The sequence below is a fragment of the Aegilops tauschii genome, chromosome 5, assembly GCF_002575655.3.
Source record: "Aegilops tauschii subsp. strangulata cultivar AL8/78 chromosome 5, Aet v6.0, whole genome shotgun sequence".
Classification (NCBI taxonomy): Eukaryota; Viridiplantae; Streptophyta; class Magnoliopsida; order Poales; family Poaceae; genus Aegilops; species Aegilops tauschii.
The window spans coordinates 309,249,752-309,393,930 of NC_053039.3; the positions used below are offsets into that span (position 1 = coordinate 309,249,752).

The 144,179-nt window shown below is 48.9% G+C and overlaps 1 protein-coding gene, 1 long non-coding RNA gene and 1 other non-coding gene across 8 annotated transcripts; all 3 read right to left on the reverse strand.

Annotated features, from left to right (window-relative positions):
- Nucleotides 1-43,603: 43,603 nt before the first annotated feature.
- LOC123494148 (uncharacterized) lies at nucleotides 43,604-47,619 on the reverse strand. Of its 5 annotated transcripts, none has more exons than XR_006664171.2 (7): nucleotides 47,241-47,619; nucleotides 47,083-47,159; nucleotides 46,867-46,957; nucleotides 46,725-46,783; nucleotides 45,908-46,417; nucleotides 44,355-45,225; nucleotides 43,604-44,117 (listed from the first exon to the last, which is right to left on the reverse strand). It is a non-coding gene; the product is annotated as an uncharacterized lncRNA (long non-coding RNA). The 5 variants fall into 5 exon arrangements; XR_006664170.2 differs by having other exon boundaries at nucleotides 45,908-46,424; XR_006664169.2 differs by having other exon boundaries at nucleotides 45,908-45,952; nucleotides 46,105-46,424; nucleotides 46,725-46,957.
- Nucleotides 47,620-73,488: 25,869 nt separating this feature from the next.
- Nucleotides 73,489-73,570, reverse strand: TRNAK-CUU (transfer RNA lysine (anticodon CUU)). The gene is given in 2 exon segments: nucleotides 73,489-73,524; nucleotides 73,534-73,570. It is a non-coding gene; the product is annotated as a tRNA-Lys (tRNA).
- Nucleotides 73,571-73,764: 194 nt separating this feature from the next.
- On the reverse strand, nucleotides 73,765-78,230 carry LOC109737486 (protein SAWADEE HOMEODOMAIN HOMOLOG 2). Of its 2 annotated transcripts, none has more exons than XM_073500275.1 (9): nucleotides 78,031-78,230; nucleotides 76,137-76,225; nucleotides 75,909-75,954; nucleotides 75,635-75,842; nucleotides 75,480-75,540; nucleotides 74,840-74,891; nucleotides 74,565-74,708; nucleotides 74,308-74,427; nucleotides 73,765-74,138 (listed from the first exon to the last, which is right to left on the reverse strand). In XM_073500275.1, exons 1-9 carry the CDS (start codon nucleotides 78,067-78,069, stop codon nucleotides 74,091-74,093), a joined length of 807 nt encoding a protein of 268 aa, XP_073356376.1. In that variant the 5' UTR covers nucleotides 78,070-78,230; the 3' UTR covers nucleotides 73,765-74,090. The 2 variants fall into 2 exon arrangements, with proteins under 2 accessions (XP_073356376.1, XP_020152205.1); XM_020296616.4 differs by having other exon boundaries at nucleotides 75,480-75,549.
- Between the last annotated feature and the right edge of the window lie 65,949 nt (nucleotides 78,231-144,179).

A 144,179-nucleotide genomic window follows, 5' to 3' on the forward strand; every position in this document is an offset into this window, starting at 1 on the left:
CCGTGCCCCCTCCCCTAGTCCAATTCAGACTCCTTCCCTGGGGGCCGCCACCCCTTGTGGGCTGCCTTGCCTCCCTCCTATGGCCCATGTGGTCCATATCTTCCCCCGGGGGTTCCGGTAACCCCCCCAGTACTCCGATATGTACCCGATACATTCCGAAACACTTCTGGTGTCTGAATACTATCGTCCAATATATCAATATTTACCTCTTGACCATTTCGAGACTCCTCATCATGTCCGTGATCTCATCCGGGACTCCGAATAATCTTCGGTCACTGTGACGCCCCCAATTTGACCGTACACTAATCATGCACGTAAATGTGTACGATCAAGATCAGGGACTCACGGGAAGATATCACAACACAACTCTACAACATAAATAAGTCATACAAGCATCATAATACAAGCCAGGGGCCTCGAGGGCTCGAATACAAGTCCTCGATCACAGACGAGTCAGCGGAAGCAACAATATCTGAGTACAGACATAAGTTAAACAAGTTTGCCTTAAGAAGGCTAGCACAAACTGGGATACAGATCGAACGAGGCGCAGGCCTCCTGCCTGGGATCCTCCTACGCTACTCCTGGTCGTCGTCAGCGGCTTGCACGTAGTAGTAGGCACCTCCAGTGTCGTAGGTGTCGTCGTCGACGGTGGCGTCTGGCTCCTGGACTCCAACATCTGGTTGCGACAACCAGATAGAAAGGAAAGGGGGAAAGAGGGAGAGAGGCAACCGTGAGTACTCATCCAAAGTACTCGCAAGCAAGGAGCTACACTACATATGCATGGGTATATGTGTAAAGGGGCATATCAGTGGACTGAACTGCAGAATGCCAGAATAAAAGGGGGATAGCTAGTCCTGTCGAAGACTACGCTTCTGGTCATCTCCATCTTGTAGCATGTAGAAGAGAGTAGATTGAAGTCCTCCAAGTAGCATCGCATAGCATAATCCTACCCGGCGATCCCCTCCTCGTCGCCCTGTTAGAGAGCGATCACCGGGTTTTATCTGGCACTTGGAAGGGTGTATTTTATTCAGTATCCAGTTCTAGTTGTCATAAGGTCAAGGTACAACTCCGGGTCGTCCTTTTACCGAGGGACACGGCTATTCGAATAGATAAACTTCCCTGCAGGGGTGCACCACATAACCCAACACGCTCGATCCCATTTGGCCGGACACACTTTCCTGGGTCATGCCCGGCCTCGTAAGATCAACGCGTCGCAGCCCCACCTAAGCACAACAGAGAGGTCAGCACGCCGGTCTAACCCTATGCGCGCAGGGGTCTGGGCCCATCGCCCTATGCACACCTGCACGTTGCGTACGCGGCCGGAAGCAGACCTAGCCTAGTGGCGTTCCAGTCCAATCCGGCGCGCGCCACTCAGTCGCTGACGTCAAGAAGGCTTCGGCTGATACCACGACGCCGGGATACCCATAACTACTCCCGCGTAGATGGCTAGTGCGTATAGACCAAATGGCCAGACTCAGATCAAATACCAAGATCTCGTTAAGCGTGTTAAGTATCCGCGAACGCCGACCAGGGCCAGGCCCACCTCTCACCTAGGCGGTCTCAACCTGCCCTGTCGCTCCGCCACAAAGATCCACTTGCGGGTACTCCTACGAGCCGACCCGACTTTAGTCATCACATGTGTCATGTATATAGTATATAAGTATATACCCGTGATCACCGCCCAGGTGATCACGGCCCGATAGTATAGCACAGTAGACGGACGAGAATGTAGGGCCACTGATGGAAAACTAGCATCCTATACTAAGCATGTAGGATTGCAAGTAAAGGTAACAACAGTAGTAGCAAGGATAGGCTATGCATCAGGATAGGATATCGGAAAGCAGTAACATGCTACACTACTCTAATGCAAGCAGTATAGAGAAGAATAGGCGATATCTGGTGATCAAGGGGGGGGCTTGCCTGGTTGCTCTGGCAAGTAGGAGGGGTCGTCAACTCCGTAGTCGAACTGGGCAGCAGCAGCGTCAGTCTCGTAGTCTACCGGAGAGAAGAGGGGGAAGAAACAGTAAATACAATGCAAACATAAACATGACGATGCGTGACATGACAATGAGCAGTGCGAGGTGTGACCTAACGCGACAGTAGGTGGTACCGGCGAAGGGGGGGAACATCCGGGAAAGTATTCCCGATGTTTTGCGTTTTCGGACAGATGGACCGGAGGGGGAAAGTTGCGAGTTCGATAGGTTAGGGAGGTGTGGTGGACGAACGGACTGCGTATCCGGATTCGTCTCGTCGTTCTGAGCAACTTTCATGTTGAAAATATTTTAATCCGAGTTACGGATTAAAAGATATGATTTTCTAAAGATTTTATTAATTTCTGGAATTTAATTAAATATTTAAATTAATTCGAAAATGGATTTATGACATCAGCATGATGTCATGCTGACGTCAGCAGTCAACAAGGGTTGACTGGGTCAAACTGACATGTGGGTCCAGTGGGACCCACCTGTCATTCCCTGTTTAGTTTAATTAGGGTCTAGCTAAATAATTAATGTTTAATTAATTTAAACAGGATTAATTAACTAAATTAATTTAGTTAATTAATTAATTAAAATTATTTTTATTTTTATTTTTATTTTCTTTATTTATTTATTTATTAATTTTTATAATTAATTTATTATTTTTATTATTGTTATTATCATTATTATTATTTATTAATTTTATTTTTTTGTTTTTTTATATTATTGTTTTTTTTCTTCTTTTTTTTAGTAAACGTTCTGGGGGGTCCACATGTCATAGGCTCTGGGGGAGCCTAGCGGGCGCTGGGCGAATGGGCGCAATGGGTGCCCAGCACCCGTTCGTTCGGGCGCACGCCTCAACCGCCGGAGGGGCAACGGCGACGGCATGGCGTCTGGGCGGCGCGGCGAGGGGGTGGTCGTCGGCAGCAGGAGGTGGTGCCGGAGTGGGGGCCGCGCGGACGGGCGCCGGGCACGGAGCGCTAGACGCAGCCAGGGGCCGCGGCCATGCGCGGCGCACGGGGGCGGACATCTCCGGGCGAGCTACGGTCGGTCGGGGCAGGGGAAGGGGCCACGCCTGGGCGAGAGGAGCGGGATAGCGCCAGCGCGCACTGGGCGCGGCGTGGACGGCGATTGCGGGGCCGTCGAGCGGGGCCATGGGCGTGCGACGAGGCGAGCCTACGCGGGGGGGGGGGAGAGGAGGCTGCGGGAGCGTGAGCTCGCGCGCAGCCACGGCGCGAGGCAACGGCGCGGGCCGCGCGGCGGGGCGCCACGGATGAGCGCGTAGCGGCCACTGGTGGGCGCGCGCGGAGCGGCCGAGCCGGGGCAGGGAGAGAGGAGAGGGGAGCGCTCACGGGGGGAGTAGGGCTCGTGGCAGCGGGGGTCGAGGGGGATGGCGGGGACGGCGGCGTTGGGGAGCAGGCCGGTGGGGAAGCTCCGGCGAGGCGAGGGCGAGGCCGGCGGGGGCGATCGGCGACGGTGGCCTCCTCTCGATCCCGTTCTGGATCGGGGGAGGGAGGGAGGAGGAGATATTTCGGGGGTGGGGGGAGTGTCGGTGGGGGTGGGGGTACCGGGGAGTGGATAAGGGGAGAGGGGGGCGCGGGGTGGGCCGGCCCATTCAGGCGGCTGGGGGCCCGCGTGGATGGCCAGCTGGGCCAAAGGGCTCAGCGGGGGGGGGGGGGGGGGGGTTTGCCCTTTTTTGTATTTGCTTGTTTTCTGTTTTTATTTCTTTTGTTTATTCTCCTTTTCTGTTTTATTTAATTTTACAGTACTTAAGAATTTTATAAATTTGTGTTTCCTTTACTATAATTATTTTTTTAATATTCGGCACCGCCCGAGCATTTTTGGTTCCACTTCTGAAAAATTTAATTGTTTGACTTATTTTGAATTTAAATTTTGAAACGTTTTCGAATCATTGCGAGGTTAGCAACAGTAACCAAAGTGACGTGGCACGATTAGCGTGGGATTACTGTAGCTTGATTCCCCGGGCGTTACAAATCTCCTCCACTACAAGAAATCTCGTCCCGAGATTTAGGAGGTAGAAGGAAACAGTGCGGGGTATTCTTCACGCAGACGGTCCTCTCGTTCCCAAGTGGCTTCATCTTCAGAATGGTGCGAGCACTGGACTTTGAGGAACTTGATCGCCTTCTGACGTGTGTGGCGTTCAGCTTGGTCGAGAATGCGGACCGGATGCTCCTTATAGGAGAGGTCTTGCTGCAATTCGAGCACTTCATGATCCACTGCTCGGATTGGGTCCTTGAAGCAACGGCGGAGCTGTGACACATGGAACACATCGTGAACCTGAGAAAGGTTCGGCGGTAGCTCCAGTTGGTATGCCACTTTTCCACGCCTTTCGAGAATAGTGAATGGGCCAATATACCGAGGAGCTAGCTTGCCCTTGATCCCGAAGCGGTGAGCACCCTTCATAGGTGTGACTCGAAGATAAGCCTTTTCGCCAGGTTGATAGACCATGTCTTTATGATGACGGTCATACTGACTCTTCTGACGTGACTGAGCAGTCTTGAGATTCTCACGAATAATGCGGACTTGTTCTTCGGCATCTTGGATAATATCCGGACCGAAGAGTGGACGTTCCCCAGTTTCTGACCAGTTCAGAGGGGTTCGGCACTTTCGTCCATATAACACTTCGAAGGGGGCCATCTTCAGACTAGCTTGATAGCTATTATTATAAGAGAACTCAGCATACGGGAGAGATTCCTCCCATTTCTTGCTGAAGGAAATAACACAAGCTCGAAGCATGTCTTCGAGAACTTGGTTGACGCGTTCAACTTGCCCTTGCGATTGAGGATGAAATGCAGTACTGAATGACAGATGAGTTCCCATAGCTTCTTGGAAACTTGCCTAGAATCTTGAAGTGAATAAGCTACCACGGTCTGAGCTGATAACCAATGGAATACCGTGGAGTGAAACAATCCTGGACATATAGAGCGTTGCCAACTGGCTAGCAGTGATCGTTTCTTTGACCGCCAGGAAATGTGCAACTTTGGAAAGCCGGTCAATGACGACAAGAATAGCATCATTACCTTTCTGTGATTTGGGAAATCCAGTGACGAAGTCCATCTCAACATGGTCCCATTTCCATTCAAGAATAGAGATAGGTTGCAGAGTTCCAGCAGGTCTTTGATGTTCTGCTTTGATATGACGGCAAACGTCACACTCAGCAACATAACGAGCAATGTCTTGCTTCATATTAGACCACCAGAATCTCTGACGGATGTCTTGGTACATCTTTGTACTACCAGGATGGATACATAGAGGCGTATCATGAGCTTCTTTCATAACTTCCTGTGTCATATCCAGGTTTTTCTCTGCACATGGCACCACTAGGCGGCCCTTGAAGTATAGGGTGCCATCTTCAGCAATGGTGAAGAATGAGGGCTTTCCTTCTGCGAGGTAGCGCTTAATCTTGTGGGCTTCAGAGTCATACTTCTGTAGCCTTTTGATGCTATCCACGAGATCTGGTTTAGCAACTAGGGTATTGAGGGAACCCTGGGTAACAACGTGGAGGTTCACCTTGCCAAACTCCTTAGGAGGGGGAGCGAGTGCACCCGGAGGAACAATATGGAGGTTCAACTTCCTGAATTCTTCAACAAGCGAGGGCTGAACTTTGTGAACCTGGAGGTGGTTGCAGTAAGACTTGCGGCTCAAGGCATCAGCCATTACATTAGCCTTGCCTGGCGTATAGGAAATACCCAAGTCAAAGTCTGCAACAAGCTCCATCCATCTCTGTTGACGGAGGTTCAGATCTGGCTGAGTAAACAGATACTTCAGACTTTGGTGGTCAGTGAAGATCTCGCAACGATTACCGAGAAGGTAATGTCGCCACTGCTTCAGCGCATGAATGACAGCAGCAAGTTCGAGGTCGTGAACTGGGTAGTTCTCTTCGTGAGGGCGCAATTGCCGAGAGGCATAAGCAATCACTTTGCGGTCTTGCATTAGGACATAGCCTAATCCTTAACGGGAAGCGTCGCAGTAAATGACGAAGTCCTTCTTAGTATCAGGTGGAGCTAGAAATGGGGCAGAAGTCAACTTGTCTTTGAGTGCCTGGAAACTTTCCTGACATTTGTCTGTCCATTGGAACTTGACACCCTTATGCAACAGGTTAGTCAGAGGCCTGGCGATCTTAGAGAAGTTCTCGACAAATCGACGGCAATAGCTGGCGAGACCGAGAAAACTTCTGACTTGCTTAACGTTCTTGGGAGGAGTCCAATCAAGAATAGCCTGAACTCGCTCGGGGTTGACGGCAATACCATCCTTAGAGATGACATGCCCAAGATAGGTTACTTCCGGTAGCCAGAATTCACATTTGGAGAACTTGGCATATAGTTGATGCTCTTGTAGCTTTTCCAGCACAAGTCAAAGATGTTCAGCATGTTCTTCTTCATTCTTGGAAAATACCAGGATATCATCCAGATAAACCACGACGAACTTGTCGAGGTAATCCATGAATATATAGTTCATCAGACGAGAGAAGGTGGCTGGAGCATTGGTTAAACCGAAAGACATGACGGTGTACTCGTATGAACCATAGCGAGTCACGAAGGCGGTCTTTGGGATATCCTCTTCGCGAACACGGATCTGGTGGTAGCCCAACCTCAAGTCGAGCTTAGAGAACACTGACGAACCTGCCAGTTGATCATACAGATCATTGATCCGAGGAAGGGGGTATTTATTCTGAATGGTAGCTTGGTTTATAAGACGGTAGTCTTGAACCAATCGGTTAGTCCCATCCTTCTTCTTGACAAAGAGAGAAGGTGCTCCCCAAGGAGAGCAACTTGGGCGAATGAATCCTTTGCGAAGAGATTTGTCGATTTCCTCCTTAAGCTCAAGGAGTTCATGTGGCGGCATTTTGTAGGGTCGCTTGGCTATAGGAGTGGTGCCTGGTTTCAAGTCGATGATGAATTCGACAGCTCTAGCAGGGGGAATCCCCGGAAGTTCTTCAGGGAAGACGTCGAGGAATTCACGCACGACGGGAATGTTTTCAATGCCCTCGAGTGGTGCAGCGTTCAATGCATTCAATGCATAGAGCCTTGCCTCGGCATTTTGCACCAGATGAGCTTGGTAAGCAACTATTTCATCTGAAGGGTGTAGCAGATGGACGGTTTTAGTGGCGCAAACTATAGAAGCAGTATGCGCTTTCAACCAATCCATACCCAAAATGAGGTCGATGTTAGACGACTTCAGGATAATGGGAGAGGCATAGAATTCCAGCCCTTCGATTTCCACGGGGACATCGATGCCAACCAAGGAGGTTTGACACTGTCCCAGGGGGTTTTGACCAGTACCGAGGTGTTCATCTCCTCACATTTAACGTCGTGCTTGTATGCAAAATCTTCTGACATGAATGAATGCGATGCACCTGTATCAAATAAAACGGATGCTGGTACTGAATTTACGAGGAGTGTACCCATCACAGTAGCAGGCTGGTCTTGAGCTTCGTTGAGATCAATGTGGTTGGCATGAGCACGACCATAAGACTTAGCATTGTTGTTGCGGGGCTGATTGTTACCACGGCCAGTTGTTGGAAGGGCCAGTTGATTCTGGTTCTGGTTGCATTCTCTAGCACGGTGTCCTGGTTGACCACACCTGAAGCACAAGCCATTATTCGGAGTGGGAACAGGAGCTTGGGATGGTGGAGCTGGAAGTCTTGACTGCCTAGATGGTGGTGGAGGCAGACGAGGTGCAGCATAGGTCTGCCTTGGGGCAGATGCATTTGGACGGTACATGCTGTTCGGGATCCATATCTTACGCTTCTGTGAGGGCGGGCCCGAAGATGAGCCCATGTCACGGTTGCGCCTGTGAGAGCTCTGGTATTCCTGCAGACCAGTTTCGACATTGATGGCCTTGTTCACCAAGGTGGCGAAATCAGCAAAGTCATGCACTAGAAGTGCGAGCTTGATGTCAGCTTGAAGGCCATCACGGAACTTCTCCTGTCTGCGTGCATCAGTTGCAATGTCCTCTTCAGCATAGCGAGACAAGTCATAGCACCATTCCGACCGGGAAGCCACCTGGGAACGCGAGGACCATCTCCGTTCCGAATATCCGGAGTTCTTTCAGTCCTAGATCTCGGGACGAGATCCTCTCGTAGTGGTGGAGTGTTGTAACACCCCGCATGTAACTTGCCATATTTGTAACTCCGACTCTTGCCATTTTCGGCTATGTGATATGATTTTCCCTCCGTTGTCGGGTTTTGTCTTTCGTTTTGTATTTGTCATGTCATGCTTTTTTATATCATGTCATCATGTGCATTGCATTCGCATACGTGTTCGTCTCATGCATCCGAGCATTTTCCCCGTTGTCCGTTTTGCAATCCGGCGCTCCTATCTCCTCCGGTGCACCCCTCTTGTTTTCTTTCGTGTGCGTGTGTCAAACTTTCTCGGAATGGACGGAGGCTTGTCAAGTGGTCTTAATATACCACCCGGAGACTACCGGTCAAGTTTCGTTCCATTCGGAGGTCGTTTGGTACTCCAACGGTTAACCGGGCATCCGCAAAGTCCATTTGAGTGTCCAGCAAAAACCCCCTCTAAAACCAGCCCAAAACCCACCAAACTCTCTTCCATGCTCTAGGTCGTTCGATCACGATCGTGTGGGCGAAAACCGCACCTCATTTGGAGCCTCCTAGCTCCCTCTACCTATTTATATGTGGGCATCCCGAAAAACGAATCTTAGATCAACCCTAGAAAAATTCCCCTCTCCGCGGGAGGACGCGTCCAGCGCCCGCCGGACAAACGCGCCGCCGCGCCCGGCGAACCAGCGCCCGCCACCTGTCCTCCGCCGCCACGCGCCGCCGCGGGCCCGCGAGGCCCGAGGCCGGCCCGCCCGTCCCCGTGCCGGGCCCGAGCGCCACCCCGCGCGCGCGCCTCCCGCCGGCCCCGCGCCGCCGCCCTCGCCTTCGGCCGCCGCCGTCGCCGGCCTGCTGCGCCCCGCCGCCGCGGTCCGCCGCCGCTCGCCCTCCCCGCCGGCGCCGCGCCACCGCCGGCCCCGCCGGCCATCTCCTCCGGCCGCGCCTCCCCTCCTCCGGCCGCCTCCCCGTCGCTCCTCTTCCTCCCACCGGCGAGCAGCCCGAGCCCGAGCTCGAGCGAGATCTCGATCTGTACGTGCCCGTTGACTTTCTCGCCCCCCCCCCCCCTTTTCCTCCAAGTCCTGGAAATTTCTCAGCATGTCCTCCAAGTCCCGTAACTTTGTGCATGTAGCTCCGATTCGCGCGTGTAATATGTCAATTTGTTCGTCTCGTGATTCTCTTCATTTTGTTCAATTGCACCATGTTCATTAGAGGTCATCTTGATGCCAAAATCTTCGTTGGAAGAGGGCTAGTTGCTGTTATTCTCTGGTTCTTAACAGAACTTGGAGATTTGTCATTTTTGTATCATTTATTCTGTGCATCTTTTGAGCATGAGCTCTACATGTATTTTGAAGTATGCCATGCCATCTTTACAGTGGTATAGTCCATGTATTTTTGTGATCTCTATGGTGAGTAGCACAAGCATGCAAAGTAGGCCCCGTAATATTTCTGATTTCAGGGACTTAGTGATTTCTCTAAGTCTTTGTCTGCTGTAATTTTGTTGCCATGTAAACTTGATGCTACAGAGAGATCCATGCATATTTTGGAGATGTTTAGTAAGGATGATTTGTAGCTATAGTTGTAATTGATCCATTGCTGCAATTGTTTGCAATTATGGAGTGCCATTGCATGACTCAATCTTGCTCTACTTTTGCTATAAAATATTTCTGGCAGATTCTTAACATGATATGCATTTTTGCCAAGCTTATTGTAGTTGATCCATAAATGCTATGTAATTGTTCTTGCAATGGTTAGCTACATAAACATGCCATCTTGCTGTACGTATGCTTGGTTTGTCATGCATTGTTCTTTAGTGAGTGCATCAAGCTCACAAAGAGGCCTACATATTATTATTCCTGCCATGCTCTGTTTTCTGTTGTCTGAAACCTGATAACGGAACTTTCTATGTTTACATGCTTGCCACCATATCTTCTGGTCCTTTTTGGCTTATGGTCAGTAAGGGACTTTTGTCATGTGCATTTAGTAGAACACTGCCATGCCTTGTTTTTCTATGTTAAGTTCCTGTAGCATGTTGGTTTCGTACTCTGAACATTGCTACCTGATGCTGTTTACTGCCATGTCCAATTTTTCACCAAGTCTGTGAACCTGTAATCTTTTGCACTTTTGCCATGCTTGTTTGAGCTGGATATGTTGAGAACTAGCCGTAGCTCAGTGTTCACCTTTTGTCAAGCATCTCCTGTAGTTTACTTCCATGTGCTTTGTTGCCATGTTGGGGTGCTGTAGCATTGTTACTTGTTGCATTTTAAGTGCTAACTTGCTGTTTATCGCAGATTAGTGTCATCCTTGTTTTGCTTGCCATTTGCAAACCGTGCATCCGTTTCCGGTGATCTTTATATCGATTTCGACCGAAATCATCTCATCTTTCCAGTGGGATGCTTGGTTTGCCAAGTTACTGCCATGTTCATCATTTTCCTTCCGGAGCACGCATATGCATCGCATATCATATCTTGCATATCATACATGTTTTGCATCATGTTGCTTGCGCATTTCTCGTTGTTGATTGTGGTTCCGTTTGTTTGTGTTCTTGTCTTGGGTAGAGCCGGGAGACGAGTTCGTGAATGGGGAACCTGTCGAGTACGCTTACGAGGATCAAGCTTTCGACTACTCTGAGAACCTTGCAGGCAAGATGACCACCCCTCGAAATCACTTCTATCTTTGCTATGCTAGTTGTTCGCTCTATTGCCATGCTCGATACCTATCTTTTGCTATATCATGTCTCCCATTTTAGCCATGTCAGCCCTAACCATCCTTTCCTAGCAAACCGTTGTTTGGCTATGTTACCGCTTTTGCTCAGCCCCTCTTATAGCGTTGCTAGTTGCAGGTGAAGTTGAAGTTTGTTCCATGTCGGAACATGGATATGTTGGGATATCACAATATCTCTTATTTAATTAATGCATCTATATATTTGGTAAAGGGTGGAAGGCTCGGCCTTATGCCTGGTGTTTTGTTCCACTCTTGCCGCCCTAGTTACTGTTATACCGGGATTATGTTCCTTGAGTTTGCGTTCCTTACACGGTCGGGTGATTTATGGGACCCCCTTGACAGTTCGCCTTGAATAAAACTCCTCCAGCAATGCCCAACCTTGGTTTTACCATTTGCGACCTATACCTTTTTCCCCCGGGTTTTCTAGAGCCCGAGGGTCATCTTTATTTTAAACCCCCGGGCCAGTGCTCCTCTGAGTATTGGTCCAAACTGTCAGTCGCCGGTGGCCACCAGGGGCAACTCTGGTCTGGCCTATCGAAAGCTTGGACAATCCAGTGTGCCCTGAGAACGAGATATGTGCAGCTCCTATCGGGATTTGTCGGCACATCCTGGCGGCTTTGCTGGTCTTGTTTTACCATTGTCGAGATGTCTTGTAAACCGGGATTCCGAGACTGATCGGGTCTTTCCGGGAGAAGGTTTATCCTTCGTTGACCGTGAGAGCTTATGATGGGCTAAGTTGGGACACCCCTGCAGGGTATTATCTTTCGAAAGCCGTGCCCGCGGTTATGAGGCAGATGGGAATTTGTTAATGTCCGGTTGTAGATAACTTGTCACTTGACCCAATTAAAAATACATCAACTGCGTGAGTTGCCGTGATGGTCTCTTCTCGGCGGAGTCCGGGAAGTGAACACGGTCTGTGTTATGTATGACGTAAGTAGGTGTTCAGGACCTCTTCTTGGTCATTGCTAGATGACGTCCGTTCCATTGCTTCTCTTCTCGCTCTCATTTGCGCAAGTTAGCCACCACATATGCTTTTGCCAATGCAGCTCCACCTCATTGCACCATCCTTTCCTACAAGCTTAAATAGTCTTGGTCTCGCGGGTGTGAGATTGCTGAGTCCCCGTGACTCAAAGATTCTACCAAAACAGTTGCAGGTGCCGACGATGCCAGTGCAGATGATGGCGTCGATCTCAAGTGGGAGTTTGACGAGGAACGTGGTCGTTACTATGTGTCTTTTCCTGATGATCAGTAGTGGTGCCCAGTTGGGACGATCGGGGATCTAGCATTTGGGGTTGTCTTATTTTCATCTGGATTTTGACCGTAGTCGGTCTATATGATTGTATTTTGGTTGATGTATGGATGATATTTATGTATTGTGTGAAGTGGCGATTGTAAGCCAACTCTTTATCCCATTCTTGTTCATTACATGGGATTGTGTGAAGATGACCCTTCTTGCGACAAAACCACTATGCGGTTATGCCTCTAAGTCGTGCCTCGACACGTGGGAGATATAGCCGCATCGTGGGCGTTACAAGTTGGTAATCAGAGCCATCCCCGACTTAGGAGCCCCCTGCTTGATCGAATCCCTGGCATTGTTGAGTCTAGAACAAAAATGTTTTGAGTCTTAGGATTATATATATCGGAGAGTAGGATTCTTTTTACTCCTCAGTCCCTTCGTCGCTCTGGTGAGGTCTCCTGACGTAGAAGTTTTGACTATTCTCTCCTCAAATTTCACAAAAAAAAATTTAGGATCACGCGGGTATCTTGGAATCGTTCCGATGGATTTGTGACAAGAAGACTGTTCTTGGTGCCTCCTGTCATTTAGGGGTTGTGGCAGTGTCCCGGGGAGTTGAGCTCCGAGGTGTTGTCGTCACAATTTTATCGTTGCAGTTCTGGAATACCTGAGTTTCGCCGACATCGAAATCTCTTTTATGCAGTTGTTGGTGAGATCACCTCGACGCCACCCAGTACTGGGGCGAGAGTTCGGGAGTATTGCCATAACTTGTATAACGGATGTTTTTCGAAGGTTGAGGTAAACGATTTTCGAAGGTTTCTTGGTTATGTGTTGACGGATGGATACAACTGGATCTAGGGATTGCTAGTTGGGTGATATATTTTGTGTCCCCTGTATCCCCTACACCAGATTGCATAACCAGAAAGTTTCGGGAGTTTATAAGTGGGAATTCAAGTAGCCTTAGGATATCTTTCCGACAGACGCATGATATGAGATTGGGGTTCGACGTCTAGTGGTCCGCCTTCCCACGGTTGATTTTACAGTGGTCTCGTTGTGTCTTAAAGAGTCCATGGCTTTGCTGACTCGGGGACGCTTCGTATGTCATGTGCACAGCCTTGTACATGATGGTGCTGTACGATTGAGCCCGTGTGGGCCCCACCACGAAAACTTCGGACGAAATATCTATCATATGTTTGTTCCGGCTTATTCTGCAAGCCAATACTTGTTTTATTTTGTATTGTGGTATTCGAGTTGCTTCGAATTCATTTGTTCATTCCATATCTTTTTTCAAGTGGCTTCTCAACTTATGGAAGTGTGATGATTTACTACGGAATTCATTCGTTCATCTTCGTTCGAATGTTTATTGTGAAGACTATATGTTGCAATTTCTATCCGTTGATTCTACGTATCTATTTGTCTATCAAGATGCTAACGGATGTCACCCTCTTCAGGATGGCTCCGCCAACGCGTCAGAATCCGGATCGCGCTGAAGGGAGTCAAGCGAACCCTCCGCCACCACCTCCACCTCCGGAGGCATGGCAAGCAATCATGCAGCCACCAACGCCAATGCTCAGATGATTCTGCAACTCTTGCAAGAACGTACTCAAGGGCAAGGCAATCAAGGCAATCAAGGTCAAGGCAACAATCAGTTTCACTTTGCCACTCTCAACCAGTTTCTCGCAAATCAGCCCAAGTCTTTCAGCTACTGTGCCGAGGCCACGGATGCCGATGATTGGCTCGTGGACATCAACAAGCATTTTGAATGTAGCAATGTCAGGCCTGAGGACTTTGTCAAGTTCGCTTCTTTCCAGCTCAAGGACCAAGTTGCTGATTGGTTTCAACAATACAAAGATTCCAGAGGAGGTTGTGTGATCACTTGGACTGACTTCTGTCGGGACTTCAAAGCGCACCACATTCCACAAAGTGTTGTTGAGAGCAAGCGTGAGGAGTTCCGCAATCTCAAGCAAGGCAACATGTCTGTGTATCAATACAACATTCAGTTTCAGAAACTTGCTCGCTTCGCTAAACAAGATGTTCCTGATGAGAAGAGCATGATCTATCACTTCAGAGGTGGCCTTAAAGAGGATCTGCAGTTAGCTCTCGTTCTTGTTGAGCCTACTCACTTTGATCAATTCTACAATATGGCACTGAAGCAAGAGGCTGCTCAGCTCAAGTGTGAGGCTTCTAAGAAGAGAGTCAGAGATGCAGTTCAGTCTTCTTCTTCCTCACTTGTGACAGCTAAGCAACAGAAGTTCTGGTTGCCTCCTCCTCCTCCGTTTCGTCAGCCTTACCAGCAGAAGAACAAAGGTGGCCATAGTTCTTCCAACTCTTCCAACTCTGGCTATCAGAACAAGTCTCAGAATCAAGCTCCAAAGTCCAATGCTCCTTATCACCGTCCACTCTCAGAGGTGACTTGCAACAAATGTCAGCAGAAAGGTCACTATGCTAACAAGTGCTTCAACCAGAGGCGTCTTCCTCCTCCTCCTCCTCCTGTCAGATCTTCCAGCAATGCAGTGGTCAAGCATAATCCAAAGTTTGCAAAGGTGAACATGATGAATGCAGCTCAAGCGGAGGAATCTACTGATGTGATAATGGGTAATCTTCCTGTTAATGATATTCCCGCAAAAGTTCTTTTTGATACTGGTGCATCGCTTTCTTTCATATCAAGACCTTTTGCATCCAAGCATGAATTGCATTTCCAAGGATTGCCTAGGCCGTTAGCAGTTGTCTCTCCGGGCAAATGCATGAATGCAAGTTCCATGGTTCCGAATGTTACCATCAGGATGGGCGACTATGAATTTCAGTCTTCTCCAATTGTTCTTGGTGACTCGGATATTGATCTTATTCTCAGGATGGACTGGCTTTCTAAGCACAAAGCTCAACTTGATTGTGCTGCCAGGGAAATTCAATTGACACACTCGTCTGAGGATGTGATTATTTTTGCCGCTCGTGATGAAACCATTCGGTTTTTCTCTCTCAATGAGAAGGGCGAATTGAATGCCATCTCTCAAATTCCAGTCGTTTGCGAGTATCAAGATGTCTTTCCAGAAGAGCTTCCGGGTATGCCTCCTCATCGGCCAGTTGAGTTCGTTATCGAACTAGAGCCTGAACCCGTTTGCAAGCGTCCATACAAGCTTGGACCTAACGAGCTGAAGGAATTGAAGAAGCAGCTCGATGAACAAGAACGTCTGGGTTTGATCAGACCGAGTTCTTCTCCATGGGGTTGTGGTGTTCTTTTTGTCAAGAAGAAGGATGGCACGGACCGACTTTGTGTCGACTACCGTCCATTGAACAAGAAGACAATCAAGAACAAGTATCCACTTCCCAACATCAATGAGCTATTTGAGCAACTCAAGGGTGCTAAAGTATTCTCGAAGCTTGACCTTCGTATGGGTTATCATCAGATTCGCATTCGTGAAGAAGATATTCCCAAGACAGCATTCAGAACAAGCTTTGGTTCTTATGAATATACTGTCGTGTCTTTCGGCCTTGTCAATGCTCCTCTGGTGTTCTCTCGGATGATGAATTTCATCTTCAACCCCTATACCAATGAATTTGTTCTGGTGTATCTCGATGATATCTTGGTCTTCTCCAAGAATAAGCAGGATCATGCCAAACATTTGCGATTGGTGCTCGACAAGCTCAGAGAGTATCAATTCTATGCGAAGTTCTCCAAATGCGAGTTTTGGCTCGATGAAGTTCTTTCCCTTGGTCACATCATCTCTGCCAAGGGCATCGCTGTTAACCCCGAGAAGGTGTCCGCAGTTCTGGATTGGGAACCTCCTCAAAATGTCAAGCAGCTCCGCAGTTTTCTTGGACTTGCAAGCTATTGCCGAAGATTCGTTGAGAATTTCTCCAAGATTGCAAAGCCTCTTTCCAACCTCCTACAGAAGCATGTGAAGTATGTCTGGTCTCCTGAGTGTGACGTTGCTTTCAACACTCTCAAAGAGAAACTAGTCACAGCTCCTGTCTTGACTCCTCCTGATGAATCCAAGCCGTATGAAGTTTTCTGTGATGCTTCTCTCCAAGGTCTCGGTGCTGTGTTAATGCAAGAGAAGAAAGTTGTGGCCTATACCTCTCGGCAGTTGAAGCCCAACGAGAAGAACTACCCCACTCACGATCTTGAGTTGGCGGCAGTTGTCCATGCATTGATTACGTGGAGACATCTCTTGTTGGGAAGACAAGTGGACATTTTCACTGATCACAAGAGTCTCAAGTATATCTTCACTCAGCCCAACCTCAACCTCAGGCAGACTCGATGGGTCGAAATGATTCAAGAGTACAATCCGAGTATCGAATATACTCCAGGCAAGGCCAATGTCATTGCAGATGCTTTAAGCAGAAAGGCTTATTGCAACAGCTTAATTCTCAAGCCTTTCCAACCGGATCTTTGTGAAGCTTTCCGCAAACTGAATCTCCAAGTTGTTCCTCAAGGTTTTCTTGCCAACCTCATAGTATCTCCTACTTTGGAAGATCAAATTCATGAGGCACAACTCCTTGATGCCATGGTGAAGAAGGTGAAACGTGGTATCGACAAGGGTCTTTCCAAATACAAGTGCTATCGCATTGATGACAGAGACACTTTGTTCTTCGAGGACCCGATTGTGGTTCCGAAAGGTGATCTAAGGAAAGTCATAATGAACGAGGCGCACAATTCTCTCCTTTCCATTCATCCTGGAAGTATGAAGATGTATCATGACCTCAAGCAGTCGTATTGGTGGACTCGAATGAAGCGAGAAATTGCTCAATTCGTGAATGAATGTGATGTCTGCCGAAGAGTGAAAGCACAACATCAACGACCAGCTGGTCTCCTCCAACCTCTTGCTATTCCGGAATGGAAGTTTGATCATATCGAAATGGACTTCGTGACTGGATTTCCCAAGTCCAAGCGTGGAAATGATGCTATCTTCGTTGTCATCGACAAGCTTTCTAAAGTGGCTCATTTCCTTCCGATCAAAGAATCCATCACAGCAGCTCAGCTGGCAGAGCTCTACACCTCCAGAATTGTCTCCTTGCACGGCATTCCACAACTGATTTCTTCAGATCGTGGAAGCATCTTCACCTCTAAGTTCTGGGACTCCTTCCAGAAGGCCATGGGCACAAATATTCGCTTCAGCACAGCTTTTCACCCTCAAACTAGTGGCCAAGTCGAGCGAGTCAATCAAATTCTTGAAGATATGCTCAGGGCTTGTGTCATTTCTTTTGGCATGAAATGGGAAGATTGTCTCCCTTATGCTGAATTCTCCTACAACAACAGCTTCCAAGCGAGTTCGGGCAAGGCCCCATTCGAGATTCTCTATGGCAGAAAGTGCCGTACTCCTCTCAATTGGTCAGAGACTGGTGAACGCCAACTTCTTGGCAATGACTTAATCACTGAAGCTGAAGAAATGTGTAAAGTCATCCGTGATAATCTCAAAGCCGCGCAATCGCGTCAGAAGAGTTACTATGATAGTAAGCATCGTGATTTGGCTTTCGAGATCGGAGACCATGTCTACCTCCGCGTCTCTCCAATGAAAGGCACTCGTCGCTTCGGTATCAAAGGGAAGCTTGCCCCTAGATACGTGGGTCCTTTCAAGATCATTGGCAAAAGAGGCGACCTCGCCTATCAACTTGAGCTTCCTTCCAACTTCGCGAACGTGCACGATGTGTTCCACGTGTCACAGCTCCGCAAGTGCTTCAAGACGCCTGAGCGCACTATCGACTTCGAAGAGATTGACCTCCAAGAAGATTTGTCTTATCATGAGCACCCCGTTGCTATTCTTGAAGAAACTGAGCGCAAGACTCGCAACAAGTCCATCAAATTCCTGAAAATGAAGTGGTCGCACCATTCCGACCGGGAAGCCACCTGGGAACGCGAGGACCATCTCCGTTCCGAATATCCAGAGTTCTTTCAGTCCTAGATCTCGGGACGAGATCCTCTCGTAGTGGTGGAGTGTTGTAACACCCCGCATGTAACTTGCCATATTTGTAACTCCGACTCTTGCCATTTTCGGCTATGTGATATGATTTTCCCTCCGTTGTCGGGTTTTGTCTTTAGTTTTGTATTTTTCATGTCATGCTTTTTTATATCATGTCATCATGTGCATTGCATTCGCATACGTGTTCGTCTCATGCATCCGAGCATTTTCCCCGTTGTCCGTTTTGCAATCCGGCGCTCCTATCTCCTCCGGTGCACCCCTCTTGTTTTCTTTCGTGTGCGTGTGTCAAACTTTCTCGGAATGGACGGAGGCTTGTCAAGTGGTCTTAATATACCACCCGGAGACTACCGGTCAAGTTTCGTTCCATTCGGAGGTCGTTTGGTACTCCAACGGTTAACCGGGCATCCGCAAAGTCCATTTGAGTGTCCAGCAAAAACCCCTCTAAAACCAGCCCAAAACCCACCAAACTCTCTTCCATGCTCTAGGTTGTTCGATCACGATCGTGTGGGCGAAAACCGCACCTCATTTGGAGCCTCCTAGCTCCCTCTACCTATTTATATGTGGGCATCCCGAAAAACGAATCTCAGATCAACCCTAGAGAAATTCCCCTCTCCGCGGGCGGACGCGTCCAGCGCCCGCCGGACAAACGCGCTGCCGCGCCCGGCGAACCAGCGCCCGCCACCTGTCCTCCGCCGCCGCGCGCCGCCGCGGGCCCGCGAGGCCCGAGGCCGGCCCGCCCGTCCCCGCGCCGGGCCCGAGCGCCTCCTCCCCGCGCGCGCGCCTCCCGCCGGCCCCGCGCCGCCGCCCTCGCCTTCGGCCGCCGCCGCCGGCCTGCTGCGCCCCGCCGCCGCGGTCCGCCGCCACTCGCCCTCCCCGCCGGCGCCGCGCCACCGCCGGCCCCGCCGGCCATCTCCTCCGGCCGCGCCTCCCCTCCTCCGGCCGCCTCCCCGTCGCTCCTCTTCCTCCCGCCGGCGAGCAGCCCGAGCCCGAGCTCAAGCGAGATCTCGATCTGTACGTGCCCGTTGACTTTCTCGCCCCCCCCTTTTTCCTCTAAGTCCTGGAAATTTCTCAGCATGTGCTCCTGTTTGAGATGCCGTAACTTTGTGCATGTAGCTCCGATTCGCGCGTGTAATATGTCAATTTGTTCGTCTCGTGATTCTCTTCATTTTGTTCGATTGCACCATGTTCATTAGAGGTCATCTTGATGCCCAAATCTTCGTTGGAAGAGGGCTAGTTGTTGTTATTCTCTGGTTCTTAACAGAGATTTGTCATTTTTGTATCATTTATTCTGTGCATCTTTTGAGCATGAGCTCTACATGTGTTTTGAAGTATGCCATGCCATCTTTCCAGTGGTATAGTCCGTGTATTTTTGTGATCTCTGTGGTGAGTAGCACAAGCATGCGAAGTAGGCCCCGTAATATTTCTGATTTCAGGGACTTAGTGATTTCTCTAAGTCTTTGTCTGCTGTAATTTTGTTGCCATGTAAACTTGATGCTACAGAGAGATCCATGCATATTTTGGAGATGTTTAGTAAGGATGATTTGTAGCTATAGTTGTAATTGATCCATTCCTGCAATTGTTTGAAATTATGGAGTGCCATTGCATGACTCAATCTTGCTCTACTTTTGCTATAAAATATTTCTGGCAGATTCTTAACATGATATGCATTTTTGCCAAGCTTATTGTAGTTGATCCATAAATGCTATGTAATTGTTCTTGCCATGGTTAGCTACATAAACATGCCATCTTGCTGTAGGTATGCTTGGTTTGTCATGCATTGCTCTGTAGTGAGTGCATCAAGCTCACAAAGAGGCCTACATATTATTATTCCTGCCATGCTCTGTTTTCCGTTAAGTCTGAAACCTGATAACGAAACTTTCTATGTTTACATGCTTGCCACCATATCTTCTGGTCCTTTTTGGCTTATGCTCAGTGTCGTGGAATTGTCACGGCAGATGTCCTCGAGCTAGGACTTGTTCGTGGAGCCATCGCAGCTAGGAAGCTTGAAGGGGTTATGTGGGACAAGGAACGCGAGGGTTTATACTGGTTCGGCCCCTTACGGTGAAGGTAAAAGCCTACGTCCAGTTTGAGATGTTATTGTCTGGGGTTACGATCGCCAGGGAGCTAACAGCTATGCCCGGCTCTCGGTTAGATTGTTGTCGCCCTTAAACCGCTGCCGGGTCCTCCCTTTATATAGGGAGGCTGACGCCCAGCAGCCCTTAGAGTCCCGACCGGCTCATAAGAGCGTCCGGCTCGGACTCTAAACAATACTTGCCTTTCAGTACAAGTCTACTATAACAATGATTGTAACTACAGGCTTTAAGCCATATCCGGGTCCAGCCCATCTCTGGCCCATCATCTGAAACCTGGCTCCGGGCTTCTGGCGTCGACCCTACGAGTAACCCGGCCCCTCCTGGCGGGTGACTCTAAGGTCTATATCCTCAACATTAGGCCCCAGATTGACTTGAGCCGGCTCATGTCACTCTTCAACTCTGCCGACCGAGAAAATCTCCGGCTCATCTTTCCTGTGGAGGCCATAACCCGGAGTGACATCATCCTCTGGACTCCGGATAATCCGCCGTGACGTCATCCTCTATTAAGTCAGTTTTTTACTCCGCCAGATCCGCAACGGATCTTCGCTTTTACTGTCTTTCCGAAAATCGAGGCGCCATGAGGGGGAGATAACCACGCCGTGGTCTCCTTGAATCTCGCGCCCACTTATGACCCTGCCTTATAAATAGGCCGGCCCAACACTTCACATCTTACGCTTTCCTTCTTCCTCCTCGCGCCGTCGCTCTTCTGCCCGAGCTTCGTCACTGCCACCGCCGTCGCTTCCTCGTCCTTCATCAACCCGGCCGCTGCATCAACCTGACTCGGACCAGATAACGTCGGCGATCCCCGCTCTTATCCAGCTCCGGTGAGTCCCCTCTGCCTTACTAGCATGAATCTAGGACAAAGTTCGTCTGTGTTCTTCCTGTTCGTCACCGTAGCCACAAACTTCAGTAGCTTTTGTAGTCACCGTAGTTAGTTGATCCTTAGACTCGTGTAGAACCACCGCGGTAGATCTTTGAAACTCATTTCCTCTGCAAGAACACCTCTTTTCACTGCATAAGGACTGGGTTCCATCTCAAGAACTTCCCCTGCTTCTGTTTTTAGGTCTAGAAAAATTTCATCTCGCCCGACCACTTTGATCCGAAAAGGTTACTGCAATATGTGAAATCTGTTTTACCACACTTAGCAAAAATTGCAGCCCTCTCACTTGACGGCTTATATTTCCGACTTAAAGAAAACACGCGCCGTAGAATTTTCCGGTTTAAAGAGAACCATGCTCTGTAGATTCCTCCGGCTTAACTGTAGTAAACCGTAGATGACCCACTTATTTTGAATGTTCCTACGGCTCAGATAACTCACCGTTCATGAGTATATATCATTAGTCCCCTTCATAAGCCGCCACTTTAACTTGAATAATAGATCTCCGGCTTATAATTGACCCGGATACTTTTCTCTTTATTATAGACCACCAACCTTCACCATGCCTCCCAAGGCCCCTATCACTTGCAACTGGACGAGATCCAATGTCACTGAAGAGACCCTAGCCAACTTTGTTAAGTCCGGGTATCTGCTCAAGAAAGAAGTGATGTCCTACCGTGCCCCTGATCCGTCAGAAGAAAGACCACAGCCGAGAGACGGGGAGGTAGTAATCTTTGCGGATCACATGAGCCGGGGCTTCGCACCGCCCGGCACAAAATTCTTCCGGGACGTGCTCAACTTTTTTGACCTTCGGCCTCAGGATATAGGACCCAATTCCATATCCAACATCTGCAACTTCCAAGTCTTCTGTGAAGTGTATCTTGGAGAAGAGCCGAGCCTGCTACTCTTCAGAGAGTTGTTCTATCTGAACCGCCAAAATGAGTGTGCCAATGGGCCAAGTCTAGAATTAGGCGGCATATCTATCCAGCGACGTAGGGACTGCCTGTTCCCTTATGCAGAGCCGCCGAGCCATCCTAAAGACTAGAATATGACTTGGTTCTACTGCCAAGACACGTCCCCGGCTGACGAGAATCCACTGCCCGGCTTTCGCCCAACACGCCTGGAATCCATGCACCCGTTATCCGACAAACTTACTGCCGCGGAACGCCAGCCTCTGCTTCCAACGATCAACAAGATCAAGGCTCTGCTAGGCAACGGTCTGAACGGGATTGATCTAGTCCGGGTCTGGATCTCATGGCGGGTGATCCCATTGAGTCGCCGCCCCGGCTTAATGTGCGAGTACACCGGGCGAAAGGATGACCCGCAGAGGCACAGTCGCAACGATCTTCCAGAAGACGTTGCTGAAGAGGAGACCAAGGCTAAGTTAAACAAGAGCCTGGCAGATTGTGGAAGAACCGGGCTGGCCCCGTTCTGCAAGACCAATCCTGCCCCAGCGGTAAGCCGCTGACCTTAATCTTTCAACCTCTTTTGCACGTCACCTTGATCTGGACCGCCTTAAGAATTCATTACTGTACTTCTCAGGCTGATGACGAATTCTGGCGGGTCAAATATGACCATGAGGCGGCCAAGAAGGCCAGGAAGGCGAAGAAAACCGCCAAGAAATCCGCCCCACGCAGAAAGGGAAGCAGACCCACCGCTTCGGAGCTGCTGCAATTAGACGACAGTTCCGAGTCAGAGGTAACCTTTAAACCTTTAAACTCTTGCCATATTTCTTGCTTGCTGCTGTCCACCTTATCAACATTTTGCTTATTGACAGGATGACACCGGCGCCAGTAACCCGGTGATTGAAGAGGTAACATCACTTTCCTCCGACTCGGAGCCTTTGCCACAGCTGAAAGTCCGAAGAGTAACCCGGAAAGTAAGCTTTTCTCATCCATTAGCTCATCAAGACCCTCAATTTCTTTTGAAGCAGCAGGTTCACGAAAGCCGGCGTCACACCCGGGCCCGCAAGGACACCGATCTCTCCGCCGGGTTACCCGACGCAACAAGGAAGCGTCGTACTGAGGTTTTTTCTCACATGTACCCTTTCCATCCGTTGGCGGGTGTCATCCGTCAGCCACTCAACTCTTCTGACTCTAATTACCAGGAGACCTCCCCCTCTTCGGGTGACTCCATGCAGTCAAGTCTGCCGGCTTTCAAAACTGCCCCCGGGTAATAACAATCTCCTTACATTACCCTGCTGTACTTTACTCTTTGTATGCCTAACCCTTCTGTCTTTTCAATGCCAAGGCAAAGCTCACCAAAAGAGCAAAAAAGACCAGGTCAGCCGGAGTACCCGACTTGCCTGAGCCGGAGACGACGGCTCAAGAGCCGCCAGCTGCCGCCGCCCCCGAAGCCACCAGTCTTATGGACACGGCACCTGAAGCACCTGCCTCCACTGCCAAGACCACAACCGAAACGTCGGTTAACCCGGAGGCCTCCGGCTCCGCCCCTTCCACTGATGACCCGGACGTGGTAATTACCCGGACGGAGTATGTTGAGCCGGGGAGACCGACCGCGCTGGCCAAATGCTCTGCGAAGGGGGAGCTACTGCAGCCCCACCGGGTGAATCTGGATCTCTCCAACTACACCAACTTGAGCATTGGAGAGCTCGTCTCTGGCTACATCAGCCAAGTTCACAAGAGCCGGGACGCCGAAATCGCCATGGTCAACCAGATCCAACAGAAATCTGAGGTAACCTTCTGCTGTCCTCTTATTTTCTGCACAATGATCCTTGTCATGCCAGCCCCCAAGTCTGCACTTTATACTTGAATATGTTGTAGACTTAGATTCCGGCTTACTTAACTGAACCGGCAGTACATAGATAGATACGTTCAATATGCATTAGCCCCCAAGTGCCAAGTGTCTTTGCTTGGAAAGCGCTTGGGACTTATAGAACGCCTGTTAACAACCCGGAAATATATGCAGGCTGTGGGCAAAAAATTAGAGTCGGACCTGGCGGATCTCAAAAGCCGGCTGAAGACACAAGAAATGGAGACCCGGAAGGCAAACGCCAAGTTTGTCTCCAGCATCGCCGCTCAAGAAAAGCTGAAGACTGAATTCGATGCTGAGCGAAAGTCCTGGGCGGAGGAGAAAAACGCACTGGTGACCCGGGCCGAACAGGCGGAGAAGGCCCTCACCGAGAAGACCGCTGAACTCTCCGGCCTAAAGCGCCAGGTTTCCCAAATGGTGGCTGCCATCTTCGGTAAGTCGCCTCGCCGGCTTTCATCAAGTCTGTATATGTTATGATTCATCCTTATCGCCGACTTACCTAATCTTTATTAAACAGGCTCCAGAAGCGCCAACCTGAACCAGAGCGTGGTCACCAAACTAAAGGCTGTGTACACCCTGGTAGAGCAGCTCTACACCGGGTCACAGCGGGCTCTAGCGGTGGTGGCCTTGTCGAATGAGGTGCCAACACACCTGGCCGAAGTCCTGCGCCGGCTCGCAGTTCTGCCACAGCGGATCTAGGAGCTACGACGGGCATCCGCGAGAGCCGGAGCAATCGCCGCGCTGAGCCGGGCTAAGGCATTCTTGCCAGAGCTAGACCTGGCAGATATCGCCCTGGGTTACCCCAGCCTGAAAGAAGACGGCTCAGCCTTCGACCAAAAGGACTTCGCAGCATGTGTAAAGGCTGTACGCCCGGTGGCTACCCTCATCGGGAACGACACTGACTTGACCAAGTATCAGCCGGGGTTTGACGCGGAGAATCGAAGGATTCCAACCCCACGCTATGAAGCCCTCAACCTGATCCCTCCGGCTCGCCAGCACACCTTCGCCCCGGAGATTGACCCGGCCGGGTTAATCGACGAAGAAGCCCAGTTCGAAGCTCTCAGCGGCATCGACTGGAAGTCGTCCACCTTCGAAGTCTTGGGATCAGGCGGAGCAGAAGACGAGCCGGGGACTTCAACTCAGCAGGCGTCATAAAGTGGCTGGCGGTTCACCGAGCAATGCTCCACCCTTGAAACTTCATAAAAATTTTGTAATAGAATAGGTGCAACAATTTATCTCTGCCGTGCCATCGTGCACGTAATGAATGCTGAAACCTCTTGAAGTTATCCTTCTGGTGTTCCTCCGGGTTATAATTATCCCTTTGTCCCTCTCCACTGTGAAAAATATCTTCCAATGTCTACATAGAAAGATAAATCACAAGTCTCGAGGCGGCTTACCGTCCTGAGAATCAGGTGTTTAAAATGTATAACCCGGCAAACGAACCCAAAAAAGACTGGTTGTTAACTATACTCTGAACATAGCCGTGATAACACTTTTAACAGCCTGTAACATATTTCCGGTTTAAATAACCCGGATAGCTTGATTGGTACCTTAACTCGAATTTACTTATCTTGATAACATCCCTGATGTTCAACTAACAAGATAAACCAAAATGAAGCCGGCAAGTGAGAGCCAGCAGCACATACTTTAACATGATCAGAGTAGACTTATGATAAAATATAAGAACTTAGGGGCTTCTGGTTCGAATACGACCAGAAACTCAGTCCAAAGGGGTTAAGCTAAGACCCGGATGCGATCATATAGCCCCCAGTGGGTGTGGCGATGCCAATCAAGAGGGTATCGACAGCTGTGTTCTCTTTGGTTCGAATACGACCCATGTTTGAACAGGAAGCCCCCAAGTGATTCTGAAAAAATTTTAACGACGTTGATTCGAATGCGATCCACGTCGGTTCTCAGAGGGGATACACTATGATTCAAATATGACCAAAGGCTACCTCCCAATGAGCTCGGCACTTTGCCAATCAAATGGGTATCGACAGCTATGTTCTCTTTGGTTCGAATACGACCCATGTTTGAACAGGAAGCCCCCAAGTGACCTTACTGCTGACGGCTCGACTCGAATACGATCATAAGCCGGACCCTCCTTTCCATTTAGCATGTAAAAAATGACACACATAATTGGAGGAGAAAAAAGGACAGAGGTCCTGCTTTATTGCTTATCATAATACACATGACTTAGATAAGTATGTACACCACAAGAGCCGGTAGCTCAAGTGTAGTAAGGCCGAAGCTGGGCTACGTTCCACGGCCGACGGGTCTCTTCCTCAGACTTACGTGAATCTTTATGCTCCCGAATGTCAATGAGGTAATACGACCCGTTGTGCAAGTTCTTACTGACCACAAAAGGCCCTTCCCAAGGTGGGGATAACTTGTGTGCATCTGTTTGATCCTGGATGAGCCGGAGCACAAGGTCGCCTTCCTGGAAGACCCGGGACTTGACCCGGCGGCTATGATAACGGCGCAGGTCCTGTTGGTAAATTGCTGAACGTGCTGCTGCCACATCACGCTGTTCGTCCAACAAGTCCAGAGCATCCTGGCGCGCCTGTTCATTATCCGTCTCAACATAAGCCGCCACACGAGGTGAATCGTGACGGATGTCGCTGGGGAGAACTGCTTCTGCTCCATAAACCATGAAGAAAGGTGTGAAGCCTGTAGACCTGTTAGGAGTAGTGTTGATGCTCCATAAGACGGAGGGCAACTCCTCCACCCAACAACCCGGCGTCCGTTGCAAAGGGACCAAAAGCTGGGGCTTAATGCCCTTCAGAATCTCCTGGTTAGCTCTCTCAGCTTGACCATTGGATTGGGGATGAGCCACTGAGGAAACATCAAGTCGGATATTCTCTCGTTGACAAAACTCTTCCATAGCGCCCTTGGACAGATTGGTGCCATTGTCAGTTATGATGCTGTGTGGAAAGCCGAAGCGGAAAATCACCTTTTTCATAAATTGAATCGTCGTGGCTGCATCGCACTTGCTAACTGGCTCGGCCTCCACCCACTTTGTGAATTTGTCAATCGCCACCAAGAGGTGGGTTTTCTTATCCTTGGACCGTTTAAAGGGCCCAACCATATCAAGCCCCCAGACCGCAAAGGGCCAAGTGATTGGGATCATCCTCAACTCCTGAGCCGGCACGTGAGCCCGTCGTGAGAACCTTTGGCAGCCATCACATTTACTGACCAAGTCCTCTGCATCAGCGTGAGCCGTCAGCCAATAAAAACCATGTCGGAGAGCCTTGGCCACAAGAGATTTTGAACCGGCATGATGGCCACAATCCCCTTCATGGATCTCGCGCAAGATCTCTTGACCTTCCTCAGGGGAGATACAACGCTGAAATGCCCCGGAAACACTGCGATGATGCAACTCACCGTTGATAACAATCATTGATTTAGCCCGCCGGGTTATCTGCCTGGCCAACGTTTCATCTTCAGGCAACTCTCCCCGGGTTATATAAGCCAGATATGGCATTGTCCAGTCTGGTATGACGTGCAAAGCCGCCACCAGCCGTGCCTCCGGGTCAGGGATACCCAAGTCCTCCTCGGTAGGCAACTTAACCGAAGGGTTATACAGGACATCCAGGAAAGTGTTCGGCGGCACCGGCTTGCGCTGAGAGCCTAGCCGGCTTAAAGCATCAGCCGCCTCGTTCTTCCTGCGATCAATGTGCTCCACTTGATATCCCTGAAAGTGCCCAGCAACGGCATCAACCTCGCACCATGAGAGGATCCTTAGAATCCCAGGTGCCTGATACTTGTTGAGCCACCAAATCTGAGTCCCCAAAGCACCTTACCCGGCTTAAGCTCATCTCCTTGGCCACTCGAAGACCATGGAGTAAAGCCTCGTATTCAGCCACATTGTTAGTGCAAGGAAACATCAATTGTAGCACATACTGGAACTTGTCACCCCTAGGGGAAGCCAACACAACGCCAGCCCCCGAGCCTTCCAACTGCCTGGACCCGTCAAAATGAATAGTCCAGTACGTATTATCCGGCTTCTGCTCGGGCACTTGTGACTCTGTCCAATCGTTGATGAAGTCCACCAAAGCCTGAGATTTAACAGCAGTGCGTGGCACATATTTGAGGTCATGCGGTCCAAGCTCTATAGCCCACTTAGCAATTCTCCCTGTAGCCTCTCTGTTCTGGATAATATCCCCGAGAGGGGCAGAGCTGACCATAGTGATGGGATGACCCTGAAAATAATGTTTGAGTTTCCGGCTTGCCATGAACACACCATATACGAGCTTCTGCCAATGCGGGTACCGCTGCTTGGACTCAATAAGCACCTCACTGACATAATAAACCGGCCGCTGAACTGGATGCTCCTTACCCGTCTCCTTACGCTCCACCACCATAGCCACACTGACGGCTCGTGTGTTTGCCGCCACATACAATAGCAGGGGCTCCTTATCAACCGGGGCAGCAAGGACGGGGGGCTCTGCCAGTTGCTTTTTCAAATCCTCAAAGGCGGTATTAGCTGCATCATTCCAGACAAAGTTATCAGTTTTCTTCATCAACTGATATAAAGGCATAGCCTTCTCACCCAAGCGGCTTATGAACCGGCTTAAAGCAGCGATGTGACCCGCCAAGCGCTGAACGTCGTTTATACACGCCGGTTTAGCCAGGGAGGTGATGGCCTTGATCTTCTCCGGGTTAGCCTCAATGCCTCTGTCAGAAACCAAGAAACCCAAGAGCTTGCCTGCAGGAACACCAAAGACACACTTGGCCGGGTTTAGCATCATCTTATAGACCCGGAGATTATCAAAGGTTTCTCTTAAATCATCTATCAGGGTTTCTTCTTTGATGGACTTAACCACAATATCATCCACATATGCATGAACATTGCGCCCGATCTGTTTATGAAGACAATTCTGTACACAACGCTGGTAAGTCGCCTGTGCACACTTGAGTCCAAAAGGCATAGACACATAACAAAAGGCTCCAAAGGGAGTAATGAACGCCGTCTTCTCCTGGTCCTTAACTGCCATCTTAATCTGATGATATCCGGAATAAGCGTCCAAGAAACTTAAACGTGCACAGCCTGCCGTAGCATCAATGATTTGATCAATACGGGGGAGAGCAAAAGGATCAGCCGGGCACGCCTTGTTCAAATCCGTGTAGTCCACACATATTCGCCAGGTGCCGTTCTTCTTGAGTACGAGCACCGGGTTCAACCATTCTGGGTGAAAAACCTCAACAATGAACCCGGCCGCTAAGAGCCGGGCCACTTCTTCACCAATAGCCTTTCGCCTCTCTTCATTAAACCGCCGAAGGAACTGTCTGACCGGCTTAAATTTCGGATCAACATTGAGAGTGTGCTCAGCGAGTTCTCTAGGTACACCTGGCATGTCAGAAGGTTTCCACGCAAAGATGTCCCTATTCTCACGGATGAACTCGATGAGCGCGCCTTCCTATTTTGGATCCAGATTGGCACTGATGCTAAACTGCTGAGATGAATTTCCTGGAACAAAATCAACAAGCTTAGTTTCATCAGCCGATTTGAATTTCATCGCCGGCTCAGCCTCCGTAGTTGGCTTCTTCAGAGAGGTCATGTCTGTCGGGTCGACATTGTCCTTATAAAACTTTAACTCTTCTGTAGCACAAACAGACTCTGCATAAGCCGCATCACCTTCCTCACACTCCAGAGCCACCTTCCGGCTGCCGTAAACCGTAATGGTCCCATGGGGACCCGGCATCTTGAGCTGTAAGTACACATAACACGGTCGTGCCATGAACTTGGCATAAGCTGGCCGTCCGAATATGGCATGGTATGGACTTCTTATTTTAACCACCTCGAAGGTCAACTTCTCCACTCTGTAATTATTGTCATCACCGAAAGCCACTTCCAATTCGATCTTGCCAACTGGGTAAGCCGACTTACCAGGTACTACCCCATGGAAGATCGTGTTTGACTGGCTGAGGTTCTTATCAACTAACCCCATACGGCGAAAAGTCTCATAATAAAGGATGTTAATGCTACTGCCTCCGTCCATGAGTACTTTTGTGAACTTATATCCTCCCACCTGAGGAGCTACCACCAAGGCCAGGTGGCCCGGGTTATCCACCCGAGGAGGATGATCCTCCCTACTCCATATTATAGGCTGCTCAGACCAATGTAAGTAGCGTGGGACTGCCGGCTCTACAGCATTCACGGCCCTCTTGTGAATCTTCTGATCTCGTTTGCACAGACTAGTGGTAAATACATGATATTGTCCACCGCCTAGCTGCTTTGGATTGGTCTGGTAACCCCCCTGCTGCTGTTGGTGACCCTGGCCAGACTGCTGATTAAAGCCCCCTTGACCGTTCTGAGGACCGGAATTTGAGCCGCCCCCAGGGCCATGAAAGCCGCTGGTACCTGAGCCGCCACCCGGACCATTGTAATTTTTGAAAGCCTTCATGATACCACAATCCTTCCACAGATGAGTTGCTGGCTTCTCTCTAGAGCCGTGCCTCGGACAAGGTTCATTCAACAGCTGCTCCAGAGAGGGTCCTGACCCGCCGCCTCGGGGAGGGGGCCTCCCCTTGCGTCGCTGGTTATTACCTTGAGAGTTGGTGTTGGCTACAAACTCCAGGCTGCCATCAGCCTTACGCTTGCCTCCTCCTTGGTTCCCTGGATTAAACTGGGGACCCTTGCCATTGCCGTTCTTCTTTCCCTTCCCTGCCCTTTCGTCGTTTGAAGGGGGATCCTTGGTACCATCGGAATCGGCGTACTTGACAAGAGCCGCCATCAGGGTACCCATATCGGTGCAGTCGCGCTTGAGCCGCCCAAGCTTCATCTTAAGGGGCACAAAGCGACAGTTCTGTTCCAACATTAAGACTGCAGAGCCGGCATCCATCTTGTCTGACGAATGTATGATTTCCTTGACCCGGCGAACCCAGTGGGTCGTGGACTCACCCTCCTGTTGCTTACAGTTAGTCAAATCCACAATTGACATAGACTGCCTGCAGGTATCTTTGAAATTTTGGATGAAACGGGCTTTCAGCTCCGCCCAAGACCCAATGGAATTTGGTGGTAGCCCTTTCAACCAAGTACGGGCAGTCCCATCCAGCATCATGGTGAAGTACTTAGCCATGGCCGCCTCACTGACCTCCAGGAGCTCCATGGCCATCTCGTAACTCTCGACCCAGGCTGCGGGCTGTAAGTCTGCCGTGTAGTTAGGCACCTTCCTAGGGCCTTTGAAGTCCTTGGGTAGACGTTCATTACGAATGGCTGGCACCAAACAAGGGACACCCCCAGTCCTGGTAGGGATGCCCACATCAACAGAGGTTGTCGGATAGGCCGGGGGGGTCTGGTAAGCCGTCAATTGAGGCACCTGCTCCGCCGCTTGGCGTGCTTTGTCCTGGTCTGCTGTGTAAAAGGCTCCGTTGTGCGCCGGGCCATGGCCAGGGGGCGGGTCATGGCGCCGGACATTACTTGAGCCAGTTGCTGAGACCATGTGTCGACTGTAACTCGGGCTCTGACCCGGACGTGGGGTCGAGTGGATCCTATCCCGGCTGTAGGAGTACGCTTCTTGCTGTGCCAGCACTGTCTGCAGGAGTTCCCTGACCCGGCGGATTTCGACGGCCGCCGGAGAGTCGCCGTCAACGGGGAGAGCCGCCAGTCGTGCTGCCGCAGCCACCATGTTCTCCAGTGGGTTATCATAATGCCCCGGCGGTATTGGCACATACTGAGGCGGGGCAGGGGGCACCTGGGGAGGCCCCATCACTCGTGGCTGAACAAGGGGTCCGGACCCGGGCACAATGATCCCTGGCGGGTTGCTAGGCCCTGCACCCGGCGTGTTGAAGAGATTGCGTGGATCGTAGACCGGCGGGAGTCGAGACTGGGCCTTCTGATGCCTCCTCCTCATGACTTCGTTGGCCGCGTTCCGATCCATCGTGAGCTGGAAGGACTGCGCCTGAATTAGCTGAGTCTGGGTATCAAGGGCCGCCCGTTCCGCAGCCAGCCTGATCCCTTCCGCTGCAAGATCCTCTTTAGCCTTTATCAGATCTAACTTTAACTGCGCCACCTCTGCATCATGCTGGGCTTGGTCCGCCGGGTCGACCGTGGCGGTTAGCAGGGCCGTCAACTTGTCCGTGAGGTCCATCAGTACCTGAGCCGGGGAAGGCACCGGGTTTCCCGATCCGGCAGCGGGGTTCTGAACGGGCTGCGCACCGGCCATAAAAACTCCAACCTGACTCAGCGGCTCAAAAAGGTCCGGGATACTGTCGCCATCGGAACAACCCATGAGCCTACCCTCTTGCAGTTGGTACAACGAGTTTGATTCACCAGTGGCCGACTCGTCGTCAGAGCCGGCGGCCGCCTCATCACCGGACCCGGATGGATCAGAGGGCCCTCCATGGATGCATCCCACAAAAGCGCGCCTTAAGGCAGGCCGGGCCCGGGCGGGTCGTGCGCGCTGAGCCGTTTCGACGAGACCGGCGCAGAGGTCCGGCTCGGGGCCCGGCTCACCGATCTTGCCAATGAAGACATGAATTCCGCCAAAGGGGACCCGGTATCCGTACTCAATTGAGCCGGCGTCGGGGCCCCAGCCTTCGTCATCGATATAGAGCTTGCCGCGACGACTCTTGGTCATCCGGCCCACAGCGTATCCCTTGAGCCCTTCGAAGCTGCCCTTCAAGAACTCAAATCCACCGTGCGGCAGCCCCACGGTGGGCGCCAACTGTCGTGGAATTGTCACGGCAGATGTCCTCGAGCTAGGACTTGTTCGTGGAGCCATCGCAGCTAGGAAGCTTAAAGGGGTTATTGGGACAAGGAACGCGAGGGTTTATACTGGTTCGGCCCCTTACGGTGAAGGTAAAAGCCTACGTCCAGTTTGAGATGTTATTGTCTGGGGTTACGATCGCCAGGGAGCTAACAGCTATGCCCGGCTCTCGGTTAGATTGTTGTCGCCCTTAAACCGCTGCCGGGTCCTCCCTTTATATAGGGAGGCTGACGCCCAGCAGCCCTTAGAGTCCCGACCGGCTCATAAGAGCGTCCGGCTCGGACTCTAAACAATACTTGCCTTACACTACAAGTCTACTATAACAATGATTGTAACTACAGGCTTTAAGCCATATCCGGGTCTCAGCCCATCTCTGGCCCATCATCTGAAACCTGGCTCCGGGCTTCTGGCGTCGACCCTACGAGTAACCCGGCCCCTCCTGGCGGGTGACTCTAAGGTCTATATCCTCAACACTCAGTAAGGGACTTTTGTCATGTGCATTTAGTAGAACACTACCATGCCTTGTTTTGCTATGTTAAGTTCCTGTAGCATGTTGATTTTGTGCGCGGAACATTGCTACCTGATGCTGTTTACTGCCATGTCCAGTTTTTCACCAAGTCTGTGAACCTGTAATCTTTTGCACTTTTGCCATGCTTGTTTGAGCTGGATATGTTGAGAACTAGCCGTAGCTCAGTGTTCACCTTTTGTCAAGCATCTCCTGTAGTTTACTGCCATGTGCTTTGTTGCCATGTTGGGGTGCTGTAGCATTGTTACTTGTTGCATTTTAAGTGCTAACTTGCTGTTTATCGCAGATTAGTGTCATCCTTGTTTTGCTTGCCATTTGCAAACCGTGCATCCGTTTCCGGTGATCTTTATATCGATTTCGACCGAAATCATCTCATCTTTCTAGTGGCATGCTTGGTTTGCCAAGTTACTGCCATGTTCATCATTTTCTTTCCGGAGCACGCATATGCATCGCATATCATATCTTGCATATCATACATGTTTTGCATCATGTTGCTTGCGCATTTCTCGTTGTTGATTGTGGTTCCGTTTGTTTGTGTTCTTGTCTTGGGTAGAGCCGGGAGACGAGTTCGTGAACGGGGAACCTGTCGAGTACGCTTACGAGGATCAAGCTTTCGACTACTCTGAGAACCTTGCAGGCAAGATGACCACCCCTCGAAATCACTTCTATCTTTGCTATGCTAGTTGTTCGCTCTATTGCCATGCTCGATACCTATCTTTTGCTATATCATGTCTCCCATTTTAGCCATGTCAGCCCTAACCATCCTTTCCTAGCAAACCGTTGTTTGGCTATGTTACCGCTTTTGCTCAGCCCCTCTTATATCGTTGCTAGTTGCAGGTGAAGTTGAAGTTTGTTCCATGTCGGAACATGGATATGTTGGGATATCACAATATCTCTTATTTAATTAATGCATCTATATATTTGGTAAAGGGTGGAAGGCTCGGCCTTATGCCTGGTGTTTTGTTCCACTCTTGCCGCCCTAGTTACTGTTATACCGGGATTATGTTCCTTGAGTTTGCGTTCCTTACACGGTCGGGTGATTTATGGGACCCCCTTGACAGTTCGCCTTGAATAAAACTCCTCCAACAATGCCCAACCTTGGTTTTACCATTTGCGACCTATACCTTTTTCCCCCGGGTTTTCTAGAGCCCGAGGGTCATCTTTATTTTAAACCCCCGGGCCAGTGCTCCTCTGAGTATTGGTCCAAACTGTCAGTCGCCGGTGGCCACCAGGGGCAACTCTGGTCTGGCCTATCGGAAGCTTGGACAATCCAGTGTGCCCTGAGAACGAGATATGTGCAGCTCCTATCGGGATTTGTCGGCACATCCTGGCGGCTTTGCTGGTCTTGTTTTACCATTGTCGAGATGTCTTGTAAACCGGGATTCCGAGACTGATCGGGTCTTTCCGGGAGAAGGTTTATCCTTCGTTGACCGTGAGAGCTTATGATGGGCTAAGTTGGGACACCCCTGCAGGGTATTATCTTTCGAAAGCCGTGCCCGCGGTTATGAGGCAGATGGGAATTTGTTAATGTCCGGTTGTAGATAACTTGTCACTTGACCCAATTAAAAATACATCAACTGCGTGAGTTGCCGTGATGGTCTCTTCTCGGCGGAGTCCGGGAAGTGAACACGGTCTGTGTTATGTATGACGTAAGTAGGTGTTCAGGACCTCTTCTTGGTCATTGCTAGATGACGTCCGTTCCATTGCTTCTCTTCTCGCTCTCATTTGCGCAAGTTAGCCACCACATATGCTTTTGCCAATGCAGCTCCACCTCATTGCACCATCCTTTCCTACAAGCTTAAATAGTCTTGGTCTCGCGGGTGTGAGATTGCTGAGTCCCCGTGACTCAAAGATTCTACCAAAACAGTTGCAGGTGCCGACGATGCCAGTGCAGATGATGGCGTCGATCTCAAGTGGGAGTTTGACGAGGAACGTGGTCGTTACTATGTGTCTTTTCCTGATGATCAGTAGTGGTGCCCAGTTGGGACGATCGGGGATCTAGCATTTGGGGTTGTCTTATTTTCATCTGGATTTTGACCGTAGTCGGTCTATATGATTGTATTTTGGTTGATGTATGAATGATATTTATGTATTGTGTGAAGTGGCGATTGTAAGCCAACTCTTTATCCCATTCTTGTTCATTACATGGGATTGTGTGAAGATGACCCTTCTTGCGACAAAACCACTATGCGGTTATGCCTCTAAGTCGTGCCTCGACACGTGGGAGATATAGCCGCATCGTGGGCGTTACAAGAAGTGCGAGCTTGATGTTAGCTTGAAGGCCATCACGGAACTTCTCCTGTCTGTGTGCATCAGTTGCAATGTCCTCTTCAGCATAGCGAGACATGTCCAGAAACTACCGTTGATAAGCTTCAACAGTTTTGTTGCCTTGGGTGAGGTTGCGGAACTCACGCTTCTTCCGGTCCATGACTCCTTGAGGAATGAAGCGGGCACGGAAAGCAGCTTGGAAGTCTGGCCATGTGATGATTGTTCCAGCTGGCAGAGTACGCCTGTGGCTGTCCCACCATTGAGTTGCGGGTCCCTTCAGAAAGAAGGAAGCAAAGTTGACATAGCTGGTAGGGGCTACATCAGCAGACTCCATCTCATAGGTGATGTCACGGAGCCAGTCATCAGCATCCAGAGGCTGAGTTGAGCTGCGGTAGATGGTTGGGTTGAGGCGTATGAAATCTTGAAGAGTCACTTGGGCTGGCTGCTGGTTCATATTGGGGCGAGGAAACTGAGCCATCATATTTTCCATGAACTGGCGGTTCAGTTCAAACTGTTGGATCATACCAGCCATGTACTCAGGTGGTGGTGGGGCATCGCCACCACGACCACCTGGTCTAACCATCCTGCTAATATATAACAGGGGTAGTTCAGCATTGGGAAATATTTGCAAAGACAAGAATCATTCATGATGAAACATGCATAACGAGAGGAGCACGATAGCTACTACATAGTAGTCGGCATAACTTACAAAAGGGGTCATGCATAGAGTTCAGTACACAGAGTTCAGTACATAGACTAAAACATCATAGGCGGCACACAGGCTCGCGGCGACTGCAACTAATACTAACTAAGCAAGACTACATCAGTCCCAAGAGGTACTGTGGAGGTAATCGTAGCCCGACAGCTGGTAGTGAGGCAACGGATAGCCCTCCACGTCAGCAGACTGGGGGCCGCGGATACTCAGGTGTAGAGCCCGACGCTCAGGTGGCAGAAGAGGACCAAGTGCGGGGGAGTAGCCTCCCACCTCTGGCCAACCGACACCGTGGGGCATCACGGTCCTGGCTGGGTAGATCGCAGTACGCGGTACCTGTCCAGATCGGACAAAGGGGTGCAGCAGCGTCAAGGCACGGTAAAGGTGCTGACGGGTGGTGTACATCTCGTGGCGAAGAGCTCGGTTAGCTCGATCCAGCCCATCAGCATGCAGAACCAGGTTCTGATGGTAGAAGGGCTCTCGGGTGACAGTGGAGTAGGCAGCAGTATAGTATCCCTCCGCACCAACATCGGATGCGATAGCAATGTGCCTGAAAGGGGAGGTGTCCAACTCCCAATACTCTCCACGAAGACGTGTCAGAGCAGCATAGGCAGCATCGTGGACAGCCATATCGATGGTCACACCAACACCATGTGCGGTGTGCAGCACAGTAGTGGAGTCATACTCCCGAGAGTAGAGGTGGACGATGGCACGGTACTGCTCCTGGTTAAAGTCCTGGTACTCCTCGTAGACGGTGTACTCAGGGTGCCAGCGATAACCCAGATAGGTCATCATCTCAGCTAGCACCGCAGGTGATCCCGAGGCACCAATGGTCGTCGTGTGGCGAACGACCTGCCTCGTGGGTTCCATCTGAAAGCAAAGACGTTTCAAAGGAGTCAAATGACAGTGTGTGAATTGTTCAAAATACTACTCTAAGAAACAACTATGGCTTATCCAACTTTGGGGTGAATGCGGTCATGGGATCCTAGTGTTAGAGTTAGTAAATTCGTTTAACCCGAGTAGAAGAGAGTTCAGAGTCCCAGAGTAAAGGCCGAGGAGTAAAAGATCCTAGTACCACCCAATGGCGACGTGGGCCCGTAAGACACACGGCCATGTTAGTAAAAGTTTTGTAATGTCTAGACTCGACTTCGGCCAAGGAGTGTGGAAAGGGGGATTCCTATAGGCAGTCGGCTCTGATACCAACTTGTGACGCCCCCGATTTGACCATACACTAATCATGCACGTAAATGTGTACGATCAAGATCAGGGACTCACGGGAAGATATCACAACACAACTCTACAACATAAATAAGTCATACAAGCATTATAATACAAGCCAGGGGCCTCGAGGGCTCGAATACAAGTGCTCGATCACAGACGAGTCAGCGGAAGCAACAATATCTGAGTACAGACATAAGTTAAACAAGTTTGCCTTAAGAAGCCTAGCACAAACTGGGATACAGATCGAACGAGGCGCAGGCCTCCTGCCTGGGATCCTCCTACGCTACTCCGGGTCGTCGTCAGCGGCCTGCACGTAGTAGTAGGCACCTCCAGTGTCGTAGGTGTCGTCGTCGACGGTGGCGTCTGGCTCCTGGACTCCAACATCTGGTTGCGACAACCAGATAGAAAGGAAAGGGGGAAAAGAGGGAGAGAGGCAACCGTGAGTACTCATCCAAAGTACTCGCAAGCAAGGAGCTACACTACATATGCATGGGTATATGTGTAAAGGGGCATATCAGTGGACTGAACTGCAGAATGCCAGAATAAAAGGGGGATAGCTAGTCCTGTCGAAGACTACGCTTCTGGTCATCTCCATCTTGCAGCATGTAGAAGAGAGTAGATTGAAGTCCTCCAAGTAGCATCGCATAGCATAATCCTACCCGGCGATCCCCTCCTCGTCGCCCTGTTAGAGAGCGATCACCGGGTTTTATCTGGCACTTGGAAGGGTGTATTTTATTCAGTATCCAGTTCTAGTTGTCATAAGGTCAAGGTACAACTCCGGGTCGTCCTTTTACCGAGGGACATGGCTATTCGAATAGATAAACTTCCCTGCAGGGGTGCACCACATAACCCAACATGCTCGATCCCATTTGGCCGGACACACTTTCCTGGGTCATGCCCGGCCTCGTAAGATCAACGCGTCGCAGCCCCACCTAAGCACAACAGAGAGGTCAGCACGCCGGTCTAACCCTATGCGCGCAGGGGTCTGGGCCCATCACCCTATGCACACCTGCACGTTGCGTACGCGGCCGGAAGCAGACCTAGCCTAGTGGCGTTCCAGTCCAATCCGGCGCGCGCCACTCAGTCGCTGACGTCAAGAAGGCTTCAGCTGATACCACGACGCCGGGATACCCATAACTACTCCCGCGTAGATGGCTAGTGCGTATAGACCAAATGGCCAGACTCAGATCAAATACCAAGATCTCGTTAAGCGTGTTAAGTATCCGCGAACACCGACCAGGGCCAGGCCCACCTCTCACCTAGGCGGTCTCAACCTGCCCTGTCGCTCCGCCACAAAGATCCACTTGTGGGTACTCCTACGAGCCGACCCGACTTTAGTCATCACATGTGTCATGTATATAGTATATAAGTATATACCCGTGATCACCGCCCAGGTGATCACGGCCCGATAGTATAGCACAGCAGACGGACGAGAACGTAGGGCCACTGATGGAAAACTAGCATCCTATACTAAGCATGTAGGATTGCAGGTAAAGGTAACAACAGTAGTAGCAAGGATAGGCTATGCATCAGGATAGGATATCGGAAAGCAGTAACATGCTACACTACTCTAATGCAAGCAGTATAGAGAAGAATAGGCGATATCTGGTGATCAAGGGGGGGGCTTGCCTGGTTGCTCTGGCAAGTAGGAGGGGTCGTCAACTCCGTAGTCGAACTTGGCAGCAGCAGCGTCAGTCTCGTAGTCTACCGGAGAGAAGAGAGGGAAGAAACAGTAAATATAATGCAAACATAAACATGACGATGCGTGACGTGACAATGAGCAGTGTGAGGTGTGACCTAACGCGACAGTAGGTGGTATCGGCGAAGGGGGGAACATCCGGGAAAGTATTCCCGATGTTTTGCGTTTTCGGACAGATGGACCGGAGGGGGAAAGTTGCGAGTTCGATAGGTTAGGGAGGTGTGGTGGACGAACGGACTGCGTATCCGGATTCGTCTCGTCGTTCTGAGCAACTTTCATGTTGAAAATATTTTAATCCAAGTTACAGATTAAAAGATATGATTTTCTAAAGATTTTATTAATTTCTGGAATTTAATTAATTATTTAAATTAATTCGAAAATGGATTTATGACATCAGCATGATGTCATGCTGACGTCAGCAGTCAACAGGGGTTGACTGGGTCAAACTGACATGTGGGTCCAGTGGGACCCACCTGTCATTCCCTGTTTAGTTTAATTAGGGTCTAGCTAAATAATTACTGTTTAATTAATTTAAACAGGATTAATTAACTTAATTAATTTAGTTAATTAATTAATTAATTAAAATTATTTTTATTTTCTTTATTTATTTATTTATTAATTTTTATTAATTAATTTATTATTTTTATTATTGTTATTATCATTATTATTATTTATTAATTTTATTTTTTTTGTTTTTTTTATATTATTGTTTTTTTTCTTCTTTTTTTTAGTAAACGTTCTGGGGGGGTCCACATGTCATAGGCTCTGGGGGAGCCTAGCGGGCGCTAGGCGAATGGGCGCAACGGGTGCCCAGCACCCGTTCGTTCGGGCGCACGCCTCAACCGCCAGAGGGGCAACGGCGACGGCATGGCGTCTGGGCGGCGCGGCGTGGGGGTGGTCGTCGGCAGCAGGAGGTGGTGCCGGAGTGGGGGCCGCGTGGACGGGCGCCGGGCACGGAGCGCTAGACGCAGCCAGGGGGCGCGGCCACGCGCGGCGCACGGGCGCGGACATCTCCGGGCGAGCTACGGCCGGTCGGGGCAGGGGAAGGGGCCACGCCTGGGCGAGAGGAGCGGGACAGCGCCAGCGCGCACTGGGCCGTGGACGGCGATTGCGGGGCCGTCGAGCGGGGCCATGGGCGTGCGACGAGGCGAGCCTACGCGGGGGGGAGAGGAGGCTGCGGGAGCGTGAGCTCGCGCGCAGCCACGGCGCGAGGCAACGGCGCGGGCCGCACGGCGGGGCGCCACGGATGAGCGCGCGGCGGCCACTGGTGGGCGCGCGCTGAGCGGCCGAGCCGGTGCAGGGAGAGAGGAGAGGGGAGCGCTCACGGGGGGAGTAGGGCTCGTGGCAGCGGGGGTCGAGGGGGATGGAGGGGACGGCGGCGTTGGGGAGCAGGCCGGTGGGGAAGCTCCGGCGAGGCGAGGGCGAGGCCGGCGGGGGCGGTCGGCGACGGTGGCCTCCTCTCGATCCCGTTCTGGATCGGGGGGAGGGAGGGAGGAGGAGATATTTCGGGGGTGGGGGGGCAGTGTCGGTGGGGGTGGGGGTACCGGGGAGTGGATAAGGGGAGGGGGGCGCGGGGTGGGCCGGCCCATTCGGGCGGCTGGGGGCCCGCGTGGATGGCCAGCTGGGCCAAAGGGCTCAGCGGGATGGGGGTTGCCCTTTTTTTGTATTTGCTTGTTTTCTGTTTTTATTTCTTTTGTTTATTCTCCTTTTTCTGTTTTATTTAATTTTACAGTACTTAAGAATTTTATAAATTTGTGTTTCCTTTACTATAATTATTTTTGTAATATTCGGCACCGCCCGAGCATTTTTGTTTCCACTTCTGAAAACTTTAATTGTTTGACTTATTTTGAATTTAAATTTTGAAACGTTTTCGAATCATTGCGAGGTTAGCAACAGTAACCAAAGTGACGTGGCATGATTAGCGTGGGATTACTGTAGCTTGATTCCCCGGACGTTACAGTCACCAAAACACATAACTCATAATACAAATCGTCATCGAACGTTAAGCGTGCGGACCCTACAGGTTCGAGAACTATGTAGACATGACCGGGACACATCTCCAGTCAATAACCAATAGCAGAACCTGGATGCTCATATTGGTTCCTACATATTCTACAAAGATCTTTATCGGTCAAACCGCAATGACAACATACGTCATTCCCTTTGTCATCGGTGTGTTACTTGCCCGAAATTCGGTCGTCGGTATCTTCATACATAGTTCAATCTCGTTACCGGCAAGTCTCTTTACTCGTTCCGTAATACATCATTCCACAACTAACTCATTAGCCACATTGCTTGCAAGGCTTATCATGATGTGTATTACCGAGAGGGCCCAGAGATACCTCTCCGATACTCGGAGTGACAAATCCTAATCTCGATCTATGCCAACCCAACAAACACCTTCGGAGATACCTGTAGAGCATCTTTATGATCACCCAGTTACGTTGTGACGTTTGATAGCACACAAGGTATTCCTTCGGTATTCGGGAGTTGCATAATCCCATAGTCAAAGGAATATTATAAGTCATGAAGAAAACAATAGCAATAAAACTTAACGATCATTATGCTAAGCTAATGGATCTTGTCCATCACATCATTCTCCTAATGATGTGATCCCGTTTATCAAATGACAACACATGTCTATGGTTAGGAAACTTAACCATCTTTGATTAACGAGCTAATTCTAGTAGAGGCATACTAGGGACACTTTGTTTGTCTATGTATTCACACATGTATCAAGTTTCTGGTTAATACAATTCTAGCATGAATAATAAACATTTATCATATGATATAAGAAAATATAAATAATAACTTTATTATTGCCTCTAGGGCATATTTCCTTCACATTTATCTACAATTCAAACCATGTCATTTCATCAAGTCAACTATGTTTTGCTTCTCAGAGAAGTTTCTCTATCTATGCATAATTTTACCACATACTTCTTAGGTTTTATGTTTCTATGTAAAACAAGAACACTTCTACATTTATTGCATAAGTTTAAGTTAGTTTTAAACACCCATTTATGAACTTACTCTAACATGGTTCTCAATGCAACGCGTGAAGCATCATCTAGTATTTACAAAGTTACTTTGATCTATGGGTACATTGTCTATTAATGAAACAATGGTTTGTGTTAGAAGACACACATAACGTTAATAATGTTAGTGGAAATGTGCACGGTTGCTATTAAAATTTGTGAAAGTTTACAGAGATTTACTTCAAACAAACTAATATCTGGAATAATAAAACGTAGGAAGTACTAACTATCAGTCTCTCCCAGTCTCTCCGACGTACAATATTTTTTCCATTTTAGTATTTGCGAGGGGTATTCTCACCTAGCCCTAGTTCTATTACAACATTGGCAAATATATTTTTCTTGTGTCGCACGGTTTGAAAGTAAATGGGTGTTTTACATTCAGTGATCTAGATGTTTTAAATCAGATAGGTTATATAGCTAATTAACTCCTTGCATGTCAAAATATATTATTCTTGGCAGCTCAAGTGATCCGACAGAAAGAGTGAAAATTACGTATAGTGACTAGTGGTGTTTTAAGTGCACTAGGGCGCATACAATATCTCTATCTTAGCAGTGCAATGTAAGATGATTATGGAGTTGGAAAAGAGAGAGAGAGAAAAGAAAGAGATTTGACTTATCTTAGCTCTGAGATGACCTCTGCTCCCTTTGTAAACTAATATAAAACGTTTTAGGTCGCTAAAATAGTGATTAAAATGTCTTATATTAATTTACAGAGGAGGTATCTTGTAGTAAGAAAAATAAGACATTTTCACCATCACATGATGTGCCTTCTCTTAATCACAATTTTTTTCTAATTTTTAACCATCCTGAATTTCAGGAGCATGCATCATATATATTTTTTTCTTTATTTTTTTCGAAAAAGCATACATCACAGATTGCTAGGGTGACATTAAGGGATAATTCATGACATACTTATTTGTCTTTCTCTAGATGACATGGGATAAATAGATGATAATCATCGTATCAAAGCCACTATATATGTCCTTATAGCCATCCATGCACCTGGAAACCCTAGCTGGCAGAGGCGGTCCGCGTCGATTTAATTTACATGCTCTGGGAGCATACATCATTCTAAAAAATTAAGTGCTCTCCTTAGTGACAGCATGCAAATGATTGGAGGCTAATCACTTTCACATGCCCTGGTACTGCCGGACTGGATATGCGTGAGTGGTGTCTGGTTGGCAACCATCTGGGCAAAAAGAAAAGAAAAGAGCAGAACATGGAGACACGCAATCTTTGCACCGGAGATGTCTCTCTGTCCAATCGCTGACTTTGGGCCCGGCGATCTGGCTGGCAGCAATATCGGCTGGGTGTGTGCTATGAGTGTATGTTTGTCCATATGTATGTCTATCTAAAATATTGAAATGTGCATGGATATTCTGATGCGACACCTGGAACCACGTGTGTCAGTGTGTGTACATTCTGTCAGAAGCCATTTGCTAGAGCCATCGTGATGCTGGAGCAACTGCCAACTGCCAATGAAGAGGACACACTTTGCTTTTCTACTAGTGGTTGGGGCGCCACCTTGTGGCGCCTTCTGAGAGAAAGCTAGGCGATGCCAGGTTGGCAGTCGTTCATGTCAAATTTTTTTGTATCTTTGGTAACACATGGACATGACATTTAAGCAAGAAGTTACACTATAAATTTCAAAACAGATAAATAAATGACACTCAAATACAAAGAGGTTAGGGCATCTGAAACACAAAACACTGGAAGGCATGATATAGAATCAGAAAAAGGGAGAGAGGCCACACATACTCATGAAGTAATGATTTCAGTATTCAATTGTGACATGAAGTGCTACACCGAAACTATAAGAACAAAACGACTGGAAATTTAAAGGGGCTTCAAACTGAATGCTCAAATTGTAAAATCATCAAGAAATGCCACTCAGTTCCATGGAGATCCTTGGCTACCAGTTCTTGACATGCCCTGCAAAGCGACGAGAGGAATACACTCTTCAGCATATCTGCTAAGAACAGAGACAGGGATACAGGCAGCAAGAAGTGCACAAGTTATTCTATCCGCATTTAATAACCTGCTATCAAAAAAGTATGCATGACATACAAGTTATTCTTGTGCCTCAATAATTAAAACTAATGATGTAGTACAAAGACCATGGATTAAGGGGCAAGGAGAACAGTAGAAACATCTGGTATATCTGGAGGTGGTACATAGACGACTCGGGAGTGACTTCTTCTCAATGCCGAGGAGCACGACAATGGATGGTGCTGCTTCAACATGTCCTTTTCTTAGCCACAGCTGTGTCCTGTGAGGCACATTGAGTTATCAAATTCTATTTTCACGTCATAACCAGATAGAGGGAAGAGAGCACCGTAGGCAAATACAAAGCTAGTGTACAGTTTTCAAATACAAACGCATGGCAAAACTGCAGATACATAAAACATGAGACCCAAAAAAATTCAGATATAGAAATGTGAGATATGAAGCACCATTTTACAATAGCCACGAAGGAAATCAACAATGGCCAGCATCGAGTAGTCACCTAGGAGCTTGCTGGCTAGCACCATCGATGGTAGCCACCCTAGGTTCTATCCTCGGATCTACCTTGATTGAGGCATCACTCTTTTCTAATGGCTTGGGAACCCAACAACAATCAACAAAAGGGTGACCTGTAAACAACTGGAAGAAAAATCAGGATGACCTTAAAAAGATGTATTCAAGAAGATGCACACAACAATAAGAAGTTCTGGCAAGATAAATTCTCGATTTATGTTGTTTGGATAAAATTCTCATATGCTAGTTAGAAGTTAGACCAACGACGCACTCGAATAAAAACAGGAATAAATCATCCGTGGCGAGCAGAAAACAAATGATCATATTAGGGCTCTGCCGACATACAACCAAGCAAACTGACCATAAAATGGATGATCTAATTAGGGTATGGTATGCCGACCAACAACCTAGAAAATTAAAATCACTTATGTTTTTCATGATTCAGCAATGGTGCCCGATGTCTAGGTCCATCCAACTAAATTACAATACTGGCATGCTAGCCTTTAACCATCTTTGGCACTATTCTTGACGTCTATTTGAATTGACACTACAGGAAACAAAAATAGTCTGCATCCAAACAATTGTTCAGTGGATATATTTGGACTGAAACACGCCGGACCCTGGCGTCCATGCAACCAATAGATACTGATTATTCATTATTCATCGTGCTCTCAGTATATGTAACTCAGTTGCTACTCTGCTATGTGCATGGTACACAAAGCAGTCAGCCCCTGCATCCAAGCAAATAAAACGAAAATGCAAGAAAAGTGAGTACATAGAGAAATAGTAACCGCATTGTCCGTATTTATAAGGTGCTTCCTCTGAATTCATATTTACGAGCTGCTTCCATTGACAATAACCTGAAAGAACACCGGGTACATGAACCTTAGGTGTAAGCACACAACACGAGCATGCAACAATTCTTCAGGATAAAGGGTGAAAACAGATGTGCATCAATTACCAGGTCATTTAAGTTAAATAACCATTAGACAAACACCGAAGTTAACTGTATGGCAACCACTTAGCTTCAGACATTGCTACCTTTCAATTGGAAAATATCACAACTGTGTATGCAGATGCATGTGCACAAAAAAAACTTTCAATACTATAAGAGAAGAAATAGCACCTGATTATTTTAATTAACTGTGATTCTATCCACCATTGATTTATGATTTTGAATTTTTACTTCAGCTCTTGATTCTATATTCCATTCTAGATAAATGTTAAGCTTTCTTTCTTACTTGTGAAAGAAACACTAGTAACCATTGAGGATATTCAGATCATCTAGCTTCGACGCATTATAAATTCCATTGGTTAATTCAGATATTGAAGTCATATTTAACTACTGTATTAAGTACAACTGCTATCTAAAGTGTGAGTGTCTGCTCTAGGTTTCTTCTAGATTAATAAAATGGAACCGTCAAACAAGACAGTGGCATATTTTTCAAATGAGTACTAATATTAAGTAGTGCATTTGGTACTTCCAAATTATGCTAAGAAACCAGACCATGTACGGCTACATAGCTAATGATGATTTCTTACCTTCAGCCTTTGCCTTTTACCTTGAGCTGACACCAAAATCAGTATCTGCAAAACAGTCCATAAACAATTCAGTCTAACCAAGAAAAGAAAAACAAAAGGAGAAAGAGGAAGAAAAATGAGATAGCTAGAGTCCAAGGAACAAACACCTAGCAACCAGCCAAAACTGCAAAAGAGCAGCAGAAGCAAGAAGAACTAACCAAAAGTGAAATAGGAGGTAGAAAGGAAGACAAAATCCAAGCTGAAATAATCTGGATGAGATCCGCGGTTCAGCGCAACAGCTCAACCAAAATCCAAGTGACACCAAACATGGTGTGCAAAGCATGAAACCGGAGAAAAAAAGAGAGTAAACCAGCCGAGGAAGTCCTGTTGTGAGTTGGTGTGCCGTTCCTCTCGGACGCAGTGGTGGCCGTGGCGGCGGCGGTGGGTTCCATACGGCGACGAAGCCGTCGCTGAGACCGCTAGCAAGGAGGGATCATGCTTGTGGCAGAGGTTACCCGCCTTCTGGCCTACCTAAAGGCTAAGAGGAAGGAAATTAGGATGTAAGCATTTAGACAATGTATGTAACTGAAATAAAGATATAGAATAAGTCTCTTTAGCATAGTGGTCATTTTTATATCCTGGCTATGTTCATTCCTATAGTGTTTTACACAAGCAGCAGTGCACTAATTACTACATCATGATTAAGCAAGCCCTACTAACTTTTCACTAACAACTCACACAATTCTGTACATGGAAAAGTGAATGTCTCTTTTTAGCTAGCTAGGAGGGGATGTAATTAAACAGCAAAGCTATCTTGAAATTAAGGTCGAATGAGGACCTCAGCCTGTTCCCGCAACCAGGCGAACGACAGTGATCCTCTCCTCCACCGATGCCATGCTGAAATGTCGTTCTGAAGCGTCTGTGAGGAGGGGAAACAAGGCACAACTGTCATCGATCCACTCGGCATCACCTCCCATTACCTTCTAATCCTCCCACTTGACAACAAGGCCTCTGAGTGGTGCTCCAGACCAACATCCGAGCAACAGCATTCGTTTTCTCTTACTTCAGCTCCTGAAGTAAATCTTGAAATTGAAAATGCCACTAAACTAAAGAAATCGACTGAAACTAAAAGACAGATAATAGGTATTATGTACAAATATAAACATCACATATGTACAGGCTCTTTCATCGACTACCTTGTAGGCACAGAACCAAATATGCGATTTTTTTGGGGATTGAATCAAGAGAGAGAGAGGCGCCCGCTGCATCAAATCTAAGAGACCAAAATAGAGGTGAGGGTTAGAGTTCGAGTGAAGTAGAGAGGATGAGGAGGGGGGGGGGGGGGTGAACTCACTGGTGCAGAGGAGGCACGCCCTGACGCACCGCATGCATCTCCTGGCCATCGGGCGGGAAAGGAACATCCATGAGGCGGAGCCACACGTGGGGGGTGGGGGGAGGCGACGGAGATGAGCCGCCATAGGCCGTTAGAGCCTCGCCGGCGACGAAGGGGACGCCACGCCTGAAACCCTAGCCACCGTTGAGGGTCGGGAGCGAGTGTGGGAGGCCTCTAGCGACGGATCTGGAGGGATGGGAGGAAGGAGAGGGGCGAGGGGAGGTCGTTGGTCTGCCACACGCCGCCGGGACTCGCCGGAATCGGCCGTCGTGAGTGATGGCGGCGGCGAGGAGTCGCGGGGCAAGAGAGATATCGTGAGAGAGGAGACGGGAGAAGACTGGCGTGTGAGAGCAGGGATCGATCGGTCGATGCTTTTTTTTACTCTTCCCCTTCAGCACAGTAAAATTGACGTGGCATATGCGAGGAGGCCTCATTGACGCGTACCTTATTGTATTTAATTCTCTACACACAAAAAAGCCCCTCCCTCCCCTCCTGCGACGCGCCCACACGCGCCGGGGGGGGGGCCTAGCCACCCCTCCCCTCTGACCCCACCTTCCTCCCCTCCTCCCCGTCGCTGCCGGCGAGCTCTGTCGGGCAAAGTCCGGTGGGCGCGGCAGCGGCGGGGCCCTTCTCCCCCTCTGCTCATGGGGCGCCGGCGCGGACCGTGTCTTCGAGCTGCCGCGCTGGGCGGCCGCGGGGCTCAGCGGTGTTGGAAATATGCCCTAGAGGCAATAATAAAATGGTTATTATTGTATTTCCTTGTTCATGATAATTGTCTATTGTTCATGCTATAATTGTATTAACTGGAAACCGTAATACATGTGTGAATACATAGACCACAACATGTCCCTAGTAAGCCTCTAGTTGACTAGCTCGTTGATCAATAGATGGTTATGGTTTCCTGACCATGGACATTGGATGTCATTGATAACGGGATCACATCATTAGGAGAATGATGTGATGGACAAGACCCAATCCTAAGCATAGCACAAGATCGTGTAGTTCGTTTCCTAAGAGCTTTTCTAATGTCAAGTAGCGTTTCCTTAGACCATGAGATTGTGCAACTCCCGGATACCGTAGGAATGCTTTGGGTGTACCAAACGTCACAACGTAACTGGGTGGCTATAAAGGTGCACTACAGGTATCTCCGAAAGTGTCTGTTGGGTTGGCACGAATCGAGACTGGGATTTGTCACTCCGTATGACGGAGAGGTATCTCTGGGCCCACTCGGTAATGCATCATCATAATGAGCTCAATGTGACTAATGAGTTAGCCACGGGATCATGCGTTACGGAACGAGTAAAGAGACTTGCCGGTAACGAGATTGAACAAGGTATAGGGATACAGACGATCGAATCTCGGGCAAGTAACATACCGATGGACAAAGGGAATTGTATACGGGATTGATTGAATCCCCGACATCGTGGTTCATCCGATGAGATCATCGTGGAACATGTGGGAGCCAACATGGGTATCCAGATCCCGCTGTTGGTTATTGGCCGGAGAACGTCTCGGTCATGTCTGCATGGTTCCCGAACCCGTAGGGTCTACACACTTAAGGTTCGGTGACGCTAGAGTTGTTATGGGAAATAGTATGTGGTTACCGAAGGTTGTTCGGAGTCCCGGATGAGATCCCGGATATGACGAGGAGCTCCGGAATGGTCCAGAGGTGAAGATCGGTATATTGGACGAAGGGTATTGGAGTCCGGAATTGTTCCGGGAGTACCAGGCTATGGCCAGCATGTCCGAAAGGGGTTTCGGAGGCCCCGGCAAGCGTTGGGGGGCCTTATGGGCCAAGGGGAAGGGGCAAACCAGCCCACTAAGGGGCTGTGCGCCCCTCCCAACCCCTCTCACGTAACCAGGAAAGGTGGGGGCGCCACCCCTAGGGCAGTCGCCCCTCCCGGCTTGGGGGGCAAGTTTCCTAGGGGGTGGGGGCGCCCAAACCCATCTAGGGTTTCCCCTGGCCGCCGCCTCCTCCTAGAGGGGCCGGCCTCCTCTCCCCTTCCCCCTATATATAGTGAGGGGGTGGGAGGGTAGCCATACCCTTCCCTTGGCGCAGCCCCCTTCCTCCTCATACATCTCCTCCTCCGTAGTGCTTGGCGAAGCCCTGCCGGAGAACCACGAGCTCCATTGTCACCATGTCATCGTGCTGCTGGAGTTCTCCCTCAAGTTCTCCTCTCCCCTTGCTGGATCAAGAAGGGAGACGTCCCCGGGCTGTACGTGTGTTGAATGCAGAGGCGCCGTCCATTCGGCGCTAGATCGGATCTTCCGCGATTTGAATCGCTGCGAGTACGACTCCATCAACCGCGTTCTTGTAACGCTTCCGCTTAGCGATCTTCAAGGGTATGAAGATGCACTCCCTCTCTCTCGTTGCTAGCATCTCCTAGATTGATCTTGGTGACACATAGGAAAATTTTGAATTATTGCTACGTTCCCCAACAAGCGGCGCGGCGGCGGGGTGGGTGGTTGATGGCGGCACGCCGGCGTCCTGGATCCACACGCGGCAGGTGGCTGCGGCGCTCCCTTCTTAGGACGTGGCGCGCGGACGGCCTCCTGCTGGATCCGGCCGGATTTGGCAGTGGGGGTCGGCCGGCGGCGCATGGCTTCGGTGGTGCATGCCCGGCGGCTCCGGCGCTTGGAGCTCGTCGGGCGACGCAGGTAGGGCAGCGTTCTGGCGTGGCCATTGCTCCGGCCATGGGCGGTGGCGTGGGGAGGCCCGACACATGCTGGCGGCCTCCCAGTGTCGTGGCGGCTTCACGGTGGCTCGGCAGATCTGCCTGCGGCGGCGGCCGACTTCTCCGGCGTCGGCTCGTCTGCAATTGGTCCGTTTCGGCTTTCACCCCATCTCCTCGTCGCCCGTGCGCTTCTTCCACTGAAGGGCTGGCCCTCTCCCAGCTGCGGTCCATTGCGCGTCTCGCCCCGGTGCAGCAGGACCAAGCTCGTCTCGCGCACGGTGCAGCAGGACTGACCTCGTCCCCCTCTCGGTGCTGCAGGACCGAGCTCGTCTCGCGCTCGGGGTTGCGGGACGGGTCGATGGATGCCAGTGTTGGCCGGCCTATTGGGTCTTGACGCTGGGGGTCGCCCAGGGGTCCGAAAGGTGGGATCTTTCCGCCCGTCTCTCTGGTTAGGGTAGTGGCAGGTCTCGGGTGAGGTGGTGTCAAGATCTTGGATGTCGGGGCGGCGGCCATGGAGGCGGTAGCGCGGTGCTCTTGGGCAGAGACCGTGACTTTGGTGCTGCCCGGTGGCCATGGCCGTGTGGGCGGCGCGGTAGCCGGGGTGTGGCGTTCGGTGGCGGTGCGTGTGGCCGGGGTGAAAACATGTTCTGTCTTCGGACGGACCGACGGCGGCGAAGCTCGTTCTCTTCTTGAAGGCGTCGTCGCGGCTCTCACGGCCCGTCGTGCAACTCTAGGGGAAACTCTGATCCTTGGATCGGGCGGTGGCGGCGTTTTCGTGTCGTATCCTTCCTGAAGGCGCTGCCTTGGAGTTCACGGTTCGTCGTATGCGGCTTCATCTCTTCTGGTAGTAGTGCTAGGGGTGATGTTCCTACGCTCAACGCCTTTGTTTCTTGCCTTGGGTGTGTGTGGCAGTGGCGTGCATTTGTACCGGATGATGTGGATCTTTGCTTTATATATAAAACGGGCCGGAAGCCTTTTTCGATATGAAGAAGAGATCACTTACCATGTAACAAGATCGAAAGTAAATCATTCTTTGATTCAAACGATTTGCGAAGGGATTTTGGAGCATTCTAACCCTTAGGATCTTTTCCCGTGTGGTTTGTTTGATTCATAGATTGCAAACTATAGGAATTTTTCATTTGCACTAGATTTCACAGGACATTTTCATCCATTCTAATCTTTTGAAAGAATGCTACGCTTTTTATGCACAATCAAACATCCTCACAATCCTGTAGCATTGGATGGCAGGCCACTCTATTTCTACTTTTTTTTTCTACTCACGTGTTTTGAAAAATCATGTGAATCAAAGAGGCCTCAAGTAGGAAGCAGGCATACAAAGGTCCAAATGCAAGACATGCAGGCAAAAGGAGCAAAGTTGGAGACAGTACTAATTCTGGCAACAAACAAAACTCTTGTCATTGCCTGTCCTTTGAAGATTATTAGTGAAAGAGGCACATCATGAGCTGTGCTGGATACGATACCACCAGCGCTCACGCGCAGGCGACGAATCGACTGCAGCTAAGTATTCCTTAGATGGAGCCGACATTTCTCCGCTGCTTCTTCAGATGTTGCAAGGTTCTCATCTCGTCCGGCAATAATTCTGGCCATCGCTTCTTGTTGTTTCTTCAGATTTTTCCTTTTGAGGGGGTGTTGTTTCTTCAGATTGCTGCAAGTAAAAATGCTGATCACTTACCATGTAACAAGATCGAAAGTAAATCATTCTTTGATTCAAACGATTTGCAAAGGGATTTTGGAGCATTCTAACCCTTAGGATCTTTTCCCGTGTGGTTTGTTTGATTCATAGATTGCAAACTATAGGAATTTTTCATTTGCACTAGATTTCACAGGACATTTTCATCCATTCTAATCTTTTGAAAGAATGCTACGCTTTTTATGCACAATCAAACATCCTCACAATCCTGTAGCATTGGATGGCAGGCCACTCTATTTCTACTTCTTTTTTTCTACTCACGTGTTTTGAAAAATCATGTGAATCAAAGAGGCCTCAAGTAGGAAGCAGGCATACAAAGGTCCAAATGCAAGACATGCAGGCAAAAGGAGCAAAGTTGGAGACAGTACTAATTCTGGCAACAAACAAAACTCTTGTCATTGCCTGTCCTTTGAAGATTATTAGTGAAAGAGGCACATCATGAGCTGTGCTGGATACGATACCACCAGCGCTCACGCGCAGGCGACGAATCGACTGCAGCTAAGTATTCCTTAGATGGAGCCGACATTTCTCCGCTGCTTCTTCAGATGTTGCAAGGTTCTCATCTCGTCCGGCAATAATTCTGGCCATCGCTTCTTGTTGTTTCTTCAGATTTTTTCTTCAGATTTTTCCTTTTGAGGGGGTGTTGTTTCTTCAGATTGCTGCAAGTAAAAATGCTGATATACTGGACGAAAAGAGCTCGCCGTTGCCCACCGTGGGGCTCGAACCAGCTAGACAGGCCAGGATGGTTAATGTGAAAAGTAGAACGTACTTCACAGTGTGTGCTAAGAGCAGTAAATTCTTTTGGGGGAATGATTTACTGGCTTATTAATCATGAACTGAGATACAATCCTTATTCAAAAGGTCTTTGATGTATACTCTGTCGCGTGAGCCCAAGTTATACGACCCAAAAAATCTAGATTTTGTGTTTAATCATGTGGAACTTTATTTTGATCCCCACGAAGTGAGCTTTATGGAAGGAAGGAAAAATCACGAAAAGGAAGAAAAAAAACTTCTAGTCTCACATTTTTTGTGATTATGGATCTGTATGGTGGTCCTGCCAGGTTTTTGAGGATGAAAATGCGAAAAAAAATGTCTCGGAGGCCACTAACGTATCAAATACATTGTACTGCAAGATTGGTAGTTTCCTAACCGCGAACACGTGGTATGATATGATGGTCATATGCCGCACGTACATATAGGACATGCACACATATTGAAATCAGTAGTCGAATGGAGTATGGACATGTGTCTCGTTTGGCTACATGACACCTGGACCAATGATACAATACGACGGTATGTCATTAATCATACGGAACTTTCTTTTGGTCCCTAATGAAGTGAACTCTATGGAAAGAAGGACAAATTATAAAAGAAAAGGACATAATATCTTACAATGTTTGTGATTATGGACCATTGTGGTGGCCCTCTCCCTATTTTGAGGAGAAGGTTGTGGCAATATGTCTCAAAGATCATTGTCTCATCTTCTTCAAGATCTCTGCACTTTTCTAGGATACAAGGGAAGTACTCCCTCCATTTCTTTTTCTAAACCCATCTCTATCTTTTGGTCAATTTTACATTGAAAGTCCACTATGTTAATTACCTTTTTTAATAGCATACTCTCGCTAATTTTGAGATGGTTCTAGGAAAAACAATTGTGAATCACTTTATCATTATATATTGTTACTTGCTACGATGGACAAGCGGGGTTACAACTATTGTGAGTTAAACATGACTGAGGATGTTGACTCTATTTTCCTACTTTCTTATGTTATCGGTCATCTCTCTCATCTAATATATTGGTTTGTGATTTCTCTGCTATTAGATATTGTTACTTACTATGATGGACACATGTGGCTACAACTATTTTGAATTAAATATGACACAACAACTTGACTCCCTTACAGGAGAACATATGTAGTGCTCGCATAGCTCTACCCTGGCTCCAAACCACAGTAGTACAATATTAACATCTTCAAAATTTTACATTTGTTGGAGTTCATTGGGACAATGTGTGATGAGGACATACCACCACGGTTACAAACCCCCGGCGCTACACGTGTTAAAGTCTTAGAAAAATAAGGACCGATCACGAGAGCTCACACTCACCAATTAACCATGTACTTCCGTTTTTCAGGGGTATTTTCATTGTTCATGATAAGATGATGTTGCTTAAAATAGATATGTTTGTATTGCTCAGTAGTAAATGACCTAAAATGGACAAGAGGGGTGAGCACTGAAGCATGATCAAGCATGGAGACGAAGGCAAGCACGCAAGGGACGACAGTGAAACTTCAAGTGGAGATTTTAGGACTTTGAAGCCACCCTAATGACCGAGGACATGAAAAAAATATACAAGATGGTACTTCATATATTCGTCCATAGCCTTTCATAAGTATTCCGCCACTTTACTTTTGGATCAGACCTATAATTTTAAAATGCAGGATCATCGGTGTTTTTTATAGACTTTATTAGTGGAAGAAACAGACTTAAGGTGGATTCGGCACCCCCTCTCTACGACGGGCCGACCGAGTCCCTCTCTTTCCCTGCAGATATACAACCCCTAGGGTATCGGTTAGACTTGGGTTTTGTCTAGTTAAAAGTTTGGCATAGCTGCAATTATTTGATGTACTTCGTTTGTGTCTGACCAAGACAGCTTATAAAGCCCCAACTTTTATCAATACTTTATCTATATTTCAGGACGGAACGCGTGGGGTGGGGGGTGTTGGGGATCGTAGCAGAAATTTAAAATTTTCTACGCATCACCAAGATCAATCTATGGAGTCATCTAGCAACGAGGGAGAGGAGTGCATCTACATACCCTTGTAGATCGCGAGCGGAAGCGTTCAAGTGAACGGGGTTGATGGAGTCGTACTCGTCGTGATCCAAATCACCGATGACCGAGCGCCGAACGGACGTCACCTCCGCGTTCAACACACGTACGGAGCAGCGACGTCTCCTCCTTCTTGATCCAGCAAGGGGGAAGGAGAGGTTGATGGAGATCCAGCAGCACGACGGCGTGGTGGTGGAAGTAGCGGGATCTCGGCAGGGCTTCGCCAAGCTCAGCGAGAGGGAGAGGTGTCACGGGAGGGAGAGGGAGGCGCCAGGGGCTGTGGTACGGCTGCCCTCCCTCCCCCCCCCCACTATATATAGGGCCCCTGGGGGGCGCCGGCCCTGGGAGATGCAATCTCCAAGGGGGGCGGCGGCCAAAGGGGGGTGGCTTCCCCCCCAAGCCAAGTGGGACTCCCCCACCCCTAGGGTTTCCAACCCTAGGCGCAGGGGAGGCCCAAGTGTAGGGAACGCGACAGAAAACAAAAAATTTCCGACCTACGCACCAGCCCAGGACCACTATGGAGACTGCATACATGGTTTGATCTTTTTCGTTACCGACTCGTAGCGCAGCGGGAAGTAGAGTCGATGACGATCGGCGGTGCAGATCCCCGCAGCTAGGATTTACAACCTCCCAACCGCGAGGATGTATACCCTCATCTGCTCCTTAGACAGCCCTCCGGGAGGCGGTCGAACAGCCCCCCGGACGGTGTCGCGGACAGCCCTTCGGGAGGACCTTCGAAACTCGAACGGTCACTCGGATAGCCCTTCGGGAGGACCTTTGAAACTCGGACGGTCACACGGACAGCCCTTCGGGAGGCACTCACGAACTAAGACCGAAACTACGATCTCTCTACAGAGTTGCACACATACGGTGTCATCTATCCGGCAGGGCTTCGCCGTCCAGAACTAGTTCCTGCCGGAACCCAGACAGCCTTACGGCTCTACGAAACTCTTTTCGTGGGAGGGAGAGAAGAAGCCAGATAATGCATGGCATGTGTATGAGAGCAAGGGATGAGTGTGGAGGGCTGCCCCTCCACCTCTATTTATAGGAAATCCCAAGGGGGTAGGGTAGTTTCACAAAAAAACCCAAAATGCACATGAATGAAGTCCTTCCACAAGGACCTAGGAGTGAAACCAAGGAACAAGAGGGTCCCCAAGGGGGGATACCCCATGTGGCCGGCCACACCCCCATGAGGGGCCCAAAAAATGGCTCCTATCCATCCATGTCATCCCCAAGATCTTTTGGAGCAAAGCCCCAAAAGGTGGCTTTCCATAAAGTAACCATAAAGCTGATTTTCACTATTCACGACGACATTTTTCAGCGTCTCATCGAACTGAAAATATTTATGTGGGCTAAGAACATTTCTAGTACCCACTAAAATGATTTTCAACGTGTTCCGAAACAATTCCGGTTTTAGTGATTTTCATCTGCGAAACGCATCTGAAGTGGCTCCGGCAGCTCCGGAACATTTCCGGTTTTTATCTCAGAAAATTCCAAAAAGCTTCCAGAATGATTCTGGCATCCTCCAAGAATTATCAGGCATGTGCCGAAACCAATTTGACTTAATGGTGTATCCCGAAACAACTTTTCGGTATCATCGAAACTTATCCGATGACCTCTCTCTGCGGTACGATTCCGCTGTCCGAAACTTTTCGGTGTCCGAAACTTTTTCGGTGATTTTCTCTCAGACTCCCTGTCTAGTATTCAGCAGATAGATGACCCTTAAGCGTGTGACCCTATAGGTTCGGTGAAGTATAGACATGACCCGGAACCCCTTCCGATCAATGATCAACATCGGAGCCGTGGACACCCATATTGACCCCTATACCCACACGAATAAATATTCGAGTGAACCTCCAGTTGCCGTGTGCTATTCCTGTTGCTTCGCGATATGTTACAAATACCCGAGGTGAGACATGTTGGCATTCCCATGGATCAACAACTTGTCCACTATGCTAGTTACCTCGTTACCGGTATTGTTCTCTTTTCTCGTTATCGTATTCCGGCATCCCCGTGATCAAATCACAAAGTGTCTGGCCAGACGATGATGGATACCGTAACACCGAGAGGGCCCAGAGATATCTCTCCATCGTCGGAGGAGCAAATCCCAATCTTGAGCTATCAAGTTACTTGACACACTTTTCCATGAACCCGTAAGCCGCCGTAATAGCCACCCATTTACGGATGACGTTTAACAAACCCCAAAGTTCATGAAGCAAGCATGAAGAAACTCGATACTCTCATGGTCTAAGGAATCATGCAAACGTTAACCATCTCTGTGTTATGTACCAATAAACTTGTGACGAATGAATCTCATAGCATAACATCAATTCGGGTCGATTCAACACAAATGTCCTTCCTGACATTGTGCCCTCAAAGTTGCTTGGCATAGACATGCCCATGATTGGGAAAACATAATCATCATGCAACACTTGAGCTAGTCTTAGAGGCACGACTAGGAATACATTTTACCGTTTATTATTCCACACGTGCATATGGGTTCTCCCCAGAGCCTTTATGGATATACGGGCTCGGGAACCACAGCAGTTATAGCATGGAACATAAACATAATTATGAACAAGGAGATAATCAATAACATTTATTATTGCCTCTAGGGCATATCTCCTACAGACTCCCACTTGCACTAGAGACAATAATCTAGCTTATGCTAATGCACTTCACACCTGTGGCACACCGGTGTAAATATGCTTCGCTTGTGGTATAGCCTGATGTCCAACGGATCTGACGACTTCAGTTCCGTGTGTATCTTTGCATGTCCTCGCATTTTCACAAAATTCATATTTTGTGTGGACTTGGCTTTGTATGTATGTGAATCACAGGTCGAACCTGGATTCCTCAGACTGAGTTATGGAGCAACTACCTGCAGTAGTTTCCCATTGTCAAAAGCCATCTTGGAACTATACTAAGTTCATGAATGAACTATATGATTCAACATCTTCTTTGTCGCTTCTAAAGCGTCAACATACTTAGCCCTTGTTATAGAATTCGCCACAGTAACTAGCTTGAACAAATTCCAACTAACTGTGCCACCACATTGTGTGTTACACAAAACCCTTAATTTAAATCGAAAATCGCATGGAGAAAAGATGAAGATTGTATCGATGTAACATTTTACAACGAACTCTTCATGATCTCTGCTTGCGAGAAAACCATGTCATCAGTACTTACTCTAGTACTCTGTGACATCTTTCACTGTTGTCCCATGATCAGTAATTTGATCACTTTGGTATCCATACTCGCAACACCTTGGGAGTATCGGACATATCTGGTTGTTTTACATACCATGGAATACATGATTAATCCAAACACAAAAGTGTGTGGAATCTGCATCATGTATTTTACTCATCAGTGTTTTGGGACACCGAGTCTTGCAAAAACTCTTTCCATGTGACTTTGGCAAGAATCACTCCTTGGCGTTTTAAATGCTAAAAGGTTTTAACATCTTGTCAATATGTATTCATTGCTTAGCCCCATTAGGTAAATCTATCTCCATAGATCATCATGCCTAATATTGAGGCTATTTAGCCTAAGCACTTCATCGAAAAACTATTTTCAAATGAAGTCCTAATTTGTGTCAAGAAATTTATTTCCAATTACCAATGTGCCAAGCACATAAGGTTTTTAGAAATATTATTACGCTCCCACTTACTTTCTTGAATTACAAGCATCTTCGTTACCCATTGATGAAGTCAAAACCCCTTTGACCATTTCATCAAAACACGAAGATTCCAACTCCATTTTGCTCTCTTCTGTCCATTGCTGGAACTCTGAAGTTTGCATACCTACTAGCATCCTCTGGATCGACAAATTACTTTGGACTGTATCATATACAAGTCCTAGCTTTCATTTCCATCAGATGGAAATCCTTTTATCATCCATGTTTCATATCTCATGATTGAAATATGTATTAATTGCTAGTTCAACCCGAACCGACTTTAAGCATCGCTACGATGAAAACAACCTCATCGTAGTCAACTCTTGAACTTGTTATTTCAACAAGTCGAGCTTTATGGATAAAACATTTTTATCCGTATCAGTTTTAAGTTCCATAAATATTCGTTAGACTCTAAGTCTTCCGAAAGGTGTATCAAGGTTTTAATCTTGAATCACTTATGTTGAAACTAACTCGGATTGTATTGGCATTTAGCCAATTCTGGAGTCAGGGCCCATCAACGCTTCCTTGTGTATCGTAGGTATAATGTTGTCTAACAACAATATCTCGTTTGCGCACCTGAGAGGTTTGCACGAGCCTTGCCTACGTGGTTCAGCTGCAAGTTCGACCGAAGTTCATACATTTTATTGTAGAGACTTCCGTATCAGTCGCAGTAGGAAACTCTGGAATTACTTCCAAGGTCTCTTTCCTTTGATCTGATGAAGATACTGTTTATCTCGTCGAGTTGCACTATTCTCCCACTCACCTTTTAGAAAGAATCATTCTCTTTAAAAGCATACCGTTCTTTGTGGCAAACCTATTTGCCTCGGTATAGTGAGGGAGGAATACCCAATGACTTGGGATAACCTACAAAGTAGCACTTGTCTGATTTGGAATAGGTTTGTAACCTTTTACACAAGCCCCATATTCCAAATGTTAAGAAAAGATACAACATGGTTGGGCGTACCATACCATGGCTTCATTTCAACAGACCCGATGTAGCTCTTTTCAGTGTAAAAGCCGCAGTCTCTAAAGCATCACTTTAAAAAGGATAATGGCAAATTTATTTATGTCATCTTTGACCTTACCATGTCATAAATGGTTAGATTACATCTCCACGGACTTTTCACTTGCAGTGGTGTTCCGGGAGGTGCAAGTTATGAAACCCCTTTCACAACTCATCAGACATTCGCTAAACATGTAACTCAAATATTCCTTTGTGCAATCAAATTGCAGAAACATAATTTTCTTGTTACAATAACTTCTAATTCATTTTTGAAAACCTTTCGAATGATTTCAAAAGATCCAGACTTACGTCTCATCAAGTAAATATCCATATATCTACTTGAGTCATTTCTGAAGATAAATAAATCCACCACTAACAACACTTATCGGACTACACACATCAAATGTATGATCACTAATAAGTTTGTTGTTCGTTCCTTATGGCCTGTGAACGGTATTTTAGTCACTTCACTTTTCGGAGGAAAGTTGCAAGTGTCAGATGATTCAAAATCAAAATGACTTCAAAATCCATCATAATGGAATTTTCCATGCGGGTTTCTCCAATGTGACCAAATGTAGTGCCACACTTGTGTGGTATTCTTTTAGTCTTGCGACATTTAGCGTCAGTGTTATGGATGTATCATATTACCCTCAATATTCATAACATACGTCCCATCTTGGATGGAAGCATGGCCCTTCATGTTATTCATAATACTTAACAACAATTGTTGTTTTATGAACAACTCTTTTGCAACAAACATTGTGCAATGGGCTAGAGTGTATGAAACTCTAAAATGAATTATGAAAGTAAACCCAGAGGTATTGTATTATTATCAATATTCATAACATACATCTCATTCATAATGAAAGTATGGCCCTTGTGTTATTCATAACATCGAACATAAAAGGTTCTCTTATGAACAACCTTCTTGCAAGATACCTTACGCAATGGGCTAGAGTTTGTAAAACTCTAAATGAATTATGAAAATAAATACAGACGGCAATACACCGATGGAAGGTATAGTAACATTTACTATGTTCCCTGTGTATACCTTAACCTCATTTCTGGCTAGTCTTTTTAGGCCACAGTAGCTCTTACAGTGATTCGCAATTGAATGCAATCGAGCGGGTATCTTTGTGATTAACTCACAATACCCAAGAATTAGTGATTAACATGTTTAACCATAATTCCCAAGAACTATATCTTTGAACAGCCTACTATACATCAAAAACTTGTATGACATTCATACATGAGCTGGATATTCCAGTCATCTTTCTTTCTGCCTTTATACTTCTAACAGTTTAACTTTTAGTATTTCTCCTACTCGCAAAAGAAGCACCCAACTTAAGAGTGGCGTTAGCCCCGGACTTCCTAGGCGTGTAAGTCATACTAACACCCTTTGGACACTTCCTTTCTCTTTAAGTTGTTGTTTTATTCACCTTTCATTATATGACAGGCGTTCTTCTGGATCCCTTTCCCAACAGTCAAATGCATAGTAAACACTTTTACTAATACTTGCAAACAAACATTGCTTTGTTTGTATCTGAAAATAATTTTCAGTTCCATGAATATCATATAACTATCCCAACTTTCGAAGTTTGGGTTTCATGGAAGCAAACATATTGCACTTGACTGAAACGGAATTATAGCTTTTGGATCAAAGGACAAGAGTCACATGATCCATAGCATTAGCGGGAGGATACGGAAAGCATGCGATAGGACAAAGTCCTTCTCGGCACTTTTGAGGACAATCCTCATATTACGGTACCAATTGTAAAGTTTTAACCAGATATTTAACAACTATTCAATTTTAACAGGGAAGGTGGAAACGCGAGCCATTATTCTACAACTATTTTGCATATAACACTTAGACAATGTTCATAATTAATTGCACTAAGAATTAAACATGTGAATTCAACAGTGCGCTCCCACTCAAATCAATATCTCTCAAAATTGATTGTGAGTGATACAAGACCCACATTTCAATTGTTCGCCATTGGTGTAACACCACTGATGACGAAAAATCTCAACCGGTAGGCCAACTTGCCAATCACATCTCTATGTGACTCTTGTTCATCTTTCGATGCGTGTGTTCCGAGCTCATGACGGTCATGCCTGAACGTCAAGACAACCAAGTGATCTCGCTGCGAGGTCTCAACTCACCCGCCTCACACTTCTCTAATCGTTCGTACCCGTGTGACACGGCGCACCCCGAAAAGATAGGTGCCGTGACGGTGCTACACTTGGGAGAACACTAACTACTTGGTATTTTAAGGGAGAGATCACCCTAATAAAAGCGACTACCGCGCAATCAAGAAGGGTGCATCATAAGGGATAAACATCTCAGGCAATTCATAATAGCATGATATGGTATAGCCCTTTCTGACGGAGAAGTCTTTCATTTCTTCGCCTTCGGCATTCGCGTCGGTGTTCACCTTCGCGAAGATTGCCACCACCTTGTCGATGCACCAGATAATATTGCTATCTCTATAGCTAACAAAATAATGCATTACAACAAGGTTGACACACAGGTCATTAAAGTGCAGTCATATGGCTTCAACCATCATGCCGAATCATGACACGCAGGTCATGTTAATCAAATTACATCATATAGTCATCTCATACATAATCGAATTAGTATGAGCACTGCTATACCACATCATATGCACATCCTGCAAAACCAAGTTAGACGCCTCTAATCGGTTTATGCAAAATTTATTTTACGTGGCTTCTAAGGTTTTGACTTAAACCGCAGCGACCAACGTTTTATCATCAAGTATGATTATTCAAGTTGCTAGATTAACATCTCGGGGTGTATGAAACACGGGATAATTAAATCTCGAGCCCCATACTAAACTTCGTCATATGCATGACCCCCGTGCAGATCATATCTGCAATGCCCTTTCATCTGCGAATTTCATCTTTCTTTTGACTACGGCAGAACCCAAAGAACTGATAGCACTTCCATGATCAATCAGGATCACGGATTGCCAGAACTTTGTCAAATTCCACCATGCTGTCTCGAGATTGAGCAAACGCAAATTCTAGGGAAGCAACAAGAACCTCGGGTAACAGATTTCATCTGTCACCCGCATAAATAATTTTCAGCAATAGATCTCATCTACTACCTAATTATATTATGCAATACCCATACATCTCCATGTATTCTAGATCGAAACCTGCATCTACGCATAGCATGGCTCTTGATGCCACTGTAGGGAACGCGACAGAAAACAAAAAATTTCCGACCTACGCACCAGCCCAGGACCACTATGGAGACTGCATACATGGTTTGATCTTTTTCGTTACCGACTCGTAGCGCAGCGGGAAGTAGAGTCGATGACGATCGGCGGTGCAGATCCCCGCAGCTAGGATTTACAACCTCCCAACCGCGAGGATGTATACCCTCATCTGCTCCTTAGACAGCCCTCCGGGAGGCGGTCGAACAGCCCCCCGGACGGTGTCGCGGACAGCCCTTCGGAAGGACCTTCGAAATTCGAACGGTCACTCGGATAGCCCTTCGGGAGGACCTTTGAAACTCGGACGGTCACACGGACAGCCCTTCGGGAGGCACTCACGAACTAAGACCGAAACTACGATCTCTCTACAGAGTTGCACACATACGGTGTCATCTATCCGGCAGGGCTTCGCCGTCCAGAACTAGTTCCTGCCGGAACCCAGACAGCCTTACGGCTCTACGAAACTCTTTTCGTGGGAGGGAGAGAAGAAGCCAGATAATGCATGGCATGTGTATGAGAGCAAGGGATGAGTGTGGAGGGCTGCCCCTCCACCTCTATTTATAGGAAATCCCAAGGGGGTAGGGTAGTTTCACAAAAAACCCAAAATGCACATGAATGAAGTCCTTCCACAAGGACCTAGGAGTGAAACCAAGGAATAAGAGGGTCCCCAAGGGGGGATACCCCATGTGGCCGGCCACACCCCCATGAGGGGCCCAAAAAATGGCTCCTATCCATCCATGTCATCCCCAAGATCTTTTGGAGCAAAGCCCCAAAAGGTGGCTTTCCATAAAGTAACCATAAAGCTGATTTTCACTATTCACGACGACATTTTTCAGCGTCTGATCGAACTGAAAATATTTATGTGGGCTAAGAACATTTCCAGTACCCACTAAAATGATTTTCAACGTGTTCCGAAACAATTCCGGTTTTAGTGATTTTCATCTGCGAAACGCATCTGAAGTGGCTCCGGCAGCTCCGGAACATTTCCGGTTTTTATCTCAGAAAATTCCAAAAAGCTTCCAGAATGATTCTGGCATCCTCCAAGAATTATCAGGCATGTGCCGAAACCAATTTGACTTAATGGTGTATCCCGAAACAACTTTTCGGTATCATCGAAACTTATCCGATGACCTCTCTCTGCGGTACGATTCCGCTGTCCGAAACTTTTCGGTGTCCGAAACTTTTTCGGTGATTTTCTCTCAGACTCCCTGTCTAGTATTCAGCAGATAGATGACCCTTAAGCGTGTGACCCTATAGGTTCGGTGAAGTATAGACATGTCCCGGAACCCCTTCCGATCAATGATCAACATCGGAGCCGTGGACACCCATATTGACCCCTATACCCACACGAATAAATATTCGAGTGAACCTCCAGTTGCCGTGTGCTATTCCTGTTGCTTCGCGATATGTTACAAATACCCGAGGTGAGACATGTTGGCATTCCCGTGGATCAACAACTTGTCCACTATGCTAGTTACCTCGTTACCGGTATTGTTCTCTTTTCTCGTTATCGTATTCCGGCATCCCCGTGATCAAATCACAAAGTGTCCGGCCAGACGATGATGGATACCGTAACACCGAGAGGGACCAGAGATATCTCTCCATCGTCGGAGGAGCAAATCCCAATCTTGAGCTATCAAGTTACTTGACACACTTTTCCATGAACCCGTAAGCCGCCGTAATAGCCACCCATTTACAGATGACGTTTAACAAACCCCAAAGTTCATGAAGCAAGCATGAAGAAACTAGATACTCTCATGGTCTAAGGAATCATGCAAACGTTAACCATCTCTGTGTTATGTACCAATAAACTTGTGACGAATGAATCTTATAGCATAACATCAATTCGGGTCGATTCAACACAAATGTCCTTCCTGACATTGTGCCCTCAAAGTTGCTTGGCATAGACATGCCCATGATTGGGAAAACATAATCATCATGCAACACTTGAGCTAGTCTTAGAGGCACGACTAGGAATACATTTTACCGTTTATTATTCCACACGTGCATATGGGTTCTCCCCAGAGCCTTTATGGATATACGGGCTCGGGAACCACAGCAGTTATAGCATGGAACATAAACATAATTATGAACAAGGAGATAATCAATAACATTTATTATTGCCTCTAGGGCATATCTCCTACACCAAGGGGGGCACACCAGCCCACCAGGGGCTGGTTCCCCTCCCACTTCAGCCCATGGGGCCCTCCGGGATAGGTGGCCCCACCCGGTGGACCCCCGGGACCCTTCCGGTGGTCCCGGTACAATACCGGTGACCCCCGAAACTTTCCCGGTGGCCGAAACTGGACTTCCTATATACAATTCTTCACCTCCGGACCATTCCGAAACTCCTCGTGACGTCCGGGATCTCATCCGGGACTCCGAACAACTTTTGGGTTACCGCATACTAATATCTCTACAACCCTAGCGTCACCGAACCTTAAGTGTGTAGACCCTACGGGTTCGGGAGACATGCAGACATGACCGAGACGACTCTCCGGTCAATAACCAACAGCGGGATCTGGATACTCATGTTGACTCCCACATGTTCCACGATGATCTCATCGGATGAACCACGATGTCGAGGATTCAATCAATCCCGTATACAATTCCCTTGGTCAATCGGTACGTTACTTGCCCGAGATTCGATCATCGGTATCCCAATACCTCATTCAATCTCGTTACCGGCAAGTCACTTTACTCGTACCGTAATGCATGATCCCGTGACCAACCACTTGGTCACTTTGAGCTCATTATGATGATGCATTACCGAGTGGGCCCAGAGATACCTCTCCGTCATACGGAGTGACAAATCCCAGTCTCGATCCGTATCAACCCAACAGACACTTTCAGAGATACCTGTAGTGTACCTTTATAGTCACCCAGTTACGTTGTAACGTTTGGTACACCCAAAGCACTCCTACGGCATCCGGGGGTTACACGATCTCATGGTCTAAGGAAAAGATACTTGACATTGGAAAAGCTCTAGCAAACGAACTACACGATCTTTGTGCTATGCTTAGGATTGGGTCTTGTCCATCACATCATTCTCCTAATGATGTGATCCCGTTATCAATGACATCCAATGTCCATAGTCAGGAAACCATGACTATCTGTTGATCAACGAGCTAGTCAACTAGAGGCTTACTAGGGACATGTTGTGGTCTATGTATTCACACATGTATTACGATTTCCGGATAACACAATTATAGCATGAACAACAGACAATTATCATGAACAAAGAAATATAATAATAACCATTTTATTATTGCCTCTAGGGCATATTTCCAACAGTCTCCCACTTGCACTAGAGTCAATAATCTAGTTACATTGTGATGAATCGAACACCCATAGAGTTCTGGTGTTGATCATGTTTTGCTCTAGGGAGAGGTTTAGTCAACGGATCTGCTACATTCAGGTCCGTATGTACTTTACAAATATCTATGTCTCCATTTTGAACACTTTCACGAATGGAGTTGAAGCGACGCTTGATATGCCTGGTCTTCCTGTGAAACATAGGCTCCTTAGCAAGGGCAATAGCTCCAGTGTTGTCACAGAAGAGAGTCATCGGGCCCGACGCATTGGGAATTACCCCTAGGTCGGTAATGAACTCCTTTATCCAGATTGCTTCTTGTGCTGCCTCTGAGGCCGCCATGTACTCCGCTTCACATGTAGATCCCGCCACGACGCTTTGCTTGCAACTGCACCAGCTTACTGCCCCAGCATTCAAAATATACACGTATCTGGTTTGTGACTTAGAGTCATCCAGATCTGTGTCGAAGCTAGCGTCGACGTAACCCTTTACGACGAGCTCTTCGTCACCTCCATATACGAGAAACATATCCTTAGTCCTTTTCAGGTACTTCAGGATATTCTTGACCGCTGTCCAGTGTTCCATGCCGGGATTACTTTGGTACCTTCCTGCCAAACTTACGGCAAGGTTTACATCAGGTCTGGTACACAGCATGGCATACATAATAGACCCTATGGCTGAGGCATAGGGGACGACACTCATCTTTTCTCTATCTTCTGCCGTGGTCGGGCATTGAGCCGTGCTCAATTGCACACCTTGCAATACAGGCAAGAACCCCTTCTTGGACTGATCCATATTGAACTTCTTCAATATCTTGTCAAGGTACGTACTCTGTGAAAGACCAATGAGGCGTCTTGATCTATCTCTATAGATCTTGATGCCTAATATATAAGCAGCTTCTCCAAGGTCCTTCATTGAAAAACATTTATTCAAATAGGCCTTTACACTTTCCAAGAATTCTATATCATTTCCCATCAATAGTATGTCATCCACATATAATATGAGAAATGCTACAGAGCTCCCACTCACTTTCTTGTAAACACAGGCTTCTCCATAAGTCTGTATAAACCCAAGCGATTTGATCATCTCATCAGATCGAATGTTCCAACTCCGAGATGCTTGCACCAGCCCATAGATGGAGCGCTGGAGCTTGCATACCTTGTTAGCATTCTTAGGATCGACAAAACCTTCCGGCTGCATCATATACAATTCTTCCTTAAGAAAGCCATTAAGGAATGCCGTTTTGACGTCCATTTGCCATATCTCATAATCATAGAATGCGGCAATTGCTAACATGATTCGGACGGACTTCAGCTTCGCTACGGGTGAGAAAGTCTCATCGTAGTCAACCCCTTGAACTTGTCGATAACCCTTAGCGACAAGTCGAGCCTTATAGATGGTCACATTACCATCCGCGTCTGTCTTCTTCTTAAAGATCCATTTATTTTCTATGGCTCGCCGATCATCGGGCAAGTCAGTCAAAGTCCATACTTCGTTTTCATACATGGATCCTATCTCGGATTTCATGGCTTCTAGCCATTTGTCGGAATCCGGGCCCGCCATCGCTTCTTCATAGTTCGAAGGTTCACCGTTGTCTAACAACATGATTTCCAGGATAGGGTTGCCATACCACTCTGGTGCGGAACGTGTCCTTGTGGACCTACGAAGTTCAGCAGTAACTTGATCTGAAGCTTCATGATCATCATCATTAACTTCCTCCCCAGTCGGTGCAGGCACCACAGGAACATCTTCCCGCGCTGCGCTACTTTCCGGTTCGGAAGGGGTGACTATCACCTCATCAAGTTCTACCTTCCTCCCACTTACTTCTTTCGAGAGAAACTCTTTCTCCAGAAAGGATCCGTTCTTAGCAACAAAGATCTTGCCTTCGGATCTGAGGTAGAAGGTATACCCAATGGTTTCCTTAGGGTATCCTATGAAGACGCATTTTTCCGACTTGGGTTCGAGCTTTTCAGGTTGAAGTTTCTTGACATAAGCATCGCATCCCCAAACTTTTAGAAACGACAGCTTAGGTTTCTTCCCAAACCATAATTCATACGGTGTCATCTCAACGGATTTCGACGGAGCCCTATTTAAAGTGAATGCGGCAGTCTCTAAAGCATAGCCCCAGAATGATAGCGGTAGATCGGTAAGAGACATCATAGATCGCACCATATCCAATAGAGTGCGATTACGACGTTCGGACACCATTACGCTGAGGTGTTCCAGGCGGCGTGAGTTGTGAAACAATTCCACATTTTCTTAAGTGTGTGCCAAATTCGTGACTCAAATATTCCCCTCCACAATCTGATCGTAAGAACTTTATTTTTCTGTCACGTTGATTCTCAACCTCACTCTGAAATTCCTTGAACTTTTCAAAGGTATCAGACTTGTGTTTCAGGTAGACATACCCATATCTACTCAAGTCATCAGTGAGAGTGAGAACATAATGATAGCCACCGCGAGCCTCAACACTCATTGGACCGCACACATCGGTATGTATGATTTCCAATAAGTTGGTTGCTCGCTCCATTGTTCCGGAGAACGGAGTCTTGGTCATCTTACCCATGAGGCATGGTTTGCACGTGTCAAATGATTCGTAATCAAGAGACTACAAAAGTCCATCTGCATGGAGCTTCTTCATGCGCTTGACACCAATGTGACCAAGACGGCAGTGCCACAAGTATGTGGGACTATCATTATCAACCTTACATCTTTTGGTATTCACACTATGAATATGTGTAACACTACGTTCGAGATTCATTAAGAATAAACCATTAACCAGCGGGGCATGACCATAAAACATATCTCTCATACAAATAGAACAACCATTATTCTCGGATTTAAATGAGTAGCCATCCTCGCATTAAACGAGATCCAGATACAATGTTCATGCTCAAAGCTGGCACTAAATAACAATTATTGAGCTTTAAAACTAATCCCGTAGGTAAATGTAGAGGTAGCGTGCCGACGGCGATCACATCGACCTTGGAACCATTCCCGACGCGCATCGTCACCTCGTCCTTCGCCAGTCTCCGCTTATTCCGCAGCTCCTGTTTTGAGTTACAAATATGAGCAACCGCACCGGTATCAAATACCCAGGAGCTACTACGAGTACTGGTAAGGTACACATCAATTACATGTATATCACATATACCTTTGGTGTTGCCGGCCTTCTTGTCCGCTAAGTATTTGGGGCAGTTCCGCTTCCAGTGACCACTTCCCTTGCAATAAAAGCACTCATTCTCAGGCTTGGGTCCATTCTTTGGCTTCTTCCCGGCAACTGGCTTACCGGGTGCGGCAACTCCCTTGTCGTCCTTCTTGAAGTTCTTCTTACCCTTGCCTTTCTTGAACTTAGTGGTTTTATTCACCATCAACACTTGATGTTCCTTTTTGATCTCCACCTCCGCTGATTTCAGCATTGAATATACCTCAGGAATGGTCTTTTCCATCCCCTGCATATTGAAGTTCATCACAAAGCTCTTGTAGCTCGGTGGAAGCGACTGAAGGATTCTGTCAATGACCGCGTCATCCGGGAGATTAACTCCCAGCTGAGTCAAGCGGTTGTGCAACCCAGACATTTTGAGTATGTGCTCACTAACAGAACTGTTTTCCTCCATCTTACAACTGAAGAACTTGTCGGAGACTTCATATCTCTCGACCCGGGCATGAGCTTGGAAAACCATTTTCAGCTCTTCGAACATCTCATATGCTCCGTGTTGCTCAAAATGCTTTTGGAGCGCCGGTTCTAAGCTGTAAAGCATGCCGCACTGAACGAGGGAGTAATCATCAGCACGTGACTGCCAAGCGTTCATAACGTCTTGGTTCTCTAGGATGGGTGCATCACCTAGCGGTGCTTCTAGGACATAATCTTCCTTGGCAGCTATGAGGATGATCCTCAGGTTCCGGACCCAGTCCGTATAGTTGCTGCCATCATCTTTCAGCTTGGTTTTCTCTAGGAACGCGTTGAAGTTGAGGGCAACGTGGGCCATTTGATCTACAAGACATTTTGTAAAGATTTTAGACTAAGTTCATGATAATTAAGTTCATCTAATCAAATTATTCAATGAACTCCCACTCAGATAGACATCCCTCTAGTCATCTAAGTGAAACATGATCCGAGTCAACTAGGCTGTGTCCGATCATCACGTGAGATGGACTAGTCAACATCGGTGAACATCTTCATGTTGATCGTATCTTCTATACGACTCATACTCGACCTTTCGGTCTTCCGTGTTCCGAGGCCATGTCTGTACATGCTAGGCTCGTCAAGTCAACCTAAGTGTATTGCATGTGTAAATCTGGCTTACACCCGTTGTATTCGAACGTTAGAATCTATCACCCGATCATCACGTGGTGCTTCGAAACAACGAACCTTCGCAACGGTGCACAGTTAGGGGGAACACTTTCTTGAAATTATTATAGGGATCATCTTACTTACTACCGTCGTACTAAGCAAATAAGAAGCAAAACATGATAAACATCACATGCAATCAAATAGTGACATGATATGGCCAGTATCATATTGCTCCTTTGATCTCCATCTTCGGGGCGCCATGATCATCTTCGTCACCGGCATGAGACCATGATCTCCATCATCGTGTCTTCATGAAGTTGTCACGCCAACGGTTACTTCTACTTCTATGGCTAACGTGTTTAGCAATAAAGTAAAGTAATTTACATGGCGTTATTCAATGACACGCAGGTCATACAAAAAATAAAGACAACTCCTATGGCTCCTGCCGGTTGTCATACTCATCGACATGCAAGTCGTGATTCCTATTACAAGAACATGATCAATCTCATACATCACATATATTTCATTCATCACATCCTTTTGGCCATATCACATCACAAGGCATATGCTGCAAAAACAAGTTAGACGTCCTCTAATTGTTGTTGCATGTTTTTACGTGGCTTCTATAGGTTTCTAGCAAGAACGTTTCTTTACCTACGTAAAACCACAACGTGATATGCCAATTTCTATTTACCCTTCATAAAGACCCTTTTCATCGAATCTGATCCGACTAAAGTGGGAGAGACAGACACCCGCTAGCCACCTTATGCAACTAGTGCATGTCAGTCGGTGGAACCTGTCTCACGTAAGCGTACGTGTAAGGTCGGTCCGGGCCGCTTCATCCCACGATGCCGCCGAATCAAGATAAGACTAGTAACGGCAAGTAAATTGACAATATCAACGCCCACAACTGCTTTGTGTTCTACTCGTGCATAGAAACTACGGATAGACCTAGCTCATGATGTCACTGTTGGGGATCGTAGCAGAAATTTAAAATTTTCTACGCATCACCAAGATCAATCTATGGAGTCATCTAGCAATGAGGGAGAGGAGTGCATCTACATACCCTTGTAGATCGCGAGCGGAAGCGTTCAAGTGAACGGGTTGATGGAGTCGTACTTGTCGTGATCCAAATCACCGATGACCGAGCGCCGAACGGACGGCACCTCCACGTTCAACACACGTACGGAGCAGCGACGTCTCCTCCTTCTTGATCCAGCAAGGGGGAAGGAGAGGTTGATGGAGATCCAGCAGCACGACGGCGTGGTGGTGGAAGTAGCGGGATCTCGGCAGGGCTTCGCCAAGCTCGGCGAGAGGGAGAGGTGTCACGGGAGGGAGAGGGAGGCGCCAGGGGCTGTGGTACGGCTGCCCTCCCTCCCCCCACTATATATAGGGCCCCTGGGGGGGCGCCGGCCCTGGGAGATGCAATCTCCAAGGGGGGCGGCGGCCAAAGGGGGGTGGCTTCCCCCCCAAGCCAAGTGGGGCGCCCCCACCCTTAGGGTTTCCAACCCTAGGCGCAGGGGGAGGCCCAAGGGGGGCACACCAGCCCACCAGGGGCTGGTTCCCCTCCCACTTCAGCCCATGGGGCCCTCCGGGATAGGTGGCCCCACCCGGTGGACCCCCGGGACCCTTCCGGTGGTCCCGATACAATACCGGTGACCCCCGAAACTTTCCCGGTGGCCGAAACTGGACTTCCTATATGCAATTCTTCACCTCCGGACCATTCCGAAACTCCTCGTGACGTCCGGGATCTCATCCGGGACTCCGAACAACTTTCGGGTTACCGCATACTAATATCTCTACAACCCTAGCGTCACCGAACCTTAAGTGTGTAGACCCTACGGGTTCGGGAGACATGCAGACATGACCGAGACGACTCTCCGGTCAATAACCAACAGCGGGATCTGGATACCCATGTTGACTCCCACATGTTCCACGATGATCTCATCGGATGAACCACGATGTCGAGGATTCAATCAATCCCGTATACAATTCCCTTTGTCAATCGGTACGTTACTTGCCCGAGATTCGATCGTCGGTATCCCAATACCTCATTCAATCTCGTTACCGGCAAGTCACTTTACTCGTACCGTAATGCATGATCACGTGACCAACCACTTGGTCACTTTGAGCTTATTATGATGATGCATTACCGAGTGGGCCCAGAGATACCTCTCCGTCATACGGAGTGACAAATCCCAGTCTCGATCCGTGTCAACCCAACAGACACTTTCAGAGATACCTGTAGTGTACCTTTATAGTCACCCAGTTACGTTGTAACGTTTGGTACACCCAAAGCACTCCTACGGCATCCGGGGGTTACACGATCTCATGGTCTAAGGAAAAGATACTTGACATTGGAAAAGCTCTAGCAAACGAACTACACGATCTTTGTGCTATGCTTAGGATTGGGTCTTGTCCATCACATCATTCTCCTAATGATGTGATCCCGTTATCAATGACATCCAATGTCCATAGTCAGGAAACCATGACTATCTGTTGATCAACGAGCTAGTCAACTAAAGGCTTACTAGGGATATGTTGTGGTATATGTATTCACACATGTATTACGATTTTCGGATAACACAATTATAGCATGAACAACAGACAATTATCATGAACAAAGAAATATAATAATAACCATTTTATTATTGCCTCTAGGGCATATTTCCAACAGGGGGTGGGGGATACTTTTTCTACAATCTTGGAGGGGGGCCATGCCTCGAGCCTACTGTACATACAAGGTTGGCCTGGGGCGTGGTTAAAACCCTGCCATGTAATTTTTTTTGGAGATGGAGTATTCTTTTTTTTAAAGGACACACCTTAACCTGATAGAAGTACATATTATGGTGTAAGGGATCTGCATGACAAATTTGGGAATATGATTTGCATGAAGAAATTACCTAATGTAAATATTTTTGATGATTTAATTTTTCTTTCAAAAAAGAAATGACACACCTAAACCAGATAGTAGTACATATTATGGTGAAAGAAGTTCGCACGACAAAATAGCATGCCTAAACAGATAGTTGTACTCACATGGTGAAAGCAGTATGCAAAAAAATATCACCCAAATCAGATAGCTGTACATGCTAATCATTGACACGCCCACCTAAACAGATAGTTTTTTTTTCAAAAAGAAATAACATACCTAAATCAGATAGTTGTAAATATCATGGTGAAAGCAGTTTGCATGACAAGTTTCGAAATGTGATTTCCATGAAGAAATTATCTAATGTATTCTCTCAAAGAAAAACAAATTATCTAGTTTAAATATTTTGGATTTTTTTTAAATATCACCTGCGAATCAGATAGCAGATAGTTTTTTTTCAAAAAGAAATAACATACCTAAATCAGATAGTTGTAAATATCATGGTGAAATTATATAGTTTAAATATTTTGGATTTTTTTTTTTAAAATATCACCCTAGCTGTACGCTCTACTACCCTCTATCTGGAGAGAGTGACACGCCCACCGTGGGGCTCGAACCCACGACCACAAGGACCACAATGTTAAGAGCCTTGCGCTCTACCAAGTGAGCTAGACGGGCTGTGTGACTGCAACCATATCTAGCCATTTATATTCAGAGAGTAATGTAGCATTTTGCGGACTGCTCCTCTAGCTCAACGAGCAGAGCAGGAGACAAAATCAGCGGCTATAATCATCAAACTAAAACCGTATGTCTGTATCGAGACTGGACGCTCAAAACCAGGCGTGCAGAAGCAGAGGCAAATCGCCCCAAGAGGTTCAGAACGGCAAACACTGACATAGTGACATGGTAATCTGCTGCCAACACACCAGTTAAAATCCGGCTCTCCGCCCGCTTTGGCACCAACTTTCTCGTGTGTGTGCAAAAATTGGCTATCACGGAGCCTACTCATAGCCGTTACAGCAGCTATGTGCCAAAGAGGGGGCTTAACTACTCTCCCGGGTGTTTTACTACTAGACACAGTACATCAATAAGAACAAACAATCAGAGTGCAGCGGTCTCAACTAAGATTCGAGGGCTCCCGTTAGTACGACACAAGCTCGGATAGCAGCAGGAAGCAGATCCATGTTAGCAGAAGCCATCAAAGGTATCTTGGCCGCCTGGAGATTCTCTTGAGGTTCACCATCTCCTGGAAAAGAAAATCAGGAACTTTCTGAAGATCTGGCGAGGTTAAGTCTATATTGCGAGCATTGAAATTTACGACTCGGAAGAGAAGAGCAACATAAACACCAGGTATGACAAAACGATTAAAGATTTTATGGCTTGGCACGAGATATTCCGAGGCTAGTTGAACATACCTGGCTTTGATCATGATCATATTCAACATGGAAGAGGCATCTGCATCCCCTTATATCATGCTGTTTCCGCTGGACATCCACAACGTGCGCATCGAAATGCAGTGCTTCATCATTGCTCTCCTGATGTAAAAATTGCGAAAAGAACATAAATAACTCGAGAGCTCTGCCTAACAGTAAGAAGCCGCGGCAGGATAGAACAAAACACAACGTTCTCAGTTTCTACAAAATGCTACTCGAGATTAATCATTAGCCACTACCTTGAAACACAGGACAAGATCTCCTTTGACAATGCTTCGGCATTCTGAGGACTCCAGCGGAATGGATTGCTGGCGGACAGCCTTCCTGACATTCACCCACTCATCTTCTTCAGCCCCATATCCGATAAACCTCACCCGGACTTCCTAGAACAGCAATGCGGAGAAGATAAAACTCTGAGGAACCAAATCACCCAAGGAAATAAAAGAAGATCCTCTACTCCGCAGTTAAACAAGTCATGGAAATAACATATAAAAACATCAGTTATTCTCCTTACAACTTCTCCCAAACTTGTCTTCCTGTGTGCCAAGAAGAGGGCGACGTCGTACCTGCATGTCACAATTGAATATGAAAAATTTAGTGTCGCTGCCAAATTTAAGGAAAAAAAGGTAGATGAAAACTTGTAGATAGATATACCCAACCAAAGCATGCTAGCACTTTTTTTCTGGCTACATGCACAACGATTAAGATTTCTGCTCCATGGTATAACACTAACAAACATTACACAGAAATGCAAGCCATCCTAATCAGACAGCTAGAAGAAAGGTATAACATCCAGGTTTACTATTGACAATGCTGTCTTGGATCACTACATTATTAGGAGAGGTGGAAATAAACTGTTATGATCAAAGTCTCTTGTGCTCATTAGCTAGAAATCAATAAAGCAAGTAGATATTATGTAGAGTTAACCGATATAAATTCACCGCTATAGTCATGCTCAATGGCATACTCCTAATAAAAGAAACTGAGGTACAACAGGAGTTAAGTGCCTTGCTTTCTTCTTATGGTCACTTGATTACTCAGAAGACAATAGAATGGGGCAAAGGAAATAAGAATGAAATTGTTGCAAACAAAAGGGAGAAAGGGGAAAGGGAAAGAGGAGAGAAAATAGCTCTTGCAAGTAAAAGAGTCCTCACCATGCAGAATCCTTTGATGACTTAGCCTCAAACTGCAAGTCTTCAAATTCAGGAACCTTATCTGTAGTCTCTGAAAACAAGCCGCACATAAGAAATTTAGTAAATGGTTTCAAGCACCAAGCATAAAGTTTCAACGGACGAGTACCCATAACTACCTTTGGGTAAATCCGCAGAAAGTGCATCCTCATTGTTTGAAATACTTGTATCAAGAGCTAAAACTTTTTCTTCATCAGAAGCTGAAGTCTTTATCTCAGAAATTAACGCATCTGGTTCTGAGGCTAAAGGCTTTTCTTCAGAAGTAGTAGGCAAGGAAGCAGGTTTAGGAGTTGATGCAGGGAGCTTATCAAGGAACCATCCTCGAACCTGTTGAAAGAGATGTCATACAAACACACTCGGTGAAACATGGACAATGTAAAAAGGCATTATCACCTGTGTAGCCTGTAGAGCTCTGCTTCCGACTCGAGCTGGAGAACGACTACACAGAGGAGCAGAAAATGAGACCAACTATCAGAAGTGTCACTTACACTATCCTAAATACAGTAAGCAACAGCATATGACACACACGCTTAAAAGGTAACATAATATAACTTCAGTCTCCAAAAAAGTTCTCTTAGGAATTGCGATCGAAGTATATGTTCCCTAGGTTAAGGCACTCACTTAAATTCTTCTACAAGCTTCTGGCAGAAACTATCAACCAAGACTTGCTCTTTTCTGTCTGATGAAACCAACTTCTCCATCCTTGCAATCTGTACCAAGAAATACTTCTAGTTAGCACTAGTTAGCATGGCCAAAACAAGTAGATATAGGTATGAGGCATGACATGGTAAGCAAACAGCCATTCACCAGTTCCCAAAATACAGACACGCTGATTGGGCTGTATCTGTTTGCACATCAAGTCATCAAAACTAGACCCGAAAACATAAAATAGGAACGGGTGACATCCAGGTAGTAGTGTTAAGTTACATAGCTAAATAATACAATAATGCTCAGAAGTGTATCAAAGCCATGCCAATTCTCAAAAACAGTATTCAGCATGAAGCCATGAACGCAGAGCCCGAGTTAAAGATATAAGCGACATAGCACAACAATAACTCCATCCATAGTAATATTTATATTGTCTAGATGATCCATATCAAACTCTGAAACTAGGTGGACCGATCTATGAAGCACTTCATCTATGCCAATATAAAAAGACCCTAAGGAGCAGATCCAACTAAATTCGCCATCAAACCAGGTCAATCCAACGACCTAGACAGCTCCGATGGGAGCGCTCAACATATTTAGCGTCCAATTAATATCATACCAAATATAGTGTTAATCATATAATTACCACGCAAATAATATCCTACCTAATATCCACGTGCAACTAATATACTGCCTAATATAAACGAGCATTGCACGTACACATTTACTAGTGATAGTATTATCCCACCCCCGCTCCAAAATGGATAAGCAAGTACAAAACAATAATGCATTTACAATGTTTGCCGTCCTTGTGTCAAATGACTTGAAATTCTTTCGGAGGAAGCTATTAAGGAACAGATTGAGTGGTTTCCATCAGGAGTAAACATAATATTTTTATGCCTATTGCTCTTATACTAGAAGATGAGTGTTCAGAAACATTTTTCAATCGAAATCGAGCTGGAACTGATTGTTTCACTGGTCCGAAGGTGATGGATCCCCTTACATCATGAAAGCACCAAATTCAACTTATGCATGAACAGATGCTCACATCTAGGGGGCAAACGGAAAACAATAGGTTTTGGTGTCCATTTACCAATAGGCGCAGCTTAACGCATATGGTACATATTGCATACTAACAAACCCTTTAGACTGGAATAACCTCCAACCATTTCAAATTATCACCACAACTAAAGATTAGCTCTCAAATGCTATCTACAAACTAAATAACATAATGCAGTGCTCCAATAATTCCATCCCTACAGTTGCTTGGACTGATCATCAACTGACATTTTGGTCCAGCGTTTGGGAATCTGCCCCAACAAACAAAACCCTAGTGATCTTTTCCCCATCAGATGATCAGAAACCATTATTACACACCAGCACAGAACAATGCGCCACGGAAGTACACAACGTATTGCAACCAGAGCAGGAGAATCGCGGTATGGACAATAACCAACATTCGCATGCAGGGGGGAAAATGGTCGGTACCCACAACGCCGACAAATACGGGAAAAAAGTGTGTTATCAAAATAAGGGCACTGGAGCAACACAAATCCAATAAGATTGCCCCCGTCCAAGAGGAGCTTCCCTTTCATGGAGAGCACCCCCGCAGGAAACCTAATACAACGAGGGCGAAGGAACCGCCGCAAGCTCAAAACGCAATGGATGGGGCGGCATCGAAACGACTGGATCGCGTCGGACGGTAAGCGTCCTATTCCTATCGAACCGGAGGGGAAGCTCATAGCGTCTCCGACGCCGCAGATACGACGAATACCGGGGAGGGGTGCCGCCCATGAAGCACCGAAGAGCAGCGGCATCAGGGCAGCGAGGATGGGGGGATAGGGGGAGGGGGCAAATGGCGCTGTACCTCGGAAGGCGAGAAGCGGGTGGTGGATCGCCGCTCCATCGCTGGCCGGCGGCGAGGTCGAGGACGGGCAAGGGGAGGACAGGGGGGAGAGGGAGGCGGCTTCCAGTCCAACCACCAGTGGCACAGGCAATTATGGGGGGAGCTGCCTGTGCTGTCTCCGGATGCGCCGAGCGTGGAAAAAAAGAGGAATAAACCGAGTGCGAGAGGGGGGAGGAGGGGAAGCAGGAATCCCGGAAAAGTGGGTTGCGCCCCACCGGAAACGGCGTGGACCCCGCTGCCCAGTAGGGGTGGGGGGGTTCGGGCTCGGCTAATAATACGGCTCGGTTCCTTCGGTTTTTTTCCCTTCTATGTAAACTACGGTTGGCATCGAATTTTGATTATTAACCACCATTTACAAAACCTAAAATCGAGCAAAGCTAACCGAGCCAGGAAAAGTGACGATTCAGATTAGCACCACCCGACGAAACGAGATCTTCTATTTTTCTGCGTGAAACGAAACGAGATCACGACCATTTTTTAGACGTGTTTTAGTTGTCATCTGTGAATTTTCCTTACATTTTCATACATGTTTCAGTTAGGCCTGCCTAAGAAAAACAGGCAAAAAGCCACCATCTACACATTGTTTGGTCGCCCGCATCTAGACTTTCCGCATGTGGGATCGATTTTGACACGTTGTTTGATGTCCCGCATTTATTCGATTGTATACGCGGGATATGATAAAGAGTTAAAACCTACACATAACACACAGAGTTACAGTAGAGTTCCTTAGCAGTGTGCTCGCGATGGCAGTAAGCTGGGGGTGAGGAGGCCGTGAGGGCGGCAGCGCCGGTCACAACATCGCGTCCATCCAACAAGGTTGACATCTACACATAACACTGGCGACGCCATGGCGCTGAGGAAGAAAAATATGAAGGAGTTGCACGCCATGGTCACGTCAGTGCAAGAGGACGCAGAGGAGGAGGCCAAAAAGAACAACGCTGGCTACGGCGTCATCGTAGTAGGAAGCGAGAGAGGAGATCGAGAGGAACGGCGACGATGGTGGCTTCAATAAAGCAGGACGTGGGAGAGAAGGCAAAGAGGAACGACGATCGCCCAAGTATAGTATGAGGCGGAGAGGAGGTTGAGAGAAACGACGCTGACGATGGCGTTAGTGCAGCAGCACGCGGGAGAGGAGGCCAAGGACAACGTCAATGGTGGCGCCAGCGTAGCATGACACGAGAGTGAAGACCTAGATTAAGGGGTGCCATTAACACACATCACATATATGCATATTACGTTCCAACAAAAAAGAAGTTAGATCTACTCGTCTATGATCGTTGAAACAGAAAATGTGCAATATGAAAGTCTTGTGAAACTGCAAGATGAAGCTGCTGGTTAAAGGAAATTTCAAACGAGCGACTATGCACGACGAATTTAACAAAATTCGTTCAAAATAGCTATAAACACGAACATGAAATTAAGCATTTACGGTCGATGAAACCACGAACCGATCATATGAATGAAACCATAACATTGAAGTGCATCTTTTTCGTGTAGAGTTTATCTCGAATCAAAGTACCGTTGTGTAGATTAGAATGGATCAGAAAAAAATATAAAGGAGCTTAGAGAACAACTCCAACGGGGCGACCTAAATGGACGCGCGCTTTGTCCGCTTTTCGTTCGTTTGGGTTGGCCAGGCGGACGTGCGCGTCCACATTCTCAAATAGGTCGGCTTGACCATCCAACGGGAGGTGGGCCCAAATATGCCGGCGTGGGAAAAAACAGCTCGTAAAAATAAACATAACTAAACATTAATTAAATATAAGTGGCCGGTCAACCGCCGGCCAAAGTCTACTTACACCTAATTAAACATTAATTAAAACATAAAAAAAGTCTACACCCGCATGCTGCCTAGACGTCGTCGGTCTTTCCCTTGCCCTTAACGTCGACGTCGCCATCGCCGCTTGGTGCACCGAGATTTGCAGACGTCGACGACCTGGGCGGAAATGCGCCGGCGCCGGAGGAGGAGGGGGAGGAGGAGCATGGGAGGATGAGGCGCCGGGGGTGCCCTTGCCCTTGGCGCTGCTGCTGCCGAAGAGGCCCATTGCTTGCTTGAGTTTGGTGTCGCCGGCAAGGAAGCATAAGGGGGTGGGGGCAGATGTGTACGGAAGTGGATGAGGCCGGGCCCCGCCTCACGCGTGGTTAAATAAAGATGCTTCTACTGGCTGACTAGTGGGCCTGCTGTCGGTGGTCGTCATAAATTAGACGACGGACGGTAGTTGGGTGACCTACAAGTGAGGCCGCGGCGGACGCCGAAAAGACGTGCGACGCGTCCGCGTCGACGCATTTCAGGCGCAATTTCGGGCCGAAAATGGGTCGGCGCGAACGCCGGGCGGACGAGATTTAAATTTGGACCGGCGCGTTGGGTATTCACTTTTGCCGTGTCGACCCAAATAAGGGCCTGTTTGGGACTGTTCTGCTCTTTAAAATTCAACTCTGCTCCGGAAAACACAAGCCAAACAGGGGTAGCTCCACGATATGCTGCTCCGCAAAAAACTAGAATCTGGGGTATAGCTCCTAGTTTTTTATGAAGCTCCTCAGGGGATGCTTCAAAAAACTCTAGAAGCTGGAGTTGGGTGGAAATTACCCACCACTGCCACCAGTAAGTGGATACCTCTTCGTTTCTCCGCCCTCAACCAATTAAATAGATCCTTTCCACTAAATTTCACATTCTTGAAGCTGGAGCTAGATAGAAGCCAAACATTATCTTTGATAGTGCTACAACTTCTGCTTGAAACTGCTCCAAAGTGAATTTATTGGAGCGAAACTGATTTTGATAAAGCGGAGCAGTCCCAAACAAGCCCTAAACACAGGCAAACAAAATAGGTCACCCATTGAAATTGGTATTAATAGAGATAGAATAAGACAGCAAATGCAAACTCCCTTCGCAAATGACTTACGTTATGAGACGAAGAGAATAGCTCGCATCCCTACCGCCTCATCTCGTGCAACAGGACCCATGTGCCCTCGATGTATCTCACTTCAGCTGGCTAATTGAAAACTGTCAAATTTGAACGTTCCCTTATGGTGCGGCTACCGACGCCGGCCCAAAGAACGGTGACGCCGCTTCTCCAAATCAAATCGTTCTTTGAACTTTTAATTTACGAATACAAACACTGGAGCGAATCAAAAGCACGCCGACGTCATCGTCTCTCCCTCACTGAAGCCGCAGAAATCTTGTTATAATAGACAGTCGAAAAATCATCGTACTAAATCCTCATAGGACGAGCGCACCAGAGCAACAACTATCGTCGGTGAAGAAAGCCGTAGATCAGAAGGATCAAATCTGTAAACACTCAAATGAAGATGAACGAAGACCGGATCCAAACAGATCCATCGAAGTCCAGCACCGACCGATTCCCATCGATATTTGACGGAAACACACCTCCACACGCACTCTCACAATACTAGACGCATCATTGGGACGGAAATAGAATGTGTGATACATTATTCTTACTAAGGGACATCGCCGTCGACACACAGCCCCAACTAAGATGTTGAATCTAACAAAAACGAGAACGGAATCCCTCCCGCTGACCCGTAGGAGCCACATATCCCAATACAAACAAAAGGCTCATGCACACTCAATCAACACAAACAAACGACCACAACGAGGAGATACCCTTGTGACAGCGGCCGAGCATTCCCGGTGTGTAGCTTTTTCATGTGATCTAAAATTGTTAGCCATAAAAGCTTTAAGTTCCTCAAAAAGGGGTTTAAGTTGGCCAAAAATGACGTAATGCAGACCCTATTTTCTTAATTCAGGGAAACCCACACAAAAGAAACATGTCATCTCACTGTTAGTCTTATGCTATTTCACACCTGGATTTTTTGTACATTTTCCCTATAGATTCGGTGCTTAGCTTGCACCTCTCCTAGTATTCCCTGCCGCGTATAAACTGGCTATTCCATAGAGCATCAAAAGGAAGCATGATCACAACATGGGGCCAAGATGAAAGGGAATCTCAAGGTTCTATTGATCACTATCAATCACTTCAGGATTGATCACCCAATGCGCCATGCACTTGTATAAACATAAGATGTTGTACTTGCACAAAGGGTTTGAAGAAACCATGGCAGGGTGCGGTCTTTCTCCGTTGACAACAAGGCTGTTTCTTCTTTCTAGTGTGTTTTTATCATTAACTCGGCATGCATCACGGATGAAGATACGCACCATGATGTAGAGGAACCCGAAGGATCAAGAGCACATTAATCGCTTAGAACTACATGATGTAAGATACAATTCTCTTTTCCAATATGTTAATTAAATTAAAACGTGCATATAATTATTCATTATAGTCTTCGCCACGTATGATGGAACACTATTAATAGCACACCATCAGACCGATTATTAAAATAAACTTCATAATCTCGTGAGCCATCATATTGGCCTTTCTATTAATCTTGAGGATCTTTAAATTCGTCAGTATCCTAGAGATACTCAACGCTTCCTTCTTCAGATCCACAAGATGTGACATGTCAAGATTATCATTCCCAAGAAAGGAAACCACAAAAGAGTAATCGGTTTCCAAAATGATGGGTTCGTGGAGAGTTATACCTATGTAAAGGCCGAATAGGGTAATTTTAAGTTCCGCTTCATCAACGCTATTGCACACCCCAATATAATCCCAAAAGAAAATGATAACTTATCCAGTATGGCTTTTGGCAATCATTCCCACACTCACAGCTAATGGCCTCCACAAAACGAGCATCGACATTAATCTTAATGAACTTTGAGGTGGAGGGCTGTCAAGAAAAAAATGCTCTCCATATTATTGATGGGTTGCAAGCCATCCGTCACTTCCTTACCTTTGTTACCTAGCTTCACCCACATGTTGCCATGACAAAGATGAAAAGGATTCCTAGTAATTTTGGAGACTGACAGAGGAAAAAATAACTTCCTCTCGCTTACCAAATATCAGATCATTCCACTAGTGTCATGCTCTCCAAAACATGAATATAGTTTGCTCATGCATTATCTTTCTTTTTTTGTCATAAAAAGCTACAACATTTGAGGTCTATATCGGTCGTCATTAGTTTCATTGCACCAGGTCTTGGAAAAAAATTCATTAGTTTAGCATGAGGTCTTGGAAAATTTTCTTTACCAAGTCATGCATATATTAGATTTGGCCCGGGGTATGAGGTACTACATCCGTCTGAATTTATTAGTCCTCATCGTATTTTGGGTCACACTTTAACCACGTATTTGGCTGCCATAACTCCCCCAGCCAATTCAGACCTTGCCCAAGGTGCACATGGGAAGACCAAGCAAAATGTTCAGGACACGCACAGAGTAATGAAACTAATGACGTTGATACATTAAAAATGGAAAATGATTATGTTCGACCGACTGAAAATGCGTCACACGTCCACCGCCTTCTCTATACTACACGTGTCTATGTGGGCCCATGAACCTTGTCTCCTCCCCTTCCCGGTCTTATCACATATTCTTTCTTCCTCACAGGTAGTACACACCTGCAGCGGCCATGGTTAGATGGAGCACACGTGCGTGCGCTGCGGGTGCAGTTGCGGCTAGGGCACACACGCGCGACGCAAAGGGGCCGCCCTGAACTTTAGCTTCTCCATGGACGTGGCCATGGCGTCCGGGTGAGGGAGTCCTGGATTAGGGGGTCCTCAGGTGTCCGGTCTATTCGATATGGGACAGACTAATGGGTCGTGAAGACGAAGCAGAAGACCACCTCCCATGTCCGGGTAGGACTCTTATGTACGTGAAACGACAAGTTTGGTGTCCGGGTGTAATACTCCTTTCCTCTGTGAACCGACTCTGTACAACCCTAGGCCCCTCCGGTGTGTATATAAACCGGAGGGTTTAGTCCGTAAAGGGCATCAGTATAATCATAGGCTAGACAGCTAGGGTTTGCCATTACGATCTCGAGGTAGATCAACTGATGAGGACATCAATACCATTGTTACACCCACAGCCCCTGCAGTTATACATACTGGACCAATTACTAGAGCTTGCACACGCCAATTGAATTACCAGGTACTTTTGTATCTTGGTAACGATTCTAATGTTCATGAAAACATGATGCTGCCTAAATTGGATACATTTGTTTTGCTTACAAATGAAGAGCCTAGATTGGACAACAAAGATGAACCTTGGAGCAAGTTCAAGCATGGATATGATGGCATGCACAAGGGGAACAAGAACGGAGTTACAAGTGATGATTCCGGGACTTTAAAGCCACCATAATGAGTGCATGAAGCCTTGGTCGAAATATACAAGATGCCACTTCATAAATTTCGTCCAGAGGCTATTCTAGGTGCTGCGTCTCCTTATTTTTGGGCCAGACCCATGTAATTTCGAAATACTTGAATATAGGCTATTTTTAGAGTCCGTATGTGTGGGGAAACAAGAGTTAGGGTTCGGACCCCTTCTCCAAGGGCCACAAAATTCCCCCCTCTTTCCTCTTATATACAGCCCCTAGGGCATCGTTTAGAATTGGGGTTCCGTTTAGATTAAAAGTTCGCCATAGCTGCAACTTTGCGTACTTCGTTTGTGTTCAACGACCAGACCAAGACATCACAGAACCCCACCGTGATCAATAAAGCTTTCATCTTATATTCGCAATATCTAGATTTGTAGCGACCCGACCTTAGGCGGTCAAGTCTCTGTGCTTCAGTATCATCCCTGGATCGGTAATGCTGACACACACAGTACTCGAAGGATTTATAACAGAGTAGCAATCACACACTTATTACATCGAATGTCTCCAAAGAGAACTTATTACAATAAATATGGCTTAAGGCCATCTAACTAAGATAACAACGGAAGACTTGGAAGATAAAGTGAGTCCATCAACTCCAACGACATAGCTGAGTGCAGGACAACGGCCTAGCGAAGCTTACTCTTCGTCTGAAAAGTCTGCAACATAATACATTGCAACCCGAAAACGGGTCAGCACATGGAATATGCTGGCAATATAACACAGTAGAGCAATGAACGGATCAATGCTATCACTACGTGCATATATGGCTGGTGGAGGCTCTATGGTTATATAGTTTTGTGAAAAAGCCAATTTTTTCCTACAACAAAGGAATAAATTTTATTTAACTATCATGGTGGTTGAAACATTGAGAATGGTACCCCCATCTCAATCCCAATTAAAAGTAATCATTAATAACCCAACAAATTTATTTAGAGTGATGAGATACAATAGGATAATCCAAGTACTAGATATTCAAGATGTCCATAACCGGGGACACGGCTAACCATGATTAGTTTATACACTCTGCAGAGGTTTGCGCACTTTTCCCCACAAGACTCGATCTCCTCCATTGGATTTCTCGCACTACATGGTGTTTGAGAAACGGATGACCGAGACACAGTCTTTCAGAAGCATTAACTCTTTACTCTGGGTGGACAGTTACACCTACTTTCCCTCTACATCTGCTAGCCCACCACTGAAAGAGGTCACACAACATACTCAACTATGCCAGAGCCCATAATGGCTTGTGGCTGCACACGGAAGTTTCTAGCATGAATAATCTTAAGATCCCTTTGAGCCTGGGTGGCGGACCGTAGGATGATCGCACGGTATAACCCCGGGATATCCTAGGACAACACTGGATTCCCCAGGTGCCCAGATGTGTATTAAAGTTGCCACCGTAAGTTGAACCAGTAATTAACAATCTCACATCTGTCATGGATACACTCAAAGCCAATCCACGTCTACGAGCATAGAATGGCATATAAGCATAACGTAGAAGTAACTCCCAGGGTTTGATAATAAACAGGGCAATAGGTTCTACCTCATCACTACTTCCCAAACCCACAAGTTAAGGACATCCTAATCATGCAATGTTTGAGGATTGTAACTAATGCATAAAAACTGGGTATGAAAAGAGTATGATCAATGTGTTACTTGCCTTCCTGACGATCCGCAAAACCTAGGGACTCGTAGTAGCACGCTTCGCACTCCGGGAATTCTATCGCAAACAAACAATAGCATACATAAGCAATCAATCAAAGATGCACGTGTAAAACTCAAATAAGAAGATCTAACCAGAAAGTTCAACTTAAGAACTCCGGTTTGCAAAAAGAATCAAATCAAACGGAGCAACGAAACTCAAACTGCGAAAGAAACAAGATCCGATTACTAATCTTGACTAAAGTTAAATTTTACAGTACCAAAATCTTGTTCAAGTTGGTTAAGCAGAAAGAGGGCTTCGAGACGAAGATCTAGGCACTTGAATCGCCTGATTCCGATAAATGAGCGAAAAGATAAACTAAAACGAAAATCGGGTCAGAAATCGCGATCGAAAATAATCGTGGAAAAACCCTGGAAAAAGAAAACTGACGAACAGGCTAACGAACGAACGTTCGCTGTCTGCGGCTAATGGGTGAACGGCGTTCGTTAAAACGAACGTACGAACGAACGTCCGTAGTTTAACCGAACCGAAAAAAAACCGAAACAAAAACCAATCTAAAAAAACGGGCTAGGGTTTCTAAGAAAAACGACCGGACTAAAGTCAACGGTGGCGGCTCGGTGGAGATCGGCGGCGGCGGCTTAAGGTTTGGCGGGGTGCGCGGGCGGGCTGGGGCTAGCGGCGGCTCGAGGCCTCGCCTCTTTAAGGGCCGGCCGGGTCGGTGTCCCAGGCGGACATGGCCCGGTAAGGCGGTAACTTTTTTTTTTCTAAAATATTCCGTCGCGCAGAAAAACGAAGAAAAGAAATACTAAACGGACTCCAAAAATCTTGAAATAAAATTTCCCCGTCCTCTAAGAATATGCCGGACAAGGTGAACATTATTTAGGACTCTAATGCAATTTTGAAAAACGCGCATTTTTCCTAATTCGAATAAAATTGCAATAAAATCCAAATAAAAATGTTTATTTGTTTTTAAATATTTTTCCTCCAATATTTCATTATTTTGGGGAAGTCATATTATCCCTTCTCATATATTTTGATATGAAATATTTTTGGAGAGAAAAATAATTAAAACAAATGACCCTTGTTTCAATACTTGATAAAATTCAAATATGAAAATGCTGAAATCCCCAACTCTCTCCGCGGGTCCTTGAGTTGCTTAAAATTTCGAGGGTCGCAAACGAAAATGCAAATAAAATATGATATGCATGAATGACCTATGTATAACATTCCAAATTGAAAATTTGGGATGTTACAAACCTATCCCCCTTAAGATGAATTTCGCCGTCGAGATTCGGGTTGGCTAGAAAATAGGTGTGGGTGGTCTTTGCGTAGATCATCTTCTCGTTCCCAGGTGGCTTCATCCTCGGTATGGTGGCTCCACTGAACTTTGCAAAACTTGATAACCTTGCTGCGAGTAACTCGGCTGGCAAAATCGAGAATCTTGACGGGTTTCTCCTCATATGTCAAATCACTATCCAAGTGTATTGCTTCCAGGGGCACTGTATCTCTTACAGGAATATCGGCCATCTCTGCATGGCACTTCTTCAACTGGGAAACGTGAAACACATCATGCACTCCTGACAGTCCTTCGGGTAACTCCAACTTGTGGGCAACCTCTCCCATGCGTTCCAAAACATGGTACGGTCCCACAAATCTCGGGGCTAACTTTCCCTTAACTCCAAAACGTTTAACTCCTCGAAGAGGTGACACTCGCAGATATGCTCGGTCTCCGATTTCATAGACTACCTCCTTGCATTTTGAATCTGCATAACTCTTCTGTCGGGACTGAGCTACCTTCAGTCTATCTCGAGTCAGCTTAACCTTCTCTTCGGACTCCTTAATCAAATCTGGTCCAAACAACTGACGGTCTCAAACTTCATCCCACATCAACGGTGTTCTGCACCTTCTTCCATACAGGGCTGCGAACGGTGCCATCTTCAAACTGGCCTGATAGCTGTTGTTGTATGAGAACTCCGCGTAGGGCAAGTTGTCATCCCAACTAGATCCATAATCTAGCGCACATGCTCTCAACATGTCCTCCAGAATCTGATTGACTCTCTCGGTCTGTCCATCTGTCTGCGGGTGAAAAGCGGTACTGAACTCCAGCCTGGTACCCAAGGTCTGGTGCAGCTGGTGCCAAAATTTTGAAGTAAACTGCGTTCCTCTGTCTGATACGATGGTCCTCGGAACTCCATGCAGACATATGATCCTGGTCATATATATCTTGGCCAACTTCGCACTTGTATAGGTGGTCTTCACTGGGATAAAGTGGGCTACTTTGGTCAAACGATCCACTACTACCCAGATAGAATCATATCCTGATTGGGTCCTGGGCAATCCGGTGATGAAATCCATGCCAAGCTTGTCCCACTCCCATTCGGGTATCGGCATAGGCTGCAGTAATCCTGCTGGCTTCTGATATTCTGCCTTCACTCTCTGACATACATCACATACGGCTACTTACTCGGCAATATCCTTCTTCATACCAGTCCACCAGAAATGCTCCTTCAAATCCAAATACATCTAGGTGTTTCCGGGGTGTATCGAGTATGGTGAGTCATGAGCTTCCTGTAGTATCAACTTCCTGATCTCTGCATTATTGGGCACATATACACGGTCCTCAAACCATAAGGTGTCGTGCTCATCCTCACGAAAACCTTTGGCTTTCCCTTCACTCATCTTCTCCTTTATTTCGTCAATCTCTTTGTAATCCTTCTGAGCTTCTCGAATCTTTCCCAACAATGTAGACTGAACTTCCATTGCTGCAACAAAACCTCTAGGAACAATCTCCAAACGAAGCTCCCTGAGATCTTCTACCAACTCCTTTGGCATTCCTCCGCTTACGAGGGTATTGACATAACTCTTCCGGCTCAAAGCGTCTGCTACGACATTGGCCTTGCCTGGATGATAATGCAACTTCATATCATAATATTTTATGAGCTCCAACCATCTCCTCTGCCTGAGGTTCAGCTCCTTCTGAGTAAAGATATACTTCAAACTCTTGTGATCCGTGTACACATCGCAACAGTTTCCAATGAGAAAATGTCTCTAGCTCTTGAGCGCATGCACTACGGCTGCTAACTCCAAATCATGTGTGGCAATAATTCAACTCATGAGGTCGAAGTTGTCGTGAGGCATACGAAACAACTCTTCCATCTTGCATAAGTACTCCTCCAAGTCCTAAGCGAGATGCGTCGCAATACACTTGGAAATCCTTGCGTATATCTGGCAGAATCAGCACTGGGGCTGTAGTCAAACGTTTCTTCAACTCCTGGAAACTTGCTTCACATTCTTCAGTCCAATGGAACTTGGTGGCCTTCTTCAACAATGCCGTCATAGGCTTCGCAATCTTGGAGAAATTCTCAATAAATCTCTGATAATATCCCGGGAGTCCAAGAAAACTGCGGATCTCTCCAACTGAGGTGGGTGCCAACCACTCAGTGACTGACTGAACCTTGGTAGGATCCACTGCTATACCTTCTCCTGATATAACATATCCAAGAAATCCAACTTCCTTCAACCAAAACTCACACTTGCTGAACTTGGCATATAACTGATGTTCCCCGAGCTTCTCGAGAACTAAACGCAAATGCTCCTTGTGTTCCTCTTCATTCTTTGAGTATACCAAGATATCATCAATGAACACCATGACAAACTTATCCAAGAATTCCATGAACACATTGTTCATCATACTCATGAAATAGGCAGGGGCGTTAGTTAGTCCAAACGACATAACCGTATACTCGTATAACCCGTACCTTGTGGTGAAAGCTGTTTTAGGTATATCTTTTTCCCTAATCTTCAGCTGGTGATATCCTGATCGCAGATCGATCTTCGAAAACACCTTAGCTCCTTGCAACTGGTCAAACAAATCATTGATCATCGGTAGTGGGTACTTATTCTTTATTGTTACTTCATTCAATGCACGATAATCAACCACCATCCTTAACGATCCATCCTTCTTCTCGACCAGGAGCACTGGGGCTCCCCATGGTGATGAACTTCGTCGAATGTAACCTTTCTCCAACAACTTCTTAATCTGCTTCTTAATCTCCTCCAGATCATTTGTGGGCATCCAGTATGGTCTCTTAGATATTGGTCCGGTTCCTGGCAATAGTTCTATCGAAAACTCGATGTCTCGATCTGGCGGCATGCCTGGTAACTCCTCTGGAAATACATCCGGGTAATCCTTTACTACCGGCACTTCCTCCTGAACAACTCCCATGAGAGAATTTACTTGAGTCCTCCTCGGTGCATGCCTGGATACATACTTGATCCTTTTTCCCTCCGGGGTAGTGAGCAAAATCGACTTACCGGCGCAATCGATGTTTCCCCCATACATCGATAGCCAATCCATTCCTAGTATCACATCCAATCCTTGTGACTCCAAAATTATCAGGTCTGAGGGGAAAACATGGCTTCCAATGGTCAATGGCATCTGAAAACATCCTTGTCTTTCCATATATTCCACTCCTGGCGAACTTACTAACATAGGTGTCCTAGGTACCTTAGTGGGCAACTTATACTTATCCACGAATCCCCTTGATATGTATGAATGCGATGCACCAGTATCAAAAAGAATGATTGCAGTAAAAGACTTAACCAAAAACTTACCGATAACTACATCTGGCTGCTCCTCAACTTCCTCCACGTTCACGTGGTTCACTTGTCCCCTGTTGAAAGGGTTGGGCTTCTTCCCAGCGCTTCCATTGCCATTACCGTTCTTCAATTCCGTACAATCGTTGGCATAGTGCCCAGTCTTCCCGCACTTGAAACAAGTAATGTGACTTTGATCCTTCTTGGCGGGTGTGGCTGGGTTAGAGCGGTTCTGATTGCTGCCTGCTCCATTCCCGTTTCCATTCTTGGGGTCATTGTGGTTGTGAGAGCTCCCTCCATTGTGGGTGTGGCCTCCATGGTTATGGATAAGTCCTCCCGAGTTCGGGGTGAAACGAGGCTTCTGCTAAGCTCCAGAATTGTACTTTCCTTGCCCATACTTCCTCTTACGACTCTCAATCTGCTGCTGCTTCCCTTTAATCATAAGAGCCTTGTCTACCAACTCCTGGTAGTTGTTGAATGTTTCCACCATCTACTGCATGCTCATCTCATCATTCGGCCCTTCCATTAACTTCTCCTGCTTCGCGGCATCTGTGGCCACATCATTAGGGGCATAACGAGATAGCTTACTAAACTCATCTACGTACCGAGCCATAGTACGATTCCCCTGGCGCAAGTTGCGAAACTCATGCTTCTTCATTCTCATAGCTCCAGTTGAGACATGGGCTGTGCGGAATGCTTGCTGAAACTGATCCCAAGTGACATTGGCTATAGGGAAAGTGGCTGTGTAATTCTCCCACCATGAGGCTGCTGGTCCATCCAACTGATCTGCGGTAAAACGCACCTTCTCTGCATCTGTGCAACCTGCGGTGGTCAACTCCCTTCCAATCCTGCGTAACCAATCATCCGCAACTATGGGCTCGGTGCTACTGGAAAACACCAGCGGCTGTAACCTCAGAAAACGGGCTAAGTTGTAAACTGGAGGTGGTGGTGGAGGGTTGTTGTTGTTGTTGTTATTTTTGCCTTGGTTCTGGACTAATATCTGCATCAAGGCATTCTGCTGCTGGATCAACTAGGTGATCTCCGGTGGGAAGACAAATCCGGTGTCACGTCTCGGAGGCATCTGATGGGTTTAGAGGGGAGAGATTAGAATATAAAAAAGGTCCAGTGAGAAAGCACTACCCATATGCACATGAGACAAACACAATCATATCACTCCATCAATCAAGCAAGGGCATACAATCGATCTAACTATCATTACAGTGCTTGGACTATACTATTTACATGGGGGAAATACTACTGATCATATGGTGGTCTACTAGAAATTTTGATCGGTGGAAGACTCCATGATATCCGCTCCAGCTTCGTCTTCATAATCATCATCACTATCATCAGGGTCGGAGTCAGTGTCGTCGATGATGATGTAGTTGTCCGGACAAGTGGAATCGTTGTCCTCTCCTCCTGGCGCGTGGTCTCCCATGAAAACTCCTAGTTTCCTTGTTAGGTCATCATTCTTCTCCACGAGTATCGTCATTTCCTCCTCATATCCATCGCGTGTAGACTTGAGTTCCTCTTCTAGCTCGGTGATCCTTGTCATCGCCTTCTTCAAATCTATCATGCTTGCGCACATCTGGTTCTCCTTGCGTCAAATGTGCTGGTTTAGCTCCTGGATGAATGCTGCAATGGACCTGTCCTTCCTGGTGCTGACTATCTCCCATTGCTCATCTCGGCGCCCACATATCTGGTAGATAGTATCCTTGAGATCCTTGTGGTAAACTTCGCCAATGCGTCCCATGGCGATGTGGGCTACCATGCTCTTTCCCAGACTCCAGGTTGGGGCATCAAAGGAGAACTCTATAGGTTTAGTGACTGGCGTGAATGTCCTTCCTGGAACTTGAACTCGAATCATCCAGCGTTCCTCTTCTGGTAATGTGGCGTTGTAGGTCCCGGTGAAGCTTGGTATTCCAATGTTCAGGTATCTAGTGACTTCCTTCAAGTGTCGTCCAAAAGGGGTGTCTTCATCCGGTTGTGCAAACTTGTTCCTCGAGTCCGCCATCCTAAAGAGTAGAAAATGGAGAGGAGTCAGAAATGAGTAGAGAAGAGTGACCTATGGCTTTTTCTTAGTGGTCGTGTCCTACATTCAGCGTGTGCTCTGATACCATCTTGTAGCAACCCGACCTCAGGCGGTTAAGTCTCTGTGCTTCAGTGTCATCCCTGGACCGGTAATCCTGACACACACAGTACTCGAAGGATTTATAACAGAGTAGCAATCACACACTTATTACATCGATGTCTCCAAAGAGAACTTATTACAATAAATATGGCTTAAGGCCATCTAACTAAGATAACAGCGGAAGACTTGGAAGATAAAGTGAGTCCATCAACTCCAATGGCATAGCTGAGTGCACGAAACGGCCTAGCGAAGCTTACTCTTCGTCTGAAAAGTTTGCAACATAATACGTTGCAGCCCGAAAACGGGTCAGCACATGGAATATGCTGGCAATATAACACAGTAGAGAAATGAACAGATAAATGCTATCACTACGTGCATATATGGCAGGTGGAGGCCCTATGGTTATTTAGTTTTGCGAAAAAGCCAATTTTTCCCTACAACAAAGGAATAAATTTTATTTAACTATCATGGTGGTTGAAACATTGAGAATGGTACCCCCATCTCAATCCCAATTAAAAGTAATCATTAATAACTCAACAAATTTATTTAGAGTGATGAGATACAATAGGATAATCCGAGTACTAGATACTCAAGATGTCCATAACCGGGGACACGGCTAACCATGATTAGTTTATACACTCTGCAGAGGTTTGCGCACTTTTCCCCACAAGACTCGATCTCCTCCGTTGGATTTCTCGCACTACATGGTGTCTGAGAAACGGATGACCGAGACACAGTCTTTCAGAAGCATTAACTCTTTACTCTGGGTGGACAGTTAGACCTACTTTCCCTCTACATCTGCTAGCCCACCACTGAAAGAGGTCACACAACATACTCAACAATGCCAGAGCCCATAATGGCTTGTGGCTGCACACGGAAGTTTCTAGCATGAATAATCTTATGATCCCTTTGAGCCTGGGTGGCGGACTGTAGGATGATCGCACGGTATAACCCCGGGATATCCTAGGACAACACTGGATTCCCCAGGTGCCCAAAACAAACAATCCACCCAGATGTGTATTAAAGTTGCCACCTTAAGTTGAACCAGTAATTAACAATCTCACATCTGTCATGGATACACTCAAACCCAATCCACGTCTACGAGCATAGCATGGCAATATAAGCATAACGTAGAAGTAACTCCCAGGGTTTGATAATAAACAGGGCAATAGGTTCTACCTCATCACTACTTCCCAAACCCACAAGTTAAGCACATCCTACTCATGCAATGTTTGAGGATTGTAACTATTGCATAAAAACTGGGTATGAAAAGAGTATGATCAATGTGTTACTTGCCTTGCTGACGATCCGCAAAACCTAGGGACTCGTAGTAGCACGCTTCGCACTCCGGGAATTCTATCGCAAACAAACAATAGCATACATAAGCAATCAATGAAAGATGCAAGTGTAAAACTCAAATAAGAAGATCTAACCAGAAAGTTCAACTTAAGAACTCCGGTTTGCAAAAAGAATCAAATCAAACGGAGCAACGAAACTCAAACCGCGAAAGAAACAAGATCCAATTACTAATCTGGACTAAAGTCGAATTTTACAGTACCAAAATCTTGTTCAAGTTGGTTAAGCAGAAAGAGGGCTTTGAGATGAAGATCTAGGCGCTTGAATCGCCTGATTCCGACAAATGAGCGAAAAGATAAACTAAAATGAAAACTGGGTCAGAAATCACGATAGAAAATAATCACGGAAAAACCCTGGAAAAAGAAAACTGACGAACAGGCTAACGAACGAACGTTCGCTGTCTGCGGCTAACGGGTGAACGACGTTCGTTAAAACGAACGTACTGATGAACATCCGCAATTTAACTGAACCGAAAAAACCGATCTAAAAAAAGGGCTAGGGTTTCTAAAAAAACCGACCAGACTAAAGTCAACGGCGGCGGCTCGGTGGAGGTCGGCGGCGGCGAGCGGCGGCAGCTCACGAGGCGGCGGCGGCTTAGGGTTTGGCGGGGTGCGCGGGTGTGCTAGGGCTGGCGGCGGCTCGAGGCCTCGCCTCTTAAAGGGCCGACCGGGTCGGTGTCCCAGGAGGACACGACCCGGTAAGGCGGTAACTTTTTTTTCTAAAATATTCCATCGCGCAGAAAAACAAAGAAAAGAAATACTAAACGGACTCCAAAAATCCTGAAATAAATTTTCCCCATCCTCTAAGAATATGCCGTACAAGGTGAACATTTATTTAGGACTCTAATGCAATTTTTTAAAACGCGTATTTTTCCTAATTCGAATAAAATTGCAGTAAAATCCAAATAAAAATGTTTATTTGTTTTTAAATATTTTTCCTACAATATTTCATTATTTTGGGGAAGTCATATTATCCCTTCTCATATATTTTGATATGAAATATTTTCGGAGAGAAAAATAATTAAAACAAATGACCCTTGTTTCAATACTTGATAAAATTCAAATATGAAAACGGTGAAGTCCCCAACTCTCTCCGTGGGTCCTTGAGTTGCTTAGAATTTCGAGGGTCGCAAACGAAAATGCAAATACAATATGATATGCATGAATGACCTATGTATAACATTGCAAATTGAAATTTTGGGATGTTACAAGATTGCAATCTCAGTTTCCTGCTTGTTCTTTGTTTGCTTGCAGGAAATAGACCCTCATGATCTGGTTTATCATGCTCCGACGTGGTCAATAACCTCTTGGAGTTGGTTTAGAGATTGCTAAGGCGCGACGTCCTCGCACGTTCGTAGTCGGATCGTCAAAGTCTACTCCACCGAAACGATAATCACCTTCTCATCGAAAGACGGGACACCTTTGCCTCTATCAAGTGGTATCAGATTTCTAGGTTGCTTGGTAAGATTTTATAGTTTTTCGTAGTTTAGATCGAGTCTATTCTTCATTCCTACAGTCAACGAAAAAGCCAAAAAAAATTAGGGTTAGTTCATCATATCCGAACCAATCTGAGCCTTTGCATAATCTTTTAGGGTTTTGTTTTGTTGAATTTGCGGTTGCATCATCGTGTCTAGTTGCTGGTTTTAGCGTCTAGTCCTTTAGAGTTTCGAGTTTTGTCACAGTTTGTCACGCCGCCGCCGCACCATCTTCATTGCTGCTGCCATATACCACCACCGCTGCCATATCCCACCACCGCTACCATATCCCACCACCGCTGCCATATCCCACCAACGCTGCCATATACCACCACGGCTGCCATATACCACCACCGCTACCATATACCACCACCGCTGCCATATCCCACCACCGCTACCATATCCCACCACCGCTGCCATATCCCACCAACGCTGCCATATACCACCACGGCTGCCATATACCACCACAGCTACCATATACCACCAACACTGCCATATACCACCACCGCTGCCATATCCTACCACCATATATCCACCACCAATCCGAGTTCTTTTCATATTTGGTTTGTTTTTCGAGATCCATCTATTTTCCGATTCGTGTTTCCTTGCTTGAGTAGGTTTCGGAAAAATGAAGTCTGGAGATCCCCGGGCAGTTTTTAGGCCAAAATTCCGGCAGGCGAAAATATCTTTTTCCTATCCTGTTTTTAAGCTTTTCTGAGTCTTTTGATACACTCGCCATCATAGTGATTTTTTTTCGCACTTTTTCGTCGTCGTTGCCTTGATTTCCGAAAAAAAATTAGTCAAAAACATTTCGTTCCTATCCTGTCAATTTGACTTGGGAAGAGTTCTGAGACACTCGCAATTATAGTGATTTTTCGCAAAAAAAGAGAGGAGCGCAAAAAAAGAGCGAAACAAAATTCCAGAGTGGGCTTTTCCCTTGTTTCTGTGCCGCGCCATGATTTTGTTAGTGTTCTAGGCTCGCGTCTCTAGTACGGTCTAGCCTAGGACCAGCACAGTACCGTCGTTGAGCGTTTATTCAACTTTGCATCTCTGAATTGATTATTGCTGACCCTTTTTGCTACCATATTATAAGCCTTCCCAACTCCACATACATCTACATCGTGCGTTTGACTCTGCCTGGTAATCGCTCTATCCAAGCTTTGATAGTTTTGACTACAACGGTTGCCGATCACCACCTGCTGCTGGGTAAGAACTGGTAAGAATTTGAGATCTGCTTGACGGATTTGTGACACACTGCCACTTTCTAGTAGTCTGTAGGATCATATTCTTGTGTGTTTCTATTGCTGCTAACCATGGTAGGACCACAAGTCGACGATATTGACTGGGAGAACATGACGAAGAAGGAGCTTCATGATAAATTTCAGCAAATGTTGAGTCAACAGGTGGAAGATGTCATGGTCACCTTCGGAAAGGCACTGGAGAGGATTGATGACGTTGAGAAGACAATTGACACCAAGTTGGACGCCAAGTTCAATTAAGTACTCGCGCGTATTCCACAACCACCGCCCGCTGCACCTGTCGTACCTCTACATCAACAACAACAACATCGCCTTCCAAATCAAGTGGGACGAGCATTGCACGTCCCCCTTGAGCCTGGTCAAAATTCTGGTGCCGTTGTACCTATTGTTGATGCTTCTGTAGCTCCTTCTACTGCTGCTACTGCAGAGGTGGAGGACCATTATGAGGATGAGGTTGATCAAAATCAGAACTACGTGCAACCACCAGCACCACCTGTCGGTGTCAAAACCGGCGGATCTCGGGTAGGGGGTCCCGAACTGTGCGTCTAGGATCGATGGTATAGGAGACGGGGGACACGATGTTTACCCAGGTTTGGGACCTCTCTATGGAGGTAATACCCTACTTCCTGCTTGATTGATCTTCATGAATATGAGTATTACAAGAGTTGATCTACCACGCGATCGTAATGGCTAAACCCTAGAAGTCTAGCCTGTATGACTATGGTCATGAATGTGTCCTATCCGGACTACGCCCTTCGGTTTATATAGACACCGGAGGGATCTAGGGTTACATAGAGTCAGTTACATAAGAAAGAATCTTCATAGTTTGATCGCCAAGCTTGCCTTCCACACCAAGGAGAGTCCAATCCGGACACGGGTACGGTCTTCGGCCTTCATGTCTTCTCAGCCCATCAGTCCGGCCCAATGGATAATAGGCCGGACGCCCGAGGACCCCTTAATCCAGGACTCCCTCAGTAGCCCCTGAACCTGGCTTCAATGATGAGGAGTCCGGCGTGCAGATTGTCTTCGGCATTGCAAGGCGGGTTCTCTCCTTTTTCGAACTCCAAGATAGTCTTCGGACGTGATAATAGTATCCGGACCTGTTACACACCATACACAACCGGATAGAGAATATATTTTGACACGAGTTCCATCCACTGACAACTTTTCGCAGCATGACAGTACGTTTGACCGGTCATAATTCCAAACCGTTTTTGTGTTCGACGCCCCACGTCCCGAGACGCGGTTGCCATTGGCACGTCTTGTCAAAGCAGAGATCGTGTCCCCTTATTGCGGGATTCTCATCAATGCGGGAATGGGTAACCCAACCATGCCATTTATATAGCCCTTGGGAATAGGCGAGTGAGGAGGCGTTTAATATCCGCTGCCTTTATAAGGGGATAAGGATTCGTCTTCTTCTTTCACGCCCTCTCTCTGTCTCCGCCTTTCCAATCTCGAGCTCCAGCGCCCAAGTTCTTATCTCCTTTCCACTTTAGCAACCATGTCCGGATCCGGAGGTCAGGGCAAGTGGATGGTCTCCTCCGTCAAGGAGGAGGAAATTACTGAGCTTTGGGCTGCCGGATATTTGGCGAAGGAGATCGCCCACCGTTTGCCGGCCGAGGGACAGGTCATCCCCACGCCGAAGCCCACTGAGAGGGTAGTATTCATCCCCCATTTCTTCCGCGGGCTAGGGTTTCCACTCCACCCTTTCGTCCGCGGGATGATGTATTATTACGGGATAGATTTCCATGTTCTGTCCCCGAATTCCTTCCTCAACATCTCGGCGTTCATCGTCGTGTGTGAGGCCTTCCTACGCATCCAACCCCACTTCGGGCTGTGGCTCAAAGTCTTCAACGTGAAGCCGAAGGTGGTGGATGGCCAGCACGCGGAGTGTGGAGGAGCCATGGTAAGCAAGCTACCCAACATCTCCTGGACGAAAGGTGCTTTCGTAGAGACAGTAAAGGAGTGGCAGAAACAATGGTTCTACATCACAGAACCCCGCGGCACCACCTGGGCCGCTGCTGCCGGATTCCGCTCTGGTGCTCCCATGCGACTCACCTCCTGGGTCGAGAAGAGTTCAGACTGGTGTTCGCCTGATGAGCTGATAGCGCTGCAGACGCGCGTTCAAAGCATGATAACCAAGAACGTCAAGCTCGTTGATGTAATCCAGGTGATGTTAGTTCGCCGGATTCTCCCGTGCCAGCGCCGAAGCCACCCTCTATGGGAGTTCAATCCGAAGAAGCACCAGACCTTGGTGAGGCTCTTCGAGACTACTCACGAAGATGCATGGAAGTTGTTCTTTAAGGGCAACGAATAACCACCAGCCACGGATTCAGACCATGGTCACGATTGTAAACACTCCGCCAGCGAGGTATGCTATTTATGACGCATCCCCAACTTAAGTGTTTTGAAGATGATGTCTGAGTTTATCATTGCGTTTTCAGGACTGGATGGAAAGGGCGAAGCAGATCCAGTGTCCGGCTCCGCTGCCTGAAGAACCAGTCATCTCGCGCCTAGCGAAGATGCTAGTGCCGGCGCCATATAAGGCGCCGAAGAAGAAGGCCAAGGGGGCCAAGAGTGGCCCCCTGAGGGAGTCCTGGACTAAGGGGTCCTCGGGCGTCCGGCTTATTATCCATGGGCCGGACTGATGGGCTGTGAAGACATGAAGGCCGAAGACCGTACCCGTGTCTGGATTGGACTCTACTTGGCGTGGAAGGCAAGCTTGGCGACCGAAGATTCCTTCTTATGTAACCGACCCTATGTAAACCCTAGATCCCCCCGGTGTCTATATAAACCAGAGGGGGTAGTCCGGAAAGGACACATTACCATAGTCATATAGGCTAGACTTCTAGGGTTTAGCCATTACGATCTCGTGGTAGATCAACTCTTGTAATACTCATATTCATCAAGATCAATCAAGCAGGAAGTAGGGTATTACCTCCATAGAGAGGGCCCGAACCTGGGTAAACATCGTGTCCCCCGTCTCCTGTTACCATCGATCCTAGACGCACAGTTCGGGACCCCCTACCTGAGATCCGCCGGTTTTGACACCGACATTGGTGCTTTCATTGAGAGTTCCACTGTGCCATCGACAAAAGGTTTTGATGGCCCCTTCAATCGTCGATAACAACGCTGTCCAAGGAGGAACCTTCCTCCCCGGACAGATTCTTGTGTTCGGCGGCTTCGTACTGCGGGCCAACTCGCTTGGCCATCTGGAGCAGATCGACAGCTACGCCCTTGGCCACCAGGTCAGATTTGGAAGCTTGAATAACGTCGCGGATATCCGTGGAGACTTGATCTTCAATGGGTTCGAGACCGCGGCGATCGCTCCCCCTCGTACGACATGTACATGGTTGATACAACTAAAGTTTCTGGCGACGACAAAGAAGAGCCAGATGGGAATAAACACTCCGAGACACAGTCCAAACGTCGCCACCCTAAACGCCGCTCTAAGCCTCGCCGCTCAAAAGATGGCAACACTGGCACCAGAGAAAACAGTACTCCGGGCGACGCCGAAAATAATGAAGACCTTGTTGGAGCCGCATCCGAACAGGAGCATCAAGACAACGAGCAGGCTAACCCTGATAAACAGGCCACACCCAATGATCTAGAGGATGATAGTTATCGTCCACCCTCCGAGGATGATGAGAGCCTTGGCAATGAGGACTTCATCATGCCTGAGGCACCCCTCGAGTAGGAGCGCTTTAAGCGCCAGCTCATAGCTACTGCAAGAAGCCTAAAGAAGAAGCAGCAGCAGCTCCAAGCAGATCAAGACCTACTCATCGATAGATGGACATACGTCCTGGCAGCCGAAGAATACGGCCTTAAGCGCCCAGCCAAGAGTTACCCAAGACGCAGACTGCTACCTTAGTTCGATGAGGAGACACCAGATCCCATACCTCCCTCGCGCAATGCGGACCGACCACCACGCGGTCGGGATAGTCCGGCAGACCGACCACCCCGTGGTCGGGATAAAACGACAACTCAGGCCGAACAACAGCCCGCAACGCCTCGCAAACACAGGGACAGGCTAGCTCGGTACCATACATACGATCTTTGGCAGGAATTGGACAGTAGAGCAGGACACACCAAATCTATATACGGATCGCGAGGACGCTTCCCCACTCGGGATGACAGCTACCTATTCGGATGTGACAAACTCAATCACACCCGGGCCGATAACCACAGACGGACTTTGTCGGAGGTGCGCCGTGACGCGGCCCGCTATAGAGGCACCGCACACCCTCTCTGCTTCACAGATGAGGTGCTGGATCACGAATTTCCCGAGGGGTTCAAGCCTGTCAATATTGAATCATATGACGGAACAACCGACCCCGCAGTATGGATCGAAGACTTTATTCTCCACATCCACATGGCCCGAGGAGATGACCTCCACGCTATCAAATACCTCCCGTTAAAGCTCAAAGGACCAGCTCGACACTGGCTAAATAGTCTGCCTGAGAACTCCATCGGCAGCTGGGAGGACTTGGAAGAAGCCTTCCTCGACAACTTCCAAGGTACATATGTCTGGCCACCCGATGCCGATGATTTAAGCCACATAGTTCAACAACCTGGAGAATCAACCAGAAAATTCTGGACAAGGTTCCTAACCAAAAAAAACCAAATTGTGGACTGTCCGGACGCCGAAGCCCTAGCAGCCTTCAATCACAGCATCCGTGACGAATGGCTCGCCCGCCACCTCGGCCAAGAAAAGCCGAAATCCATGGCAGCCCTCACAGCACTCATGACCCGCTTTTGCGCGGGTGAGGACAGCTGGCTGGCCCGAAGCAAAAACACAGCCAATGAGGCAGGCCCCTCTGAGGCCAAGAACATCACCGGCAAGCTCCGGCGCAATAGACACAAATGACGAAGCAATGGCGATAACACCAACGACACCACAGTGAACGCCGGATTCAGCGGCTCCAAGTCCGGCCAACGGAAGAAGCCCTACAAGAGGAACAATGAGGGACCTTCTAGCCTAGACCGCATACTCGACCGTCAGTGCCAGATACACGGCACCACAGACAAACAAGCCAATCACACCAATAGAGATTGTTGGGTCTTCAAATAGGTCGGCAAGTTAAATGCCGAAAACAAAGAAAGGGGGTCACAAAGTGAGGACGAGGACGAAGAGCCCCGGTAGCCAAACACTGGGGGGCAAAAGAAATTTCCCCCTCAAGTCAAAATGGTGAACATGATATACGCCATGCATATCCCCAGAAAGGAGTGCAAGCGGGCACTCAGGTACGTCTACGCGGTAGAGCTAGTTGCCCCAAAATTCAATCAGTGGTCGTCATTCCCGATCACCTTCGATCGTCGAGATCATCCAACTAGTATCCGCCATGGCGGTTCGGCCGCACTGGTCCTTGACCCAATCATTGACGGATTCCACCTAACACGAGTCCTGATGGATGGTGGAAGCAGCCTCAACCTGCTCTACCAGGACACAGTACGGAAGATGGGCATTAATCCCTCACGAATCAAACCCACAAAGACTACCTTTAAAGGAGTCATACTAGGCGTTGAGGCCCGCTGCACGGGCTCAATCACGCTAGAGGTGGTCTTCGGTTCTCCGGACAACTTCCGAAGCGAAGAGTTAATCTTTGATATCGCCCCCTTCCGCAGTGGCTACCATGCACTGCTCGGATGAACCGTGTTCGCTAGATTCAACGCGGTCCCACACTATGCTTACCTCAAGCTCAAGATGCCCGGTCCACGCGGCGTCATAACAGTTGATGGAAATATGGAACGCTCCCTCCGTATAGAGGAGCACACTGCCGCCCTAGCAGCAGAAGTAAAGAACGGCCTTTTCAAGCAGATCCACAATCCGGCTGCCGAGCCCACGGACACCGTTAAGAAGGTCCGGACTACGCTGCCACAGGACAACTCGGCCCGTCAAGAGCTTGACTAGCAATTCGGCCTACGTCCCAGCCCTGATCAAGTGGTGGCATTCGTACCCGCGCACATAACTACGCACTCAAAATCCCATGGGCATCGACGGAGGCACAACTTGTGGTCCATAGTACGGCTTGACCGACCCCGGACTCACACATACTTTCACCCTATTTTTTCCTTTCGTTTCCGGTGCTTTCTCCCATGTGCCTGATAACCAGTCCTTTCGAAGGATCGACATACAAAGACGGAGAGCGGCATATGTGCGTAGGGTAGCCTCTACACGTTCTTCTTGACGATATTTCTACTTATTTCTCAGCACCCGCACGATGCGCCCTCTTAATTCCGGCATGTTAAACAACCCGGATGCTTATTGCACTTTTTACGGGATACGCCTTGACGTATCCATACAGTTATAATGAAAATGATTTGCGGCCCAGTTTCTGTGGTTTTCATTTCTTACTTCATTTTTATTTTCGATTTATCAATCGCATCCGTACAATCCGGTACGTCTCATATTCGCCAGGGCCCCCCCATCGTCCCATAATACGACAGCAAAAATATGAACACTTCTTATAGATAAGTTCGGCACCCAGAATTTAGCATTATATGCATTGGCTCGGAATCATGTCTTTGGTCAATAGTTGGGTTGCCCGGCTCCTGTGCTTGCTACCCTACGTTCCGCTAAATCGGCTAGGGTAGTAAAGGGAGAACTACTGCGATTGTGCCCTGGGCTTGACCAGATGAGCACCTCAGTAGAGAAAGCTGAAAACTGACTGTCATGATATGGCGAGAGCCGGTCAGCTGTTCGAGGGTTACAAATCGTTGGAGATTTTTTCCGTGTTATGCGAGAGATCGACACTTCCCGATCAAATGCTGACAGCACTCTGGTTTAAACCAGGGGCTGCGCCCATTGTCGTGGTGGGCGCACGACAGATGCTAAGGGATGGCTAAAGAGAGGAGGAGGCTCGAGGGCGCTGGTGGACTCCATAGGCGAGGTTGGCATGAGCGGGCGCGGGACGCCGGACATACCCAGGTTCGGGGCTCTCCGGAGAGATAATACCCCTAGTCCTGCCGAGTGTAGTTGGATGATCGATAGTACAATGTCGCTCCTGGAGTTGTATGGACGAGGAAGGAAGCTGGCCAAGGCTTGGGCTGCTCCTTCTCTCTGGTGTTGCCGTTCGGTGGCTAGTCCTATGCTTACGTGCTCTTCTCTCGTATGCATTCTCTGCTTGCTGCTTGCCCGTATGATCGTGGGCTCCTGAGGGGTTTAATAGACCAACCCCCCGGGGATACAATGGTAATGTTACAAGTCGGTGGGTCCGTATTGTCGGTGTCCGGGAACCCGGGCTGGGTCCCGCCGAGGGCTTGTGGTTCGCCGGGTTCCCCTAGGTGCGGGCCCCGCGTGCCTAGGGGAACTGTGCGCCGTCTTGTCAATCATCAGGGCGTGGCCGAGTCGAGTCATGTATAGTGCTCTCCGTCAGGCTGCCGCTTGCTGTCGTCAGCGGTGAGGGCAGGAGCACTGTAGCCACGCCGGCCCTGGTCAGCGGGTAGGTGAGGGGCACTGTTGCCATGCTCCGGCTGACCAGAGGCATGGGCGGGCACTATTGCCTCGGTCATCGTTGATTGAAGACTCGTCCCATCGTACGGCCTGGATGGGACGGGAGCTGACCCGTGGCCGGATTGCGAAGCACGCCACGGGTGGAGCTGGCTTGTTGAGGAAGCTTTGGTCATGCCGAGTTCAGCTGTCTTGCGCTAGTCGTTGGGGCCGAGTCGACGTGTCTTGCCGGGTCGGCAAGTCTGGCTGGGTCGCAGGACTTGGCCGGGTCGAGCGACCCGGCCAAGCGCGTGCTGGTATTGAGGGGCGGTGCCGGCCCCGTTGTTTTTGAAGAGGATCCGGGTTCCGTTGCCTGCCCGGGGTCCATCCCCCCGACAGTAGTCCCCGAAGCTGTGAAGGTCCACCGTCTTTGGATGAGTGGGCCTTCGCAGTTTCCTCCTTAAGCAAGGAGGATTCTGCGAGCGCCGGGTCCGGCAACACCCACTGTGTGCCGGTTTTCTCGGAAACCGGATCGCGGCACCCCGGTCGTGGCGGGAACCGAGGGGTCCGTCGAATCTTGGGGCAATCCCTCGGGCTTCGCGCGGGCGCCACGTGGTGCCCGGAAGTCAGAGGGGCCTGACAGGCCACGCGCACGACGAGACTTGGCGACGGGCTGGGGCCCGCCGCCGCGCGCCCTTGGCCCGCGCGCGCGGATTTATTGCGGCGTCCGAGGGCCGGTTGCTCTTCCCCGGGCAGTTACTGCAGGTGTACGTGCACACTTATTGCGGGGTAGTGGAACAGGTGCGTGCAGACGATCCCACTTCCCCACTTCCCCATGTTCAAACCGGGGGTTATAAATCGGGGGGCAGGGGGGCGGTGGACATTATTCTCGCTCGCGCCCTCCTGTCCCATTGCTCTCGCTCCGCTCTTTGCAATTGACGCACTGCGGCGCCCACTGCTTCTGGCAGAACTCCTTCTCCATTCATCTTCCTTCTTCTTCCTTCGATCATGTCGCTGCCATCGGGCTCCTAGATGGGCTCGAATGTCACCACCGAGGACATCACCCAGCTCGGGGCGACGCGGCGCCTGCCGCGGGAGACGGACGTTGGCGTCCACCTGCCGCATGGTGAGCAGAGGCCTCGGCTCGAGGGGTAGGAGTGCATGGTCTTCCTCACGCACTTCGAGCGTGGGTTTGGGCTGCCGGCGAGCGCCTTCTTCCGCGTGTTCCTGGAGTTCTTGGGCTCCAGCCGCATCATCTTGGCGCCGGCGCCATCGTCCAGCTCTCCGGCTTCGTCATGCTCTACGAGGGGTACCTGGGGGTCGAGCCCATGATCGACCTCTGGGCGTGCTTCTTCTCCTTGAAGCAGCAGGGCCCGTCGGCCGGGGAGTTCGCCGATTGCGGCGCCGCCGTCATCTCGAAGCGGTCAGGGGCGGATTTCCCCAAGATCCCGCTGGAGGACTCTGCCAAGAAGTGGCAGAACTGCTTCTTCTACATCCGCAACCATGGGGCAGATCGCATCAACCTTCTGGACTTCGCCATCGCGCCACCGCGGGCAAAGACGAACTGGGGCTACTCGCCCAGGCGCCCGTCGCAGGAGATCGTCAATCTCTGCGAGCGGGTGACGGTGATGAGGACGCATGAGGGGCTCACCGGCACCGACCTCCTCGCCGCGTTCATCATGCGCCGGGTCCTTCCGCTTCAGGGGCGCTCCTGCCTCATCGGCGAGATGGTCGGCCTTCAAGACCCCAACCGTATGGGGTCGACGCGGCTGTCCGTGGAGCAGATCGCGCGCGGCATGAACGCCATCTCCAGGGCCAACCTTGGAGAGGACTGGCGGTTTGGCAAGGCGCCGTACAGCGAGTCGAACCTGACGCCGTAGGTGAGTGTCTGGTCTTCGTACTTTGCTGCTGCGCACCTCCTCATTCGTCCTGACGCGACGCGGGAGATACTTCTGAACGCGATTCGGCATCCTTACGCCCGGGCTCCGTCGCAGGTGGCGCCGGTGGCACCAAAGGAGCCCACGGCCCATGGCGGGGAGGAGGAGGCCGAGTCCGTCGCCGGCGCTGGGCGTCGCGCGGGTAAGTCTCGCATCTATCTTCATGTGTCTTGAATCGCTGAACACGACATAGTGCGGGCGATGCTGACGCCGGTTGTTGGTGTAGCGGCGTTGGGCGGGGGAGGCTACGATGCGGGCGGAGCCGGATCCTCGCACGGGGCGGCGCCGAGCCGCCCGCATGGGAAGGATAGCGTCGCGCCGCGACCCCAGGCCCCGAAGCGCGCGACGGACCCAGCCGGGGCCGGGAGGCCAGCCAAGAGGAAGCGCGGCAGCGGGCACGGGAGGCCAACCCCGGTCCCGGTCTTGACGGGGTAAGCTTCATCTCTTGTTTGCGCCCAAATTTTTCTGAGCTAGTCTTGTTTCTTTTTTGCTTATGCTGTCTTCTTCTTCAGGTCGCCAATCGCGCTGGCGAGGGCGGCGGCGCAAGCCGCGGCCGCCGAAGGGGTCGCGTTCCGCAGGAGCCGGCCCGACCTCGCCGACCAGGTCGAGGTGGAGGGACGGGGCGAATCGGACCTCGGCCTGGACCCGAACGACGCCGAGGCCTTGGCCTGGCGGGACAGGAACTGGGCCGAGGAGGCGGCGTCGGTCCGTGCTTGGACCGACGCGGTGGCGGCATGGGCGCGAGCAGGTGCGGAGCGGGCCTGGCGAGAGATGCCGGAGGGCACGATGGTGGCGGCGACGGTCTTCGAGCTGTCGTCGGTGAGGGAGCGCGGCCGTGGAGGCTGGACTGAGGTGGTGGTCCTCGACCGGGAGGTTGTGGAGGTGGCGGATGATACCCCGCCGCGGGCCGACATGGTCGAGCGAGCGGGGGCTGATGGCGGTGGAGGCGGCATCGTCTTGGAAGAGCCGCTGCGGGCAGCGGCGCCGGAGGCGCCGCCGGTTTTGGAGGAGGCACCGCGGGCGGTGGTGCCGGAGGCCACCCCGGTAGCTGGGCCGGTGGTGGCGCGGCAGGCCGTCCCGGCGTCCGGTCCGGAGGTGGTGTCGCAGGGCGTCCTGGCGTCCGGGTCGTCGTCGGCGCCAGGAGGGGCGTCGGAGGAGGTGCTGGCCGGGTCGCGAGCGGCTAGCGGGGAGCATGTCTTGGTGCCCCGGCAGGGAGGGCGCCGAGCTGTCGTGCCGCAGCTGGCGCGAAGCGGGGGCGCCGTCGTCTTCGGGCCTCAGACCCAGGAGGAGGCGGCGCTGGACGCCGTCAGCCGCCGCCTGCGAGGCCGGACGGAACGGCTCGAGGCCTTTGCCCAGGCCGAGGTGGAGCGGACGCGCGACCTGGAGCGCGGCGTTCTGGTAAGTCTTCTTTTTCTTGCAATTTCTTCTTTGTGGGGGCGTGCCAGCGCACCCACTGGGTGTGGCCCCCGAGGTTCAGGCCAACTACGTAGTAGTTGGGTCGAATCTTTAGAGCGTTGGCCTTGTTCTGATTTCTGCTTTCAGCATCTCGACGCCTTCCGGGTCGCCGCCTACAATCGTCTCCTGGGCAAGCACCGGGAGCTCATGGAGCAGCTCGCCGCCAAGGAGGAGGAGCTCTGCGTTGCCACAGGTACTCTTGTGCTCTTTTCTAGTGGGGACGCGCTAGCGCACCCACTGGGTGTAGCCCCCGAGATTCGGGCCAACTGTGTAACAGTTGGGCCAAATCTTAAGTCTTGCTTTTTTCTTCTGCTGAATCCTTCTTTTTCGCAGCCGAGGTGTTGTCCTGGCGGACTCGTCTGCTCCGGGCCGGTCATCACTATGACCGGCTCATTGCCGACACCGACCGTCTTGGTGTCGAGGCGACGCAGGCGAGGGCGGAGGCGGCCGCGGCCTGTCGGTCTCTCGATGAGGCTAACTGGCTGCATGAGCAGCTGGCGGGTCACAAGAGCTGCCTCGAGGCCGAGGTGGAGCTCCTTAAGGCGGAGGCCGGCAAGGTTGCAGAGGCGCAGCGGGCCCTGGTGGAGGCGGACCAACAGCGCGGCCAGCTGGCTGACGACAAGGGCCGGCTCCAGGCCGAGGTGGAGCGCCTGCGAGGGCAGGTCACCATGGCTGAGGGGGCCCGTCAGGACGAGGCCCGTTGCCGCGAGGCGGCCGAGAAGGCGGCCGAAGACAAGGACGCCGAGCTGAAGGCGGCCCTTGCCAAGGCGGCCAATCTGGAGAAGGCCCTCGAGGAGCGCGACCGCGCCATCGAGCGGGAGCGGCGTGGTACGTTGCTTGAGCCGCAGCACCTTGAAGAGTCCTTCTCCAGTAAGTGCTTTTTCTTGTAGTTTGCCGGTTCGGGACCTGGCCTTTCTTCTTTGTTGTTCTTCTTCTGACTCGCTTCTTCTTTTGCGGCAGGGGCCTTCCCGGAGACGCAGCGGCTGGCGGAGGAAGTCGTCCGCATTCAGCGCGACCCGACCGACATCATTGGGTCCGGGACGGATCCGCAGGCGGCCTGGACCTTCCCGGAGATCATCGCCGCCGCTGAGGCCCGGCTGCGGGTCCTGGGGACGCAGATGGAGCGGCTGTCCTAGGCTGGCACCGCGATGACGGCGGCCCTGTGGCCAGACTCCGTCCAACCGAGCTGCTTCTCGCGCCTGGCGCGTTGGTTGGAGATGGGGCCGGACCGGCTTGGCGAGTGGCGCGTCTTCGCCACTCGTGCCGGTGCTGAGATGGCGCTCCGGTTTCCACTGTCCTGGCATCCAGACCTTCAGCTGGACGCGTTGATGGGCCAGCGAGCCAGTTCGGAGCAGCTCTTGCAGGAGCAAGCCGGCCGGATCGCCTTCCGGGCCAGCTACATCGCCGAGTTCGCCTTCCACGATGAGTTCCATCCGGAGCGGACGGAAGACGGCATGGCCATGGACGGCGACGACTATGGCTTGCTCCTCCATGATTCAGAGGGGAGCTCGGAGGAGACGAGCGTCTACCGCGACGTGGGTGCCGAGGAGGACACGGGCACCTCGCTGGACCCGGAGGCCGCCAGGGGAAAGCCGTCGACGTCGCGACGCAGCGCTGGAGATGCCTGAGACACTTTGTAAAATCTGTTAAGTAGCAGGTCCACCCACCCACTGGGGGTTTTAGGGTGTAATGAACTCGGGCCGTGGGCCTTTAACTATTTGTGTAAATGTCGTGGGTGCTTTTACTTTTGCCTTCCATTTTTTGGACCGATTTCTTGTGCTTTTCCTTTCTCAAACCTCCCCCCCACGAGTCAGACGGCCGAGGCTCCGGTCCGTGACAAGGAGTTCGGTTCTTCGAGAGGAGCGCGTAGGACTTGGGTTCCTCGGAACATTGAGCGCGAGCGAAACACCCACTGGGCCGGCTGGTAGCAATCCGGCGAAGCCGGTTGGCGAGCAGCCGATCGTGCGGCTGTTCATTTGATGAATGGCGGGCCGGGTTGATCGACCCGGCAACCTTTGACTTAGTTTATGAAGCGTAAAGGAGCTTTGGCCCGTTGTGCTTGCCAGCCGACAGCCAAAGCTGGATCTGTGGCTTTAGGGCAAAGTGAGGGACTGCGACATCCTAACTTTATCAGGAATCACTAAGTAAGGCGGCGGGGTGGCGACCGAGCCGGCCAGCCCCCGAGCCCCCGGGTCGAGCGAGTCGGACTGGTGGCCGGGTTCAGTGGTATAGTGATGCAAGAAAGAGGGACACAATAAATTGGTCGACAAAGGGCAGCCCCCGAGTCTCGTTCGGGGACCCCATAGTTTCATGCATTTACAAAAGGCGACGATACGTACACTTGTGCGGCTAACTGTAAAACGGGCGGAGGAGTTCCGCGTTCCAAGGCCGGGTCGTTTCTTCACCGACGGTGTCCTTCTTGCGCTTCCTTGACTTGCGTGCATCGATGAGGTAGTAGGCGTTGCGGTCGCGCAAGGCCCTGCTCACGATGAATGGGCCCTCCCATGGGGGGTACAACTTGTGCTGGCCTGCCTGCTCTTGGACGAGTCGGAGGACGAGGTCGCCCTCGCGGAACGCGAGGGGTTTTATCTTCTTGCTATGGTAGTGCCTCAGGCCTTGCTGGTAGATGGCAGAACGACTGAGCTCCAGGAGGCGTGCTTCTTCGAGCATGTCGACGCCATCTTCGTGGGCTTCTCTGGCTTCGGCTTCAGTGTACATCGCGACATGCGGCGAGTCGAACTCAACATCGGTCGGGATGACGGCTTCGGCTCCGTAGACAAGGAAGAACGGGGTGAAACCGGTCGACCGATTCGGCGTGGTGCGTAGACTCCAGAGAACGGCCGGCAACTCGTCAAGCCAGCTGCCGGGTGAGCGGATGAGCGGATGAGCGAGTCGCGGCTTGACGCCGGACAGGATGAGTCCATTGGCCCGCTCGACCTGCCCGTTGGACTGCGAGTGCGCAACGGAGGCCAGGTCGAGGCGGATGCCGGAGACAGAGCAGTATTGTTCGAGCGCGCCCTTGGCGAAGTTGGTGCCGTTGTCGGTGATGATGCTGTTCGGCATGCCGTAGCGCACCGCTATGTCCTTGATAAACCGGACGGCTGTTGGCCCGTCCAGTTTCTTGATTGGTCTTGCCTCGATCCACTTGGTGAATTTGTCCACTGCCACCAGCAGGTGCGTCATGCCGCCTCGAGCGGTTTTGAAGGGTCCCACCATGTCGAGTCCCCAGACCGCGAAGGGCCAGGCGATCGGTATGGTGCGGAGTGCTGACGCCGGCTGGTGGCTGCGTTTGCTGAAGCGCTGGCATCCCTCACACTTGAGGACGAGCGACTCGGCATCTTGGAGGGCCGTGGGCCAGTAGAAACCATGGCGGAACGCCTTGGCCACCAGGGATCGTGATGCGGCGTGGTGCCCACACTCGCCCTGATGTATGTCGAGGAGGATGTCGATTCCCTGTTCCTGCTCGACGCAGCGCTGGAACACGCCGGTGGAGCTGTGCTTGACGAGTTCGTTGTTGATAATGCGATAGGCGGACGCCCGGCGCTGTACTTGCCGAGTTTCGATCTCGTCCATGGGGAGAACCCCGTTCTCCAAGAATTCTGATATCGGGAGGGCCCAAGATGGAGCCGTGACCACAGTTAATACGGCTACCGGGGTGGGTTCCGAGTCGGCAGCCCCCGAGCCGGGTTGAGCAGCCCCCGGGTTGGGGATGGCGACGGACGGGTCTGGGATGATGGTGGCCGGGTCGAGCTGAGCAGCCCCCGGGCCGGGTTCCGCAGCCCCCGGGCCGGCTTGAGGTGCGGCCGGGTCGTCTGGAACGTGGATGGACTCGGAGTCCGGCGATGGCTTGACGGACGGCTTGCGCAGGTGCTCGAGGGAGACGCCAGACGGGATGGCTTGTCGTGACGAGGCGATTTTGGCGAGCGTGTCGGCTGCTTCGTTCTCCGTGCGCGGGATGTGGAGGAACTCGCAACCCTCGAAGGATCCGGACAGCTTCTGGACGAGGAAGCGGTAGCTTGCTATGTTGGAGTCGCGGGCGTCCCATTCGCCGGAGCACTGCTGCACCACCAGGCCCGAGTCGCCGTAGCACAAGATGTGCCGGATGCTGAGTTCCTTGGCAAGCCGGAGGCCGTGCACAAGAGCATCGTATTCAGCGACGTTGTTGGAGGTGGAGAAGTGGATCTGGAGCGCGTAGCGGAGCCGGTCGCCCTTCGGGGACGACAATACGATGCCGGCCCGCAAGTCGAGTGGCATCTTGGACCCGTCAAAGTGCATGCGCCAATGCATCGAGTCGGGGGGCGGTGGCAGGTACTGTGTCTCGGTCCAGTCGACGAGGAAGCCGGCCAGGGCTTGAGACTTGATCGTGGTGCGGGGCTCGTAGAGGATGGTGTGGCCGGCCAGCTGGATCGCCCACTTGGCGACCCGGCCAGAGGCATCCCGGCACTCGATGATTTCTCCGATAGGCGCCATGCTGACTATGGTGACAACGTGCTCTTGGAAATACTGCTTCAGCTTCGTGGCGGTGAAGTACACACCATAACACATCTTGTGGTAGTGCGGGTAGTTCTGCTTGGAGATGGAGAGCACCTCGCTTAGGTAGTAGACTGGGCGCTGGACGGCTTGGATCTTGCCCTTCTCTGGTCGCTCGACCACCAGCACCGTGCTGACCGCCCCTAAGGTCACGACTATGTAGAGCAACAGCGGCTCCTTGTCGGTCGGTGCGGCCAGGACTGGTGTGGTGGAGAGCATGCGCTTGAGGTCTTGGAAGGCCTTGTCTGCCTTGCCGTTCCATTCGAACGGGCTCGTCTTCTTCATCAGCTGGTACAGGGGGAGCGCCCTCTCGCCCAGCCGGCTCAGAAACCGACTGACCGAGGCCAAGCATCCGGTGAACTTCTAGACATCGCGCAGCTGAGCCGGCTTGCACATGCGCTTGATGGCCTTGATCTTCTCCGAGTTCACCTCAATGCCGCGCTCCGAGACGAGGAAGCCGAGTAGCTTTCCGGCCGGGACGCCGAAGACGCATTTTTCCGGGTTAAGCTTGACCTTGTACTCGCGGAGGTTGGCGAATGTTTCCTTCAAATCGTCGAGGAGCGTGAGGTGCTGCTTGGTCTTCACCACGATGTCGTCCACGTACACGTGGATATTGCGGCCGACTTGCGGCAGCAGGCATTTCTGCACACAGCGTTGGAAGGTGGCGCCGGTGTTCTTCAAGCCGAACGACATGGTGATGTAGCAATACGCCCCAAAGGGCGTAATGAAGGACATCTTCAGGGCGTCGGCCGGGTCCAACTTGATCTGGTGGTAGCCGGAGTAAGCGTCCAGGAAGGACAGAAGCTCGCACTCAGCGGTCGAGTCGATGACTTGGTCGATCCGCGGGAGAGCGAACGGATCCTTGGGACAGGCCTTGTTGAGGCTGGTGTAGTCGATACACATGCGCCAGGTCTTGTTCTTCTTCAGGACGAGGACTGGGTTGGCCAGCCACTCGGGGTGAAACACTTCCATTATGAAGCCGGCCGCCAAGAGCTTGGCGACCTCTTCACCAATGGTTCTTCTCTTCTCTTCGGAAAACCGTCGTAGGGGTTGACGGAAAGGCTTGGCGTCCTTGCGGACGTGGAGTTTGTGCTTGGCGTACTTCCTCGGGATACCCGGCATGTCCTTGGGGGTCCATGCGAAGATATCCCGATTCTCACGGAGGAAGTCGACGAGCTCGCCTTCCTATTTGCTGTCGAGGCGGGCGCCTATGACAACGTACTTGCTGTAGCTGGGGTCTTCCGGGTTGAGCTTCACTTTCTTGGTCTCCTTGGAGGGCTTGAAGGCGGATTTGTCAGCCGGGTCCGGGGTCGGGATCGTCGCAGCGGAGGCCTCGCCTGCCAGGGCGACGATCCGGTCGAGCTGGCGCCGCTCCTCGGCAATGACCAGCGACTCGGCCAACTTGGCGCCGTCTCGGGCGCACTCTAGGGACTTGCGGTAATCGCCGGTGATTGTGATCAGGCCCTTGGGTAATCGCCGGCCCAGCAATGCGTGATACGCGCTGGACAGGTCCACCACCTCGAACCAGATCGGTTCGCGTCGGAAGTGGCTGCTGTCGCCGAACAGGACATCGAGCCGAACCCGGCCAATGGGGGAGCAGGAGAGGCCGGGCACGATGCCGTGGAAGATCGTCCGGGTCGGCTCCAGGTCCTCGGCCTTGAGGCCGAGCTTGGTCATCGTGTCGCGGTAGAGGATGTTGATGCTGCTGCCGCCGTCGATGAGGACTCGGGAGAACTTGCATGTGCGCCGCGCGACGATGGTGGGTTGAGGACGAGGGCATAACCACCCGGACTCGGCATGACTGCCGGGTGATCCTCCCGGGTCCAGGTGATCAGGCGATCCGACCAATGCATGAACTCCGGCTTGGCCGGGACGACGCTGTTCACCTCCTGCCAAAGGAGGCGCTCGCCGTGCTGGTCGTCGCCGAGGCTGGTGAAGACGACGTAGGCTGCGTTCTAGTCCGGGTAGGCGTTATCGCGCATCGCGCCGCCGGCTGGAGGCGGCGGTGGAGGCGGAGGCGGCTGCCCCGCGCCTGGAGCCAGAGCCGGAGGAGGCGGGACATCGCCCCTCATGATGCGCTTGGTGATGGCGCACTGCGGAAGCGTGTGCGTGGAGGGTCTTGCGCCGCTGTGGTGCTTGTAGGGGGCGTCGAGCATCTGCTCGAAGCTCATGGCGGGCTGCCAGCCATCTTGCCGGTGCTTCGCCGCCAGGTCCGCCGCGGGCTCGGCGGCCGCGACGAGCCGGTTGTCGTGATGCTGCGCCGGCTGGTCGGCCTTGCGCTTGTTGTTCTGATGATGCTGCTGCCGGCTGCTTTCGCCGGCCGGCTTCGGAGGGGGAACCGGCTTCGCCTTGCCGGCTTCATCCAGCGCCACCTGGATCTTCATGGCGGAGTCGACGTTGGCGTACTTGTCCGCTGTCACCATGAGCGCGGCCATGGTGGCCGGCTCAGAGCGTAAGAGATTGTGCTTGAGGAGGGTGCCATCTCGGCACCCGCTGACGAAGTACTGGATCGCCTGGACTTCATGGACACCCTCGCAGCTGTTTCGGAGCTCGGTCCAGCGTGCGAGGTACTCGCGACCGGTCTCCGTAGGCCCTTGCACGCACATGGCGAGCTGGCTAGGGCAGCCGGGCCGCTTGTAGGTCCCCGTGAAGTTGCGGATGAAGGCTTCCTCGAAGTCCACCAACGTGTTGATGCTGCCCGTCGGCAGGCTGTTCAACCATGTGCGGGCCGACCCTTGGAGCATGAGCGGTGCGTAGCGCACGGTGAGACGACGATTGGCACCGGTGATGCCAATGGCCGTGGTGTAGTCGGTGAGCCAGTCTTCTGGCTTCACGGTCCCGTTGTACTTGGGGGTGTCGCGGGGGAGCATGAACCCTTTGGGGAAGGGGTCCTCCCGGATGCATGGGCCGAAACACGCCGGCCCGATAGCACCGCTCTCCTCCACCTCCAGGGAGCGAGCGAGCTGGCCGAGGCGGTGGCGAGCGTCGATGTCATCGATGGTGCGCAGGCCGAGTCGACTTGCGGCCAGGCCACGGGGGGCCGGGTCGGTTGGAGCCGGACGCCGGCCATGCTAGCCGGGTCCGCGCTGGATCTCTGGGACGGGCTCGTCGCCCAATCCGCCGGCGGCTGTAGCGGCCGGGTCGCGCCGAGTCCGGACTCGGCCGGAGTGCGCCTCTTCGGGTGGCGAGGAAGCGGTGTGCAGAAGCTCGCCGGGCCCGCCAAGTGTAACGCCCACAATGCGACTATATCTCCCACGTGTTGAGGCATGACTTAGAGGCATAATCGCATTGTAGGTATTGTCGCAAGAAGGGTCATCTTCACACAATCCCATGTAATGAACAAGAAAGGGATAAAGAGTTGGCTTACAATCGCCACTTCACACAATGCATAAATAAACATACATCATTCAGAGTACAATCAAGGTCCGACTACGGAACCAAAATGAAAGAAGACAACCCCAAATGCTAGATCCCCGATCGTCCCAACTGGGCTCCACTACTGATCATCAGGAAACGAAACATAGTAACGACCACGGTCCTCGTCGAACTCCCACTTGAGCTCGATTGCGTCATCTGCATAGGTATCCTCGGCACCTGCAACTGTTTTGGTAGAATCTGTGAGTCACGAGGACTCAGCAATCTCACACCCGCGAGATCAAGACTATTTAAGCTTGTAGGTAGGCAAGGGGTAATGTGGTGGAGCTGCGGCAAGCACTAAGCATATATGGTGGCTAACATACGCAAATAAGAGCAAGAAGAGGAGCAACGCATCGGTCGAGAAGCTAGAAGTGATCAAGAAGTGATCCTGAAACTACTTACGTTCATGCATAACCCAAGCCGTGTTCACTTCCTGGACTTCGCCGAAAAGAGACCATCACGGCTACACATGCGGTTGATGCGTTTTAATTAAGGTCAAGTGTCAAGTTCTCTACAACCGGACATTAACAAATTCCCATCTGCCTCATAACCGCGGGCACGGCTTTCGAAAGATAATACCCTGCAGGGGTGTCCCAACTTAGCCCATTATAAGCTCTCACGGTCAACGAAGGATATTCCTTCTCCCGGGAAGATCCGATCAGTCTCGGAATCCCGGTCTACAAGACATTTTGACAACAATAAAACAAGACCAGCAAGACCGCTCGATGTGTCGACAAATCCCGATAGGAGCTGCACATATCTCGTTCTCAGGGCACACCGGATGAGACAGGCTACGAGTAAAACCAGACTTCGAGTTTCCCCGAAGTGGCCCCGCAGGCGGCTCGGTTCGGACCAACACTTAGAGAAGCACTGGCCGGGGGGGGGGGGGGTTTAAAATAAAGATGACCCTCGGGTTGGCCGACCCAAGGGAAAGGTATAGGTTGTTAGGCAAATGTAAAACAAAGGTTGGGCCTTGCTGGAGGAGTTTTATTCAAAGCGAACTGTCAAGGGGGTCCCATAAATCGCCCAACCGTGTAAGGAACGCAAAATCAAGGAACATAACACCGGTATGACGAAAACTAGGGCGGCAAGAGTGGAACAAAACACCAGGCATAAGGCCGAGCCTTCCACCCTTTACCAAGTATATAGATGCATTAATTAAATAAGAGATATTGTGATATCCCAAAAATATCCATGGTCCAACATGGAACCAACTTCAACTTCACCTGCAACTAGCAACGCTATAAGTTGGGCTGAGCAAAAGCGGTAACTTAGCCAAACAACGGTTTGCTAGGAGAGGATGGTTAGAGGCTTGACATGGCAATATGGGAGGCATGATATAGCAAGTGGTAGGTAGCGCAACATAGAAAAAGAGCGAACAACTAGCAAAGCAAAGATAGAAGTGATATCGAGGGTATGGTCATCTTGCCTGCAAGGTTCTCAGAGTTGTCGAAAGCTTGATCCTCGAAAGCGTTCTCAACAGGTTCCTCGTTCACGTACTCGTCTCCTGGCTCTACCCAAAGCAAGAACACAAGCAACGGAACCACTATCAAACACGGTGCAATGCACAAGCAACATGATGCAAAACATGCATGATATGCGAGATGTGATATGCAATGCATATGCGTGCTTCGGAAGGGAAAATGATGAACAAGGCATCAACTTAGCAAACCAAGTATGCCACTGAAAAGATGAGATGATTTCGGTTGAAATCGATATAAAGATCACCGGAATCGGATGCACGGCTTGCAAATGACAAGCAAAACAAGAATGACACAATCTGCGATTAACAGCATGATGCTACTAAGAATGCATCAAGAAACTAAGCTACTGCACTCTAACATAACAACAAAGCATATGAAGGTGATGTACTCAAGATGCTTGACAAAAGATGAAAACTGAGCTACGGCCAAATCACAAAATAACAGGTTCAAACAAGCATGGCAAAAGTGCAAAAGATATCAGCTTCACAGACTTAGTGAAAATACTGAATATGGCATAAACAGCATCAGGTAGCAATGTTCAGAGCAAGCAATAAACTTGCTACAAGAACATACCATAGCAAAGCAAGGCACGACATGAATCTACTAAATGCATAAAACAAAAGTCTCTTACTGACCATGAGCCAAAAAGGACCAGAAGATATGATGGCACCCATGTAAACATAGCAAGTTTCGTTAACAGATTTCAGAATTAGCAGAAAACAGAGCATGGCAGAAACAATATTATGAAGGCATCTTTGTGAGCTCGATACACTCATCACAAAGAAATGCATGACAAATCAAGCATACCTACAGTACGAAGACATGTTCATGAAGCTAACCATGGCAAGAGCAAGTTCATAGCATGCATGGATCAACTACAACAACCTTGGCAAAATTGAATAACATGTAGACAATCTGCCAGGAATATTTTATAGCAAAAGTAGAGAAAGATTTAGACATGCTAAGGCACTCCATAATTGCAAACAGTGGCATGGATGGATAGAGCATAACCATATGTTCAAAACATCCTTACTAAAGTATCTCTAAATATGCATGGATCTCATTGTAGCATCCAGTTTACATGGCATAAAAATATCAGCAGGTAAAGACAGCAAAATCAAGTCTCTGAAAACAGAAACATGACGAAGCCTAGTTTGCATGCTTGTGCTAGTCACCACATAGATCACAAAAATACATGGCATATACCTGTGTAAATATGGCATGGCATAGATCAAAACACATGTAGAGCTCATGCTCATAAAATGTACACATAAAATGCAACAAAAATAACAAAACACCAAGTTCTGTTAAGTAACAGCAGTAAACATCACATAGCACTCTTGCATCAGGGATTTCAGCATCAAGATGAACTCAAACGAGCATGGCACAATGGAACAAAACGAGGAGCATCTCGTAATGAACATTTTGATATATTACACGCACGAAACGGAGCTACGGTCACGGGGTTATGATGCGTCAAAGAATGCAGCAGAATGCAATATTTTAGGACTTGGAGAAAAACGAGGGGGGAGAAGTCAACCGCGGATCTGGATCTGGAGGGGGTTCGGGCGCGCGTCTCGCCGAAGATCGGGGCTGCTGCTCGCCGGAGAAGAGGCGACCGGAGCTCGAGGGAGGTCGGGGCCGTCGGGTACGGCGAGGGGAGAGGCCGGGCGCGCGGTGGAGGCGGCGTGGAGGCACGGGCGTCCGGGCGCGGGACGACGGGCTCGGGCGCCGGGGCTCGCTGGAGGCGACGACGGGGCGGCGAGGTCAGCGATGGCGGCGGGGCGGCACTGGAGGCCGGGCGGCGGCGACGGCCGCGGGAGGGCGCGGGCGGCGGGGAGAGGCGCGCGCGGGGACGGCGGCGGCGCCCACGTGGCAGGCGGCGATTGGTTGGGCGCGGCGGCGGGATTTCATCCGGCGCGGACCAGACGTGTCCGGCGGCGCACGGAGGACGAAGGCTAGGGTTAGGGTGGATCTGATCCGGAATTTTCGGGGGAGGGGTGTTTATATGGGCATAGGGAGCTAGGAGAGTCCAAATGGAGTGCGGTTTTCGCCCACACGATCGTGATCGAATGGCGGAGATCATGGAGGGGGCTTAGATTGGTTATTGGGCTGTTTTGGAGGGGTGTTGGGCTACAACACACAAGAGGCCTTTGCGATTACCCGGTTAACCGTTGGAGTATCAAACAACCTCCAAATGGAATGAAACTTGACAGGTGGTCTACCAGTGGTATACCAAGGCCACTTGGCTAGAAGAATCAGTCCATTTCGAGAACGTTTAACACCCGTTCACGAAAAGAGATAAGAGGGGTGCGCCGGTGCACGTGGGAGTGTCGGATTGCAAAACGGATAACGGGGAAAATGCTCGGATGCATGAAATGCACATGATGACATGATATGAAATGCATGACATGAGAAAAATGCAAAACGAAAGACAAAACCCGACCACGAAGGGAATATCATAACACATAGCCGAAAATGGCAAGAGTCAGAGTTACAATTATGGCGAGTTACATCCGGGGTGTTACAACACTCCACCCCTACGAGAGGATCTCGTCCCGAGATCTAGGACTGAAAGAACTCCGAATATTCGGAACAGAGGTTGTCGTGGAATTGTCACGGTAGTTGTCCTCGTGGAAGGACTTAGTCGTAGGGCCATCGCAACTGGGAAACTTAAAAGGGTTAAAGCGGGACAAAGGACACGAGGGTTATACTGGTTCGGCCCCTTACGGTGAAGGTAAAGCCTACTCCAGTTGAGGTGGAATTATTAGGGTTTCGATGACCAGGGAGCTAAACCGCTATGCCTGGCTATCGATCTGATGTTACCCGTCCTGAACCACTGCTGGGTCGTCCCTTTATATAGAGAGGTTAACGCCCAGCGGCTCTCAGAGTCCCGGCCGGCTCATAAACAGTGTCCGGCTCGGTCTCTTAACTATCCTTGCCTTACAGTACAAGTCATGCCATAACGGCGGTTTATCACTATGGGCCTTAAGTCGCCTCTGGGCTTTGGGCCCTTAACTGAACCGCCATCTTCAAGCTTGACGTTGGGCTTCATATGATGAATCGTCATAACGTAACTCGACCCATCCTGGGCGGGTTACACCAGTAGTTATATCCCCAACATTAGGCCCCAGACTGATTTGAACTGGTTGATGTCAATCTTCAATACCTTAAGAAAAAACCTTCTGGCTTCTGTCTGTGCAAAAGTTATAACCCGCCATGACGTCATCTTCTGGATTCCTAATAACCCGCCATGACGTCATCTTCCATTGAATTGATTTTTTATTCTGTCATATCCCAACGGATCTTTATCTGAATGACTATCCCGAAAACCGAGGCGTCGGAGTCGCTAGGTAATCGTGTTTTCGGCCTCCTCGTTTTTCGCGCCCACTTTATCAGTCTTCCCTTATAAATAGGCCCGACCCTTAGGTCTTCGTCATCTTCTTCCTCTCGACGCCTCAGAGCCCAACTCCGCCGCCGCCGTCTACCTTCGCGTCTGCACCAACCAAGGCCGCTGCATCGACCTGTTTTGACCAGAGAACCGCGGCGCACGTCCTCTGTTCATTAGCACTAGTAAGTCCTCGCCGTCCCGCACATTAGATCCGCATTTAGGGTTCGCGAGTTCTCTGTGTTCTTCGTGGTTCATCGTGATTCCTTCGCAGTTCTTCCACAACGGCCTCCTTTGATCCAAAAGTAGTGCGTAACTTCGGCGGTAGTTGTTTCGCACCCATTTTCAATACTGCCAGATCCCTTTTGCTTGCAAAAAGACCTCATTAGAGCTCATGAACTCATCTGTACCAGTTTTTAGGTCTAGAATATTTTCTTTTCTGAACGACCGTTTGATCCAAAATAATAACTGCAACTTGTGAAACTTGTTTGTGCGACACTTAGGCAAAAACTGCATCTGCCAGCCATGGCGGCTCTTATCGCCGGCTTAAAAAGGCAATGCTCAATGAATAATTCTGATCACTCATAGTGGCTTTAAATAACTTAACTGCTCATGATGTCCATAGCGGCTTAAATAACCTGACACAATTAGCCATATATCATTAGGCCCCTTCATAAGCCGCCATCTTGAATACTGAATTGAAATATTCTCCCCGGCTTATTTTTTAACCGGAAATTTTTACTTTGTCATAGGCTTCAATCTTCATAATGCCGCCCAAGGCTCCTAAAGCACCCGTCACATGCAACTGGGTTAGATCCACTATCACCAATAGCACCTTAGCTGATTTTGTGAAGACCAGCTATCTGCCGAAGAAGGAGGTCATGTCCTATCGTGCTCCTGATCTGTCAGAAGAAAAACCTCAACCCAAGGACGGGGAAGTTGTCATCTTTACTGATCACATGAACCAGGGCTTTGCTCCACCCGGCTCAAAATTTTTCAGAGACGTCTTGCACTTTTTTGACCTGCGACCTCAAGACATCGGACCCAATTCCGTGTCAAATATCTGCAACTTCCAATTGTTCTGTGAGGTGTACCTTGGAGAAGAGCCCAGCTTAGTACTCTTCAGAGAGTTATTTTATCTGAACCGTCAAAATGAATGTGCCAATGGGCCTAGCTTGGAGCTTGGCGGAATCTCAATCCAGCGACGGAGAGATTGTCTCTTCCCTTATGCCGAGCTGCCAAGCCACCCTAAAGATTGGAACCAGACATGGTTCTACTGTCAAGACACTTCTCCGGCTGGTGAGAACCCTCTGCCCGGCTTTCGCGCCCTACGTCTGGAGTCAAATCACCCCTTGCCAGACAAATTATCTCCGGCTGAACGTCAACCACTTGCTCCCACCATAAACAAGATCAAAGCTCTTCTGGGGAATGACCTAAATGGCATTGATCTGGTCCGGGTTTGGATTGCCTGGCGGGTTATTCCCTTGAGCCGCCGCCCCGGCTTGATGGGCGATTACACTGGCCGGAACAATGATCCTCTACGGCACAGTCCCGATGACTTACCTGAAGACGTTGTTGATGATATGACCAAGTCTCTGCTGAACGAAAACCTGGCTGATTGTGGGAAAGTGGGCTTAAGCCCTTTCTGCAAGGCTAACCCGGCTCCAGCGGTAAACCATTAACTTGAGCATTTTACTCTCCGCTTTGACAATTTTGTTTTTACTCAGAAACCTTTGTTGCAATTTGCAGGCTGAAGACAAATTTTGGAAAGTCAAGTATGACCATGAGGCTGCAAAGAAAGCCAGAAAGGCTAAGAAAGCCGCCAGGAAAGCTGCTCCCCGTAAGAAGGGAAGCAAGCCTAGCGCCTCGGATATGCTTCATCTGGACCATACCTCTGAGTCAGAGGTAGCTCTTGACTCTTTAGGTTCCTTTTTTAACCATCTTATTGACACTGATTATCAGCAGGAGGATACAGGAGCGAGTCCTGCAGTGATTGAAGAGGTAACTATAATTTCCTCTGACTCCGAGCCTTTGCCGAGATAGAAAGTCCGAAGAGTAACCCGGAAAGTAAGATTTTCACATCCTTTAGCTTATCAAGATCCTCAATTTCTTTTGAAGCAACAGATTCACGAAAGTCGGAGGTAGACCCGGATCAGTAAAGATGCAGACCTCTCCTGCGGCTTACCTGATGCAACAAGAAAACGCCGGACTGAGGTTACCTCCGATTTACATTCTTTGTATCCTTTGGCGGGTTTCACTCGCCAATCACTCAATTCTTCACCTTCTTCCGGCGACTCAATGCAATCTAACATGCCGGCTTTCAAAACCGCCCCAGGGTAATGATAATCTGTTTATCTTGTGTTTATCTTACTCATGTTTTTGTACTAACCCTTTGATTTCCAGTGTGCAAGTAAAGCCCAGCAAGAAGGCGAGAAGAAGTAAGCCGGCCGAAGAGCCGATCTTGGCTGAACCGGAGCTCAGAACAACTGCTCCTGATACTTCTGCTCATGAGCCGCCGCCTGAATCAGCCCATGACGCTCCAACTTCCACCACTGATCCATCTGCCGAACAAACTATGGAAGGTTATGAGAACCCGGAGATCCCCAGCCCGGCCATGGCGGATGACCCGGAGGTCGAAATTACCCGAACTGATTTTGTTGAACCGGGGAGACCTACCGTGCTGGCTAAGTGTTCTGCCAAAGAAGAATTGCTGGAACGCCGCAAAGCTAAGCTGGACGTCACTGATTATGCTCATCTGAGTATTGGAGACATCATCTCTGGCTATCTGAATCAAGTGCACAACAGCCGTGACCTGGAAATTGATATGGTGAAGCAGATACACCAAAAATCTGAGGTATAACTCTTGTTGCTATCCCTTCAGTTATCTTTACTATATCAACCCCCAAGTCTACTGCTTATGATGAAATATGTTGTAGACTTAATACCGGCTTAGTAATCACTGCAAGAAAACTGGTTTAGACAGCATATTTGAACCGGTCCTTACCGTGTTTTAACCAAGTATTTGAACAGCAATATGCATTAGCCCCCAAGTGCCAAGTACCTTTGCCTGCAAAGTGCTTGGGACTTATTTTCATGAATCGCCACTATAAATAGAGCTCTTCAGCATACATTAGCCCCCAAGTGCCAAGTGTCTTTGCTTGCAAAGTGCTTGGGACTTAATGTTGCATTATGATCACCCTAACTGTGACCCAGAATTTATACAAGCCGCCATTAATCAATTTGAGTCGGAGATCTCTGAACTGAAGACTCGATTGAAAACTCAAGAGAGTGAGACCCAAAAGGCAAATTCCAAATTTGAATTCAGTGTATCTGCTCAAGAGAAACTGAAAAAGAAGTTTGAAGCAGATAGAAAGGCCTGGGCTGATGAAAAGGCCGCTTTGCTCAACCGGGCTGAACAAGCAGAGGCTACTCTTGCAGAAACAACCGCCGAATTATCCGGCTTAAAACGCCATGTATCTCAGATGGTCTCAGCAATCTTTGGTAAGTTACTCTGCAAGTGTTAGCTATTTTAAATCTTTTTCAACAAGTATCTCAATTGTCATTAGCTCACCTGACTTTGCAATGCAGGCCCCAGGAGTTCCAATCTCAACCAGAGCATGCTGACAAAGCTGAAGGCTGTTTATACCCTGGTGGAACAACTCTACACCGGGTCACAACGTGCCTTAGCCGTCGTGGCTCTGTCAAATGAAGTTCCCACTCATCTGGCGGATGTGCTAAGGCAGCTTGCTTTGCTACCTCAATGATTCCAAGAACTGAGACGAGCTTCTGCAAGAGCCGGAGCCATAGTCGCATTAAGCCGGGCCAAGTCGTGGCTACCGGAGCTAGACCCGGCCGACATCGCCCTTGGGTATCCCAGCTTGAAGGAGGACGGCACTCCATTTGATCAGAAGGACTTCGCCGCTTGTGTGAAGGACATATGCCCTGTGGCCACTCTGATTGGCAATGATACAAATCTCACCAAGTACCAACCGGGTTATGATGCCGAGAATCAGAGAATTCCAACACCGCGTTATGAAGCAATCAGCCTGATCCCTCCAACTCGTAAGCATACCTCCGCCCCTGAAGTTGACCCGGCCGGGTTAATTGATGATGACGCTGAATTTGAAGCCTTGAGTGGAATTGACTGGAAATCATCAACCTTCCAGGACAGGGAAACAGCCGGAGGAGCGGAAAGGGATGAACCAGAAGCTTCAGCCCAACAACACCTTTGATCCCTCAGGCGGCTCACGGTTATGTCTTGATGAAAAACAATGCCTCACTTTTTGGACTCGGGGAGTCATGTAATAGAGTAGGAAAACACTTAACTTTGTCGTGCCATTGCGCAAATGTGTGGCGCTCAACACTTCTTAAGCCGCCATCTTATATTCACCCGTATTATACTGATCCTCTGCTTTCCTTGCTTTAATTGTCCTACATATAGAACAAATCACAAGTACCTTGGCGGTTTACCGCCTGGAGGGTCATATATTTTACTTATAACCCGAAGTATGTAACAATCATAAAAACCGGTTCTCAATCATATCTTTGAGACATAATCATAACAGCATACATGTGATCCTTCGATTACGCTGCCGGTTTATGCGATCCGAACAATGAGGCTGAGAACCCGACTCCGGTTTACCAGTGCATATAATGTTTATGATGTGCTATCAATGTTATTGATCAAGGTTAAGCCGGGGGAATAAAAACCACCCTTGAACACTTTAGATATGATCAAAAAGAACTTCAAGTAAATCCAAAAAATTGTTTGCAAGAAGAGACTTCAAAAAACCTTAAGGCCTCTGGTTCGAATACGACCAGAAAACCATCCCAAAGGGGTTAAGCTAAGATTCGAATACGATCATATAGCCCCCAGTGACTTTGGTGTTGCCGATCAAGAGGGTACCGATAGCTATGTTCCCTTTGGTTCGAATACGACCTATGTTTGAACAGGAAGCCCCCAAATGACCTTGAGAGTTGTTTAACGATGCTGATTCGAATACGATCCACGTCAGTTCCCAAAAGGAGTTGAGCTATGATTCGAATACGACCAAGAAGCCCCCCAATGAGCTCGGCAGTGTGCCGATCAAGAGGGTACTGACAGCTATGTTCTCTTTGGTTCGAATACGACCTATGTTTGAACAGGAAGCCCCCAAATGATCATAATATTTACCGGCTAGATTCAGATACGATCATAAACCGGATCAGCCCCCAAGTGAGCATGTGAGATTATAATGAAAATAACAATGACACGTTTACCTTTGAGGGGGAAAAAGGACAGAGGTCCTGCTTTATTATTTATCATAATATATACATTGTCAAAAATATGTACATCATGAGAGCCGGTGGCTCAGGTGTAGTAAGGCCGAAGATGAGCGATATTCCACGGCCGGCGGGTCTCCTCCTCCGACTTACGTGAGTCTTTTTGCTCTCGAACATCGATAAGGTAGTATGACCCGTTGTTCAAGTTCTTGCAGACCACAAAGGGCCCTTCCCAAGGTGGGGATAACTTGTGTGTGTCAGTTTGATCCTGGATGAGCCGGAGCACCAAATCGCCTTCCTAAAAGGTTCTGGCCTTAACCCGGCGGCTGTGATAGCGATGCAGGTCTTGCTGGTAAATCACCAAGCGAGCTGCTGCTACGTCACGCTGTTCGTTCAATAAATCTAGAGCATCCTGACGTGCTTGTTCATTATTCGCCTCAACATAACCCGCCACGCGGGGCGAGTCATGACGGATGTCACTAGGGAGAACTGCCTCGGCTCCGTAAACCATGAAGAAGGGCGTATAACCCGTAGACCTGTTAGGAGTAGTATTGATGCTCCATATCACAGAGGGTAATTCCTCTACCCAACAACCCGGCGTCCACTGCAAAGGAACCAAAATCCGGGGCTTGATGCCTTTCAAGATTTCCTGATTGGCTCTCTCAGCTTGACCATTGGATTGGGGGTGAGCCACTGATGAAACATCAAGCCGAATATGCTCTCGTTGACAAAATTCTTCCATGGCGCCTTTAGACAGATTGGTACCGTTGTCAGTTATAATGCTGTGTGGAAAACCAAAGCGAAATATCACTTTTTTCATGAATTGAACCGCCGTGGCTGCATCACACTTACTAACTGGCTCTGCCTCAACCCACTTTGTGAACTTATCAACTGCCACTAACAGGTGGGTCTTCTTATCTTTGGACCTTTTGAAAGGCCCAACCATATCGAGCCCCCAGACTGCAAACGGCCAAGTAATTGGAATCATCCTTAACTCCTAAGCCGGCATGTGAGCACGTCTTGAGAACTTCTGACAACCATCACATTTACTGACCAAATCCTCTGCATCAGCATGAGCCGTCAGCCAATAAAACCCATGATGAAAAGCCTTGGCCACAAGGGATTTTGAGCTGGCATGATGGCCACAATCCCCCTCGTGAATCTCTCGTAAGATGTCTTGACCTTCCTTAGAAGAAACCCAACGCTGAAAGGCCCCAGTGACACTGCAATGATGCAACTCGCCATTGATAATTATCATTGACTTAGGCCGCCGGGTTATTTGTCTGGCCAAAGTTTCATCCTCAAGCAATTCTCCTCGGGTCATGTAAGCCAAGTATGGCACTGTCCAATCTGGGATAACGTGAAGAGCCGCCACCAACTGCGCTTCTGGGTCTGGAACATCCAAGTCTTCCTCTGTAGGTAACCTGACAGAAGGGTTATGCAGGATATCCAAGAAAGTATTAGGCGGCACCGGCTTTCGCTGAGAACCCAGCCGGCTTAAGGCATCGGCCGCCTCGTTCTTTCTGCGGTCAATGTGCTCTACTTGGTAACCCTGAAAATGCCCGGCAATGGCATCAACTTCACGGCGATAAGCCGCCATGAGGGGGTCCTTGGAATCCCACTTGCCTGATACCTGTTGAGCCACCAAATCTGAGTCGCCAAAGCATCTTACCCGGCTCAAGCTCATTTCCTTAGCCATCCGAAGACCATGGAGCAAGGCCTCGTACTCAGCTGCATTGTTAGTACAGGGAAACATCAACCGTAGTACTAAACAAAATTTGTCACCTCGAGGGGAAGCTAACACGACTCCAGCCCCCGAGCCCTCCAATTGCTTGGACCCATCGAAGTGAATAGTCCAGTATGTGTTATCCGGCTTCTCTTCAGGCATCTGCAACTCTGTCCAATCGTTGATGAAATCTACTAATGCTTGAGATTTGATAGTAGTGAGTGGCATATATTTTAGACCATGAGGCCCAAGTTCAATGGCCCACTTAGCGACCCTTCCTGTTGCTTCTCTGTTTTGGATGATATCTCCTAAAGGAGCAGAAGTAACCACAGTGATGGGGTGGCCCTGGAAATACTGCTTAAGCTTCCGGCTGGCCATGAACACCCCATACACAAGCTTCTGCTAATGTGGATACCGTTGTTTGGACTCAATAAGTACTTCGTTGACGTAGTAAACCGGCCGCTGAACCGGATGTTCCTTACCCGCCTCCTTGCACTCCACCACGATGGCCACGCTAACAGCACTCGTATTAGCGGCCACATATAACAATAAGGTCTCCTTATCAATGGGAGCAGCAAGAACCGGCGGCTCGGCCAACTGTCTCTTCAAATCCTCAAAAGCAGCATTGGCCGCATCACTCCAGACGAAGTCATCTGTTTTCTTCATCATCTGATACAGTGGTATAGCCTTCTCACCCAACCGGCTTATAAACCGACTTAAAGCAGCGATCCGACCCGCCAGATGCTGGACGTCATTTATGCACGCCGGCTTAGCCAGAGAGGTGATTGCCTTGATCTTCTCTGGGTTAGCTTCGATGCCTCTGTGAGAAACCAGAAAACCCAAGAGCTTGCCTGCAGGAACGCCAAAAACACACTTGGCCGGGTTAAGCATCATCTTGTAGACCCGGAGATTACCAAAGGTCTCCCTCAGATCATCTATCAAAGTCTCCTTCTCTCTGGATTTTACCACAATATCATCCACATAGGCATGAATGTTGCGCCCAATCTGATTATGAAGACAATTCTGCACGCACCACTGGTAGGTCGCCTGGGCACTCTTGATCCCGAAAGGCATAGACACATAACAGAAGGCTCCAAATGGAGTAATGAACACCGTCTTCTCCTGGTCCTTAACTGCCATTTTGATCTGATGATAACCAGAGTAAGCATCCAAAAAACTCAAACACTCACAACCCGCCGTAGCATCAATAATTTGATCAATACGAGGGAGAGCAAAGGGATCGGCCGGACAAGCTTTGTTTAAACCCGTATAATCCACACACATACGCCAGGTGCCGTTCTTCTTGAGCACGAGCACCGGGTTAGCCAACCACTCTGGATGAAAAACTTCAACGATGAACCCGGCCGCTAGGAGCCGGGCTACTTCCTCCCCAATGGCTTTACACCTCTCCTCATTGAATCGGCGAAGGAACTGCTTGACTGGCTTAAATTTTGGATCAACATTAAGAGTGTGCTCAGCGAGTTCTCTCGGTACACCTGGCATGTCTGAAGGTTTCCATGCAAAGATGTCCCGGTTCTCACGGATGAACTCGATGAGCGCGCTTTCCTATTTAGGATCCAGATTGGCACTGATGCTGAACTACTTAGATGAGTCGCCTGGGACAAAGTCAATAAGCTTAGTCTCATCGGCTGACTTAAATTTCATTACCGGCTCATGCTCTGTGGTCGGCTTCTTCAAAGATGTCATATCTACCGGGTCAACATTATCCTTGTGAAACTTTAATTCCTCTGTCGCACAAACAGACTCGGCGTAAGCAGCATCACCTTCCTCACACTCCAAAGCTATCTTTCGGCTGCCATGAACCGTAATGGTCCCGTTGTGACCCGGCATCTTGAGCTGCAAATATACGTAACACGGCCGCGCCATGAACTTGGCATAAGCCGCCCGCCCAAATAGAGCATGGTACGGGCTTCTGATCTTGACCACCTCAAAAGTAAGTTTTTCCGCCCTGGAGTTGTACTCATCTCCAAAGGCTACCTCCAGCTCGATCTTGCCAACTAGATACGCCGATTTACCAGGCACCACACCATGGAAAACAGTATTGGATTGCCTGAGGTCTTTGTCAGTTAATCCCATACGACGGAAGGTCTCATAATAGAGGATGTTGATGCTACTGCCTCCATCCATGAGCACCTTAGTAAATTTGTACCCACCAACCTGAGGAGCCACTACCAAGGCCAGGTGGCCCGGGTTATCGACCCGGGGAGGATGATCCTCCCTACTCCATACAATAGGCTGCTCAGACCATCGCAAGTAATGTGGAACCGCCGGCTCAATAGCGTTCACAACCCTCTTATGAAGCCTCTGGTCTCGCTTGCACAAACTGGTAGTAAACACATGATACTGTCCACTATTGAGCTGCTTTAGATGGGTCTGGTATCCCCCCTGCTGCTGCTGTTGATTACCCTGGCCAGACTGCTGGTTAGAACCACCTTGATTACCTTGAAAATTCTGAAAATTGGAATTTGAGCCGCCGCCCTGGCCATGAAAGCCGCCGCCACCTGAGCCTCCGCCCTGTCCATTATTGCCATCGAACATGCTGGAATTCTTGTAAGCCTTCATGATCGTGCAGTCTTTCCATAGATGAGTGGCCGACTTCTCCTTAGAGCCATGCCTTGGACAGGGTTCATTCAGCAATTGCTCAAGTGTTGGGCCAGACCCGCCAGATCGGGGAAGTGGTCTCCCCTTACGCCGGTGATTGTTACCCTGCGCGTTGGTGTTAGCCACAAACTCCGAACTATCATCAAATTTACATTTATTACCTCCTTGATTCGCCGGGTTATGCTGAGGGCCCTTGCCGTTGCCATTCTTCTTTCCCTTCCCTGTCTTTTCATCATCAGACACGGGATCCTTGGTACTATCAGAGTCGGCGTACTTGACCAGAGCCGCCATCGGCGTAGCCATATCATTGCAATCGCGCTTGAGCCGCCCAAGCTTCATCTTCAGGGGCGCAAAACGACAATTTTGCTCCAACATTAAGACCGCAGAGCCGGCATCCATCTTATCAGACGAATGTATTATCTCCTTGACCCGACGTACCCAATGGGTTGTAGATTCGCCTTCTTGCTGCTTGCAGCTAGTCAAATCCACAATTGACATAGATTGCTTACATGTATCTTTGAAGTTATTGATGAACCGGGCTTTCAGCTCTGCCCATGACCCGATGGAATTAGGTGGCAGTCCCTTCAACCAAGTGCGGGCAGTTCCATCCAACATCATGGTGAAGTATTTGGCCATCGCCGCTTCACTGACCTCCAACAACTCCATAGCCATCTCGTAGCTTTCAATCCACGCTCCGGGCTGCAAATCGGCCGTGTAATTAGGTACCTTCCTAGGTCCTTTGAAATCTTTGGGCAGACGTTCGTTACGGAGAGCCAGCTCCAGACAAGGGACACCTTCGGTCCTCGTAGCTATGCCTGCCTCGATAGAAGCCGTCGGGTAAACCGGAAAGGGCTGGTAAGCTGTCACCTGAGCCGCCTGCTCAGCCTCTTGACGTGCTCTGTCTTGATCTACCGCATTAAAGGCTCCATTATGCGCCAGGCCATGCCCACCAGGAAAGTCACGACGCCGGACGTTGCTTGAGCCGGCCGCCGAAACCATGTGTCTGCTATAGCTCGGACTCCGGTTTTGACGAATTGCCTGACGAGGGGTTGAATGAATCCTATCCCGGCTATATGAATATGCCTCCTGTTGCGCCAAAGCTGTCTGAAGAAGTTCTCTGACCCTGCGGGTTTCGACCGCCGTTGGAGAATCGCCCTCGACCGGAAGAGCCGCCAGTCGTGCTGCTGCAGCGATCATGTTTTCCAACGGGTTAGAATAATGACCCGGTGGTGTTGGCACATATTGAGGTGGGGCAGTATTCACACGGGGAGGCTCCATCACTTGCGGCTGAACCAGCGTTCCAACTCCGGGCGCCGTGATCTGATTCATCTCTGGCGGGTTACTAGGCCCTGCACTGGGCGTGTTGAAGAGGTTGCGAGGATTATAAACCGGAGGGAGCCGAGATTGAGCCTTCTAATACCTTCTTCTCATGACCTCATTGGATATGTTCTGATCCATCGTGAGCCGGAAAGACTGCGCCTGAACCAGTTGAGTCTGGGCATCCAGAGCCACCCGCTCTGCAGCCATCCTAACTCCTTCCGCTGCCAGATTTTCCTTGGCCTGCGCTATGTCCAATTTTAACTGCACCACTTCTGCATCATGTTGAGCTTGATCTGCTGGGACGACCGTGGCGGTTAACACGACCGTCATCTTATCTGTGAGATCCATCAGCACCTGAGCCGGCGAGTGTACAGGGCCTCCCGCCCCAGCGGCGGAGTTTTGAACAGGTTGCGTGCCGGCCATAAAGATTCCAACCCGGCTTGGCGACTCAAAGGGATCCGGAATACTGTCGCCATCGGAACAACCCCCGAGCCTGCCGTCTTGAAGTTGATACAATGAGTCCGTCTCACCTGTGGACGATTCACCATCAGAGTAGATGGCCGTCTCACCGCCAGATGTAGATCCTCCAGAGAGTCCTTCGTGGATGCATCCCATGAAGGCACGATTCAAGCCAGGCAGAGTCCGGGCGGGTCTCGCACGCTGAGCCGTCTCGACGAGGTCGGTGCAGATGTCCGGCTCAGGGCCCGGCTCGCCGATCTTGCCAATGAAAATGTGGATTCCGCCGAAGGGGACCCGGTACCCGTACTCGATTTAGCCGGCGTCGGGGCCCCAGCCTGCATCGTCGATGTAGAGCTTGCCGCGACGACTCTTGTCATCCGGCCCACAACGTATCCCTTGAGCCCTTCGAAGCTGCCCTTCAAGAACTCAAATCCACCGTGCGCTGGCCCCATGGTGGGCGCCAACTGTCGTGGAATTGTCATGGCAGATGTCCTCATGGAAGGACTTAGTCGTAGGGCCATCGCAACTGGGAAGATTAAAGGGGTTAAAGCGGGACAAAGGACACGAGGGTTATACTGGTTCGGCCCCTTACGGTGAAGGTAAAGCCTACTCCAGTTGAGGTGGAATTATTAGGGTTTCGATGACCAGGGAGCTAAACCGCTATGCCTGGCTATCGATCTGATGTTACCCGTCTTGAACCACCGCTGGGTCGTCCCTTTATATAGAGAGGTTAACGCCCAGCGGCTCTCAGAGTCCCGGCCGGCTCATAAACAGTGTCTGGCTCGGTCTCTTAACTATCCTTGCCTTACAGTACAAGGGATGCCATAACGACGGTTTATCACTACGGGCCTTAAGTCGCCTCAGGGCTTTGGGCCCTTAACTGAACCGCCATCTTCAAGTTGACGTTGGGCTTCATATGCTGAATCGTCACAACGTAACCCGACCCATCCTGGGCGGGTTACACCAATAGTTATATCCCCAACAGAGGTGGTCCTCGTGCTCCCAGGTGGCTTCTCGGTCGGAATGGTGTGACCACTTCACTTTCAGGAATTTGATAGACTTGTTGCGAGTGTTGCGCTCAGTTTCTTCAAGAATAGCAACGGAGTGCTCATGATAGGACAGATCTTCTTGGAGGTCAATCTCTTCGAAGTTGATGGTGCGCTCAGGAGTCTTGAAGCACTTACGCAGCTGTGACACGTGGAACACATCGTGCACGTTCGCGAAGTTGGAGGGAAGCTCAAGTTGATAGGCGAGGTCGCCTCTTTTGCCAATGATCTTGAAAGGACCCATGTATCTAGGGGCAAGCTTCCCTTTGATACCGAAGCGACGAGTGCCTTTCATTGGAGAGACGCGAAGGTAGACATGGTCTCCGATCTCGAAAGCCAAGTCACGATGCTTGCTATCATAGTAACTCTTCTGGCGCGATTGCGCGGCTTTGAGATTTTCACGGATGACTTTACACATTTCTTCTGCTTCTGTGATTAAGTCATTGCCAAGAAGTTGGCATTCACCAGTGTCTGACCAATTGAGAGGAGTACGACACTTTCTGCCATAGAGAATTTCGAATGGGGCCTTGCCCGAACTCGCTTGGAAGCTATTGTTGTGGGAGAACTCGGCATATGGAAGACAATCTTCCCACTTCATGCCGAAGGAAATTACACAAGCCCTGAGCATATCTTCAAGGATTTGGTTGACTCGCTCGACTTGGCCACTAGTTTGAGGATGGAAAGCTGTGCTGAAGCGAATGTTGGTGCCCATGGCCTTCTGGAAGGAGTCCCAGAACTTAGAAGTGAGAATGCTTCCACGATTTGAAGAAATCAATTGTGGAATGCCGTGCAAGGAGACAATCCTGGAGGAGTATAGCTCTGCCAGCTGAGCTGCTGTGATAGATTCTTTGATAGGAAGGAAATGTGCCACTTTTGTAAGCTTGTCAATGACAACGAAGATATCATCATTTCCACGCTTGGACTTAGGAAATCCAGTCACGAAGTCCATTTTGATATGATCAAACTTCCACTCTGGAATAGCAAGAGGTTGGAGGAGACCAGCTGGTCGTTGGTGTTCTGCTTTCACCCTTCTACGGACATCACATTCATTCATGAATTTAGCAATTTCTCGCTTCATTCGAGTCCACCAATACGACTGCTTGAGGTCATGGTACATCTTCATACTTCCAGGATGAATGGAAAGAAGAGAATTGTGCGCTTCGTTCATTATGACCTTCCTTAGATCACCTTTAGGAACCACAATCCGGTCCTCGAAGAATAAAGTGTCTCTGTCATCAATGCGATAGCACTTGTATTTGGAAATGCCCTTGTCGATACCAAGTTTCACCTTCTTCACCATGGCATCAAGGAGTTGTGCCTCACGAATTTGATCTTCCAAAGTAGGAGAGACTAGGAGGTTGGCAAGAAAACCTTGAGGAACAACTTGGAGATTGAGTTTGCGGAAAGCTTCACAAAGATCCGGTTGAAAAGGCTTGAGAATTAAGCTGTTGCAATAAGCCTTTCTGCTCAAAGCATCTGCAATCACATTGGCCTTGCCTGGAGTATATTCAATACTCGGATTGTACTCTTGAATCATTTCGACCCATCGAGTTTGCCTGATATTAAGGTTGGGCTGAGTGAAGATGTACTTAGGACTCTTGTGATCGGTGAATATGTCCACTTTCCTTCCCAACAAGAGATGTCTCCATGTTCTTAATGCGTGGACAACTGCCGCCAAGTCAAGCTCGTGAGTGGGGTAGTTCTTTTCGTTGGGCTTCAAATGACGAGAGGTATAGGCCACAACTTTCTTCTCTTGCATTAACACAGCACCGAGACCTTGAAGAGAAGCATCACAGAAAACTTCAAATGGCTTGGATTCGTCAGGAGGAGTTAAGACAGGAGCTGTGACAAGTTTCTCTTTGAGAGTGTTGAAAGCAACGTCACACGCAGGAGTCCATACATACTTGACATGCTTCTAGAGGAGGTTGGAAAGAGGCTTTGCAATCTTAGAGAAATTCTCAACGAATCTTCGGCAATAACTTGCAAGACCAAGAAAACTGCGGAGCTGCCTGACATTCTGAGGAGGTTCCCAATCCAGAACTACAAACACCTTCGCGGGATTAACAGCGATGCCCTTGGCAGATATGATATGACCAAGGTAAAGAACTTCATCAAGCCAAAACTCACATTTGGAAAACTTCACATAGAATTGATACTCTCTGAGCTTGTCGAGCACCAATCGCAAATGTTTGGCATGGTCCTTCTTATTCTTGGAGAAAACCAAGATATCATCGAGATACACCAGCACGAATTCATTGGTATAGGGGTTGAATATGAAATTCATCATTCGAGAGAATGTTGGAGGAGCATTGACAAGACCGAAAGACATGACAGTATATTCATAAGAACCAAAGCTTGTTCTGAATGCTGTCTTGGGAATATCTTCTTCACGAATGCGAATCTGATGATAATCCATACGAAGGTCAAGCTTGGAGAACACCTTTGCACCTTTAAGTTGCTCGAATAGCTCATTGATGTTGGGAAGTGGATACTTGTTCTTGATAGTCTTCTTGTTCAATGGGCGATAATCGACACAAAGTCGGTCTGTGCCATCCTTCTTGTGGACAAAAAGAACTCCACAACCCCACGGAGATGAACTTGGTCTGATCAAACCCAGACGCTCTTGTTCATCGAGTTGTTTCTTCAATTCTTTCAGCTCCTTGGGTCCAAGCTTGTAAGGACGCTTGCAAACGGGTTCAGTGCCGGGCTCAAGATCGATAACAAACTCGACTGGCCGGTGAGGAGGCATACCCGGAAGCTCTTCTGGAAAAACATCTTGGTACTCACAAACGACTGGAATATGAGAGATAGCATCCAACTCGCCCTTCTCATTGAGAGAGAATAACCGAATGATCTCATCACAAGCGGCATAGATGATCACATCCTCAGAAGAGTGTGTCAAATGAATTTCCCTGGCAACACAATCAAGCTGAGCCTTGTGCTTAGAAAGCCAGTCCATCCCGAGAATTAGATCAATATCCGAGTCACCAAGGACAATTGGAGAAGACAAAAATTTATAGTCGCCCATCTTGATACCGACATTCGGAACCAACATGGTAGATCTCAAACGCTTAGCCGGAGAAATAACTTCCATTGCTCTAGGTAATTCCTCTGTGTCAAAATTGTGCTTCGATGCAAAAGGATATGACATGAAAGAATGCGATGCACCGGTATCAAATAAGACTTTTGCAGGAAAATCATTAACTGAGAGATTACCCATTATCACATCAGTAGATTCCTCCGCTTGAGCTGCATTCATCATGTTCACCTTTGCAGACTTGGGATAATGCTTGACCACTGCATTGCTGGAAGATCTCATAGGAGGAGGAGGCGGAAGGCGCCTTTGGTTGAAGCACTTGTTAGCATAGTGACCTTTCTGCTGACATTTGTTACAAGTCACCTCTGAGAACGGACGATGATAAGGAGCATTTGGCCTTGGAGCTTGATTCTGAGACTTGTTCTGATAGCCAGGGTTGGGTGGGTGGGAAGATCCATGGCCACCTTTGTTCTTCAGCTGGAAAGGCTAACAAAACGGAGGAGGAGGAGGCAACCAGAACTTCTGTTGCTTAGCTGCCACAAGTGAGGAAGAAGAAGACTGAACTGCGTCTTGACTCTCTTCTTAGAAGCTTCACACTTGAGCTGAGCAGCTTCTTGCTTCAGTGCCATGTTATAGAATTGATCAAACTGAGTAGACTCAACAAGAACGAGAGCTAAATGCAGATCCTCTCTAAGGCCACCTCTGAAATGATAGATCATGCTCTTTTCATCAGGAACGTCTTGTTTAGCGAAGCGAGCAAGTTTCTGAAACTGGATGTTGAATTGGTACACGGACATGCTGCCTTGCTTGAGATTGCGGAACTCCTCATGCTTGCTCTCAACAACACTTTGTGGAATGTGGTGAGCTTTGAAGTCCCGACAGAAGTCAGTCCAAGTGATCACATGACCTCCTCTGGAATCTTTGTATTGTTGATACCAATCATCAGCTTGGTCCTTGAGCTGAAAAGAAGCGAACTTGACATAGTCCTCAGGCCTGACATTGCTACATTCAAAATGCTTGTTGATGTCCACGAGCCAATCATCGGCGTCTGTGGCCTCGGCACAGCAGCTGAAAGACTTAGGCTGATTTGCAAGGAACTGGTTGAGGGTAGCTGTCGTGGAATTGTCACGGCAGATGTCCTTAGTGTCAGGACTTAGTCGCGAGGCCAGCGCATCTATGTGGTAGCTTGAGAGGGGTTGGGCGGAATCGAGAGACGCAAGACAAGACAAGGATTTAGACAGCTTCGGGCCCCGGGAAACATCATCCGGTAATAGCCCTACATGCTGTTTGTGGCTAGGTCTCATTATACTCATGAGAGGATCGCCGGTAAGCCGGCTCTTTGTGTCTAACCCTAGATATTGTTTCTTGTTCCTTGTCCCTCTTTGGGGTGCCCTGCCCCTCCTTATATATGTTGAAGGGGCGGGTTACATGTGGAGTCCTAGTAGGACTAGGACTAGTCTATCTTCTCTTACAAGTTAATTACAAGTCCGGGTCTTAACTCCTTGTAAGACAAATATTCCTCACGCCTTTCCTCTTAAACCGGCCCACCATAACATGAGCCGGCCTTCTGGGCCTTGGGACTTGTCACCGTCTGTCCCGCCCGCCGGGTTACCAGTGAATCATAATGTTTAGTCAGGTTGCTTGTAAACCGTCTGGTCTGTGCGGGTCGCCGGTGAATCACCAAGTCCAGCCGGGTTACGCCGCGGGGTATATCCCCGACATTAGCCCCCAAGATTAACCTGGATTTATCCATGGTAAACTTATGCTGCAAAATAAACACAAGAACAAATTTGACAGGTTGTGTTCCGGGTTAAATATTCTTTGTAAGCCAGCACATGATCATCCTTAAGTCCTTGTCATCTTCCTTCTTGATATGTATCCATAATCTCATAGCAAATATCTTTAGCAGATATGTTCAAATTTTGCCAATGCAAAAAATCCAGATACTTTCTTTGAAAAATCTGGGTCAACAGGCCAGCTTCAGAATCAATTTGCTGACATTGGTCTCTTGTTGAGAAATATTGTAAGAGATAATCCACTTGAGTCGGCTTTCAATGCTCTGGCTTGACAAAAATATTGGTCTTCAAATATTCAACTTATATTCAGCCGGCTTGAAGATATAAAACTTGCCGGTTTATGAGTACCAAAATTGCCGGGTTATAAATAGATGATGCCAAGTCATAATTGTCGCCGACGCCGGTTTATGATTTTTGCAGACACCAGGTCAATCTGATTTACTCAAAACTGAGAATTTGAAGATATTTCTCCCTTATATCCATATTACCTGTAGCCCCCAAGGGCCGGTTTAATCAGCATGAATAAGCCAGGACTTATCACCATGGCTTTAAAAAAAATCCAGTTGTGTAGCCCCCATGAGTCGGCTATAGTCATAGTAGTGTAGCCGGGTCATCCTAGAATTGTCTTGAATGTTTTGACAGGAGCAATTGGTAGCCCCCAAGGGCCGGCTCATTACGATGTGATGAGTCGGGTCTTCAATGAAGTGAGCAAAAAAAATGACTTTGCATTAGCCCCCAAGTGCCATGGTGCATGCTGGCAGTGACATGGGACTTGCATATTTGATGTAATCTCAACTTGAATAATGTAGCCCCCAAGTGCCGGGTCGTAAGCCTGCAGCGACTCGGGACTATTTCCTCCATTGTAGAATAAATTATATCCATTGATAAAATAATAGCCATTGCGCTAAAGCGACTTTGAAAACCTCAATCATAACACTGGTTATTGATAATCACAATAGAAATCCAGCCATGATGGCTATTCAAGATTTGAATAATATAATCCGGTATGAAAACCTCAATCATTCAATATCATTATGAAAATCCAGCCAGTTTTGGCTATTAAAGATTTGAATACCTCATAGGTTGACAAGTAAATCCGGAGTTTAAATACCTGGCGGCTCTTGGCCGATGACGACTTAATGCGCATTCCTTATAAGCCGGAATTTTTGTAATCCGGTGGCCTATATCCCTTGAGAAAATCAATAATTGATAACTCTTTTGAAACACTAATTTTAGTGATGAGCTTGGACTGAAGCATTTATATAAATCATAGTTCTGCAAATCCTGCACAGAGTTTAAACAACATATGCCCTGGCGACTTAACGTCAAAAGCCAGGGCGGGTAACCACCCAAATGTAGTCTTACCCTGCACACAAGTAGATCACAAGATCCCTTGGCGGTTTACCGCAGGGCGGGTCATAATATCTCACATATAACTATTGATGTGTAACAAGGAGTCACAGATAAGCCTGTTATGAATCACAACTTTGAAACGTAACTATAATATCATACTTGTGATATTGAATTTGCATTGTCGGTTTATATGATCTGCACAATAAGGGTGACAACCCAATCTTTGATAGGTGCATGATTCCAATGGCGCAATACAAAACCTACCGGCGGCTTAAAGTCCATAGCCAGGGCCAGTTTAAACATAATCATGTATAAACAATATCATACCTGTGATATTGAATTGTACTGCCGGCTTATGATACTTGTGCAGTAAGTGTGATAACCCAATCCTTAGAAGCCAATGCTTCCACATAGATGATGATTTTCATAAGCCGGCAACTTATCATCGAAAATCAAGCCGGGTTTAAATAGAAACCACTCATATACACTTTAGATGTGTTCAAAAGAGCTTTCAAATAAAATCCCAAAAATTATTTGCGAAAAGAGACTTCAAAAATTTTGAGGCTTCTGATTCGAATACGATCAGAAAACCGTCCCAAAGGGGTTAAGCTAAGATTCGAATACGATCATATAGCCCCCAGTGGATTTGGCGTTGCCGATCAAGAGGGTACCGACAGCTATGTTCTCTTTGGTTCGAATACGACCTATCTTTGAACAGGAAGCCCCCAAATGACCTTGAGAGTTGTTTACCGACGCTGATTCGAATACGTTCCACGTCGGTTCCCAAAAGGGGGTTGAGCTATGGTTCAAATATGACCAAGAAACTCCCCAATGAGCTCAGTAGTGTGCCGATCAAAAGGGTATCGACAGCTATGTTCTCTTTGGTTCGAATACGACCTATGTTTGAACAGGAAGCCCCCTAGTGACCATGAGAATATTTAACGACTCTGATTCAAATACGATCAGGGTCACACCAAAAGGGTTAAGCTAAATTCGAATACGATCAGCTCCCAATGGTCATTAAAGCAGGGTACCTATATTTGAGTTGTGCTTTGTAACAGACTCTCTTTGGTCCCTTTAATTTTTCCTGAGAACTCGAACTTTGCGAGAGATAACCTCTTTTTGAACCGGAAATTTGTAAATCGGATATTAAGAGCTTCAAAGCTTTATAAGATACAAATTTACCTTGAGCCGGATGTTTGAACCGGATTTGAGAGCTTCAAAACTTTGCGGGAGAAAGATATCTCTTGAACCGGATTTTAAACCGGAATCTTTATTTGAACCGGAAATTTTCTGACGGCCTTTAAAGTTTCATCAATATGGTAGCAGCCTCCGGAACCGGGTTATCATTCCCTCCAACGACCCGGGGTTCCCGAGTCATGTCACTATAGCCCCCGAGTCTCAAGATGACTCGAGGAGTTGGCTTGAGATTCTCCATATTTAACCGTGATATAAACTGGCATAACTTGCATATCATTGGTGTTGATAACACGATGTGTATCCACAGAAGGTTGAGGTGACTGCGGCGGGTTATAAATGATCCCATATGAGCCGTGTCAGCAACTTGGCCAATGGTTCATTCCAACTGGCTGTTTGAAGTTTGACCAAACTGTAGCGATGGCGACTTGTGCGCATGTCCATTGAACCATCCGGTACAGACGGCGGTTGATAGTATATGATAATTTGCCTCCATTTTGTTGAAAGAAAACCAGGCTTCCCAAGCAGTGACTTGCTCATATTCAATAATCCGCTCATGCAGACAGGTGCAGTCCTGGTGTGTCAATGTAGACCCGGCCGCAATAGACAGATGGAAAAGACGACCGCCACGTCAGAGGCAGCTCAAACAGACGAGCCGGCTATGGCGTTGTAAGCCGGTGCGGATGAACGAGTTAACCACATTGTTTTGATGTAGTGAACAATTGTCCTGCATCAACACTATTGCAGACCAAGAAAAAGATAAACTTCTCTTTGATAAAAAATAATATGTACCAATAAAATATATTTTAGATGGATATCACCTGATGTGCCAGGCCGAAAATAATCCGCCATGAAATTAATGATTGCTAGGTGAAGTTGAAGTCGCTCACGGGTGAACCGGCCGTGGCGTGGTAAACCGGTGCAGACGGGTGAGTCGACCGTGGCGTTGTAAGCCGATGCAAGCGGGCAAGTTGTCCTCCTCGTTGTAAACCGGCATGGTCGCAAGAAACGGCCACGGCGTGGTAAGCCGGCGCGGTCGCGAGAGACGGCTACGGTGTTGTAAGCCGGTGCGGGGGTCCGTTGAAAAACGAAGACCACCTGTGCCAAAAGATGTTGGCATGCCTCCATCCCCGCAGTATAATATCACTTTTTGTCATAAATAATTGCCCTGCATGAACAATAATGCAGATCAAGGCAGAGATAAGCTTGTTCTTTGACAAACAACATGTGCTAATAAAACAATCTTGGATGGATATCACCTGATGACGGACGACGAGTCAATCGCATGGCAAGCCGCGCGGACGACGGGTCAATCGCAGGCGTGGTAAGCCGTGCAGACTGACAAGTTGATGTAGACCGGGCCACAGGAGCGGCGACTTATGCACGTCCGTTCATCGGGTAGTGTCGAGGATATAGACCTTAGAGTCACCCGCCAGGAGGGGCCGGGTTACTCGTATGGTCATTGCCAGAAGCCCGGAGTTAAGTTTGAAGACGATGGGCCAGAGATGGGCTGAGACCCGGATATGGCTTAAGGCCCGTAGTTACAATCATTATTATGGTAGAACTTGTAGTGTAAGGCAAGTATAGTTGAGAGTCCGAGCCGGACACTCTTATGAGTCGGCCGGGACTCTAAGGCTGCTGGGCATCAGCCTCCCTATATAAAGGGGCGACCCGGCAGCGGTTTAAGGGCGACAACAATCTCATCGAGAGCCGGGCAAGCTGTTTAGCTCCCTGGTGATCGTAACCCTAATCAATATCACCTCAAACTGGACGTAGGATTTTACCTTCACCGTAAGGGGCCGAACCAGTATAAACCCTCGTGTTCCTTGTCCCGCATAACCCCTTCAAGCTTCCTAGCTGCGATGGCTCCACGACTAAGTCCTAGCTCGAGGACATCTGCCATGACAATTCCACGACAGTTGGCGCCCATCGTGGGGCCAGCGCACGGTGGATTTGAGTTCTTGAAGGGCAGGTTCGAAGGGCTCAAGGGATACGCTGTGGGCCGGATGACCAAGAGTCATCGCGGCAAGCTCTACATCAACGATGCAAACTGGGGCCCCGACGCCGGCTCAATTGAGTACGGGTACCGGGTCCCCTTCGGCGGAATTCACGTTTTCATTGGCAAGATTGGTGAGCCGAGCCCTGAGCCGGGTCTCTGCGCTGATCTCATCGAGACGGCTCAGCTTGCGCGACCCGCCCAGGCCCGGCCTGCCTTAAGGCATGCTTTTGTGGGATGTATTCATGGAGGACTCTCCGATCAATCTAGATCTGGTGATGGGACGGCCGCCGGCTCTGACGGCGAGTCGGCCACCGATGAGTCAAACTCGTTGTACCAACTTCAAGATGGCAGGCTCATGGGTTGTTCCGATGGTGACAGTATTCCGGACCCTTTTGAGCCGCCAAGTCAGGTTGGAGTTTTTATGGCTGGTGCGCAGCCTATTCAGAACCCCGCCGCTGGAGCGGGAAACCCGGTGCCTTCTCCGGCTCAGGTGCTAATGGATCTCACGGACAAGATGACGGCCCTGTTAACCGGCATGGTTGACCCGGCGGATCAAGCTCGGCATGACGCGGAGGTGGCACAGTTAAAATTGGATCTAGTGAAGGCTAAAGAGGATCTTGCAGCGGAAGGGATCAGGCTGGCTGCGGAGAGGGCGGCTCTCGATGCCCAAACTCAGCTGATCCAGGCGCAGTCCTTCCAACTCACGATGGATCAAAACGCGGCCAATGAGGTCCTGAGAAGGAGGCATCAAAAGGCCCAATCTCGGCTCCCTCCGGTTTACGATCCACGCAACCTCTTCAACACGCCAGGTGCAAGGTCTAGTAACCGCCAGGGATCATAGCGCCCGGGTCCGGACCCCTTATTCAGCCACAAGTGATGGGGCCTCCCCAGGTGCCCCCTGCCCCGCCTCAGTATGTGCCAATACCCCCGGGTCATTATAATAACCCGCTGGAGAAGATGGTCGCTGCGGCAGCACGGCTGGCGGCTCTCCCAGTTGACGGCGACTCTCCGACGGCCATTGAAACCCGCCGGGTCAGGGAACTCCTTCAGACAGCACTGGCGCAGCAAGAGGCGTACTCCTACAGCCGGGACAGGATCCACTCGACCCCTCGTCCAGGCCAGAGCCCGAGTTACAGCCGGCACATGGTCTCAGCAACCGGCTCAAGTAACGTCCGACGCCATGACCCGCCCCCTGGCCATGGCCCGGCTTATAATGGAGCCTTTTACGTAGCAGACCAGGACAAGGCGCGGCAAGAGGCGGAGCAAGTGCCTCAATTGACGGCTTACCAGACCCCCCGGCTTATCCGACGACTTCCGTTGATGCGGTATCCCTACCAGGACTGGGGGTGTCCCTTGTTTAGTGCCAGCTATCCGTAATGAACGTCTACCTAAGGACTTCAAGGGCCCTAGGAAGGTGCCTAACTACACAGCTGACTTACAACCCGCAGCCTGGATCGAGAGTTATGAGATGGCTATGGAGCTGCTGGAGGTCAGCGAAGCGGCCATGGCCAAGTACTTCACCATGATGTTAGATGGGACTGCCCGCACTTGGTTGAAAGGGCTACCACCGAATTCCATTGGGTCTTGGGCTGAGCTGAAAGCCCGGTTCATCCAAAACGTCAAAGATACCGGTAGGCAGTCTATGTCAATTGTGGATTTGACTAACTGTAAGCAGCAGGAGGGTGAGTCCACGACACATTGGGTTCGCCGGGTTAAGGAGATCATACACTCGTCAGACAAGATGGATGCTGGCTCAGCGGTTTTAATGCTGGAGCAGAATTGTCGTTTTGTGCCCCTGAAGATGAAACTCGGGCGGCTTAAGCGCGACTGCAGTGATATGGGTACGCTAATGGCAGCTCTTGTCAAGTACGCCGATTCTGATGGTACCAAGGATCCCCCTTCAGATGATGAAAGGACAGGGAAGGGAAAGAAGAACGGCAATGG

Excerpts from the sequence above, each read along its gene's own strand:
- LOC109737486 (XM_020296616.4), bottom strand. The coding sequence starts at position 78,069 with ATGGAGCGGCGATCCACCACCCGCTTCTCGCCTTCCGAG. Across the intron at positions 75,550-75,634 it reads TTCTGCGGATTTACCCAAAG|AGACTACAGATAAGGTTCCT; the intron begins GTAGTTATGGGT and ends GCTTGTTTTCAG. Across the intron at positions 74,892-75,479 it reads TCATCAAAGGATTCTGCATG|GTACGACGTCGCCCTCTTCT; the intron begins GTGAGGACTCTT and ends TGTGACATGCAG.